The sequence below is a fragment of the Gossypium arboreum genome, chromosome 4 (assembly GCF_025698485.1).
Source record: "Gossypium arboreum isolate Shixiya-1 chromosome 4, ASM2569848v2, whole genome shotgun sequence".
In the NCBI taxonomy this organism is placed as follows: Eukaryota; Viridiplantae; Streptophyta; class Magnoliopsida; order Malvales; family Malvaceae; genus Gossypium; species Gossypium arboreum.
This window is the reverse complement of record NC_069073.1, coordinates 9,310,486-9,454,664: the sequence shown is the minus strand read 5'-3', so window position 1 is coordinate 9,454,664 and position 144,179 is coordinate 9,310,486. Positions and strand designations below refer to the sequence as shown.

The 144,179-nt window shown below is 32.6% G+C and overlaps 8 protein-coding genes, 4 long non-coding RNA genes and 1 pseudogene across 21 annotated transcripts; 5 read left to right on the top strand and 8 right to left on the bottom strand.

Annotated features, from left to right (window-relative positions):
• Positions 1 to 51,369: 51,369 nt before the first annotated feature.
• Positions 51,370 to 53,679, bottom strand: LOC128291686 (uncharacterized). Its single transcript, XR_008281506.1, has 2 exons — positions 53,547 to 53,679; positions 51,370 to 52,215 (listed from the first exon to the last, which is right to left on the bottom strand). It is a non-coding gene; the product is annotated as an uncharacterized LOC128291686 (long non-coding RNA).
• Positions 53,680 to 55,675: 1,996 nt separating this feature from the next.
• Positions 55,676 to 57,884, top strand: LOC108459402 (amino acid transporter AVT1I-like). The gene is made up of 3 exons (XM_017758765.2): positions 55,676 to 56,335; positions 56,477 to 57,087; positions 57,170 to 57,884. Exons 1-3 carry the CDS (start codon positions 56,161 to 56,163, stop codon positions 57,683 to 57,685), a joined length of 1,302 nt encoding a protein of 433 aa, XP_017614254.1. The 5' UTR covers positions 55,676 to 56,160; the 3' UTR covers positions 57,686 to 57,884.
• Positions 57,885 to 62,978: 5,094 nt separating this feature from the next.
• LOC108458315 (pentatricopeptide repeat-containing protein At2g36730) lies at positions 62,979 to 64,657 on the bottom strand. The gene has a single exon (XM_017757666.2). It carries the CDS (start codon positions 64,655 to 64,657, stop codon positions 63,164 to 63,166), a length of 1,494 nt encoding a protein of 497 aa, XP_017613155.1. The 3' UTR covers positions 62,979 to 63,163.
• A 23-nt stretch (positions 64,658 to 64,680) lies between these two features.
• Positions 64,681 to 67,289, bottom strand: LOC108458314 (ATP-dependent zinc metalloprotease FTSH 6, chloroplastic). Its single transcript, XM_017757664.2, has 5 exons — positions 66,531 to 67,289; positions 65,895 to 66,435; positions 65,498 to 65,811; positions 65,173 to 65,413; positions 64,681 to 65,089 (listed from the first exon to the last, which is right to left on the bottom strand). The coding sequence occupies exons 1-5, from the start codon at positions 67,118 to 67,120 to the stop codon at positions 64,748 to 64,750; spliced, it is 2,028 nt and encodes a 675-aa protein (XP_017613153.1). The 5' UTR covers positions 67,121 to 67,289; the 3' UTR covers positions 64,681 to 64,747.
• Positions 67,290 to 70,482: 3,193 nt separating this feature from the next.
• On the bottom strand, positions 70,483 to 73,045 carry LOC108458827 (defective in cullin neddylation protein AAR3-like; annotated as a pseudogene).
• Positions 73,046 to 77,922: 4,877 nt separating this feature from the next.
• On the bottom strand, positions 77,923 to 79,329 carry LOC108458197 (uncharacterized protein At5g19025-like). Its single transcript, XM_017757497.2, has one exon. It carries the CDS (start codon positions 78,844 to 78,846, stop codon positions 78,142 to 78,144), a length of 705 nt encoding a protein of 234 aa, XP_017612986.1. The 5' UTR covers positions 78,847 to 79,329; the 3' UTR covers positions 77,923 to 78,141.
• A 1,503-nt stretch (positions 79,330 to 80,832) lies between these two features.
• Positions 80,833 to 81,831, top strand: LOC108459804 (probable calcium-binding protein CML46). The gene has a single exon (XM_017759204.2). The coding sequence runs from the start codon at positions 81,097 to 81,099 to the stop codon at positions 81,631 to 81,633; it is 537 nt and encodes a 178-aa protein (XP_017614693.1). The 5' UTR covers positions 80,833 to 81,096; the 3' UTR covers positions 81,634 to 81,831.
• Positions 81,832 to 87,868: 6,037 nt separating this feature from the next.
• LOC108458169 (defective in cullin neddylation protein AAR3-like) lies at positions 87,869 to 91,753 on the bottom strand. The gene is made up of 9 exons (XM_017757458.2): positions 91,351 to 91,753; positions 90,667 to 90,805; positions 90,138 to 90,189; positions 89,901 to 89,976; positions 89,675 to 89,757; positions 89,102 to 89,198; positions 88,971 to 89,016; positions 88,537 to 88,625; positions 87,869 to 88,442 (listed from the first exon to the last, which is right to left on the bottom strand). Exons 1-9 carry the CDS (start codon positions 91,406 to 91,408, stop codon positions 88,135 to 88,137), a joined length of 948 nt encoding a protein of 315 aa, XP_017612947.1. The 5' UTR covers positions 91,409 to 91,753; the 3' UTR covers positions 87,869 to 88,134.
• Positions 91,754 to 105,900: 14,147 nt separating this feature from the next.
• Positions 105,901 to 106,506, top strand: LOC128291713 (uncharacterized). The gene is made up of 2 exons (XR_008281532.1): positions 105,901 to 106,093; positions 106,183 to 106,506. It is a non-coding gene; the product is annotated as an uncharacterized LOC128291713 (long non-coding RNA).
• A 7,277-nt stretch (positions 106,507 to 113,783) lies between these two features.
• LOC108459816 (E3 ubiquitin-protein ligase MPSR1-like) lies at positions 113,784 to 114,648 on the top strand. The gene has a single exon (XM_017759216.2). It carries the CDS (start codon positions 114,031 to 114,033, stop codon positions 114,370 to 114,372), a length of 342 nt encoding a protein of 113 aa, XP_017614705.1. The 5' UTR covers positions 113,784 to 114,030; the 3' UTR covers positions 114,373 to 114,648.
• Positions 114,649 to 115,662: 1,014 nt separating this feature from the next.
• LOC108460972 (uncharacterized protein At5g19025-like) lies at positions 115,663 to 118,296 on the bottom strand. Of its 10 annotated transcripts, none has more exons than XM_053027339.1 (4): positions 116,575 to 118,296; positions 116,420 to 116,482; positions 116,201 to 116,257; positions 115,663 to 116,043 (listed from the first exon to the last, which is right to left on the bottom strand). In XM_053027339.1, exon 1 carries the CDS (start codon positions 117,904 to 117,906, stop codon positions 117,202 to 117,204), a length of 705 nt encoding a protein of 234 aa, XP_052883299.1. In that variant the 5' UTR covers positions 117,907 to 118,296; the 3' UTR covers positions 115,663 to 116,043; positions 116,201 to 116,257; positions 116,420 to 116,482; positions 116,575 to 117,201. The 10 variants fall into 10 exon arrangements, with proteins under 10 accessions (XP_052883299.1, XP_017616194.1, XP_052883298.1 ...); XM_017760705.2 differs by having other exon boundaries at positions 116,436 to 116,482; XM_053027338.1 differs by having other exon boundaries at positions 116,420 to 116,523; positions 116,625 to 118,296.
• Positions 118,297 to 123,078: 4,782 nt separating this feature from the next.
• LOC128291508 (uncharacterized) lies at positions 123,079 to 123,997 on the bottom strand. The gene is made up of 2 exons (XR_008281317.1): positions 123,576 to 123,997; positions 123,079 to 123,493 (listed from the first exon to the last, which is right to left on the bottom strand). It is a non-coding gene; the product is annotated as an uncharacterized LOC128291508 (long non-coding RNA).
• A 15,813-nt stretch (positions 123,998 to 139,810) lies between these two features.
• LOC128291897 (uncharacterized) lies at positions 139,811 to 140,560 on the top strand. The gene is made up of 2 exons (XR_008281878.1): positions 139,811 to 139,976; positions 140,267 to 140,560. It is a non-coding gene; the product is annotated as an uncharacterized LOC128291897 (long non-coding RNA).
• The last annotated feature ends 3,619 nt before the right edge of the window (positions 140,561 to 144,179 follow it).

The window sequence follows — 144,179 nt, the reverse complement described above, 5'->3', positions numbered from 1 at the left end:
ACTTAGAGTAGGAAAGGAGTGAATGACTCACCCTTGTATTTCTACTAGGGTTGTCGCCCCCTTTATGTTATATGAAGGGTTTTGTGCCCATCTCACATAGGGTCTAATTACATGTACTTCTTAAGCCTTTTTGACCCAATACTCTGTAATGTGATCAAACCCGATTCAATTTTTCAATTTTTCAAAATAAATTTTAATATTTACATATTAAATAATTTTCTCATCTCAATTTTACTCCGGTAAAATTTTGTTGATTTTACCCCCGATAAAATTTTGAGAAAATTCGTTCAATATGTCACAACTCAACATGTTCACTATGACTGAATGATTTATTTTCATTTTCGGGTTTCAAAATAGTCTAAAAAAACATAAAATCATTCTTCCATCATCTTTTTAAGTAATCTTATATAGGATTGCAAATTTTCATTTTTATTTTTAGAAACCTACATTCATTTCCAAATTATTCCATTTCTTCATTTCGGAGAAAACCATAATCATTCCTGAATGTTTCTCATTCTTCTTTTTCTATTCATTCCGTTCATTTTTATTCAAACACAATTCATTTCTAGTTGATATTGTGCAAACCAAATTCTTAATATTGTATAAACAATGATTTTAGGATCTTCAAAATAATATAATTTTCACAGATCTTAGAATAATCTGATGTGAAATTGGAGTTAGCCATTAGTTTGATGAAGAGGAACATCCACTAAATTGATTTCTCCCTTTTGACCTTTTCTCTTAATTGCATAAAACCCTAAATGATGGATATTATTATAACTTTTATGTATGTTGTGTTTGTGTGTAACCCTAATAGGTAGAGAGAAGACCAATTTATAATGATCAACTTTTAATTTGGTACGTCCATCAAATAATTGAATGAACAAGTAAAGTTTAATTTCTATTAAAGTAAAACTACTATTCTCTTTAAATTAGGCCTCATTATTTTGAACTTTGTCTAGAATATTAGTATAAAAAAATCTTACTTTCTTCCACTTGGCTTAATGCGATAAAACATGATCCATCAATAGAACCAAGACCCATTCTGTGTTCATATTCTTTAAATGTCTTTGCTTGTAAGACTTTAGTTAATAAATATGCAATCATGAGACTAACCCAAATGTGCTTTATAGACACTCTTGTTTCTAAACTTTCTCCTTAACGATAAAATATTTTAATTTTATATGTTTTGTACCTTTAGAATATTTTTCGATATTGGAGAAAAAATTATTGCTACAAAACTGTCACAGTAAATTTTCAGTAGCTTGGCAATGGTGTCGACCATCCTATGTCGAGAGATAAAATCCCACAACCATAATGTATGAATAGTAGCCTCAATACATTCCACAAACTTCGCTTCCATCGTAGATGATGTAATGATAGACTGTTTAGCAGTTTTTCATGATATGACTATTTCAACAAGTAAAAATGAAAAACCAAAAGTGAATTTTCCACTACCAAGACATCCAACAAAATCTAAATCCAAATATTCAATCACATTTAACCAATATAATTATAAGGAATTAATTATATTATTTTTCCCAATTTAAATCATTCTTTGGACGCTGCATGCAACTAAATTTGTCTATTCTTTTGTATAAGAACAATTCTTGCTGAAAAATTATGCATATTATATCTCTTTAGAACCCTTTCGATATAGTTTTTCCAAGACAATCCTAACAATTCTTGTGACCTATCATGGATATTTAAATTTCTATATAAAAAAGGGATACCTCTCCCATATCTTTTATTGCAAAGTTATTCGATAGAAAAACCTTCATCTCGCACAATTTACTAAAATCATTCACAGTAAGCAAAATATAGTCAACATATAGAACTCAGAAAGTAAACTTTCTCCAACTAATTTTTTAATATATACATCGATCAATGATATTTTCTTAAAAACCAAAACTATACCCCCCTCACCTGACCCGATCTCCGGATCCGAGCTATAGGATACCCACATTCGTTGCCGGAGTAACAATAGTCAATTGACAGTAGATCATATTCACATGTATATATAATTCAATACTAAATATGTTCATTTATGGAAAAATAATAAAAAAAATAACTCTTAATGAGCTTACGAAAGCCCTTTTATTGACTCGAGCACAAAATAAAACCAAATTGCAAAGTTATCAAAATAGTTGGATTGATGTCGTGACTTCAACTAGTGCTCATCATGAAATGGCCATTACAATATGTCTCATGACAATGTCATGCCTTAGCTCATTGCGACCTTACTCACTGTAATGGCAAAGTTGCGACGTCCAAAATTTGAGGTCGCGACGTGACCCTTGTTTTTTTGTAAAAATGAAACATTTGGTACCTATCTTATACTTTCCTATCAAACCATATAACATGTACATCAACAATCATTTTCAATTGATTTCAAACATACTTAAATCATACCAAATATATTCAAACACTCAATTTCAAATTCTTAACAAGACATTCACTACATATCCACCATTTAAACCAAAGCATTTTAAGTCATTAAGGCATGCCAAACCAAGTCATTCTCTTACTAACCTTACCTATATCAAACCATCTTGAAATGATGCTTTTATAGTTTCAATACGAGCACTTATGAATACATACACATAGCTATGAATTATATGTCTTATATATAATTATCAACTATCCAGTTTAGGCTACATATCACAAACATAATTCAAGTTATAATGCTCAAATACATTCCATTTTATTCATTTATCAATAAGTTATCGTTTCTACCACATTCAATGTTATTTCATAAGTCACACTCACTTAACCATAGATCATTACATCATTAAACAATAAATGCATATATGTTCATTTCTATATGTGAACCAAAACACAAAATCATCACAAGTTACCAAATTCATCAAGACATCTTGTACATTAAGGTGTACACCAAAAACACTTATATACATGCTGCAATTCCTTGACTCAAAATGATCAAAAAGGCAGCAATTCAGTGATAAAACAGTTTGAACTTCGATGTTGATTCGGCTTGACGTGATCCGCAAGGTAACAATCTACAATAAAAAGGAAAAAAAAATAGCAAAGTAAGCATATACGATGCTTAGTAAGTTCATAGGCATTAAACAAAACTTACCTCATCATTTCATCTAAATACAAGAAAAAACTACCATAACTTGACATAACTTGGCTATACATGGCAATTACAACAACAATCAAGTGAGTAATAACTTATAACCACAGTCATATGATGATTCAATCATGTAACAAGAAATTTCATGTCAATTTGGATAACCAATCTTGATAATTCATCCAATTCAAAAATAGTATGTTCACACACATGATTCAAAACATTTTATTTAATTCATTCCATAATCTTCCTTTTTATACAATTATCACTTAGCCCTGTGAACTCTTGTAAACGGACTCGGATACTTCGATAATTGCACCACACTAGATTTCGCATCTGGGCTGAAACTACACCACACTAAGGCACCAAAGTACAAATCCCTTAGGCATCATATGCATATTCACATGCTAGTACATCCCTCCACCATACCAAGGTCTCTATAAAGACATATAATACTTGATTATCTACAACAAATGTTAGATCTCGGTTTAACCTGTGATAATCTCCATACAAACAAATATCCTGTACAAGCGCGTTCAAAATCCTATTGACATGCCAATCGTATCCTAACATTTACTAAGATCACCCAAGCATATTTAACACATATAACCATTTCCTTACAATTTAGTCCATAGCTCACCATTTGTATCAGTTCACAACCAAACACATCTATTCACAACCAAATACACAAAAATCTATAAAAATAAATACTATATGAACTTACTTAGTTAAAACAACAAGCAATTTGAATATTCTAGTGTTATTCAACAATTTTGGCTTTTCCCCAATTATCCCTGGTTTGATTCAATTCTTGATCTAAACAATTATTTTAGACAATTTATCAGTACCAAACATTTTTATACCATTCTATGATATGCATAAACCTATAAAATTACATTTTTTTGAAACCCCTAAAGTTTTTTATTTTATTAAATTTAATCCCTAAAACCGAAATAGTCATAATTTTCAATTTTGAACTTCTATTTCAAAGTCGATCTTAATCACATCCTTTTAGGACCCTCTACTATCTATTATTGTAGAAATTTCACATCAATTATAAAATTTATAGACTTTATTCTTTTTGTACAACTAACAATTCAACTTTACAATATAGTCATTTTCACATCTAAACTTAAAATCTATCAATTTAACACCAATTACTTCAAGAAATCAACAATAAAAACTTTCAAAAACTTTTAATAGTTTTACAAATTGGTATATAAGCTAGCTAAATCAAGATCTCATAACCTCAAAAACATAACAATTACAAGAAAAGGACTTAAATTACCATATAAATTGAGGACTGGAAGTATTTGAAGCTCAAAACCCTTTTCTTTTCTATGTTTTGGAGGAGAAGAAGATGAGTTGAAAAAAAAAAGACTTTTTCTCTTTTTAACTTTAACTTATTTACCTATAATTAAACTTAATTAATCATAATTAATTAATTAAACTTAAATTAGCTAAATTTTAAGCTTAATTAACTAAATTTAATGGATTTTAACCTTGTCCACCATCGTTTGAAGAAATAAAATGGTTTATTTACCATTTTGATCCTATAGTTATTTAAAAATATATAGTGATTGAACTTTTACAATATAGTTCATGTACCCTAATTACACAATTAATAGACCAAATTAAAGGACCATACTTTAATAAAATATTACATCAACTCCGTAAATATTTTAATTTAATATTTACGAACCTATTTTACGGAAATAAGATTCTAAAATCGCCTTTTTCAACACCTTTTTTGACACCACTAAGAATCGAGGTGTTACAAAAATACTTTATGGTATCTTTAAACTTGATGTAATATTGTTGTGAAGCTTATTTAAGCCTATATGTTGACTTCTTAAGCTCACACACCATATGGCATTTTCCCTTCAACTAAAAAAGCTTCAGGTTGATTCATATAAACTTTTTCCTCAATATTTCCATTTAAAAATGTTTTTTTTTCACCTCTAGTTGGTGTAATTCAAAATCATAATGAGCCACCAATGCCATAATAATTACTAAAGACTCTTTCTTAGAGACTGATGAGAAAGTCTCTTTATAATCAATATCATCCTTCTGAGTCTAACATTTGACAACAAGTCTAGTTTTATATTATGATCTTATCGTTTAAGTCACATTTGATTTTAAAAGCTTATTTACATCCAACTTGTTTTGAACCTTTTGGCAATTCAACAATGTCTTACAATATTTTTTTGTTCCATAGGTTTCATCTCATCTTTAATGGCATTTAGCCATTTATCAAACTCGTCACTAATTATGCCTTGTGAAAATGAAACAGGATCTTTATTTATTACAATATCAAAGTCTGACTCTTGCAAATAAACCACATAATCATCAAGAATGACTGATTTTCTCTCTCTTTCTCTTTAAGATCTTCTTAATGATATTATTTGTAGTTCAACCTTTGTGAATTAGTTTTTTCTTAGGGTTTTTCATCATTTAAATGCTTTGCAACATTATTAGGGTATTCAATAATTGCTGGAACAATGGTTAAAAGAACATTTATATGTGTAGAAAATTCTACTATGATTTATTTTATATTCTCAACTTATTTTGAAGCACTCTCTTTGGCTTCACCATTCTCAAGGAATATAAAATTACCAGCTTCTACAATTCTTGGATATGATTTTGAACATAACATATATATCATTTAGATTCCTTTAGATAACCAATAAAATATTAATTTATCATATAAGAATATAATTTTCTTTTATGTGGATTATATATTCTTATTTTCACTTGACAACCCTAAACATGTAGGTGCCTTAGCCTAGGTCTTCTTCCATTCCACAACTTAAGAGGAGTTTTTTTTTTTTTTGGAATTGCCTTACTAGGAATCCTATTTAATAGGTATGTTGTGGTTTTGAGTCATGCATCCATAATGAAATAGGTAATTAAAACTTAACCATGTCCAATAAAGTTTCCTTATGCCTTTCTACTATAACATTTTGTTGAGAATAGCATATTGTGCACATATGCCACGACTTTTGAAGAATGTTGTAAATGGACCTCGACATTGTATTGATTCAATAAATCTTTCATAACACTCACCACCTTACCAAATCTTACTATTTTCACTTTTTTATCTAATTGTCTTTCAACCTCATTAATGTATATCTTAAAGGCATTTATGGATTAAGATTTTTCATCAAGCAAATCGTATAACAATATCGTGAAAAACCACCTTTATATGTTTGGTTTGCTTTCCCTTAATCCAATCTATACATACACCTAGATCAATAAAATCTAGATTCAATATTGTAACACCCCAAAATTTTTAATTTTTGTTTTTGTGAATGTGTGACACAATTGAGTATTTGCTTCAATGGTTATGTGTTTTTAGTGTGTGTGAAAGGTCCCAAGCTCAAGCCATGCCTTGGCAAAATTTTGAATTTTTCTGAGTAAAACCTTAACTTTGTCCAATAGGCTTTTATTTAAATGTCTGTAAGTATACAACAGAATAGGCCTGCTGGTCTAGTGGTTAAGTGAAGTGTTAGGATGTTGGAGGTTATGGGTTTGAATCCCTGCATGAGCGTGGGTGACGTTTTTGCTCTAAGTTTTGGCTAGGAGTTGTGTCGTGGTGGGAATTTGAATAGTGGAGCTTGTGTGGGTTAGTAGGGAGAGATTTGGGGAGATGATAGAGGGATTATCAAAAAAATCTTTTTATTTTTCCTCTCCCCAACAAAAAAACAAGTTTCAGTTTTCTCTCCTTCTTCAAATCCTCTGCCGTCCCCCTATTCTCTTTTTCTTCTTTTTCTGGATTCGTTTCTTCCTTTCTTGTTTTGCAACGTAGTTGGTGCTCACACGGGTTTGGCAAGTCTCAGTATGTGTAGTAAGTACAGTTATTTTGATTTTGAATTAGTGATTCATAGGATTAGTTTGTTATGGAGAAGCTTAAATGCCTGGAGTGATTCGGTCGGCGTTGACGTGGTGTGGGAACGTTGTTACTCGATTTAAAGTAAGGTTTTTGAAGGTATTGGGTTTAACGTCTCGATTTAGTTTTGTTTAAGTTTCATTTTAACACTGGTTTTGAGCATTGAAATATCAATTTTTAGGTTCTAGAGTGCTCAGTGATCATTTTAGCATCAATCGAAACCAAGTCTGTACTCAATTGCACAGAAAATTAGGTTTCAGCGAAAACTGAATACCTCACTATCGACGCCACATGGGCATGTGGTCGCCCATGTGGTAGGCTGTTTCATGGACAGGGGCGTGTGTTCGACGAGACAAGGCCGTGTGCGACACACGGGCTAGACTGAATTGGGCCGTGTGGGCCACAAGGGCGTGTGGGTCCACACGGACATGTGAGATTTTATCACACGGCCAAGGAAAATTTGGGTCATGTGGGCCACACAGACGTGTGGACCCACAAGGGCAGGCCACATGGGCGTATAAGCCCATTTTCACTGAATTGATTGCTAAGGTTGCACAGATCACCCAAACTAACTGTGAACCTACTGTAAGGTCAGTAAGCATCATTTAGACCCCTAATTTTGTGAACCGACTGTTTGATTTATGTATATTGAGTATGATGATAATATGCCTGTATACTGAACTGGTTATATGTACTGATGTCATGAGTTAGCATGCCATGATTTGTTTGTTGCATTGCATGGGGTTGGGTTGATTATATTCGGAAAAAGTGTACTAAAAGGCACTTAAGCCTAATATACTGGCAGCTCAGCTACAAATTACTGATTTCTGCCGCATTCGGTACTACTTGGAGTGTAGGGATGGGTGGGTTGATTTAATCCCCACATGGAGTATAAGGTTGGAAGGAGATGGTGTGCAGAATCTGGTTGGGTAGGACTTGCTACTAAATACTACATGACTGCTACTGATACTGTGATGGGCTAAGGCCCTAATGCATACTGGTACTGAGATGGGTTAAGGCCCAAACTGTTAATTGATACTGAAAAGGGCTTAGTCCCAAGATTGTTTTAACTGTGCACTTTGTTTTGCTATTATTTGTTTTCTGTGGGATTACACAATAAATTTATGTAAACTCACCTTTTTGTTTAAATGTACATAGGTAATCCCCAGATCTAGACGGATTGGTGAGGCAGAGAACTCGACGCTGACCATGATTTTGGATTGTTATGTATTTAAATATGAGTCTTGGTTTTATTTCTATTTTATTTTTATTGGTTAAACTTTTGGGTTGTAAATTGGAATTTTGGATTTTTGCTTGGTTTTGGGATTTCTATTTTTCTTTACTTTATGGGTTTTAAACTGCTAGTCATAGGAAACCTCGGTTGTCAAAAGAAACAAATGTTTTATCAAGAAATACATGATTATTTAAACTGTTTTAAAAGCTTCCGTAACGAATAATGTTTTGAAACCACCGACTAAATAAGTAACACGATTTAGAAGCTAACAAGAGATAAAGAAAAGTATTCAAACGGATAATGGTTTTATCGAGATGGCACGGTTTTTAAGCACCCTATCATGCGACATCGTTAAATTCAGCCATAACGTCTAGGCCGAGTTTGGGATGTTACAGATAGAATCTTATTCTTTTCTAATCTTTCTAGTAATTATTGGATACAGACCTAAATGTTTATGACATGGGTAAGCTGAATTTTCATTTAGCTTACTACCTTAATTCCAACATTGTTATATTCAACAAGGATTCTTTAAAAACATTATCAACTTTCTATTTATATATACTATTAATAAGGTTTCTAGAATCTAAAACAATATTATTCTTAAATAAACTAAAACAATAATGTCCCTAGAAACTAAAGGTACATCAATTTTGAAAAAGATAATATTAAACAAATAAACATCAATTTTGAAAAAGATATAAGGTCTCTAGAAACTAAAGGTACATAAAGAGTCTCAAATAAGCCAAAGTGATAACTAGTATCCAAGACCAAACGATAACTCCTTGTCGAAACCATTTTTTAAAGGGATGTTTGAAAAATGGGGATCGACTTTTGAAAAACGAAAATAGGAGTCGCCACCAACCTTTTTAAGTGTGATTGGATCACCTTATAAAACGTTTTGGTCTACGAAAATAAGAAAACAGGTTCGGGAGTCGGTTACGTACAAGGAAGGATTAGCACCCTCGCAACACCCAAAATTGGTACCAAATTGAATAGTTTTCTGTCTTAATGTCAAAAATTTCAAAGGATTTAAAAATAGGATCCCTTTTTTAAAACCGGAATTATTTAAGTTGAAAAATCGATATTCCTTAGCTCCGAAAGAATACAAACATCACATCCAGCATGATAGGACACAATATTCTTAAACTCTCGTAACTAAAATCATCTTATGATTTACAAAATCTATTTAGAAGGATACTTTAGGCATTTAGACAAACGGGAAATCACAACCCAGCATGTTAGGGCATTATTTCCCGAATTCCTAAATACAAAAAACATTGCCTCATTTTAGAAAAACTTTTGGATAAAATATGACAATTAAATGAAATATATATTTTTTAAAATAATGATTTGAGTAAAATTTTAAAAAATAATTTACTAAGAGTAATAAAAAATTAATAAAAATGAAAGAGTTTGATATGATACTAAAATTATTTAAAAAATTAAAATATATAAAAAATCAGGAAACATGGATTAAATCAAAATAAAAGGGTTGAAAACGAAGATGAACAAAGAATAAAATAAGAACAAACCGTAGAAAATAAGAACGTAAGTGGGAGAGAAATTTGAGTGAAAGCTCTCAAAAAATTTTTATTGTTTCCCAAAACTCCAGTGTGTTTACAATGAAGGGAGAGGCCTCTATTTATAGTTGAACCTCCTTAAATCCAACGGTACAGATCAATTACATCAACGGTTGAGATTAAAAGGTATTTACAAATTAAATCTCTAAGATTACAAAATCATATCTTCTAAGATTGCATATCATATCTAAGATTGCAATCATATCTAAGATTGTATCATATCTAAGATTGCATGTCATATCTAAGATTGCATATCATTGAAGATTATATTTCCATATGAGTCAAGCTTGTAGATGGACCCTAAATCTTTTCAAGTAATGGGCCATTCCGATCGGGCCAAATTATATTTGTAATTCGACCGAACTTGACTTCGTTTTTTTGGGTTTATTATTTTGTTTTGGACTTATTTCGGGCCGGGCAAAATTGAATGTCTATATTGCCCTCTTTGCTCATTCATTGTAAACAGAATAGAGCAAAGACTATAAAGGACCAATTTTGCCCGGCTCATTGAGTCTTGAGTTCTTGATCCTTGATCTTCTTTAAATGGCCTCTTGACGGCTTCAATCTGCTTCACTGCAACTCAGGAAGGCGATATCTGCTATCTTTGATCTGCTCTCCGTCTAATATAGAGACGCCAAATCTGTTATCTTCGATCTGCTCCCCGTCTAATACAGAGACGCCAAATCTGTTTCTTCAATCTACTCCCCGTCTAATACAGAGATACCAAATCTGTTATCTCCGATTTACTCCCCGTCTAATACAGAGATGCCAAATCTGTCATCTTAGATCTGCCTCGATGTAAACAAATAAAGGTCAGATCTGCTATATCTTTGATCTGCTCCCCGTCTAATACAGAGATGCCAAATCATCTTGGATCTGCTTCAATGAAGGTCCAATCTGTTATGTCTTTGATCTGCTCCCCGTCTAATACAGAGATGCCAAATTATCTTGGATCTGCTTCAATGAAGGTTAGATCTGCTGTGTCTTCGATCTGCTCCCCGTCTAATACAGATATGCCAAATCATCTTGGATCTGCTTCAATAAAGATCAGATCTGCTATGTCTTCGATCTGCTCCCCGTCTAATACAGAGATGCCAAATCATCTTGGATCTGCTTTAATGAAGGTCAGATCTACTGTGTCTTTGATCTGCTCCCTGTCTAATACAGAGATGCCAAATCATCTTGGTCTGCATCAATGAAGGTCAGATCTGCTGTGTCTTCGATCTGCTCCCCGTCTAATACAGAGATGCCAAATCATCTTGGATCTGCTTCAATAAAGGTTAGATCTGCTATGTCTTCGATCTGTTCTCCGTCGAATATGGAGATGCCAAATCTGTTTCTTCGATTTGTTCTCTGACAGTACAGAGATGCCAAATCATCTTAGATCTGTTTCAGCGTAAACATGTGAAAGCCAAATCTGCTATATCTTCAATCTGCTCCTTTTCAATGCAAGGATGCCAAATCATCTTGGATCTACTTCGATGTGAAGACATCCGAAGGTTAGATCTGTTATGTCTTCGATCTGCTCTCCGTCGAATATGGAGATGCCAAATATGTTTCTTCGATTTATTCTCTGACAATACAGAGATGCCAAATCATCTTCGATCTACTCCCTGACAATACAGAGATGCCAAATTTGCTATCTTTGATCTGCTCCTTGTAAACGCAAGGATGCCAAATCATCTTAGATCTACTTCGATGTGAAAATGTCCGAAGGTTAGATCTGTTATGTCTTCGATCTGCTCTCCGTCGAATATGGAGATGCCAAATCTGTTTCTTCGATTTGTTCTCTGATAATACAGAGAAGTTAAATCATCTTGGATCTGCTTCAGCGTAAACACCTGAAGGTTAAATCTGCTATGTTTTAGCCTTTTACCCTACTGCTTAGGGGGTTAAGGCGCATCAATCTTCATTGTCCCTTGAAGGACATAACCTGTATAATGTGTATGAGTTCATGCCTAATGATTAGGACGCTGTGATCGAAGTGAGTCAAATGCTCCTAATTAAACCTGTTATAATGCAAAATGTTTATGAATATGACCCCTATTCCAGACGTCACCACTCATTCTTTCGTCGAAGTTTATCTTTATTTCTCTCGAAGTATCATTCCTACTCAGCCTGTGGGTTTGTACCATTTTTCAAATGCTATGATCCACTAAAAATGTCTGTAAGATGATCCTCTCTTAGGATCGAATTGTTTGATTTGTCCAATCATCATTTTTGACTAAAGAAAGAATTTTCTCGACTTCTTTTAAACCTCACTTACGTGAATTCTTTGAACAATTGTTCTGTTTTAGTTTCTTGTATTATCTAGAAATTTCCATAGTAATGAGCAAAACTTTATTTGTGAAAATTATTTAGTTCATCTATCATTATTTTAATACAACATACTTTAAGAATAATAGAAGATGAATTTAATCTTGAGAATAATTAGATTTGAATAAATTTGTCAAAAATACAAAGGAAATTAATCTAAAAGCCTATCTTTGAGAAGAAAAAGAATCTAAAGATAGCAAACAGGACAAAAGTTAGATGCCCTAGATATCGCCGCTTGAGCGTTTATATGCCAGCTCCATGAAGACTTTCTTGAATTCAACATGTGTTTAAAAGATCCAAAGTACTTTGTTGATGCCCCTTGATGCAACGCTTCACTCTTTGTTGAATCGATATAGCAAGATTATTGTGTGCTCTTCAAAATTTGAGTCGCCCTTTCGGTTTTCAACTCAAAACCCTTTGGTCACAAGGCGCCTTTGCGGGTTTTCACCTTGGCCTCTATTTTTTTCAAAACTCATATGCCCTTTTGGGTTTTCACCCTGAATTCTTCTCTCCTTTAGACAAAGTACTTTTTGACTGAGTCTGAATTCACTGGATTGGACAAAATCTTCCCATCCATTTCCATTAAGATCAATGCACCCCCAGAGAAAGCCTTCTTTACGACATACGGCCCTTCCCAATTTGGCATCCATTTTCCTCTAAAGTCCTTCTGAATAGGGAGGATCTTTTTCAGCACAAGATCCCCATCGTGGAATTCTCTTGGTTGCACTTTCTTGTCGTAAGCTCGCATCATTCGCTTCTGATACATCTGACCATGATGAATGGCCTTTAGCCTCTTTTACTCAATCAAGTTCAACTGATCATATCGCGATTGTATCCATTCAGCTTCATTCAACTTTATCTCTAACAAGACTCGAAGAGACGATATTTCCACTTCAATGGGTAACACTGCTTCCATCCCATAAACCAACGAGAAATGAGTTGCCCCGGTAGAGGTTCTGACAGACTTTCGGTAAGCTAAAAGTACAAATGGTAACTTCTCATGCCAGTCTCTGTAGGTTTCAGTCATTTTCCCCACTATCTTCTTGATGTTTTTGTTAGCAGCTTCCACTGCCCCATTCATCTTTGGGCGATACGGTGAAGAGTTATGATGCTTAATCCTGAACTGACTATAAACTTCTGCTATCGTTTTGTTATTCAAGTTCAGTGCATTATCTGATATGATCCTTTCAGGCATCCCATACCGAAAAATAATCTCTTTCTTCAAGAAACGACTTACAGCCGACTTAGTAACATTCGCATAAGAAGCAGCCTCTACCCACTTCGTGAAGTAATCAATGACCACAAAAATAAAGCGATGCCTATTTGAAGCTTTTGGTGATATTGGCCCAATGACATCCATGCCCCACATAGAAAAAGGCCATGGAGAAGTCATGACGTGTAGAGGTAAAGGTGGTACATGAATCGTGTCTCCATAAATCTGACATTTATGGTATTTTTTGGCGTAGTTGATACAATCCCCTTCCAAAGTAGACCAATAATATCCAAACCTCATGATTTGTCTAGCCATCGTGAAACCATTAGCGTGCGTTCAACAAACACCCTCATGAACTTCTTCCAAGATTAACTTAGCTTCCACAGAGTCAACACATCTCAATAGTACTTGGTCCTTTCTTCTTTTGTACAAGATGTCCCCATCCAAAATGTAGTCGCAGGCTAATCTCCTTAAAGTTCGCTTATCATTTTCAGTTGTCTGTTCTGGGTATTTACGATCTCTTACATATCGCAATATATCCTGATACCAAGGGTTATCATCCTTTTCTTCTTCCTCAATGTTACAACAGTGAGCTGGAGTCTCGAAGATACTCATCTGAATGAGTCTCATCTCCTCCTCTTTATTCACTTTAATCATTGAAGCCAAGGTTGCTAGAGCATCTGCCATCTGGTTTTCGTCTCGTGGGATATACTTGAAAGTGATGTCATCAAACTCCTCAAGTAACCCCAAAACTACATTTCGATAATTGATCAATTTAGGATCCCTTGTCTCCCATTCACCTTTAAGCTGGTAAATTACCAACGCAGAGTCTCCATAAACTTCCAAGGTTCTTATTCTTCGCTCTATAGCCACTCGGAGTCCCATGATGCACGCTTCATACTCGGCCATATTGTTTGTGCAATCAAAATCCAACTTGCACGTGAATGGATAATAATCACCATTTGGGGATACCAAGACTGCCCCAATTCCATTTCCCACTGCATTGGATGCCCCATCAAAGCTCAACTTCTAAGGATAATCCTCTGTAGCTACTACACACATCAACTCCTCATTTGGAAAATCAAAATTCAATAGCTCATAGTCTTCTAGAGCTCTACTAGCCAGAAATTCCGCTATCGCAATTCTCTTTTATAGCCTTCTGGCTCACATAAACTATGTCAAACTCTGAAAGCAGAATTTGCCACCTCGTCATTCTTCCATTCAAAGCTGTTGACTCCATCATATACTTCAGAGGATCAAGTTTTGAAATAAGCCAAGTAGTATGATACAACATATATTGCCTCAACCTTCGAGTCGTCCAGATTAAAGCACAGTACAATTTCTCAATTGGCAAATATCTCATCTCACACTCTGTGAATTTCTTGCTGGGGTGGTATATCGCTTTCTCCTTTCTTCCCGACTCGTCATGTTGGCCAAGCACATATCCCATAGAATTGCTAAACACTGATAAGTACAGAATTAATGGTCTACCTGGATTAGGTGGAGATAACACATGAGCATTTAACAAGTATTGCTTAACCTTATCGAAAGTCTGGCATTCCTCATCCCAAGTACCTTGGTTGTGTTTTCGAAGGAGGCAAAATATAGGCTCACATTTCTTAGTTAATTGTGAAATAAACCGAGCAATATAATTCAACCTTCCAAGAAAACCCCGAACTTCTTTCTGAGTACGTGGTGAAGGTAAATCTTGTATGGCCCTAACTTTGTCTGAATCAACTTCTTTTCCTTTTTCACTGACCACAAAACCTAGTAACTTCCCCGACCTGAATCCGAAAGTGCATTTTGCCGGATTAAGTTTTAACTGAAACTTCCGTAATCTCAGGAACAGCTTCCTCAAAACTTCAATATGTTCCTCCTCCATTCGAGATTTGGAAATCATATCATCAACATACACCTTAATTTCTTTGGGCATCATATCATGAAATAAGTTCACCATGGCCGGTTGGTATGTTGCCCCAGCATTCTTCACTCCAAACAGCATTACTTTGTAACAAAAGGTGCCCCACAATGTTATGAAAGTGGTTTTACCCATGTCTTCCGGATGCATCTTGATCTGGTTGTACCCCGAGAAACCATCTATGAAGGAGAACAATGAATATCCCGCTGTGTTGTCTACCAAAGTGTCTATGTGAGGCAGAGGGAAATTATCTTTTGGGCTAACTTTGTTCATATTCCTATAATCAACACACATTCGTACCTTCCCATCCTTCTTAGGAACTAGTACAATGTTAGCTACCCATTCAGCATACTTCACCTCTTGTAAGAATCCTGCATCGAACTGTTTCTTGACTTCATCCTTTATTTTTAATACGATATATGGTCTCATTCTTCGTAACTTCTGTTGGACTGGCTTACAATCCTGTCTTATTGGAAGACGATGCACCACAATATCAGTAATTAACCCTGGCATATCTTGATAGGACCATGCGAAGATATCCTTGAACTTACGTAACAACTTAATCAGTCTTTGCCTTATATCATCAGCAATATGCATGCCAATTTTCACCTCTTTCCCTTCCTCTAGGGCTACATTCTCTACTGCCTCTTTCTCATGTGGCATGATTTCTTTCTCCTCCTGTTTCACCATCCTTAAAAGATCTAGAGACACATCACAATCCTGGACATCTTCAAAATCCTGTGATTCCTCTAAACACATGTCTTGCTCACGAGAGAAATCAGGATTTGTAATATCAATGCTCATGTCATTGATATCTAGGGATCTATGAAGTATAAAGAATATACAAAGAATGAATGAATTTAAGAATGATTATTTATGTGCTATGAATGAAAGAATAAGAATTGCCAAAATTTAACGGAATATTGTTTGATAAAAATGAAACAATACTCGTTCAAATTGATAAAAGTTATGCTTTATTAAAAAATAATAGATGATTGTAAGCCCATTTCACAAATGAAATCCTATTACTCCTAGACTCTAGAGTAGCAAGAATGTTTCAAGAATTACTCTGAAAATTTCCTAAAGACTACAGGAAGTTCCTTCACAGTCCAATTGTTCAGAGAGCTTCCCGGTTCGTAAGGGCGAATGCCCTCAAGGTTTCCTTGTTCCAACCCTTTGTCGTGTATTGCTCTCATTCTCCCTATTAATTTTAACTAATTAGGGTCTTTCTATAAACTTGAATGCATATGATATAATGAGATGCTATGAAATGCAAATGCATGAATGCAAAAAGATGTTGATCCTGATTCAATTTCATTTTAGAAAACGTTATTTAAGGAAGAAAAATCTTTTCATAAAATGGATTACAAATACACTTTCGCCTGTAGACCTAGAGTCTTAACCCTATCTAATAACAATGTTAACTCTCGTCCTCGGCCTGACGATGACTCATACATTATACTCAGCGTTCTATCTTGTACTGCCAAATCCTACAAGTGTTCAGCAACCTCTCGAATCTGAACTAAGGCTTCTCCTATGAGATAATCCCTATTTCCAACTTGATCCTGAATATGGTGAAGTTCTCCCTTCCACTGTTCTTCTCTTGCCTCGAGCTGCTCAATCCGTAGCTCACAGTCCTGTAGTGCTATTTCCAACCTTCCGATATCGTGTTTCATTTCCTTGATCTTATTCAAGCTTGCCTTTAACTCGATTGCAAGGTTACGACTTCAGTGATGATAAAGAGACCGTCCAAGTTCAGCCACCTTAGTTTTTAATCCTTGATTTTCCTTCTCTAGGGCCTGATTTCGCGACTGCATCTCTTGGAACTTCTTCTCCCAATACTCGGCTTTGGCTCTTTCTTCCTGAATCTCTTGCTGCCACTGCTCTGGAGATCTCCCTAATCTGACCCTTTTCAACGTTACCTAGGCATTTTTGTAGTGCGTCTTTAAATCATCTCAATCTTTCTTGATCTTTTTCCTTTTTCACCTTCTCAACTTCCATCTTTTGAATATCAAAGTCGAGACTTAAGCACATTTTTTCCTCTTCGAGCTTCTCAATCCTCTTTTCAATCTTCGAATTCTTTCTCTCGAACTCTTGCTTCATAACCTCCAACTCTGATGGAATCACTCGTAAACTCTCCTCTAATAATCGAGCCACTCCCAAAATTGGCCTAGGGACATTTTCGTTGACTCTCCTACTAAACCACCCTTTATACTCAAGGATTGACGTCGAGCCTTCGGTCAAGATCTTCATACAGAAAGGCTTCTTCCAAGCCTCAAAAATCTCTCGCATCTTCTTCTTATAGTGATCTCCTTTATAAGAGAAATCACTTTGACCTAGACCCTGTGTAATCGGTATGAACTACCTCGCTCTATATTGCCTTAGAACAAGCAATGGTGCATATCCAACAACTCCCCAAATTCCTGGCAAAGGGACCCAATCAAAACTACCACAGCGGTAAAGGATTTCACTAGGAACCAACCAAGGAGCCTTCCACATAACATCTTCCTCTTGAAGATTCTGAAGAATATCTATCCACCTCTCCTCTGAAATGTCATCTCTCCTCGGCATGTCTACTGTTTCTTTTAAGGGATAATAACCCTCAAAGAATACTCGGCAAGGAACCTTATCAAGCTTCCAAAAATGACTGTGGAACCAAACCAACAGCAACTGTGCATATCCAATGAATCTACCTTACTGGCTCTCCGACATGCACTCAAAGATCTAAATGTCTCAGCTAGGATTGCTGGTACCGATGTATTCTGCTTACCAACGCGATCAAACAAATCCGCAACTGCCTCATCTATGTGCCCCAACGCCTTTGGGAAAATCACCATGCCGTAAATACTCAAAGCTAGGACGTCGACCCTTTTCTTTACGTCTGGATGTGTCGATATCAAATCCCTCAAAATGGCCCATGGAACGCACTTACTATCACCCTTTTGTCAGATATCGAGCTACTGACCCTTTGCTCACTCATCCCAGTAATCATCACCAACCTCTTTGCAAAAGTTGGAAAACTACCAGGCCTAACATAAGCCTTGTGACCCTAAATCCTCAGGCAACGCAGTAAAGTCGTATACTCCTCCAAAGTAGGTGCAAGATCAACATCACCAAATGTAAAGCAACTATAAGCGAGGATTCGAAGCGTACCATAGCTCAAACAAGTGCCTATCTACTTTGACGTCTAGCAAATAGGGAAGGTCTCCATAATTCTGATAGAAAAGCTACTTAGCCTCGTCATCCCATTGGGCCGAAATGTATCTCAGCTCCTGAAACTCATTCTGCATCGAATTAATACGAGTGAAGTCCCATAACTCTGACGTATATCCCTCGGTGACACTATCTCCTTTCTCTAACTGGGTTTTCTCTGACCAGGTACAAACAGAAGCATTGTCGTCCACTCTATCAAGGTATTCATTCCTCATTACAAAACTTTCTAATCTAGAAATCGAGCCGTGAATCGACATCTTTAAATGCCAAATGACATGCAATGACAGCAAAATAAAAATAGGTCAGTATCATAAAAAAATGATAAACAAGTACTTAAATTGGTAGCTTACTAAAGGCTATCATTATCTTTCCTAAACTCTTTAAAGTTCACTATATGAGTTTTAACTCTAAAGCCAGGGTACCTGAACCAGTAGATTCCTTGGTCTTCACCCATTATAGGCTCATATAGACCAAGTTCAGTTCAGGGGGGCACATTTCCCTATGGCCATACGGAGATGAAAATCTCAGGAAGACATAGGTACAGTATCCCTGAAGCAATCCACTAGCTCATATGAAGGTGAAAACCTTACGAAAGCGTAGCTTCTCACTCCCATTTAAGGTTGTGACCTCAACGGTCATGCAAATGCAATGTACAGCAATAAGGTAACAAACATATGCAGCAAACACATGTAAAAAGGATCCAATTTTAAATTTTCCAAACTTCTGACATTAAGACAGAAAATACTCAATTTCTTGGCTTCACTCTCTTAAGTCCCCAGTGGAATCACCAAGCTGTCGAAACCATTTTTTAAAGGGATGTTTGAAAAATGGGGATTGACTTTTGAAAAACGAAAACAGGAGTCGCCACCAACCTTTTTAGGTGTGATTGGATCACTTTATAAAACGTTTTGGTCTACTAAAATTAAAAAAACAGGTTCGGGAGTCGGTTACGTACGAGGAAGGATTAGCAACCTTGCAATGCCCAAAATTGGTTCCAAATTGAATAGTTTTCTGTCTTAATGTCAAAAATTTTAAAGGATTTAAAAATAGGATCCCTTTTTTAAAACCGGAATTATTTAAGTTGAAAAATCGAGATTCCTTAGCTCCGAAAGAATACAAACATCATATCCACATGATAGGACACGATATTCTTAAACTCTCAGAATCGAAATCATCTCGTGATTTACAAAATCTATTTAGAAGGATACTTTAGGCATTTAGACAAATGGGAAATCGCAACCCAAAGATGTTAGGGCACTATTTCCTAATTCCTAAATACGAAAAACATTGCCTCATTTTAGAAAAACTTTTGGATAAAATATGACAATTAAATGAAATATGTTTTTTAAAATAATGATTTGAGTAAAATTTTAAAAATAATTTACTAAGAGTAATAAAAATTATTAAAAAATGAAAGAGTTTGATATGATACTAAAATTATTTAAAAAAATTAAAAATATAAAAAAATCGGGAAACATGGATTAAATCAAAATAAAAAGGTTGAAAAACGAAGATGAAAAAAAATAAAATAAGAACAAACCGTAGAAAATAAGAACGTAAGTGGGAGAGAAATTTGAGTGAAAGCTCTCAAAAATTTTTTATTGTTTCCCAAAACTCCAGTGTGTTTACAATGAAGGGAGAGACCTCTATTTATAGTTGAACCTCCTCAAATCCAACGGTACAGACCAATTACATCAACGGTTGAGATTAAAAGGTATCTACAAATTAAATCTCTAAGATTACAAAATCATATCTTCTAAGATTGCATATCATATCTAAGATTATATCATATCTAAGATTGCATATCATATCTAAGATTGCATATCATTGAAGATTATATTTCCATATGAGTCAAGCTTGTAGATGGACCTTAAATCTTTTCAAGTAATGGGCCATTCCGATCGGGCCAAATTATATTTGTAATTCTGGACTAAACTTGGACTTCGTTTTTTTTTTGGGTTTATTATTTTTGTTTTTGGACTTATTTCTGGGCCCGGGCAAAATTGAGTGTCTACACTCCTTATTCCTTCAATCGAGGCCTTTTTACAATTCTCCACATATAGAAAATATTTAGTTCAGTTTGTGATTTAGATCAAAAGAAAACATTCCATCAGATTGGATACATTAATAGTAGCACCAGAATAAAACCACCAAGTATTACTAGGAACTTTAGTTAAGTTTGATTTGAATCATACAGAAGCATAAAATCTACCTTTCTTTTCTCGCTAAGCTTGGCATTTTTTACAGTGTTTGTGATAACATCATAATTTCTTACAGAAGTGAAACTTATTTGCCATTCGTTGATTAGCATGTTTCAACTCTTTAACCCACAAGGTTGATGGAATTACTTCCTTGACTTTTTAATCTTGCTTTCTTCTAGACGAGCTTAATAGTTAATTCATTGACATCTTACTTATATTTAATAATATTCTAGTTAATTTGAAATGACTCACAATTCATAGGTAGAGGGTTCAATATAAATTACACTAAAGAGGAGTCATCCACTGTCATCCCCAAGGTCTTTAGCCTTGCTACAATATTAGGCATCTCAATATGTTTTTCTATTCCTCTCAACCCATCATACATCATGGTCGCGAGTTGTGTCATTAAAGTACAAGTGACTTATCCATATAATGGAAAAGTTCTTCCTGAAACAAAAGATATTCTTTCACACTTTCATTTTCTGGAATTGTGGTTTTAATGTTGTTAGCTATAGTCATTTGCCAAAAAAAAAAACACCTAAGGCTTAATCTGTTTGATTGTTCCTATTGCTTATGGTACAACATCTCTTCTTCAAATCATAAGTCAATAATAGCAGTAGGTTTATCTTTTAATAGTGTCAAGTTAAAAAAAAAACACCTAAATGGAGCTTGACTTATTTATCCCATTCAAAGAAGTTTAACCCATTAAGCAAAGTAAGAGATAAAAGTTGTAAATGAAAAGAAAGAGCTGCAAAATAATACATAAATGCTCAAAATGCAATTACTTTAATAGACAAATAAATAATTTTCATTAATATACACGTTGTCTTTGGACATTCAAATATATATCAATAAGAACATTAATTTATCACCATAGTTTTCACTATTCACAAAATAAATAATTCACCTTTGGGCATATTTTGAAGTTCTTATAAGTAGTGAAAGTCTATTCATTCATTTTGTTCATTATAAGCATTTCATTATTTACATGGACATTGACAAATATATATAATTTAATTGACATCTACGAAAATGATTGTGCCTTAGTATGTGTGCACTAAGGCAGAAGAATTTGTAAACAGATATAAAATTGCGGTACACTACAAGTGTAACAGACCTAGTTGTAATATTTATAAAGATATACAATATAATATCTTTCAGAGTACTCCAATGATCGAACCTAAAAGAGGTATGTGATAAATTTGAATTTAAAAGAGAAAGGCATGCAAAATGCAAAGTCTAAATAACTAATCAATAATTATTTTACTAAAATTAATAAAATAAAAATTGAGTATTAACTAACTCTAAGGACCTAATTGTAAAGATATCAAAAGTTTTAATCACATTAATTGAGAAAAGGAAATTGGAATTGGTTAATTTCTGTGTTCGCAATTTACTTTTGGATTAATGAATTCAACAAATAATCACCTAATTGGGTCAATCAATATCTTTCAGCCTATAATTTTACAAATTCATAATTTAATCTCACTTATCTTTTGACCTAACATAACTAAAAAGGACAATTGAGTTTCCTACTCGATTACACCTCCTCTCGGACTCCTTTATCCAAATTTTTACCTAGAGTTGTCAATTCTAGATTTTATTTTCTAGTCAATTTAGTCAAATTATTCAATATAATTCCTAAACCTCCAATTCATTGCTCACACTTCAATTAACCAATTTGTTGATAACTTTAGTGCCTATCCCTGCTAGTCCAACAAGATCCACTCAATTTCCAATTCATTTAAACAAGAAAATAAATAAAATTTAAGGGTTTAAGAATTCTCAATTTTCGATAATTGAATTCCTCACTTTGTTGATCATGGTGAAGAATACACAAGTTCCTTAATTGATAATTAGTGTAGACTTTTGACGAAACGAAAGGGAAATTAATAATAATCTAAATTTTTATTGAAAAATGAAGACAATAAATAAAGAAAATAAGATAATAAAATTGTAGAAAAAGATGTTTAATCCAAAACCTAAGAAACTAAACAAATAGAAAAGTCCCCTAAACATTGTTTTAAAGTAGTATTTATAGTACTTTTAAAGTTAACCTAAATTAGACCAATATGCCATTGATTCACATAATCATCAGAGCCTGTTTTGACCAAAAAACTCTTTCAAAGTTTATCTCGTCAAGCTTTAATGTTACGACACCAAAGATCTTGTGTTGCGAATTTCCACACAACTCTCTCCCAATTCTATATGGAAGTTAGAGTGTAACGACTTCAACTATCGGTGTCGCAACTTTTCTCCAAAATGGTTGAGATTTTTCAATCTTGGTGATTGTCTTCAATGTTGCAACTTTATCAGCATGTTGCCATGACTTCCAACCCTCGATGTCTAAACTTTGGCCACAATACACTTGCAATGTTACTGTTGCTCAAAGTTCATTCCCAGGTGGGTGATCAGCTTCAATGTCTCGACTTCACAGATTTGGTGTCGCGACATCCATGGCAGCCTCAAGGTTCCTTTCTATTTTCACCGAAGTCACCTTCTACACAAGCTACAAATAATCATTGCTAAAAATACAAGATTTTGCCTAATTTGTCACTAGCCACACTTCAAATATATAATTTAATTTATTAACTGAAAATTTAACAAATCTTTAAAAAATTAAAAAGTTAACTACAAGCTTTTTAAGTGTAAAAAGAACTCAATTTACCATATCAAATTATGAAAATCATAAAACTTTATAATTTGGCCACTTTGGTGACTAATAAATTACATACATCACATAGAAGTCAAATAAAAATATATAGTAAACGTTAAGGGATAAAAACTTTTAATACTCATTCATATAAAACACATAGAATACTCATAATATGATATATCTCCAAATTTATATATCAAAATATAACTCATTAATTATTATTTTATTTTAATTATCATTTTAAAATATAATAAATAATAAAGTCAATAAAAACAGTAAAGTGATTTCTTTAACTAATGCCACCATGATGATAATATTTCAATGTTACTTAATAAATTTAATCCACTAATTATTTGAAAATATTATAAGAAATCATTACAACATTATTTTTATAAGTACGATAATGCAAAACTAAATGCTATTATTTTTTATGGATTGTCAATCATACAAGACACATAGCACTAATATTCATTTTAATAACATTCATTCAAGAACCACATTGCATTGATATGTTTTATTCCTTGAAATTTAAGCAAAAATAAAAATATGAATTTACTTTAATGTGTGCTACTAAGTTACCCATGAAATTTATTTTATATAAAAATTTCATGAAAAATCTTTATGATATTGATATTGTGCAAACCAAATTATTAATATTGCATAAACAAATATTTTAGTATTTTAGAATAATATGATTTCCACAAGTCTTTAAATTATTTGATGCAAAATTGGAGTTGACAAGTGATTTGACGAAGAAGAACACTGATTTAATTTGCAAAATTAGATGTAATTTTTTATTAGTTTTATATGTGTAAACATAATAGATATAGGAAGGATTAATTTATATATGATGAACTTTTAATTTGATATGTCCATTAAGCACCGGATGAATGGATATGATTTAATTTGCTATTAAAGTAAATAACTTAATTATCTTAAATTGGGTCACTTGATTTTAGACTTAAATATGGGATAAAATGGTACACTATCTCATATGACACATACATTTAGCACACATAAAAATATAATATTCATCATTATTATCATATTATAGCAAATTAAAATGTGTGTTATGATAATTGTATATAGTTTAAGTCTTATGTTTTCTTATGATACATGTTTAAATAACATACATATCACAATATAGTCACAATAATATCTTACACATTATCATAATAAATATGAAATACATTAATTTTACACCAAAACTTAGTAATTGAGCTCGAGTGTTACATTATCATAAAATTTTCATCCACTAATACAACCAAACCCCATTCTATGTACATGTTCATTAATTGTCTTTGGTTGTAAGTTTTTAGTTAACTGATACGTTATCTTAAGATCAGTTCTAATATGCTCTATAAATACTCTTTACTTTTGAACATCTTCCGTAACAATAAAAATATTTTAATTCCATATGTTTTGCACATTCAAAATATTTGTCATTCTTAGAGTAAAATATAGCTATAGAATTATCACAATAAATTTTTAGTAGCTTGATAATAGTGTTAACTACCCTAAGTCCTAAAATAAAGATTTGCAACCACAATACATGAATAATGGCCTTAAAACATGTCACGAACTTTTTTCCATCTTAGATGTTGCAATGATAGACAATTTAGCACTTTTCCATAACATGAATTCTTCAATATATAGAAATAAAAAGCCAAAAGTGAACTTTCTACTCTTAAAACATTTGATAAAATCTTAACTTGAATATCTATTTACTTTCAATAGATTGGACCTCATTTATATGAGCATGTAATTTTTTGTTCAAACTGCCCACAACAAAAGTATAAGGAATTGATTCCATTATTTTTCGTTCCTTATCATTATTTGGATATTGCATAAGACTAAATTTGTCTATTTTTATATAAGAGCAATTCTTGTTGAGTAATTATACATGTTAAATTTCTTTATAACTCTTTCGTATTAGGTTTTCTGAGACAATCTTATTAAACCTTGTAATACATCACTAAATATTTCAATTCCTATAACATAGGTTGTTGTGAAAAAAAATAAAATAAAATAAAATAAAGAAAAAATAAAATAACACACAAATTTTACGTGGAAACCCTTTCGGGAAAAAAACCACGGGCAGAGGAGAAGAAAATTCACTATGTCGAAAATTTGAATCAATGCAAGAAGAATAGACTATGTCTATTTATAGGCTTGTAAAGCCATATTCTAGTAGGATTGAAACACCTTATCCTAATCAATATAAAATAGATGGAGTTTAATAAGGTTTAAAAAACCTTATTCTAAAATAAAATAAAAGAAGTCTAGTTCTATATGGATTTTACTTTTATTTTATTTTTCATCGTATTTTATTTAAATAAGAATTTGGGTCACTTAATTCTAACAATCTCCACCTTGACACAAATTCTCAATGAACAAGTTCTTCATCTCGAACTTTTAATAAACAAGTTCTCCACCTCTTCCATAAAACCCCTTAAGGGTTTAACTTCAACAATGAACACCAACCAAGTCTAAGCAATGCTCAAACTTGGTTATAGGAAGTGACTTAGTCATCATAACTGCAGGATTTTCATGAGTACTAATTTTGCTCACAACAATATCACCACGAGCAATAATATCACGAACAAAATGATACCGAACATCAATGTGTTTTGTTCTCTCATGAAACATTTGATCTTTTGTAAGAAAGATGGCACTGATTGTCACAAAATATCGTGCTGATTTGAAGGTCTTCATTAAGTTCATTAAAGAGTCCTTCAACCAAATGACTTCTTTACAAACCTCAAGAATCGCCATGTACTTAGCTTCATGGTAGACAAAGCGATCGTAGTTTGCAAAGTGGCTTTCAACCGATTGCACAACCTCCGATTGTAAAGACATAACCTGTGAGAGATCTTCTTCTATCAAGGTCTCCAAGAAAATCAGCATCAACATACCCAATGACTCCATCTCTAGTTCTTCCAAAGCGTAAGCAAACATCGGTAGTACCTCGTAAGTATCTTAAAATCCATCGAATCGCTTTCCGGTGTTCTTTACCGAGATTCGCCACGTATCGCTAAGCGACCGATCGCATATGATAAATCTGGATGTGAACAAACCATAGCATACATGAGAGATCCTACTGCACTAGAGTATGGAACATGTGACATGTACTCAATCTCATCATCTGATTGTGGAGACAAAGCTGATGAAAGTCTGAAATGAGCTGCTAAAGGAGTACTAACAGGCTTAGCACTCTGCATATTGAACCTACAAAGAACTTTCTCAATGTACCCCTTCTGACTTAGGTACAATTTACTTGCTTTTCTATCTCTAAGAATCTCCATACCAAGTATTTTCTTTGCTGGTCCTAAATCTTTCATCTCAAATTCTTCACTTAGTTGGGCTTTGACCTTTCTTATCTCTACTTTATCTTTTGTTGCTATCAACATGTCATCAACATAAAGAAGTAGATACACAAAAGAACCATCACTGTTTTTTAAAGTAGACACAATCACAAAACTACTTCTTTTGAAATCATGAGAAGTCATAAAGGAATCAAACCTCTTGTACCACTGTCTTGGTGACTGTTTCAAATCAGAAGGGAATTTTTCAGCAAGCAAACATAGTCCTCTTTTTCCGAGACTCAGAAACCCTCCGTTGTTGCATGTAAATATCCTCCTCAAGTTCTCTATGCAGAAATACAGTTTTTACATCTAACTGCTCAAGCTCCAAATCATGCATGGCCACAATACCAAGCAAAGCTCGAATTGAACTAAGCTTAACAACTGGGGAGAAACACATCTGTGAAGTCCACTCTTGGAATTTGACTGTAACCCTTTGCAACAAGCCTTGGTTTATATCTGGGTTCTTCAACTCCTGGAGTCCCTTCTTTCTTTTTAAACACCCATTTACAACGAACAACCTTTTTACCTTTAGGAAGTTTTACAAGATCCCATGTTCTGTTTTTGTGGAGTGATTCCATCTCCTCTTGCATAGCAAACATCCACTTTTCTCGATTCTTCACAGCCTAATCGCCTCGAATAATTAAATGGCTCTTGATTCGCATCTATATCTTCACCACATTTAAAGCATAAGCAACTAGATCACCTCGGCATACTTCTTTGGAGGTTTAATTTCTCTTATTGTTCTATTTTTGGCGATAGAGTATTGCGGTGAAGAAGCAACTCTATTCTCAATTTTTGTCTTGGCTTGAGGAGTTGATTACGTATTAATCGATGCTCCACCGCTTTTGGTTTTCTTTATTGGAAGAGTCTTTAAGAGATAAGTTAGGTAGCATAGCGGTTTCATCAAAAACAACATCTCTGCTAATCACAACTTTTCTATTTTCAGGACACCATAACTTATAGCCTTTTACACCAGCTTTATAACCAAGAAAAACGCATTTAATGGATCTCGGTTCCAATTTTTCATTATCAACATGAGCATACGCAGGACACCCAAAAATCTTTAAATCAGAATAATTAGCAGGATTACTAGACCATACCTCTTGTGGAGTCTTTTTTCTCAATGGCAACGGATAGAGATCGGTTGATCAAAAAACATGTAGTAGAGGCTGCTTCTGGCCAAAATGACTTCGGTAAGTTGGCATTTGACAACATACATCGAACCTTCTCCATGATTGTTCTGTTCATTCGTTCTGCAACGCCGTTTTGCTGTGGAGTATGACGAACTGTCAAGTGTCTCATGATCCCTTCTGACTTGCACAATCTATTAAACTCATCAGAACAGAACTCTAAGCCATTGTCTGTACGGAGATATTTAATCTGTTTTCCCATCTGTTTTTCAATCATAATTTTCCAAGACTTAAATGCGGAAAACACATCGCTTTTACGCTTGGGAAGAACGCCCAAACTTTTCTCGGAAAAATCATCAATAAAGGTTAGCATATAATTAGCTCCACCTCTCAAGGCACTCTGGATGGCCCCACGGATCGAATGAATATACTCCAACGTTTCCTTTGTGTTATGGATTCCTCTAGTGAATCGAACTCTCTTTGCTTCCCAAAACACAAGGTGCTCACGAAATTCGGTTTGCAAATTCCTTGCCCATCAAGAAGTCCTCTTTGCTCAATTCACCATGCCATTCTCACTCATATGCCCTAGGCGCATATGCCAAAGTTTAGTAATATCATCATCGACAAGGAAGAGGAAGCGGCAATTGCATCACCAAGAATGATGAGAACCCCAAAAACATATAACTTGGCAATTTTTCTCTGCCCTTTCATCACAACAAGGGACCCTTTGAAAATCTTTAAAACCCCACTTTCAGCTGTGTATCTGTACCCTTTTGAATCAAGAGTACTTAACGAAATTAAATTTCTTTTCAATTCTAGAACATGTCGTACATCGCTAAGTGTTCTGACAACTCCATCAAACATCTTAACTTTAATTGTTCCAATACCTGTGATTTTACACGAAGCATTATTTCCCATCAAAACAACACCTTCAGACACTGTTTCGTAAGTTGTAAACCAATCCTGATTGGGACTCATGTGGAAGGTGCAACCTGAATCAAGTATCCACTCCTCACTTACTTTAGAATCATTGACAGAAGTGACTAGAAGTTCACCATCGTTGTAGTCTTCTACAACATCAGCTTCACCGGAATTTTCTGGTTGTTTTCCCTTTTGATTCGCAGCCTCTCTTTTAATCTTATTTTGTAGCTTATAACACTCAGATTTAATGTGCCCTTTCTTCTTGTAGAAGTTACAAGTTTTACTTCTATTTGAAGACTTCGATCTACCCTTAGATTTACCACGAGGATTCTGTTCCTGTATCCTACCACGATCATTATCAGCATTCCGATCTTGTCTCCCACGAATAATGAGACCCTCTCCCTGAGAGTCGGGTTTAACCACAAGATGTTTCATCTTATCATACGAGATTAAAGAATCATAAACCTCATCAACTGTGAGAGACTCGCGGCTATATAAAATCTTGTCTCTAAAGGTTTAATAAGACGGGGGCAACGAACAAAGTAGAATCACCCTAAATCTTCCTTATCATACTGAACCTCCATGGCCTCCAAGTTTAAGAGAATTTCTTTAAACACTGTTAAGTGTTCGTGTACAGACGCACCTTCCTCCAAACGATGAGCATAAAGACGCTGCTTCATATGCAACTTGCTTGTTAGAGTTTTCGACATACATATTTGTTCTAGCCTCTTCCATAATGCAGCGGCGGTCTTCTCTTCATTACATCTTGCAAAATTTCGTTGGATAAATGCAGATGTAATTGTGTTAACGCCTTTCGATCCTTACGCTTCTTCTCTTCATCTGTTAATATCGAAGGCATATCATCTATCCCTAGTAGGGCATCCTCCAGATCCATTAGCTCAAGAACTGCTTGCATCTTAATCTGCCACAATGCAAATCTGGTGTTGCGATCCAACAGCGGAATTTCATACTTCAAAGATGCCATTACTGTGATTGAGATGAACAATCCGGAAGCTCTGATACCAATTTGTGAAAAAAATAAAATAAAATAAAATAAAATAAAAATAAAATAACACACAAATTTTACGTGGAAACCCTTTCAGGGAAAAAACTACGGGCAGAGGAGAAGAAAATTCACTATGTCGAAAATTTGAATCAATACAAGAGGAATAGACTATGTCTATTTATAGGCTTTGTAAAGCCATATTCTAGTAGGATTGAAACACCTTATCCTAATCAATATAAATTAGATGGAGTTTAATAAGGTTTAAAAACCTTATTCTAAAATAAAATAAAAAAGTCTAGTTTTATATGGATTTTACTTTTATTTTATTTTCCATCGTATTTTATTTAAATAAGAATTTAGGTCACTTAATTCTAACAGTTGTCTCTCTCAAATCTTTCATTTCAAAATTATTCGAGAGAAAAACTAGTCTCCTGCAATAAATCTAAATCATTTGTCGTAAGCAAAATATCTTTAACATTTAAAATAAGAAATTAAACTTGCTCCAACTAATCTTTTGGCATATACATCAATCAACATTGTTTTTTCAAAATAAAAGAAAAACTTGATTGTATCACTAAACTTAATGTACCATTGTCTTGAAGCTTGTTTAAGTTCATACATTGACTTTCAATGTAACGCCCCAATTTTCAGGAATTCTGTGAATGTTGGCATAGGTTTAATTATGTTAGTGGGCCTCTAGAAGGCCCAAGCTTAAGATAGAACCCGGCAATTTTAGTTAATTTTTGTTCTATAAGAAAAAGGGGGTGAAATTATGAAATAGAACCTATATGAAAATGTTTGAAAATGCTATAGGCTAAATTGAAGTGGCCAAATAAATAGGAGTGCAAAATAGGAGGATTTTGCATGACAAACCTCTCATTTTACATGAAGTGGCCAGCCATCATGTTGTTGTAGACAATATGAGCACTTGATATCCATAATTCATGGTACAAATTGATAATGGGTTAGGTAAATGTTCCATGATAATGGGTTAGGTAAATGTTCCATGATGGGCATTTCATGTCTTTTGTATTAAAGAATTAAATGGATGAAATATGAAATTTTATTAAAAAAAAAGGGGTGAAAAGAACAAAGTTTTGTCCATCTTTGTTCATCATAGCCTAAAGTTAGAGAAGAGAAAGGAGAGGAGAAAGCTCTTGAATGTTCAGTCACTTGGGGAAGAAAATTGAAGGTAAGTTTTTGGTACCTTACTTCTATTTTGAGGTTCATGAGTTCTTCTTGATTCTACCTTAACTCTTGAAGCATATTTTGGTTTTTAGTTGTGTTGTGAGCATTTAGTCATGAATTAAAATGAAGGAAATGGTTGTTGTTTCATGTTCTTTTGATGAAAAATGGAAGATAGGTGAAGTTGAGCCAAACAAATGAGCATGCATGTGCCTTAGATGCTAAGGGGAAAAATCGGCTAACATGTTGTGCTTTAAAATGATGAAATGGAGATTATACTTAAGTAAAATCATAGATATGTGATGATTGAATGGTGATATACATGTTTAAATAACAAGCATGCAAGTTAGGTGTGAAAGAGTGATTTGGTAATAAATCTGCTTGGGACAGCAGCAGTAACGTGACTTTGGAAAATCACCATAAATTGTGGGAGATGAGTTAGAAGCAGAATAAACTATGTAATTAAAGCTTAATGAGTCTAGTTTCAAATGGAATAAACGAGAACATATTTTGAATTCTGCACAATGAGAAATTTGATTTGTAATGAAGAGTGGTCAGATTAGTCAAATAGTGAAACACGGGAAACTTTGAGAAAAATCTGGTATTTATTGGCTAAACCAAAAATTCTGAAAATTTTATGGATAGAATATATATGAGTCTATTTTCAAGGAAAATTAACGGAACTTGATTTGGAGTTTCGTAGCTCCAGTTATAAATGATTTAGTGACTGTTGCTCAGGAAGACAGCTTGCAGTGAAATTATGATTATGTGGTAAACATTGACAAAAATTTGTTAATGAGTTGCTTATTGTTTTCTTATAAGCTTACTATAATCTGTAGGTGTGGTTGGCCGAATATTGTAAGGGGTTAATACGTAGTTTGTATTTGAATAGTTAGATTAACTTGTTAGTAATCCAATTGTAGGCGGTTCGTGTGTGGATTTCGTGAGCATATCGTCGCAAACAGGTGTGTAACTAACACCCTCTTTCTTAGTCTGGATCGGCAAAAGTCGAAAAGCCGAAATGCCAAAAATCGGTATTTTGTAGATCTGCGAGTGTGCGAATGCTCGTGAGGTAAATAGATTAATGTTTTTAGTAAGCTGCAAAATTTGGACTACAAAGTGCATGATTTCTGTACCCTCGATATTTTTGGGCTTAATGGGCCAAAATTGGAATGATGGGCCAACGGGCCCAATTCAGTAAGAACCCTCGGTACGTGATTATGTTAGTACGTGAAAAGTAGGAATATGCATGAAAAACCCTAAAATAGATAAATTACTGAAATACCTTTAAAAGTAAAAAATTTACAGTTTTACCCCTAGTAGATAAATTTTCGAAATACCCTTAGGGTTAAATTGACCTAAATGCATGTTTGACTGCTGTTATTTACTTCATGCCATGTTGTTATTATCTGATGCATGGGACTGGATATTGACGGAGGAAGTACTGAAAGTGGCTTGTCAACGTACTGGAGGCTTTGCCTCAATTTATCGTTAATCGAGCACAAAGGTCAGCTGTGGAGTGTTAAATTTGGTGGGTTGAGCTATTCCCACATGGAGTGTATGGCTGGTACGGTGGAGTGTAGTGGTTGGTGGGTTGAGTAGTCTCCCCAAATGGGCTTGCATATGTTTACTGATGTTGCATGTATCTTGAAATAGGCCTATGAGCCATACTGTTATCTGAATAAGGGGCTAAGGCCCAATTTATTGTAATCTGAAAAGGGCTCTGGCCCACTACCACTGTTACCTGAATGGGCTTAGGCCCAATGGGCTTGAGCTGAATTGGGCTTTGAATGGGTTTTCCTTACACACTGAGCTTCCACAAACTCACCCCTTTTATTTTCATCCACGCAGGAAATCCCCAACCATGGTGGGCTTGGAGCTGTGAGGGAATTCGGAGTGGCCACCCGTTCTGAAAGTTTGATTTTCTTCTAGTGAATTAGACATCCTTTTATTTACGTTTGAAGTTTTGGGTTTTTAAATGTAATAAGGCCGCTTAATTAGTTTTGATGGTTTTAATATGTATTACTAAGATAGGTATTACTTATTTTAACTGTTGAAATTGGATAGCTTTAGTAGCGTTTTCAATAACAACAATTGATTTCAAAATAACACGACAACAAGCAAAGCTTCCGAATGAAAGTATTTTCCAAAATTAATCACTTTTCCTAAAATGACTTAATCAAATCGGTTTCCTAGAAATATCCACGATGTTAAGGTGTGGCAATGGCGGTATGCATGTCTAGGATTGGATCCGAAGGAGCTTAGTATCAAGCAATCAGATGGACTCACCACCTCTTTTCCGATTTCCTACCGGTGCATGACTTCCATTCACTTTAACCTATAATGAAATTATCTTTTAAAACACTAATTAAGTTTTTCTGGATCAACAATATAAAATGTTTTGAACGCTTCGATGTGGCATGTCAGATCCGGTCATAACGTCTGGGCCAGGTTTGGGGTACTACATTCAATTTATAATCGTACAACATTTTCCTTCAATTGAAAAACTTTTAGGTTAGTACATATAAACTTCTTCCTTAAGATCTTCATTTAAAAAGGTTGTTTCACACTCATTTAGTGTAAGTCCAAATTACAATGAGCCACCATCGTCATAATGATTCTTAATGAGTCCTTTTTAGAGAATAATGAGAAAGTTTGCTTAAAATCAATATCTATGTCTAGTTTTATATCATTCGATACTATCATTTCAGTCATGTTTAAATTTAAAATTGATTTGCATCCAAAATGTTTTGAACATTTTGGCAATTCAACGATATTAGACTTTGATTTGTTTGATAGATTTATCTGATCTTTCACGGAATTGAACAAGTTATCAAACTCATCACTATTTATAGCTTGTGAAAACAAAATTGGATGTTTATTGATTCTAATATTAAAATTTGACTCTTGTAAATAAACCATCTAATCATAAAAATGATTAATTTTCTTAATCACATTATTTATTGTTTACTTTCATCATACATTTGTGAGTTAATTTCTTTTAAGGATGTTTCGTCATTTAAATGATGTGTAGTAATTAATATATTCATTAACTGTTGGAAAAATATTCGTGATAATTGTGGACAAAGTAAAATTTATAGGTGTAGAAAATTCTACTCTAATTTATTATATATCCACAACTTGTTTTGAAGCACATCCACTAACCTTACCATTTTCAAAGAATTTAGCATTACTAGTTTCTATGATTCTCAAACTATGGTTTGGAACATAAAACCTATATCATTTAGATTTCTCTAGATGATCAATAAAGCATCCATTTATTGTATGAGAATACAATTTTATTTCATGTGGATTATATATTATCACTACTGCTTGGAAACCTAAACATGTAAGAGTCTTGGTTAGGTTTCCTTCCAATCCACAACTCAAAAGGAGTTTTAAGAACTATCTTTCTTAAAATCTTATTTAGTAAGTATATAGCGGTTTGGGTGCATACATCCATAATAACATAGATAACGAGCATTTGCTCATCATACTCTTAATCATATCCATTAAAGTCCAATTATGCTTTTTCCGTACCATTTTGTTGAGGTGTGCCTATCATAGTATGTTATGCACATATGCCACAACTTTCAAAGAGGTTTGCAACTAGACTTGGACATATATTGAAAATCCTTATGCGTTTATTTGGAGCCTTCATACAGTGTCCCATATGTAGAAAATCCTCAGTTTGGTTTGTAGTTTAAATCAAAAGAAATTCTCACATCATGTTGGATACATGAGTAGTAACACCAAAATCAGATTACCATATATTAATAGGAACTTCAATTAAGTTTGATTCGAAATATATATAAGCATAAAAGTTATATTTCTTTTTGAATCAAGATTTTCATTTTTGGTAATCTTTCTAATAGTGTCCTACTTTATTATAGAAGTGACACTTTTCTACCATTCGATCATTTTTCTTATCATTAGATACAATGGCAGGCATGTTGTAACACCTCTTGTCCGACCCGACTGCTAGGTCTGAGCTATGGAATGCTACATTAAATGTCAAAGAAACTACAGTCAAATATATTGTAAATAATCTTTCACACATACAATCCAATGTCAAACACATATAATTCATGTTAAACAATCAAGTCTGAGTGTAACATCCCGAAATAGGGCCTAGTCGGAATAGTAGTTTTGGGACCACTAATCCAACATCAAAATATTTATTTTATGATTATTATAAGGTTTATAATATGATAATATGCATGTGTTAAAGTTTCATGAAGAAATTCCTTGAGTAAGGTGTCCAATTGGAAATTTAGGGACTAACTTGAATAAATTACAAAACTTGGATTCTAGAAGTAATTTGTATAAAATTGATTTAGATTATAAATTACAAGGTCTTGGAGATAAATTTTCCCAATTTCTAAGTTTTTAGACAAAAATGGGCTTGCATGGATGAAATTTTAAAGAAAGGGCTTAAGGGCATTTTGGTCATTTGGCATTTTAATGAAATAAAATGGGAAAATGAAGGAAAAAATCAGCCATTTCTTCTCCATGGCTGCCGAAAATTGAAGAGCCTCCATAGCTAGGGTTTTCAACATTTTCAAGCTCAATAGTAAGTGCTCCCAAGCCCTGTTTTTAATGCTCTTCGTATTTTTGAAATCTTGGTAGCTTGCTCTCTCAATTTCTACCCATATTTCATGTTAGGGTTCATGTTTAAAAATTTACCCATGCATGAGTTGCTTGTATTTTGATGGCTTATGGAGGAAAATGAAAGTTGGAAGTGTGTTAAACATCTTTTCCTAGGTGATTTTCGTGAAAAACCCTTAAAGGGAACCTTGTTGCAAAAGTTGTAAATTATGTGGTAGAAATGAAGAAATAATGGTAAATGTGGGCTACCATAAGACAGAAAAGTGGTCGGCTAGGCTTGGGTAAGGTAGAAATAACATGCATTTCACTATATGAGCTTAGGGACTAAATCATAAAAAATGTAAAAGGTTAGGGGCAAAACGGTCATTTGTACAGGGGGATGGAATTTAGACTTGAAATGTATAATGTGAGTTTTTAATAACCTATTTTATTGTTATAGACCTCGAGGAACAAATTCCGGAGGTCGACCGAGGAAAATGAAAGGTTTCGGAATAACCGAAACACGACATCGAAATGAATACTAGGTAAGTTTGGATAACTCAAAGTAAACTCGTAATGTGCCTATTATATAGTTTATGAATGCATGATGAATGCATTTATTGATGACATGAAATTACATGAAATGCATGCTTGATAATGATTTATTGAAAAGTGTCTCGGTTGAGGTTAAAAAGGGAACTCGATGGATAAACCATATTTTGTTTGTATAATGAGATCCTGCATGTGTTGCAGAAAGGATTTACCCCGGACGGGTAATCCATTTATCTCAATTATGAAAAGGATCTAGCCTGGACGGGTGTTCTTTTGGATGATTAAGCCTCCCGAAGAATACATGTGCATTATGGATTTAGCCCAGACAAGTAATCCGATAAGGGCCTGAATTTAGCCTGGACTGGCAATCCCGACATCACCTTATGAGTTTATAAAATGGGGGATTTAGCCTGGACTAGTAATCCCGGCATAAGATGTAAGGCTTGCGAGAGTGCATACTTGAAATGATCATCCTTATGAATTGACAGTTAATGGATATTCCATCGAAATTTCCTAGAAACTCATCAAGATTAAATATGAAACATATGTACTAAATGAGATGTTAAATGATAAGTTCATCTAAGATAAATTATATGATGCTTTATTATGTGACTAACTCATTGATTGAGTGAATGTGATAGGGAACCATTTCATACTTGTTGGTTTCATTATTTATTATGGATGTATGCAAATTTCTTGGTAAGTTTACTTTCTGGTTATTCGAGCTTACTAAGCATGTAAATGCTTACCCCTATCTTTTCCCTGCTTTTTAGAGTTCAAGGACTCGTAAGGATTGGAAGATGGTTGGAGAGTCAGCACACTATCAAATAGACCAGCTTTGGTATAAAGACGTTTTTATTTTGTTCAATGGCATGTATATGACTTTTGAGTATTTCGATTATATTTCATTTATTTTGCCAAATGAAGGCATGTAAAGATATACCCATCTTTTTGTATATAGCCATGGAAATTGGCTTATTTTGAAGTAGGCTATGGCCTACAAATCCATGCATGTTTATATTTCATATAATGGTTTGTTTTGAATTGGCAATGAATCACAAGAATGAGCCAATCTTACATATGTTAATGAGACAAGGAATCTCTATAAATACAAGATGGAAAATAACCTAGCATGTATGAAACCAATGATATGAGGTTTCCATGCAATAAGTCTTTGCAAAGATCATTTATAAAAGTATACTCATGTTTTATTTTGCATTTGATAATCAATTAGTATAAATGATAAAAAGGGGTGACCAAAGACTTGGAAAATAGCCTATAAGGGTCCACAAAGTTGGACACACAAACGTGTATCTAGGCTGTGTGCGACACACGAGCCACTCCCATGGATGTGTGGTATGGCCGTGCGTCCCATGTACCTAAAATTTTAGGTCAGTGTTGAACATGGGCTAGACACACAAGCGTGTGTCTTGGCCGTGTGAATCTAACAGGATGCTCAAGTTTTGGACACGGGGTGACCACACGAGCGTGTTTTATGGCTGTGTTTTAAAGTCAGTATTGCACATGGGTAGAGGGCACGGGCGTGCCTCAAGCCACATGGGCGTGGGAGACCACATGGCGTGTGACTTTCCAAAAGAAAAGAAACTTTCTAGTGTGCCCAAAGTTTATCTAATGATTTCGGTTTTGTCCCACACTACCTCTAAGTATAACTTAGGTCTCGAAGACTTGTATATGAGACAAGACGTACATGTTGTAAAGTTTTAAATTAGGGCGGAAGTCGGTGACCCGATTTAGTATGTTTGTAAATGTTAAACCCCGGTAATGCCTCGAACCATATCTTGGTATTGGGTACGGGATAGGGGTGTTACACTGAGTCTTAATCGAGCTTATGGAAGCTCTTTTATCAACCCGAGCATAAAAATGACCAAAATACAAAGTTTTAGAAATTCATCACCGATGTCATGATGTCGCAAAATAGTTTGTCACATCGTGTCCTCAAGCCACTCAATGTCACTAAGTGACTAGCTGTTGGTCAATGTTGCGACAAGGTAAGTTGGTCGTTGAGACGTGAGCTCTCTTTTTGGTAAAAATGAATTATTTCGATACCTGTTTCAATTTCTCCAAACAATCACTCAAAAACATGCATCAAGCATTAACCTTATTTGATTCAAAACATGTCAAAATCATACCAAAAAAGCTCAATACTCATATCCACCTTTACATCAAAACATTCATTACTTTAACATCAACAAATCTTGAGCATTTCAATATCATTAAGGCATATCTACTAAATCGTTCAACTACCAATCTTACTTATGCCAAACCATCTTGGAACATGCCATTTCCTTTCATTATAAACATTTATGAGCACATGTACATATCTATGTCAAATAAACATTAAGTTTAACCATCAACTATCAAAATTAAACTACATTACACAAGCATACTTCATCTTACTTATGTTCGAGTACATCTCCATCTCATTCACCTATCAAACAAGCTACCATTTCTACCTTATTTCATACCATTCCATATGTCGTTCATGTAGTTATAGAACATCACATATTTAGCATAAGAGCACATATATGTCCAATGCCATATGCAATCCAAAACATAAATTCAACATAATATATAATGGTTAAAAACAAAATTTCCACAAGTTGCAAACATACACAAACCAAGATGTCACTTCTACACTTGCCACAATCCTAGATTCAAAATAACCAAAATTCTACTAGTTCGGTGATAGGATAGTGTGAGCTTCGAGATAATCCAGCTTGATGTGTTTCACAAGGTAACGATCTACAAGGAAAAAGGAAAATTACTAAGTAAACATATAAAATGCTAAGGAAGTTCATATGAAATTTACATTACTTACCTTAATCAATTCATCAAGCTAAGTTAATATTCACATTGGCATTTAATATGAACTTCCTTGACATCCATTAATGCAACTACTACATATCATCATATACAACCAAATAGGTTAGTCGATTTCTATATCAAGAACATTAAGAAAAAAGTTCATATAATGCATCTCAAATTAAATGCATATGCTATCTATTTCCAACAAGTTCAAGTTTCCACTTCCATTAGATTAATATTTTGCCCAAGTAAACTATAGTAAAATGGACTCGGATACATAGGAATATTTTATTCACACAATCTGACATTTTAACAGAATTGCTCACACAAGCTAACATCGTATCGAGGTTACCCGTCTAGGCTAAACCAAATATACGTATAACCCGAGAATTTGCAAAAATGCTAGATCTCATATCAACATGTAAATCCCTGATCAATTACATGTATAACCCTAATGGCATGTCATACATATCCTAATCTTTTACTATGTTCACAGAAGAATCATTGTTGTATACATATCATTAACAAACCTTATACCAATTTACATATTTCATTACAAGTCATGTAATTATTCAAGATTCATATTGGTACTTCATACATTTTTGGAATAGCCAATATTTTTATGATTTTCAATTCAATCCATTGTGAGCCAAATATGCCAAATTCACTAAATCACTTCAATATAAACACATAAATAAAATAAAACACTATTCAGCATAATATAAAATAAAATAGTAAGTTCTATATGATCTTACCTATTCAAAACAAAAAAAATTGAATCTTCAAGGACTAAAAGATAATTTTGGCTTTTCCCCAATTATCTCTGGTTTGATCTAATTCTTGATCTATACAATTATTTCATTCAATTCATCAATATCAAACATTTATACACTATGCCATGACATGTATGAACCCATATAGTTTCATTTTTCAATACCTCTAAATTTTTACATTTTATTCAATTTAGTCCCTAAAACTAAAATAACCATAACTTTAAATTTTAAGCCTCGATTTAAAACTGACCTCAATTACATTCAATATAGACCCTATAATATAAATCATTACTATAATTTTACATTTTATTCACTTTAGTCCTTATAAACAAAACTAACAATTAAAGTTTACAATCTAGTCCTTTTTCATATTTAAGCTTTAAATCTATCAATTTAACACCAATTTCTTCAAGAAGCCAACAATTGTACCTTTTAAAAACTTTAATAGTTTTGCAAATTTGTACATGGGTCAACTAAATCAAGTTCCCATGAACTCAAAAATATAAAAATTACAAGAAAAAGACCTAGAATTACTTACCAAAAAGTGACAGAATGCTTGAAGCCCTAACTTGGTTATTCTCTTTTCTTTTCTCTTTAGGTTCAAATGTGGAAGAATGGAGAATATGAACATCTTCTCTTTCATTCCTCTAACCTAAGTATTTATAATAGGATTAAACTTAAATAACTTCGTTTATAAGTTTAATTAATTCATTAATCACCTTTAATGTAATAATCTATCATCATCCACTATCACACACTCCAAATGGTTGAATTGTCATTTTCGACATTTGGCTAAATGCAATTTATGTCCTTAAATCTTTGGCCAATTAAAAACCTATAGCGATTGAACTTTTACAATTTAGTCTCTATACCTAAATTAATAATCAATTTACAAAAATTACCAGACCAAACTTTATAAAAATTTTATACTAGCTCTGAAAATATTTATATTATGGAAATGGGGCTCCAAGATCGCGTTTTCTGGCACCATTCAAAATCGGGTTGTTACATATTTTTTTCTTTATTAAACTTGTTGGTTTTCACCTTAAGTTCTCTGTCAGCTCCTAGACCTACAAGGTCGATAGAATGACTTTCTTAATTCTTTAGTCTTGCTTCCTCTTAAACGAGTTTACTAGTCAATTCATTAACTTTCCACTTATCTTTAATAGTGTTGAAGATAGTTTCAAATGATCCATAATTTGAAGACAGTGAGTTCAAAGTGAACTGCACTAAAAATTAGTCATTCGCCATCATTCTCAAGGTCTTAAGCCGTGCTACAATATTAGTTATCTTGATGATATGTTCTTGCATTTCACTCGAACCATCAAACCTCATAATTAGACTTATTAATTTTTGTTCAAACACCAAAACTTGAATCAGTCAACCCAAAATCAAACTCGACCCAAATAGTTTTGGCTATGAAAAGTCAACAACCCAAAAATAATAAATTAACCAGACCTTGAAACTGATCCAAAATTAAAAAGATAAAAAAAAAAAAAAGGCAGAGTGACTCAAACTTAAATTAAGTATATTTTTTTAAAAAAAATAGTAATAGTACTTATAACCTAAATTATTAATTTATTTTAATTTTTAGCTTGCTAATTATAATTATCGTTATCTATTATCATGAAATCTACAATCTCAAGTAATATATGTCAAAATCACAAAGAACTTAAAACTTTTAAAACTTAATTGATTCTATTTCTGTTTCTTTAATCTTAAAAGATTTTTTATTTTTAGTTTGTATATATTTTAAATCTAAAAATCTAATTGATCTTTATTTATCCAAGAAATTTTAAATTAAATTATCTTATGAACAATAAAATATTAAAATTTTGGATTAAATAATTTTACAATAAAAAATGAAAATTTTAGATTAAAAATAACTATGAATTATTTATAATGAAAATTTAAAAAAAAAAAATAACTATTTTGTCAATTCAAAAAGTTTTTATTTTTATGGTTTTATATTATAGGCTAATTAATTTAAATTTATAATAATTTATCTTATTTTATTTCAAAAATATTTTTATAATTATTAATTTTATAATAAATTTAAATCAATTAAATGACTTATTTAACTTTGATTTTATTTTATTTTAAAATTAAAAATTGAACTTAATTGATTTTAATAGTCAAACCAAACATACAAATAACTTAAACCTGAAATGGTTCGTCTTAACATAATCCATATATTAAATTAAACTCGAATGACTAAACATGAAATGATTGTAATCTGAAATGACCAAAACTTGAAATTACTAACCCAATGAACTTAAACCTCAAACTCGAAATGATCCAAACTTGAAACTAATTGTAACACCTCTTGCCCGACCCGATCGTCAGATTCGAGCTACGAGATGTCACATTTGTTGCTTGAGCAACTTCAACTAAACAAACTACATATTCCATAAACACAACAATTTATTCTAAATATACGATTATTAAATCATTATATCATATCAAATTCAAAACTGGGGTTTATAAGAGCTTACAAAAGCTCTATTGTTAACTCGGGACGGTTAGAGGACTAAAATGTAATCTTTTTTAAAAGTTTTCAAGTTGATGTCCCGACATCAGTTGTTCAATTTCCTGACTACCAAGTTAATAACCAAGCTTCACTATTCGAAGACCAAATTGCACAGCTTTCCAAACTATACCAGATGGACGTCACAACCTTGGGGTTCAATGTCGCGACTTCGAAGGTTGATGTTGCAACCTTGAAGATAGTAAGCAAACTTTTCAACCCAAGGAAAAAATTATAAAGCTTTTAAAACATTATAGAGCCGATGTCATGTCATCAACAGGGGACATCAAGATAAGATAGCCTGGTGCTGCGACATACAGGGTGTGAAGTCACGACATTCTCAACAAAACACTATGTTCCAAATTCCATAGATTTCCAAGCTAACATAAGACATACAAGGTTGGCTATAAGGCCCCAACATGACCATTCCCACACATATGATAATTCAGTATACAAACTCAATTCAACCTAAACCATTTTCATGCTAGACCAAAATCATTTCCATATATTCACATTCAAAACACCATCATTTCATACCAATTTATACCAATTACAGGTTATGACATTTATATCTAAGTAATTTGAGTATCAAAAACTCACATAACCTTGACATAAACCAAGCCTAACATTCAAACATACCATTCCCAAACCATTCATCCACTTGGCTAACTAAACTACGTCACTTTGAAACTTTTAACATGTTAAATCATACAAATTAAGATGATCACACATGCTAGAATTAGACATGACCAACATCATGCATTAAATAAGTTACAAGGAAACCTTATTACACAAGATCAACCATAATTACAATAGCCATGTAATTAACCATTCAAAAATCACCATTTGCACACTAAGGTGCCCCTATATACATGCCACAATATTTAGACTCAAAATAAATATAACTTTACCATCTTGTTAATAGTGTGTGCTTCATGCTGATCCAGCTCGGCAAGTTTCGCAATGTGAAGATCTACAAATAGGGAAAACAACTAGAGTAAGCATATAAATGCTTAGTAAGTTTAAATGAAAAATACAATGCTTACCTTATTCCTACATAAGCATAATTGCTACCTTAATTTAGCATAATGTTGGCTAGGACATGGCACTTTAAGATATCAACAAGGTAAACATATATATCCATGATCATTAGACATTATCAGCAACTTAAAACATACCAATTCATGTTACTCTCACATAACCTATCACTATGTCATATTCAATCAACCATCCATAAGATTGTACCAAATACACATAATTCATTTCAATGACATATTTTATCATTAATCAATAAGGATATACCAATTATATATAATTTCTTTCAAAAACAGTTCAAATTGGTTATCAAATCCATTTTATCATATTTTCAATTCCATTTTCAATTATAATGTTTCGCTCGATGGAACTCTAGTAAAACAGACTCGGATACCAAGTTACTCGTCTGAGCTAGAAATTATACCAAGCTGCTCATCCAAGTTGAAATTATACCAGATTACTTGTCCGAGCTAAACCTATATCATATAATACCCCGAGGATCAACAACAGATGTTGGATCTCATTAAAATATGTAATAATCTTTATACAAGCACACATATAACCCTATTGGTATGTTAATTATATCCTAACCTTTTACTAAGTTCACACGAGCATCAATTTCATATATTTCATTATCACCCCTATAATTATTCACATTTATATATCACACCCTATAAATAGTCACATTTTCATTTCCATATCATGTAATCATTTGTATTTTCAAGTATGTACCATGTATTATTCATAGTCATTCATCACATAATATTTCAATTCAATCAATTACTAGCCATATATGTCAAATTCACTAGTATTTCAACTATACTCAAACATATATATATTGAATTAAACACAAGCATACATTTAACACAAAGTGAGATAGTAAGTTCCATATGAACTTAACTATTCAAAACACCAAAACGAGAGGATTCTACACGGACTAATTCGAAAATTTGACTTTTCCCCTATTAGTTCCACTTTGATCCAAATATTAATCTATACAATTATTTTACATAACAAATCAATATAAAATATTTTCATATTATGTCATGATATGCATGATCCTATATAAATCCATTTTTCAATTCCTCATATTTTATATTTTTATCAATTTAGTCCTTTAATTTGTTATAAGCACAACTTTCAATTCTTAGCTTGGATTAAAATACAATTTCATATAATCTCTTTAGGGGCCTTATAATTTCTATTCCTAATATAATTTCATGATAATTTGTAACTTATTCAATTTGGTCACTAATGTAGCAAAGTTGACAAACAATCTAAATTAACTTTACAATTTTAATCTAAGTTTAAATTCCATCAATTTCAAGCTTAATTAATCACTTAATCAACAATGGAAACTTTGTATAGGAATAAAAAATTTCACAAATTGATACATGGGCTAGCTAAATCAAGCTCTCGTCACCTCAAATCTATAGAAATTACAGGAAAAGGACCAGAATTACTCACCTAATCAAGTGGTTGAATGGTAGAAAACCCTTTGAAGTTTTTCATTAGTTTCTCTTATGGTGGACAAACAAGTGGAGAAAGATGATGCATTTTTCTCCATTAACTTATGGTTTTATACCATGATTAATCACTAATTAACATAGTTTAATTAAGTTAATCATGCAGTAATTAGTTTAATTATCTTTTAATCATCTACATAGTAAAAAATGTCATCACTCTCCACTTATTCCTATTGAAAAATGGTTTAATTACCATCTTAGACCTTTGGTTAATTGCTAGATAGGTCCCCCAAGCCTTTTTTCAATTAAAACTCTATAGCGATTGGACTTTTACAATTTAGTCCCTAAGCCTTAATTAACTATTAATTCAACAAAATTATTCTAAAAATCTTTAATATATTTTTATATTAACTCCATAAATATTATTATTTTATATTTACTAACTCAATTTAAAGAAATAGAGTTATGAAATTGCATTTTTTGATACCACTAAAAATCAGGTTATTACACTAACCAAAACTCAAAGTTACCTGAACTTGAAACAGACTAACCCAAAATAACTTGAAAATTTTAAAATTTTAATTGACTTGGTCCAAATTTTCTGTACCTAAAACCAACCAAACTCGGTCCAAATTTTCTGTACCTAAAACCAACCAAACTCGCCCTATCTACGAGTCTAATTCACTATATGAGTTGTTATTAAAATTTCAAAAAGTGACTTGTTCTCAAATCAAAAAATACTCTTTGAAACTTCAACATTGTGCATAAATAAAAGAAAGAAAAGGAAAAACAACTTATCATAGTAGAACTTGCAAAAGTTATATATTCTTCAACCATGCTTCAATATCGCATAAAAAAGTTCAAGATCCTAAGATTATATAAGTCAAAACCTAATATTGCATAAACAATAATTTTAAAGTCTTTAGAATAATATTATTTTCACAAATATATAAAATTATCTAAAGAAGAATTAAAGTCAACTATTATATATAACAAATAACATCGCAATAAATTTATTTCTCCTTCTTAAAATTTATCTTTTGTCACACAAAACCCATAATGATTGAGGTTATAAAATTTTTATTAGTTTTTATGTGTAACCCTAATAGGTAAAGAAAGATCAGATGATGTATCATCAACTTTTAATTTGATGCATTGATTAAGTAATCGAATGATTAAACAATATTTAATTTTCTATTAGAGTGAGTAGAAGAACTTGATTTCAGACCTAGGGCTAAAATCTTACTATAACTCGTCAAGTCCGAGTTACAGGATGCCACATCCATTGTCCGAGCAACTATCTTCAAATATACAACAATTATAACGTTCAAAAAAACATTTGAGTCATAAACACATTCATATTAAGATACATAATCAATTTCGGTCTCAATCGAGCTTATAAAAGCTTTTTTCTGTTGACCTGAGAGTAAAATAGGACTAAGATGAAAAGTTACCAAATGTGATAGGACGATATAGCAATATCCATGTCTTCTTATCATGATACCAAAGACAATATCCAAACTTCAAAATATATCAGGTGGGTATCGTGATATCTAAAGCTTGGTATTGCGATTTTGAAGGCAGTAGCGAAACTTCCCAACTTGAGGACCAAATTGTAAAATTATCAAAACATACAAAAAATGGGTATCACGATATCTAGGGTGTGGTGTAGCGATATCAAAAATAGTTTACTAATTCCCCTGTTTTTGCCAAAAAAAAACACAACTTTCATACCAAATCACAATAAACTTTTTAAATTTTAAGTTTGGCGCATAATTACTTACCATACCTGCATAAGAACAATTCAAACACATACCAAACATTGCATATAACCATTTCCCAATCAATTAATTCTATAAGCCTCACTTGACACATTTCATACCAATTCAACCTATTGAATCACAATTCATTTTCTTATGAATTTAACCATTCCATATCATCATTTTTCTATACCAATTGGTGCTAAAAAATGCAATTATAAGTACCATTCCCGCAACACAACATATTGTCAAACTTACATATACCAATTGGCATTAACCTTTATAAGATCAAGCATAAACCAAATTTCAAACCGAAATATAACAACACCTATGTATATGTCACATAACCAAGTCTAAAAATGATCAAAAAAATTCTGAGTCTATGGAAGGATAGTGTGTGATGCATTTGCTGACTTGCAAAACATGTCGATTGGATCATCCCAAAACTCACACTATCCTACCATAAACTTGGGAAAGTCAACAAATACATCAAATAGGCTAGTTCTTATACATATCATGAACTTATACCACAATCATATAGATATATAACATTCCATCTTATAACATGCATACATTCATTTCAACCATTTTGTTCCCATTTAATACATTTTCATTTTTGTTTTCACCTAGAGAACTATAGCAAATTGAACTTGGATACATGGGACTGATTTGCTCACACAAGCTGACAGAAGCTTAATTTGATGTCGCTAACACAACCTACTCACCTAAGCTCCAAACTAGGATTGCTCACAGAAGTTTAGTTTGATGTTGCTAACACAAGCTTCAAAGAATCTACAACACATGTTGCATCTCAAGCCATTGAATTAATGTAATGCCCCAATTTTTGGGAATTCTGTGAATGTTGGCATAGGTTTAATTATGTTAGTAGGCCTCTAGAAGGCCCAAGCTTAAGATAGAACCCGGGAATTTTAGTTAATTTTTGTTCCATAAGAAAAAGGGGTTGAAATTATGAAATAGAACCTATGTGAAAATGTTTGAAAATGCTATAGGCTAAATTGAAGTGGCCAAATAAATAGGAGTGCAAAATAGGAGGATTTGCATGACAAACCTCACATTTTACATGAAGTGGCCAGCCATCATGTTGTTGTAGACAATATGAGCACTTGATATCCATAATTCATGGTACAAATTGATAATGGGTTAGGTAAATGTTCCATGATAATGGATTAGGTAAATATTCCATGATAATGGGTTAGGTAAATGTTCCATGATAATGGTTTAGGTAAATGTTCCATGATGGGCATTTCATGTCTTTTGTATTAAAGAATTAAATGGATGAAATATGAAATTTTATTACAAAAAAGGGTGAAAAGAACAAAGTTTTGTCCATCTTTTTTCATCATAGCCTAAAGTTAGAGAAGAGAAAGGAGAGGAGAAAGCTTTTGAATGTTCGGTCACTTGGGGAAGAAAATTGAAGGTAAGTTCATGGTAGTTTGCTTCTATCTTGATGTTCATGAGTTCTTCTTGATTTTACCTTAACTCTTGAAGAATATTTTGGTTTTTTGTTGTGTTGTGAGCATTTGGTCATGAATTAAAATGAAGGAAATTGTTGTTGTTTCATGTTCTTTTGATGAAAAATGGAAGATATGTGAAGTTGAACCAAACAAATGAGTATGCATGTGCTTAGATGCTAAGGGGAAAAATCGGCTAATATGTTGTGCTTTAAAATGATGAAATGGAGATTATACTTAAGTAAAATCATAGATATGTGATGATTGATTGGTGATATACATGTTTAAAAAAAAAAACATGCATGCAAGTTATGTGTGAAAGAGTGATTTGGTAATAAATCTGCTTGGGACAAAAGCAGTAACGTGAATTTGGAAAATCACCATAAATTGTAGGAGATGAGTTAGAAGCTGAATAAATTATATAATTAAATCTTAATGAGTCTATTTTCAAGTGAAATAAACGAGAACATATTTTGAATTCTGTACAATGAGAAATTTGATTCGTAATTAAGAGTGGTCAGATTAGTCAAATAGTGAAACATGGGAAACTTTAAGAAAAATCTGGTATTGATTGGCTAAACCAAAAATTCTGAAAATTTTATGGATAGAAGATATATTAGTCTATTTTCAGTTAAAATTAACGGCACCTGATTTGGAGTTTCGTAGCTCCAGTTATAAATGATTTAGTGACTGTTGTTCAGGAAGACAGCTTGCAGTGAGATTATGATTATGTGGTAAACATTGACAAAAATTTGTTAATGAGTTGCTTATTGATTTCTTATAAGCTTACTATGATATGTAGGTGTGGTTGGCCGAATATTGTAAGGGGTTAATACGTAGTTCGTATTTGAATAGTTAGATTAATGTGTTAGTAATCCAATTGTAGGCAGTTCGTGTGTGGATCTCTTGACATATCGTCATAAATGTATGTAACTAACACCCTCTTTCTTAGTCTGGATCGGCAAAAGTCGAAAAGCCGAAATGCCGAAAACCGGTATTTTGTAGATTTGCGAGTGTGTGAATGCTCGTGAGGTAAATCGATTAATGTTTTTGGTAAGCTGCAAAATTTGGACCAAAATGCATGATTTCGTGCCTCGATATTTTTGGGCTTAATGGGCCAAAATTGGAATGATGGGCCAATAACGCCCAATTCAAGAAGAACCCTCGATGCGTGATTCGTTAGTACGTGAAAAGTAGGAATATGCATGAAAAACCCTAAAATAGATAAATTATGAAATACCTTTAAAAGTGGAAAATTTACGTTTACCCCTATTAGATAAATTATTGAAATACCCCTAGGTTAAATTGACCTAAATGCATGTTTGATCGTTGTTATTTACTTCATGCCATGTTGTTATTATCGATGCATGGGATTGGGATATTGACGGAGGAAGTACTGAAAGTGGCTTGTCCACGTCTTGGAGGCTTTGCCTCAATTTATCGATAACTGAGCGAAGAAGGTGCAATCTGTGGAGTGTTGGGTGGGTGGGTTGAGCTATTCCCCACATGGAGTGTAGGGTGGTATGGGTGGAGTGTAGTGGTTGGTGGGTTGAGTAGTCTCCCAAATGGGCTTGCATATGTTATTGATGTTGCATGTATTTTGAAATGGACCTATGGGCCATCTTTATTATCTGAATAAGGGCTAAGGCCCGGTTTATTATAATCTGAAAAGGGCTCGTCCAAGACCATTGTTACTGAATGGGCTTAGGCCCAATAGGCTTGAGTGACTTGGGCTTTGAATAGGTTTTCCTTACACCGAGTTTCCCCAAACTCACCCTTTTATTTTCATCCACGCAGAAATCCCCAACCATAGTGGGCTTGGGCTGTGAGGGAATTGGATGGCCACCGCTCAAAGTTTGGTTTTCTTCCGTGAACTGGACATCCTATTATTTACGTTGAAGTTTGGGTTTTAAATGTAATAAGGTCGCTTAATTATTTTTGATGGTTTTAATATGTATTACTAAGATAAGTATTACTTATTTTAACTGTTGAAATTGGATAGCTTTAGGGCGCGTTTTCAAAAAAAAAAACAATTGATTTCAAAATAACACGACAACGCAAAGCTTCCGCAATGAAAGTATTTTCCAAAATTAATCACTTTTCCTAAAAATGACTTAATCAAATCAGTTTCCTAGAAATATACATGACGTTAAGGTGTGGCAATAGCGGTGTGCATGTCTAGGATTGGATTCGAAGGGAGCTTGGTACTTAAGTAGTCCGATAGACTCACCTCCTCTTTTCCAGTTTCTTACCTGGTGCACAGCTTCCATTCACTTTAACCTATAACGAAATTATCTTTTAAAACACTAAGTAGGTTTTTCTAGATCAACAATATAAAATGTTTTGAACGCTTCGATGTGGCATGTTGGATCCGGCCATAACGTCTGGGCCGGGTTTGGGGTGATACAATTAATCCCTAATCAAACACCCATTATCGTTTGTATCCTAATGGCATGCCATTTGTACTAATCCATAATTTTACTTTTTCCACGATTATCCTTCCAATTGATTCAATTCTTGATCTATAAGATAATATATCTCAATTTATCAATTCCAAATACATTATTTCATCGTATTATAAGCATAAGTCAATTCAATTTCACTTTTCAAATGCTCCATAAAGTTTTTCATTTTATTCAATTTAGCCCTTAAAACCGAAATTGTCATAACTTTCAAATTTCAGCTTCAATTTTGAAATCGATCTCAATTTTATCCTTCTATAACCCTCTATTATGAAAAAAATACAGAAATATTATACCAATTTTGAAATTCATGCATTTTAGTTTCCATATTCAAAAACTATCAATTAAACTATACAAATTAGTCATTTTTCACTTCTAAGCTTAAAATCTAAAAAGTTAGTACCAATTTCATCAAGAATTCATCAATGGAAACTGTTAAAATCTTTCATAATTTTACAAATTGGTACATGAACTAACTAAATCAAACTCCTAAGACCTCAAAAATATAAAAAAAATGCAAGAAAGTAAATTGACTTACCAAGCATAGACCGAAAGATTGAAGCTTAAAACAATGGCTTCCTTAGATTTTTTATTTTTTTTTTTTTTAGGTGGAAGAAGAAAGAAGAATCAAGAAATGTTTCTTTCTTTTAACTCTTATTTGTTTTATTATTATTTCATACTTAAAATACCTTTTAATTATAATTTAATATAACTTATAAAAAACCCACACCTAACCGTCCACTATAGTTCTAAAATGGTATATTTTTCATTTTAGACATTGATTTAATTGTTATATAAGTCCTTAAGTCTTTGACCAATCTTAAATCTATAATTGAGAACTTTTACAATTTAGCCTTTTACCATAATTAACTAGCAATTCGATAAATTTAAAGGACCAAATTTTAATATATTTTTATACTAACCTCTTAAATATTAAATAATAATATTTATGAACTCAAACATTGAAAATGGAGTTCTGAAACCGTCATTCTCAACACCACTAAAAATAGACTATTACATTTACCTTTTAAATATTTATAGATAATAATTGGTAGACAGCAAATACATATAATAAAAATAAACAAAAATATTGATCCTTGCCTAATTTTTTTAAAGAAAAAGCCTAAAAAGGCCCAACTATATTAAATTAAAAGGTATCATCCAACACCAACCAGTGGATGAAATCCTAATAGCTCAAATTGAACTCAAAAGCAACATTCTCATCCATCAACCAATGTGCCAAACAATGAGAGACACAATTGGCGGATCTGTGAGTAAAAAATTAAAAACTAACAATATAAAAAAAATCACAAACACCTAAAGCCTTTCTAACAATACGACCATAAAGAGATAAATCTAGAGTTCAACTATTAAACTTATTAACAATAAATGCACAATCAAACTCGAAAATAACTCTAGAAAACCCTTTCTAAAGGGCCTTTTACGAAGCACAAGCCAAAGCGAGAGCCTTAGCTGAAGGAGTGTCCAAAGCCTAAATGATTGAGCAAGCAAAATCGACTAGCACCATTTCCCTCATGGTCAAGAACAATGGCACCGCAAGCAACAAATCTTGTCACTATATTCCATTCGTGTCAACATTAACTTTGACCGCATCTTCACAAGGTGGAGTCCATCAAGCCATAATTAGATGTCAAGAGAACAATGGCGCACAAAGGAGATTATGCATCGAAAGTCATGATGGATAGATTGGGCTTTCAAAAACACATCTTGCGAGGAAGAATTCCGCCCCTGAATCATGAACAAATTCCTTGCTTCCCACAATTGCAAGAAAAGCACAACTAAACTAGTAAAAGCTTCTTTGTCTTTTGCATAACTGCCCAAAGCCAACCGATCACATTATAGAAAGACATACAAAGCAAATCATTATGAATACTACAAAAAAGTTAAAATCTCCCTCGAAATTAGGCAATCCTTAAAAGCATACATAACATCCTCCTTAAAGGCCTTACATCTAGGACAATTTGGATTCGGCCCTTGAGAGTACAAAGCACATCGCTCAATTGTAGGTAGGATGTCATGGCCAAACCTTTACCCAGAAAGTCAGAATTTTGGAAGGGTTTACGCCTTCCATTTTAGAAAGAAGGTGGTACAAAAAAGAAATTTTTGATGCAAGAAAGAAAATTAAGAGAAGAAAGAAATAGACTTGAAGCGATATATATAGGCACATTGTGGTTTTTTTTTTAATCAAAGAATATGTCACTTGGTACATAACTTGTGTCACAAGTTACATTTTTCCACAACATTATAACTTTCCAAAAAAAACTATGTTTATTCATTACGAGTCTTTTCTGAAAATTATATTTATTCAAATAAGTCTATTTAGATGCAAATAATATTTTTGAAAATAAAAATAAAAATTATTATATAAAAAATTATTTACACCACCAACTTCAAGCCCAAGTGTCTCATGCCCATTTTTTGACCTTACACATGTGTAGGTATAGCCAATGGCTAAGCCTACTTATCCAATCGACTAGGCACCCAACTCAATTACCCAAGTTATAAAGAATTTTTTATTTATATTCTTTAAATTTTATATATGTTAGCAATGTAATTACTAACATTGCAAACTACTAACATTCCTGAGTTCCTTCCAAAAGACCCTATGAGGATCTATACCCAAATCTTGAAGAAGTAACTAATTATACCCCGATCTCGTGGTATAGACATTGTTGGGTGCATGTCCCCACACCAACTTATCATCTTCATGTGCCTCACCAATAGGCAAATGGATAATCCTAGAGGCTACCTCATTATTGCAAAAGGATTGAATTGAAGTTGCATTCCATCTTCGTGCCTCTAAAAATAACTGAGACATGCATCATGGGGAAAAGAATTACATTGACCTATATCCAGGCCATTAATAAACCTTCCCCCCATCTATCCATCCAAATATGGGCTTACTACCATTTCCTATCCTCCAATAAAATCCTGGACTAAGCATATTCAAAGCTTTCATAAAACCCTTCGAAATGAAAGAGGGTTTATCAACATTAGGATGCAAAAATGTTGCCAGGAGGGAAGTATTTAGTCGAAAGAACCTTAAAACAAAGCATATCCTATAGTGCAAAAGTCACCATAATTATCGTCCAATGCGAGCAATATTAAATAATTGAATATCCCAAAAGTCGAGACTTCTTGTACCTTTGCTTCCAATCTAACATCGCATATCCCTTACCCGCCCCCGCTTTTGCCCACTAATATTTTCTAATTGCCTTAATCATATCATCTATGATGCTTTTTGACAATAAAAAAGTGTTCAGAGTATGTGCTGGTATTGCTTGTAAGACCGGCTTAATAAAGATCTCCTTACCCATATGAAACATAATTAGGTTAAAGTCCCAATCTTAAATCTAACAGCCAAATTAGACTAGGAAGCCCGCACTTAATTTCTAAAATTAGGCATAAAAGTTGAGATTATACTTCATAGCGCACACGATAACTCAACATGGAAAAAAACGATTTGAACAAAAAAAAATTTTGAAATATGATATAAAATAAAATAAAAAGTAATACAAATTAATATAAATATTATAAAATTTGTAGACTTGGTCGAACCCAATAATTTATGACAATTATATCAATCTTCCCCCTCATGGTCGTCTTTTCTATTACGTCAATCTCACATTGCTCTTCCATATTTCTTTAAAATGTCCATTGTCCCAAGTCCTCAAATAATTTCAGCACTAAGGAAAGGTGATGGGTAAAGATAAATAACTCTTGTTCCAACATAAGTAGAAACTAATAGTAGATCTACCAAGTTGTAATATTTTGTATAATTAAATAATATTGTTATGTATTTTGTGTTAGATTTATAATAATTTATATAATTGAGTAATATTTTATAATTACATAAAAGAATTAAGAGTATTGTAATATTTTATATAATTATAATAAACCTATTTATATAATTAAATAATGTTTTGTATGGCTTTGACGATAATGAAAATCTTATTTTAGAAAACTCATACTATAACTCCTAATTTGTTAATGGAAAACAAGTAAGCCAAATCGTATGATATTTGTTGACTAGGTAGACATAGCTTTCTTTTCCCTCAGATTAGGGTTGATCTACCCAAATTAAATATTTAACAATCAATACTATTTTTAAAAATAATTATAATATATATTAAATATATTTATTTTATACTACCACTAATAAAATAAAAATATTTTACAGGCGGATAATTTTTTTAATTTCACTGGAAGTTATAGAATAATTATCTAAAATCAATATAATTTTATTTAGTTGAGAAATAAATTACTAAATTGACTCATAAAATTAGAGGAAAATATTCATAAATTGTAGACAGCTGCTTGACTTGTTCCTATCCGTGAACATATGTAATTGTATTCCATCCAAAATTATTAGGACCACCTACGAGATAAGGATGGCTTATATATTTACATTTTTTAATATTTAAGTTAAATGAAATTTTAATGGTTTAATACGTTATTTGATACTTGAGTTTGATATTTTTGTCATGTGGTATTTATATATATATTTTGTCTAATGTGATACCTATATTTAGCAAAAGCTATATATGTTGGTATCCAACAAAAAAAAAATCACAATCATGAAGTTGTATTTAATAAATTAAACAAATTGTTGAGTGTTTTGTATGTCTTCCCCTCAAAGAGGTTGATTTTTCTATTTATATGATACGGTTCCTAAGTGTGATATCCTAGGTAGGCTCTTATGCATGCCAACACATATCCTATTCTAAAATTAACACATGTTCTCTAGATGTGAGTTCGCTTACATAATGATGCGAACATCCCACAACCTATATGGAGATGCAAACCCTCCATGTGCGGACTACGTAAGCGAACTATATAGCCTATCACTGTAGCAGTAAAGAGGGTCAGGTCGATCTTAGTCAAGCAATCAGATAGCAGATCGATAATAACGAACACTATAACAAAAATCATAATTAAAATTAATTTTGTTATATTAACAAAATCATGAAAATTCAAATATCATAATATTAGTAATTAACTTTCACACTAAAATTAATAATGTTACAGTCGATATCAAAATGTATATTTCTATTCCAATATGATGCCATATATATATATATATAAGGACAAGTGTCACATAAAAAAAGTTGTTAAACTCAAGTAAACTAAAATATTATTATCCTAATTAAATATTATTATTTGATAAATATTTCAATCAAGATTAAGAAGTAAAAGAAAAATTAAAATACAAATTTAGATACCTAACAGGAAACTTTTCTTTTATATTGAAAGTAGTACATTGGAATTCAATGAGAAGGTTTTCCAGCTAAAACAATTTGAGACTGGGAATCCACCCATACCACAATATGTCTGACAAAAGAGTTGCCTGCAGAGCACAATGTTCAAAGTTTTTGTTTTCTGTGATTTTATTTAATTTTATGAATAATTTTTTTATTGTTGTTCTGGAAATTACTCATTTGTCGAGATATTGTGGTATGGGTGCATTCTCATTCTCAATTTGTTTTATCTGGCAAACCTTCTCATTGAATTCCAATGTACTATCAATTTTCAAAACTGTTTGTTGTTTGCTATCTAAATTTGTATTTTTGTTAATTAAATTATCTCAATAAACTAATGCATATATTTAAGTTTGGATGTGTTTTGATTGATCAATACATAAATTGAAATACGTAACTGCGTGTATATATATATATATATTTGGTTCATGACTGCTATCTATTTTACACTTTCTTACCTTTTCAAAAGCTTTTATCTTTGAACCTTTCCCTAATCAATCATGGCGACCATGGATGAAGAGGAATCATCCTTCACTCTTCCTCTCATTGAAGATGATGAAAATAAACAAGCTTTAGTAACCAAACTAGAGGAAATTGAACCAAATTCATCCCATTCATGTTCAACAACTAACTCTTTCTTCAAAACCTGTTTCAATGGGCTTAATGCTCTTTCAGGTTCTATTTTTAAGTTCTTTGTTCTTAAAATTTTCATCTTAAATAGATCCTTTTCCCAGTTTCTATTTTAAGTTGTCAAGAACAGTTTGAGTTCCTTTGACAATTCTCTGATATGATTTTTTTTTTAAACTAATTTTCTAGGAGTCGGGATATTATCAACCCCATATGCACTAGCATCAGGAGGATGGTTAAGCTTGATTCTTCTTTTCGCCATTGCCACTGCTGCATTCTTCTCTGGCTTATTAATCCAAAGATGCATGGATTCGGATTCGAATATCCGAACTTATCCCGACATCGGCGAGCTTGCATTCGGGAAGAAAGGAAGATTGATAGTCTCCATTTTCATGTACATCGAGCTTTACTTAGTTGCTACAGGATTCTTGATTTTAGAAGGAGATAATCTTCAAAATTTGTTCCCAAATATGGAATTTGAAGTTGGTCAAGGACTAACAATTGGTGGGAAACAAGGGTTTATCATAATAGTAAGCCTCATAATATTGCCCACAGTTTGGTTAGATAACTTGAGCCTTCTTTCATATGTGTCAGCCAGTGGGGTATTAGCTTCTGGAATCATACTTGGTTCCATTATATGGACTGGTGCGTTTGAAGGGATTGGGTTTCAACAAAAGGGAACATTGGTCAATTGGGATGGAATGTTAACTGCTATCAGCTTATATGCTTTCTGCTATTGTGCACATCCAGTTTTCCCTACACTCTACACTTCTATGAAGAAAAAACATCAGTTCTCCAATGTAAGTATTTCTTCTAGATAGCAATTTCAATTGGATGCTATTTTCGATCGAAAAACATGTAATCGGATAATTTTTTTTTCAGGTACTGATTGTATGCTTTATCTTGTGTACCATCACGTATGCATCAATGGCAATCTTCGGGTATTTAATGTTCGGACCACAAATTCAATCACAGGTAACATTGAATCTTCCAGCAAGCAAGATCAGTTCAAAAGTGGCCATCTACACGACCCTAGTGAACCCCATAGCCAAATACGCATTGATGGTTACTCCAATCGTTAATGCCATTAAAACCCGGTTTTCATGCCGTTACAACCCGCGATTCCTCAGCATCCTCATCGGCACCAACTTGTTGATCAGCACCGTTCTTGTGGCACTGGCGATTCCGTTCTTTGGTTCACTGATGTCCCTGGTGGGAGCACTTTTAAGTATCACTGCTTCTGTAATACTTCCATGCTTATGCTACTTGAAGATTTCAGGTATTTATCGAAGATTGAATGGCCAATTGGTTGGTATATGCCTTATAATTATAGTGGGAGTTTGTCTGGTAATTTTTGGCACTTACATATCTGTTTTAGATATCATAGGCAATTTCTAAATGCCAATGACTTAAACCCGAAGTTTAGTTTGATTAGTTTATGCATTTACTTTTATGAATTTGCAGTTAGAAGGTTTAAATTTTAAATATTGACATATGCAACTCATTCTCCTTTTCTCAAATTGCAGCCTCCTAACCAAAAAAATAATGATAATAATAAATAAATGTCAATTCATTGCATATGCTTATGTTGTTATAATACTTTGTTTGAGGTAATTTTGGAGGGTTCTTCATAGTTTCGTTACGTGTATATTTCTTTCATTTTTTTTTGGGGGGGGGGCGGGCCATATCTTTTATGGGGTTAGACTTTCAATATCACAATCTGAGACTTTCAATATCACAATCTGTGCAGTTTTAGGTAATTTCTTCAACTCAAATATGTATAAGTCAACCTAACTATCACAAAGTGAGGATTTTCGTAGAATTCCTCAAAGACACCAATTTATATAGTGGAAGCAACTCAAGTCAAAGGAATGCTCAAAAGAAAAAAATAACCACAGAAAAACAAAGCACGAGAGGTGTTTGAGTAAATGCTCTCAATATATTATTTCTTTCAAAGAATACACAAAACAATGGATACAATGGGTGATTTAAAATTGAAGGGGGCTCTCTATTTATAGTTGAGCTCCCCTAAAATCGACGGTATAGATTGAGTTACATCAACGAACAAGATCGAAGCATATCTACAATAAAGGGATTTACATAATCTCAGGTTACAAAATCAAATCTTATCAGAGTACATATCTTCCAAGATTACTCTCCCTATTTACCAAGATAGCCTAATTTCTCATATTTGCCTCACAAGCCACCAAGGCTTTAATTAGATAGGCTTCGTCGCTTGTTCTTCAAATCGGGTCAGCTCTCGTGGGTTAAATGAGCTCTCTATCTAATATGTATACCTCCATGGGACATCTTTCGTGCAATGATCACGGGCTTTGAACTGTGGTCCATGACATTCTCCCCTACCCATTCTCGCAACGCCCTCGTTGCTCCCTTCGAATTGCACTGACTTGATTCACCTCAAAACTTTTGCCTCAATTTCCATCGTCTCTTAACTCAAACTGTTGTACTCATTTTCAATACATCTCGTTCGCAAGAGTCCACCACTCTTACTTGCCCACATTTCGACTTGCCTCGATTCGAAACCTCTTAATCCATACAAACAGGCTTTGGCACCACCACATTGAACACCGAGTTAACCTTGAGTATTCCCGCTAACTCAGGTTTGTAAGCCCCTTGACTTACTTTCTTCTAAACTCTAAAAGGGATCTTGTGTCTTTGCAAAGCCAACAAGTTAGAATAAAAACACTACCAAAATGTTTAGGATGTACCTCGCTCATAGCATTTATTTGTCGCAACTCTCCAAGTTACATCGTTACTTTTCCCTCAAAGTCTGATGCATAACCTACATCTCTCATTGGTGGTAGCTCTACTGATGACTCTCATTGGCGGTAGCTCTACTGATGACTCTACAAGCCTCATATTGGTTTCATGCCCCACTAGCATTTCTATAAGGGCTTCCTTAGCAGTCTAATCTACCGAGTTAATGTTCCTCCTATACGAAACATCCTCGGCTAGCTAGATTGCCGACAACACCTTGGTCCCAACTTTCATATCTCGATTCATCGGCACAACAATTCGTGATAATGGACTATCAACGATATGAGTTTGATCGGCCAAGGAAAAAGAACTGCCTCAATCTTGTCAAGGAAGTTTAAGCCAAGCATAAAATTGTAATCATCTAACTAAATTACATCAAAATCTTCCTTGCCCTTTCATTCGTTGATTTGTAGCTCCACTCATCATGCTACTCCCACAGTTGGGGCCTCTTCATAATTTACTGACTTGATCTTTTTATTCGATTTTCTAACCAAGAGACTAAGTTTTCTAGCAACTTTTTTTTATATGAATAAGTTCGATGCCCCCGTGTCAACAAGAGTAGTCCTTCTCTGGCCTGCGATGTTGATGTCCACAAACATCAACCCTACCTCCCTACTATTCCTCTTCGTAGGAGTGAGTATTATTGAATTAAGCTTCAATGTCTTCCTCTCATCAAGCTCCACTTCCTCCCTTTTACTAGTCGTAGATAGATTAGCTCGCTCTTGACAGTCCCACAACCTATGCGACCCACAACATAAGAAGCAATTCACTAGCTTCTTCTCACTCTTCTTGACCCTGTTGGCTTCGACTCTACTCACGATCGAAACAAGCTTCATGGTGGCTTCTTCCAGCTCATCATTCCCTTTGGCAGCCGAAAACATAGATCATTTCAGACAATTCCTTACCATATATGGTCCTTGACAAATGAAGCATTTTATCTTGCTCCCCTTCTCCTTCAAGTTGTTAGGTCTCCACTTCCCATTTTGTGGTTTTCTATTACCTTTGTTATCATTGTCATCATTGTTATGTCCCTCTTCATTTTCCTTATGGTCTCCTCCATCATTGCCCTTCCAATTGGGATTGGAAGACTCAAACTTGTCTTTTCTCGAAATAAGCTCAGTCAAAGACTCCTCTACAATTATGGATTTTGACAATTCTTGGGCCCCTAGACGTTTCAATTACTACTTAACCCACAATTCCAACCCATCCATAAAATAGAAGAAGGCCTCATCCTCACTTAGATTGGTGATTTGAAGCATTAACTCGCTAAAATCTTTCACATACTCTCGGATTGTGTGTCATTGTGAGAACTGACCCAACTTAGACTAAACCTCCTTCTCGACATATTGAAGGTAAAATTGTTCGTTGAAAACATTTTGGAACTCCTCTCAAGTTCCAATCGCAACCTGGCCACGCTTTTCACCTGTAGACCTACACCTCCACTATAAAAGAACAAAATCAGTAAAATATCGAGCAACAATATTTACCTTAGCATCAACATCCTTGATGCCCACGGCACGAAAGTATTGTTCCATATCTCACAAGAAGTTGTCCACTACATTTTCGGACCTTGTCCCCTTGAACTTCTTCGATTTGGGGACATCCATCTCATGGTTGAGTGTTGCACCTATCATTCCTTTGCCCACAGAAGCTCGGTACAAAGCAAGCTCTCCCACGAGCTCCTCAATTTTTGTACCTAAATCCCTCATCATGACTATTGTTTCCTACTTCAAAGTCATTGTCATGGCCTCGAGAACATCGTCTCTCTCTGTCAACTTACCCACAGTGGAATTGAGCATCTCTCTCATCTCCACTATATTGGAACCAAGGGACTCCAACACCACTTTCTTGAGTTGCTCTTCCTTTGAGTCCAACTCCGTAATGCATCTCTCAACTTCCTCGAGTGTCTCCTTCTTATCCCCTATGGACTCCTCAAGAGTGACCACTAGTTCCTCCAAATCCAATAGCATGCCCCTCGAACGATTTACTTTTTTGGCCCTCTTATAGGTCTCCATTGGCTCATTGTAATCAACAACTTCTTTCAGCATCTCAAACGATGCCTTCGCAACATTAGCTCGAATACCAACTATCATAAGGCTAGACTTTCAATCTCACAATCTGTGCGGCTTTAGTCAATTCCTTCGACTCAAATATGCCTAAGTCAGCCTAACTCCCACAAAGCGAGTATTCTCGCAAAATTCCTCCAATACACCAATTTATATAGCAAAAGCAACTCAAGCCAAAAGAGTGCTCAAAAGAATAGAATAATCACAGAAAAACAAAACACGAGAGGTGTTTGACTAAATGCTCTCAATATATTATGTCTCTCAAAAAATACACAAAACAATAGATACAATGGGTTATTTACAATTAAGGGGAGGCTATTCATCTATAGTTAAGCTCCCCTAAAACCTACGGTATAGATCGAGTTACATCGACGGACAAGATCGAAGCATATCTATAATAAAGGGATTTACATAATCTCCTAGATTACAAAATCAAATCTTATTAGATTACATATCTTCTAAGATTACTTTCCCTATTTACCAAGGTAGTCCAATTTTTCATATTTGCCTCACTAGGCCATCAAGGCTTTAAGTAGATAGGCTTCGTCGCTTGTTCTTTAAATTGGACCAACTTTCGTGAGTCAAATGAGCGCCATTTAATATGTAGGCCTCCATGGGACATTTTTTATGTGACGGTGACGGGCTTTAAATTGCTGCCCGTGACATTGTTGTTTTTTTTTTTCATGGTATTATATATTTATAGAAATTAAAACATTAACAAGTACTAAACGACGTCACTGAATGAAAATAATTTTACAAATTATTTTAACGAATGATTTTAGTGGAATGGTTAGAGGTTTCTTTATTTGAGTTTGTTGGTTTGTGTTTAATTCCCAAATAATGTTTTTCATTTATTTTATTTGAAATATTATATAAAAACATTAAAAGACAAAATATCTTTATAATAATATCAATTACCTTTTAAAGTAAGAGTATTTTGATATGATTTTAAAATTAAATTAGTGTAGAGTTAACTCGTGTTTTGGGTGTTTGCCAAAGCGTTTATGGTGCTTGTCAATATTTCTTTTCTTTTGCTGCGTTGTGTTTTTTCTTTTGTTTGCTTCCTACTTTCTGTTTGTTTTCATTTTCTATTTGGTTTGGTTTGTTCTATTTGGGCTTGGAATGCTTGGTTGAGTGTTGGGTTGGGTCCATTCTGATGTTGCTTTTGTTTTTTAGACTTCTTAATGAAAGCCCGACTTTTTCTCAATATATATAGCATAGACAACTAATATATAATTATAATCAATACTTATTTGGAATAGTGAATAAAAATTTTGTTGGATTTAAACCTTGCATCCCTCTTTTCCTCCCTGGTATTCTAACAAATAAATAAATAAATATTATAAGTTTTGATATATATATATATATATATATATATATATAAAAGATTATTTATTCAATGCTAATAGAATAAAAAAATTCACAAAAGTTCCAATCTCACAATATATTAAAAGAATAAAAATTATTCTTAAATATTAAGATGAAAAAAAAATTAAATTTTAGTCGAGTCAATAACCTCGAGTAAGGCTCAAATTTCTTACAACTTGAGTTACACTTAATTCAACTACATGTATATGTTCGACACAAGTAAAATCCTCCTTTTTTTTTTTTTTTAGAGAAAATGTAACTTAAAGCAAAAAACTCAAAAAATTAAATTCTCAAAGCAAGAATATAATCAGCATTAACTAAATTTCTAACTTATTGCAGGCTTCTTCAAACCAATCAATTTTTTAATAGGTGTTTTCATATATTTGAAATATTATATTATTAAATTCATGTTCGAATATAATTTTTAATAGGTGCTTTCACATATTTGGAATATTGTATGTTTGAATATATATCGGGAGTGATATAATCACATTTTAAGGATTTTAAGAAGAAAAAAAAAGGAATTACTGAACCTACCTACTTCCAGACGCATATAAAAGCAAGAAAAAATTGGGGCAATGAAATACAGTACAAAATTGCAATTTGTACAATGAATATTTTCTATCTTCTTGAGCGAAAAAAGCTAACATACCAAGTAATTCAACTACGAAAGGCTAATCATTTGCATGTGTAAGATCAAAGTATGTAGCAATGGATATATATCATTGCAATGAAATTGAGAATCATACCCTGAAAAAAACCGATAAATTGAACCATTCAACTCGAGACAGCTCTCACCAGCCATCTTTTTCAACCCTCCATCTCTCATAAACCTTCGGACATTTGCTGCTCGATCCCACATTCCGGATTCTGCATACATGTTAGCCACCATTACCAGATTCCCACTCCTCCTTGGCTCCAACTCCAGCAACCTTTTTCTCACCTCATCACCAACTTCATCACTGCCATTAACATTATGAACGCTGCATGCACTTAGCAATGTCCTCCATAAAACCGGGTCTGGCTCGATAGGCATGTTGTTTATGAAAGTGTAAGCATCTTTCAAATGACCAGCACGACCCAATATGTCAACCATGGCACCGTAATGAACCATCATAGGTTTGATCCCGTGAACATACTTCATTTCGTGAAAATACCGGAACCCGTCATCGACCAACCCGGCATGGCTACAAGCACAAAGGACTCCAAGGAAAGTGACATAATTCGGTCTTATACAAGAACTTTTCTTCATCTCCTTAAAAAGTTGAAGGGCTTCCTTAGCGTAACCATGTTGAGCAAATCCCAATATCATTGCACTCCAAGTCCACACATTTTTCTCCTTCATTCTCTCGAAAACTCGGCTAGCATATAGAACATCTCCACTCTTTGCATACATATCAACAAGTGCAGTCCCCAACTGAAAATTCAAAACCAAACCTCTTTGAATAACTTGCATATGAAACAACCTCCCAAAGCTTAAGAACCCTAGCTCTGCACATGTTGAAAGCATGATCACCATCGTGGTTTCATCGGTATCAAAGCCACAATCCCTCATCTTAACAAAATACCCAAGCGCATCCTCAATGCAGAAATTCTCAACACAAGTGGTTATCACCACATTCCACGAAACCACGGTTCTTTCACACATTTCATCGAACACTTTCTTTGCATCCATTATTTTCTTACAGCATCCATAGAAGTGCACCAAATTGTTATCAACATAAACATCATCATCTAAACCATGCTTTACAATCTCCCCATGAACCTGTCTCCCTTCCTCTAGCGCTTCAGCCTCCGTGCACGCTTTTAAAACAAACGGGTACGTAAGCTTATTGCGTTTAAGTCCTCGTTTGCGCATTTCTTTAAGTACCCAGATTGCGTTTTGGGGAGATTTGCTGGAAGAGTAGCCTCTGATGAGCATATTCCATGTAGACGGAGTTGAATTGAGTGAGTTCATGAGAAGAGAATGCGCGTAGCTGAGGTTTTTGAATGGAGATAATGAAGAGAATCTAACGAGTTCAGTGAGAAGGAAAGAATCTTGGTGGAGATTAGAGATGACAATATGCGCGTGGATTTGAGAAACATGTTTGATCGAAGAACAGAGCGTTAAGAAAACCAGACACTGATGCTTCTTCGAAATGAAATTCCTATTAGACATTATGGACGGCAATGCTATTACTGTTCTGAGAATGAAATAATATATATTTTATAGAATAACGTGTAAATTTATTTACATGTATATAGCGACTCAAGCGTTGATCATCTCACGAACAGGAGTTCTATCTACTTTTATTACAGGTTCATCAACAAATTCTGACAGGATTGCTCTGAACTCATATCCTGTAAGAGTTTCTTTCTCTAACAAAACTTCTACTAGCTTGTCAATGGCTTCACGGTTATTCCTTATATGGTTCTTTGCAATCTCGTATGCAGTTTCCGTTATTTTCTTAACCGATGAATCAATGTCTTCAGCGAGTTTCTCAGACATGGAATTCCTCGCAAGCATCCTTAACACAACGTCGCTGCTTTGTACTGCAGGATCAGTTAACGCCCATGGTCCAATTTCCGACATCCCAAACTTTGTCACCATCTGGTGGAAAGTGAAACAAAAAACTTGTTAGCCACATTTGCGGTTCGACCCGAATCGACTCTAGAATAAGCAAGGATCCAAACCTGTCTGGCTATTTGAGTTACTTGTTGCAGGTCCCCTGCTGCACCAGTAGTAATCTCTGGCTCACCAAAGATTACCTCTTCGGCCGCTCGACCGCCGAGCCCTCCAACAACTCTAGCAAAGAGTTGTTGTTTTGAAATGAGATCTGAATCTTCAATTGGTATGAACCATGTTAGACCCCGAGCTTGCCCTCTAGGGATCAAAGTCACTTTTTGAACTGGATCATGGCCTGGTGTCAATGTCCTGTAAGTACAAAATGCTTATCAGAACTGCTATCAATCTCGAATTCCAGAGAGTATTGGAATATGTTTGCAACATTTTACTTACGCGCATACAGCATGGCCAACTTCATGGTACGCCACGAGAATCTTGTTCTTTCCATCTGTCATCTTTGTTCCTTCCATTCCGGCAACGATTCGATCGATCGAATCGTCAATCTCTTTCATCGTGATCTTGTCTTTGCCTCTTCTACCAGCAAGAATAGCAGCTTCATTCATGAGATTTGCCAAATCAGCACCACTGAATCCCGGTGTTCTCATGGCGATTACACTGAGTGAAACATCCTTATCTAGTCTCTTGTTGTCACTGTGTACCTTCAATATTTCTTCCCTTCCTCTTATATCTGGTAATCCAACAGTTACCTGCACAAATTTTGGTAGAAATTGTATAACTCTCCATCGAGAATAAATAGGGATTAGACTCTGCACAATCCGAAAATGCTTACCTGTCTATCAAATCTTCCAGGCCTAAGCAAAGCAGAATCCAGAATTTCAGGCCTATTAGTGGCAGCAATGACAATGACTCCAGTATTACCAGTAAAACCATCCATTTCAGTCAACAGCTGATTCAAAGTTTGCTCCCTTTCATCATTCCCTCCACCAATCCCAGTTCCTCTCTGTCTTCCAACAGCATCAATCTCATCGATGAACACCAAACATGGGGAATTAGCCTTTGCCTTGTTAAACAGGTCCCTAACTCTGGAAGCTCCAACGCCAACAAACATCTCGATGAACTCTGAACCAGAAAGGGAAAAGAAAGGAACCCCTGCTTCCCCTGCAATGGCCTTGGCCAGCAATGTCTTACCAGTCCCTGGAGGTCCAATTAGAAGCACTCCTTTGGGAATTGTGGCACCAATTGCTGCAAATTTTTCTGGGGTTTTTAAGAACTCCACTACCTCTTGAAAATCTTGCTTGGCTTCATCAATACCAGCTACATCGTTAAATGTGACTCCTGTATTGGGTTCCATCTGAAATTTGGCTTTGCTCCTGCGTTGTACAAAGCAACAAGTACATACTCATGTTATCAGGTTGAAGTAACTAAAACAATGTTATTATAGTAAATATTTAAGGATGTAAGTTACCTTCCAAGTCCGAAAGGCAAGTTGGGACCTTCTCCAGGATTATTAACAGATGAGCTCCTTAGCAACAAAGTGCCAAGCAATACCAAGGGAAAAGCCAAATTCCCCAACAAATCGAATAAAGCAGCCGACCAGTTCATCTCCATAGGATGAGCGGCGAAGTCCACGTTTTTCTCCTTCATTTTCCTCAACAGTTCTTGGGGCAATCCCGGCAACTGAACTTTTACCCTCTGAATTTTCTCCAATGCAGGATTATATATCTCAGCAATGGCCACAGTCCCATTCTCAAACAAGTCCACCTTTTTCACCCCACCTTCATCCAAGTACTGCAGAAACCTTGAATACGATAGTCTACTTGATGAGGTTTCCATTGGGGTCTCTGGTTCAGCTTTTACCGGCTCACCAACTAAGACACCTCTTCCAATAAGACCCGAAGCCATTGAACTCAACAACAGGTTTCTTTTGCTTAATTTGATGTCAGAGGAGGCTTTAGAAGATGGGTTGTCTTTGTTAGTTGGTTTGGGGAGACGAGAGAAATCATGAACTTTGCAGCCGGGAAGGTGGGAGACAGAAAGAGAGACTGTCACTGCCATGGTCCTTTAGCTTTAGCTGTTAAATATTTAGACAAACTAAGATATGTTTGAAGCTGTTTTTGGAACAATTTGTGCAGTGACTGACTTAATGGGTTATGTTTTGAAGGTTGCAGTGAGTTGGATCGTAGTTTATGATTTGAAGGGAATGGGTTGGGGTTTCCAAATATAAATAGTGGGACGAAAGGAGGATGGTTCTAGCGAATTAATTTGGCTTTGTTTGCATTGATTTGGATGGGATATTTGTTTCTAAAATTTTCCATTTCTTGAACTCTCTGGAAATTCTAAGTTTGAATGGTTTTACAATGAAAAGGAAATAAGTTAATTTTAAATTATCTTTGGTATTCATAATATATGAATTTTCGTTTACATATTTATTTTATGTTTTCATCAATTATCTTCAATGCTACTTTTACTCTACATTAATCATTATATTTATAATTGTGAAACTCTCGACAAAAATTCTATTTAAACTTTATTTCTCAAATTTTAAATCTAAATCATATTATAACTTCTTACCATCCAACTTTTTCTAAAATTAAATGTAAATAATTGATGAGTAAAATATTTTGAGTTAAATTAATCATGGATTTAATGTTTATAATAATTCATTTAGATGATAATTAGTTTTTTTTTTTATATATGTAATTGAAGAATGGGATAAGATTGCTTGAAAACAAGCCTTGACGCTAGTACCAACGTTTTTGTCATTGAACCAAAAATTGTTGACATTCAATCACAATTGTTGATAAAATTATATAGGGTAACCAAAATAAATATTTAAACACATATATTATCTCCTACCAAACACAAGATAATATCTTTTATTTTTTAAAAATATAATTAAATTCCTAATTTTTTTTACAATCAATTAGATATTTAAATTGTCAAAATGTATCAAAAACTCATATTTAAAAAGAAAATTAAACATTTACTTTTTTTTATTCTCAATTAGGTACTTAAACTTCAAAATATATAAAAATCCTCAAATTATTTTAAAAAATAAAATTAACTCCTATTTTTTTAACTATATTGAAGTGTTTTTACACCTCAAAATCTTTGACTAACTCTTTTGGTCTCAACCATACATTAATTATCATTTCCTGTTTCTAACCATACATTTGGCAATTAAAACAATACATATTCATGTATTTAGTGAGTCGAATCATACAATCTAAAAAGATGCCACGTTATATTTTCTCTGTGGTACAAAAATTTTCTCAAGCATACATATTAATATTACCGCTAAATTTTAAAAAAATAAAATTATAAAGCTAAACTTTAAATTTAACACCCTAAAAAGTTATAGCTTTCTTTTCTTTTTCTAAGAAAAGTTGCTCTAGATTATTGAAAATGGATTTTTATACTCAATCAAATATGAAAATTTAATTGAAGAATAATACAATTTATAAATAAAACATTTATATTTAAAATTATATTTTTATCTATATGTGAACGTTAATCAATACAAATATAGCCAGCAATCAAATGCAAATATTTTTTATAAACAATTAAATACAGATATTAATTGAGAAATGTTCATATTGTTATATAATTAATATTTTAATAATTCAATTATTAACTTTATCAATATAATTGTACTTATTATGCACGTAATTTTTAAATAAATCTTGTATTTTTATCATTTCGATTTAAAATATTGTATATATTAATATTTATTGAATAGTTGAAACTTTTTCTTTTTAACATAAAACAATTAGTTAGAATTTTTTAAATTTATGACATATATGACCTACGTGAATGGAATATAAAACATGACAGTTGGATCGTTAAAATATTAATTATGCAAAAATATACAAAAGAATGTACAGCTAGCTTAGTTTTTTACGCTAGTGTAAATGGATTCATCCTCAATTATAAATATTATATTTATATTTATCTATTCTATTATTTAAGCATATAATTACATTAGTGTCCCCAGTGAACCAAGACTAATTTAATTATGAAATTATTAAAAAATTTACAAAGCAAATTATATTATTTTAAGAGTATTTTATTTTTTTATATTTTGTATAAAATCAATACAAAATTAACATATGACAATATTTGAACTTAAGACATAGTAGTTTATAAACATTTTAACTTTACCATTTTGACCAAAAATTCATTGAACTATCGTATAAAATTTTTATAAATATATTTTTACATAATATTTACACTCATATTGTAGGTATGATATAATATAGTCTAGTTATGTTTAAATCTTTATGTTAGTTGATGTCACAAGTCAAACAAATATCAACTCAATTTATTATTTATTCTTATAGCTATACTTACTATATTTAAGCTTGCGATTAAATTAATGTTACAAGTCATTCAAATATCAACTCAATTGCGAAATGATTAAAATATTATTCTTTATATAAAGTAAGTTATATTATTATAAGGTGATTTTTTTATTTTTTATATTTTTATATAATAAAAAATTCCAAACATGGTGAGATTGAAATTTGGAATACAATTTTTTTTTACCATTTTAACCAAAGTTTTATTTGACTTTTATATAAACTTCTAATAAATATATTTATTTCATTTTTTTTTCCACTCACATTATGTGTGTGTCATAATTTAATTGTTACTTAAGCTTGAATGGGTGTCGAATCCATCAAAAAAATAATTCTACGCCAAAACCGTAAATGCATAGCGGTATAGGGAGTAGAGTTGATCCCACAGAGACTAGATATCTAAATTTATTGTTTGATTTAACTATGTTGCTTGCTTAGGCAATTGACGTGCCCCGGTATGATGAAGTTATAGCTTTAAGCTCGATTTTTACTCTGGTTTCAAACTTATCCTTGACAATAAGTATTTTCCTTCAACCGGTAAGCCAACAATCACAACATGTGTGTACTATAATTTAGTAAAAATTTAAAGATGCATTTGATTGGTCAAATCTTACATTACGACCCGTAATATTACATTCTAAAATAAATAATGTTCAACATTCCGACTATCTCATAATCTTACATTCCCAAATAGTATCAATATGCCATAATATATGGTATAATTTCATTACGGCCATTTCCTTGAATTATTTTAGATTATATGCCTAATCTTAAATTTTGATAAATTTACTTTCGATTTTATTATTTTAATTAGTTTTACCTTTTTTCTCAAATAAAATTTAACTAAAATAAAAATATTTTTTTTCAACAATGAAATAGTAAATGTTATACTTTAAAATTATAATAATTAGATTTACTCTAGTAATTTATGTATTAGTATATTAATTATGATTATAATTATAATTATAGTTGGTGCAATTATTTTTATAAATTATTATAATTTATAAATTTATTTAAACATTGTATATTTACTTATTAATATATAAATTGTAAAAAATATAAAAATTTTAATAGTTTGTCATCCCCAAAGCTAACATATGAATTTATCTAATTCATAGACTTGTAGTAAAGCATGTATCCATTTTCTTTTCCCCTATGAATTTTACCTCCATAGGAAGCTTCTACCTATAGCAAAACTCTTCTTTCCCAATCAAACTGCAAAATACGAGCAACACGATAACAGCCCCGCAAAGCCCTTTGACATGCAACCTTCAACTTCACAAGGAGACTTGGAAGAACCCACCAGACTACATTATTTAACAATTTCCATGCTTTCACCACATGAATCCTGGGGAAGATTATCTGCCCTGTCATCGGATCTGCACAAAATCAACCTTCTCTTGGACTTTGATGTGCAATTCGAGTTCGAAGAGCTTGAGAATAATGGTTCCGAGGACTCCATTTTATTATTGTTACATTCACGCAACTTCCTCTTCAATTCGGGAACTAGTTGTATATCATTATCATAATATTAATTATCTATTCTAGTCCATAAAACTAGCAACTTATCTAAAGCAACAGCTAATATTTTGACGTACCGGGCAAAGAGTCATCATAGGCATATGACTGGAACCTTGAATCACCATAGCTACAGAAAAGATTTGTATCTTTATTCGACCCCGAAATTCTGCAAGACATCATGTGCATAAAAAAGAACATTATTCTACTTAAAGCATTCAGGAATTTCGGGATCATACAGGTCTTATTCAGTAAAATACAAACTGAAAACAAAATAAGTAGAACAATGGCTGGCAAAAGATTAAAAAGATTACAATAAGAATCTTAAATGGTCACCTAAAATAGACGGAGGGAGAACGAAACAGCTATTAGAACTTTTATGACCATATAGAGCGCTGGGGATTTAAAAGCAAACCTGTACATATGCTCATCTGCAAAATAACCAAACAACTAAGATCCACGAGGCATAAATACATGACAGGAAGCCCATAAGACATATTTCAAGAAACTTAATACCTTCAGGATCATACCCTTCTAGGGTTTCATGCACAAACCGAGTAAAAGCTAAAACTTGTTGCCATGTATCCTCGGAAATATTGTGCCGCTGATTTTTCTGAAAGGAAATGAAAAAAAGTACTTTGCCTTAATCGAAAGATTACAGTAATTCATTACCAAGTATACTTCCAACTTGAACTAATAGTGCAGTAACAGAACACATGTCTTGCCCAAGGGATGACTATCATCCATATTTCTGTACTTGACATGCAGAGGGTTGAAACCATGTACAGGGATTTTCAAAGGCTTGATTAAGGCAATGAAAGTCAAAATTTAAGAACGCTTCTTAAATAATAACAATTGAAACTAAAGCAGCAGACAAGTTACTCCCTAGACAATACAATGAAGTGCTACCGAAAAAAAGACATACATGGTTTATGTCATTTGATTTGAGTACACGATAACAACCAAGATCGCAATTCTAATGAAATTTAATGCAAAAGGTAAAGTCAGCTTAGACATCGAAACAATAACCAAGAGTTTCACTAAATGCTTCCAACCAGCTTAGTATCAGCCATACTCATACCTCAACGAAGTCACACCATTGGTTAAGCAGACGGAACCTGCCGGCTAAGACTAATCTCCAAGCAGCAACTGCCCTGCTTACAGCTACCAATCAGGCATAAAAAAGAGAGAGAGAAAGAGATTCAAATCCAAGACCAAAGAAATTCATTGTAGTTTAGCTTCTATATCCTTAATATTTATTCCGAATATAAATCAATAAAATTATTTGCATTTAACTAAGTAGTACATGATAACTTACTAATATTCTTTTGACCATTTTCTCGACATACGAATAAAACAAAATCATAGAAGCGCGAGAATTCAGAAAAGTCTACCTACAAGCAACATCAGAAAGTCAAATTTCAGTATGGATAAAACGAAATCAGAGCATATAATCAATGTAACAACAAAAAAATAAAAATGCACATCAGATTCATAATAGAGGCTTAAAGTCAACTTAAATAAGTCCTTTAAAGAACTTCAATAAATAGGAATATCACCATGAAGTGGAGCTGTAACTTGAGCTTGAGAAGTTCATCAAAGGTTGCATTCCTGTCAAAGGAAACAAAATAAAATGTTGAAATAAATGAAAGAATAATTAGTGTGCAATTGAATTAAACAAGACTAGATACTGAAAATACACTTATGCCTTGGGTCAATAATATCTTTTTCACTAAAAAATTAGATTAAAGTTTTCACTAGTTTAGACATTAACGTATATAGGAGGCTGACTGCAACCCAAGATCAAGTTGCAGTCTTCAAAATTCAACCTTAAGTCAAGATGGGATTGAAAGATTCCAATGGTTGAAGCTAAATTAAATACATTTTCAACAAGAACAACATTAAGTTCACAAGAAACCCCTAAAATATCAAATCGTTTCTTTCATGCATACACATGCCTTGCGCGCATCCTTGACTCCATCTTTAAGAGATGGTTCAATGCTTCCCTAGTGAACTTAGCTCTTTGTGATTCCTCGTCCTCACGGTAGCCTTCTCCACCACAAACATGTCCATATCCTGTTCTCAGTTCTGTAAGACAGTTCAAAAGTTAATAAATTACAGCAGCAGCCCTTTCGAACAGAGTAACATTCCAATCTCAGCTCAATTTTCTGAACTGTTGAAAAATTCTGAAATGAATGCAAACCATAAAAGAAAATATCAAAACTTCAAACATTTTAACCAAACCAAATTGCATTGCCTATATTTTGGGGCCTACTTTTCTATTGACTTTTTAGGATACCAAATTGCACCCAAAAAAATCCATTATTAAATCAAAAAACATAAAACATTTTCAACTCTCCTCCTCCACAATTATTACCCAACAACACTAGACTGGAAACCCCTTGATATAAAAAGAAAAATAATGCCTTTACTTTCACTTACATCTTAATTTTTTTTTTATCTTCGTTTTAGAGTGTGATTTGAAACAGCTTATTATATTTTATAAGTTAGCTGATAAGTTATAAAGTTTTAAAATATTTTTTTCTAAATCTTTTTAAATTTTTGAATTAAGACTAAATTGATAGATTTTATAAATATTGAGAGTCAAATTTACTAAATTTTTTTAAAATTAGAACTAAAATTTGTAAATATTAACGGCTAAATTTGTTGAACTTTTATATTTATGATCAAATTAACAGAATGTATAAGCATTAAACAGCTAATTTTGTTATTAGACTAATAAAAAACTCACAAAGTAACTAAAATATATTATTTGAAAAGTTTAGTAATTAAATAAATAATAATAATGATTGGACAATCAAAATAGAATAAAAAGCATAATTAGATGACTTTTTTATAGTTTACTTATAAAAATAATTTTAACATAAATTTAACATTATCGTCATTATTTAACGGATAAAATATAAAAATAGGATTAATTTTCCCATCTAAAACTTTATCCAGGTTTAAACAAATATATTCAAATTTTCATATTGTATTAAATGTTAGTGGAAACCTTTAAAAGTTATATTATTCATTATCTTTATTTTTTTATCAATCATCCATTTTCCTAATCAACATAAAAGACAAAATATCCATTTAACCACGTGCCATAATTCACATTTAATTTTTAATTTTTTTGGAAAAAATTACCATATTCATATATATTTAAAATTACTTGATCAATTTCTTCAAAATTTAATTGAGATTGACTCCTAATTTTTTTCAAAACCATTATTTTCAATTAATTTTCTTTAAATTGTTTTAAAGATGCTTATTTGTTTTTATTTTTCAACATAAAGATGAATTTTGTTCAAAAATATGATATATTTATAAAGTATTTATACTAATGACAACGCAAAATTAATAAAGGTAATGGATGAAAATGTTATAAGAAATCAAAGGTAATTTAATGCGTTCATGGATCAAAATGCAGCATTGATAAAAAAAAATTATAAATCATTATTGAATTTCACCCTCTATTTTATATTATATTTTTTTTATTGATGATATTTGAGTGTCTTAATCTAGTCGAAGCTAATAATGTTAAAAATGTACATTTGAGTGTTTTTGTTTAGGCAAGGTTTTTGGCAAAAGCAAGATCAAACCTTCCTCACCTACGCTTGCTTTAAAAGGTACCTAGAGCATGACTTAGACACTCTCCTCAACACCAATAGCCTTACTAGCTTTGTCAGCTTTGTGAAGCTTTTTAGAAGGAAAGTGGTGCTCGAGTTCTATGCCAATTTGTTGAGGAGCGTCACTGATGACCAGAGTGGATTCTACTAAAAAGTGTTTGTTCGAGGGAGATGGTACAATTTCAATCCTACTCTGATCAGGAAAGTGCTCAACTGCTACTGCCAGAACATGGTGGAGTTGGAGGAACCATTGGACATAACGGCCTCCATCATTACCAACATTGTCCATCTCACTTGGCTTGAGAAGATTCGAGCCTCATCCCTGACCATTGTCTATGCTGCATTGTTTGTCATTACTACAAGGAATTAGTTGCCCAATAGCCAAAGAGATGCAGTAAGTAAGAAAGTTGCAGTGTTGATTAGAAAGGTTGTTAAGATGGTGGAGTTTGACCTAAGCCAGTTGGTCTTTGATGAAGTGGTCAGGCACGCAAAGAAAGTACATGCAAGTTATATTCTCCCCTTTCCTTCTCTTATATTTCAATTTTTTATTTCTCAAAATCCCAGATTTGTAAGAGCCACTAAACAACATGAGCGGTTTTTCCTTACTTCAAATTCTCTCCATAGTGGCTTGAGGGAAAACACATCTCAACTGATCCAACAAACCAGCATGATGAGGCATCTAAAGTGGCAGTTGAAATGCCTACTTTCGCAGGCACTTTGAGGAATCCTGTTGGATTTAACAGGATAATGATTGATCACCTGTCCTCTTCCATTGAATCTCATAATCGAGTCATTATCAAGTTACGCACGGAAATTCTAGTTATCTAACATATTAGAGTGAGATAGCTTTGCGCAGTGATCTATTAACTCACCCTAAGGAGTAGAGTTTGGCACATAGTTTAAACAAAAAAGGGAGTAGAGTTAGAGAGGATTGGAAGTTGATACTGCTGCTAATATTGTCATTGATTTTTATCTATTTTTTTATTATCCCCATTTCAAATTTCTTTTTCTCCTGGTTGTAAAACAAACTTATGAATATTATCAGCGGATTGATATGACTTACATTGCTACACTTTACATTGCTATGCTTTCGGAGTTTTTTTCTGAACCAAACAAATAAGAATTCTTGCTTCTTTATTTTAGGGGACTTAAGTGTAGAGAGTAGAGTAGATAATTTTAATTTGTTTATGATGATGATGTTGTTGAAACATACCCTTCTACAGGACTAGTATTGAGTAGCACAATGATCTTCCATATTAGTCAATATTGAATTCTGATTTTAGGGGCGTTTTGATTCCCTAAAAAAATAAAATCAAACATGATTACGAAGAATGACATCTATGTTGATCATTACTAGTCCTCAAAGGAAAAAAGAAAGTCCCCACCCTTGCATAAGGGAGTAGAGTTGCTTGAATTGTAACTTGATGACCAAGGGTCACTATCCTTCTCTCTTTATTTTCAAAAAAGATATTAACTCAAAGGAGATACAGTCCCACCACAAATCTACTTTACCAAGAGAGTTAAGAATTTATTTGAGCTGAGCTTTTTGTTTAAAGGGATAATATATAATTTGACCCTAAACTTGTTCATTTATACCCCTAATTGATCCTTAAATTTATTTGACACATGAGAGGCTGCCATGTGGTAACATAGGATTGATTAGCAATGTTACATCAACAAACAATATTAATGCGGGGGAACAAACCTGCTGACGGAATTCAAGTTTAAGGATCAACTACGTACAAATGAACAAATTTAAGGGCCAAATTATAAATTATCCCGATTAAAAAATTTTATTTATATTTGCCATGTAGTGTTTTGAGTGGCTGTCACATAGCACCATTGAATTGGCTAATAATGTCACATCAATACAAACTAACTGTGTTTGTGTGAAGGTATCTACTTGATTGACGAAATACAAGTTCAGGAACCTACTAGGTCCAAAAATAAATTTAAATACCAAGTACAAACAGACAAATTCAAGGGCCAAATTATATATTATCCCTTGTTTAAACAAAAATTGTGGTGAAATGTCATGGATAAAGACATACAATTAAGGTTTACAATCTTTTTCTCTAAAAAGGAATCCTATGATTTGTATATTACAACAAAAATGGCCAATTCATGCAAGTGGTAGTGCTTATCCCTTCCTAATCACATCTTCAAAAATATGCTCTATCTTTCAATCCACTCCTTTCTTTCTTTTGCTACTTACACATATTTAACTTCGCATTCAAAGAATACTAGTAAATTACTCCAACACACCGGTATGTTCAAATTATCTTTAAAGATTTTAATGTAGATCATATCCCCATGCCATGTCCGTGTATTTGTCGGACATAAATGCTTTGTGAAAGATATTAGAGTTGGAGCAACATAACATAGACACAAATAAGAGATTGAACCAATGTTAAACTGACATGCAAAGCAAAATCGGTTTATCCTTAAGTGCTAACAGCTTAAATTCATGAGAACTAGGTAGTGTAATAATTGTGATGAATTATAAAAGGGGAAGAAACTAGATTACCTTTGCGCTATATCTGCATGCTGTTCATCTTACCTTTTCTTCCTTTAACTGAATATGCTTGAAACAAGGAAAAAGGCATTTTTAGTACTAACTGGTAACGCTTCAGTGACAGAAAAAAAAACAGAAAACATAAGTAAATATAACAATCGACTTTGTTAATATTGAATATGATAAGATAAACTACTATCAAATGTACACAACAATAGAACATAGAAGATTCAGCAGAGAATACTAGAAACGCTATCATGCGAGACATATAACCTTCTCGAAATCATCTGGTTCAGGAACTGTATGAGCAATAATTCTCACCACACCAAGTTGATGTAATCTGCAGTACACTACTATGAAGCTGAAAATGTAGGAAATATTACTTGTAAAACAGATTAAAGATTCAAAAGACCTTGTAGTTAAGACCTAAAGTATGCCCGAGTGAGAGAGCTAATCCCGGACCTTGCTCTTGTTCCACAAACCTTTGTGAGATGACCCATGGATCAAACTCAGAGTAAGGACTTAGATAATGCTCATTGCCTGCCTAAGGGTCAAAACATCAAATCAGAGTAAGAGGTGGAAGTAACACCTATATGGCTTGCAGGAGCAGAAGTCCCATCCATCGAGGATAAGATCTGAGGAAGCTTGACTTAGAACTCCTTATCGGACTCCTTGTACAAGCCGCATCACGATCATATAGTTCTCATAACACACCATGAATCAAACAGCTCAACAAAAGCATGAATATCTAATGCTTAAAAGGTCTCAAATTTCTATGATTTATAGCTACACAAAAATAAATTGCAAAACTAAGAACACAAACACATAAGCTTTAAAACATAAATTTCCATAAACTATCGATGAAATAAATGAAAGGGTTATTATATTCTCCGCTAATAGCCCGACTGTATATAATCCTTACAACTTATTGCTATGAGAAGCTTATTTAAAGACAACATAACTTGAGAAGGCCTACAAACTCCTCTCAGCATTATGAGCTAGTTTCTGTATTTGCTTTAAAATTCATCTATCTAATTGTATCCTTAAACCCTATTTCTTGATCTTTCTTTGCTTCTTCAGTCCCGGAACCTCCAATCTGCCAATGGAACATCCACATTTAGCTCGAAACACAAGCACTGCTCTTCCATTAACCGGTGCCAGCCTCTTTAACTCGGCTTCCAATTCCTTGTGACGATTGTGCAGCAATTGGAGAAGTCCTTTGGAAACGCCATCTTTAACCGTAGGGCTCAAGTTCTTAACACACTCCTCGGTTTCCAACTGAATATCGAATTCGGTGGCCTTATTGAGCCCTTTACAGTGAGGGTTCCCACATTTCCTAGTTGTACAAAGAAGCAAAATCCAAGCAGCTATTGCAGAACAAGAAAAACCAAGTCCTATGGATCCATATATCATTGGAGATATCATCATTTCATCTCTAACCAAATCATAGGCGGCTTCGATGAATTCAATCACTTTCAAAGATATGCATTTTATAGTTGGAAACAATAAGATTCCAAAAGCGGCGATCACAGCAATTAAGATTACAACATCAACGGCAGCAGATCTTGATCTTTCACAAGAGGGGATTTTTAAACAACTTGGTGGATTGAATACCTTTTGTTTCTTACAAAAATTGCCCTTTGATGACGCTGATTTGGGGTTCATCATGAGATCACTTGAATTCCCAGAATTTGCCATTGGAGAAGCCTGGTCAGCCGAGTTGCAGACGGAGATTGATCTATGGAAATATACCATTTCAAATCAAACCCTGAAATTTAACTTCAAAGAGAACCCAATAAATCAATTTTTTCCTTCAGCCCTAAACTCCAAATCCAGAACAAACCCTCCTAATAAAAACTAAAAAAACAAAGGGAAATAACTGAATTATTTCCACCTCAACAAGATCAGGTGCTTCAATTCGTATCCAAATAATTAAATCCTTTTAAAAAAGAACACCAAAAAGTTGGGAAATTTTCAATCCTAAATTTAGATTTGAGATTGAATTATTAAAGAGCAAGAGAAGAAGTGGAACTGAATTAAATTAAGAGAGGCCGGCTACGGGAAGAGAGAGAAAGGGGACAAAGGAAGTCTCTTTATCACAAAAATTTCCTCAGCGAATATACAATGCTATAGTTGTTTTACACGTTTAAAGAAAAAAAATTAAAAATGGAAACTTTTTCTGGGCTTGTGATTATTAGCCTGGGCTTCAACTTTGCTTCTTCTCCTTCTTCTTATTCTTCTTTTTAATTTGAAAAAGTTGTTTTCAATCATGTGTTGATTATGGCCGAAAAAAGAAAATAATGTGTTGATGATTTTGTGGGTCATTATTTGGGCTTTGTTCCATCTCTTTTTCTTTATTTATTTTATTAAATATTGTTTTTATAACTATATTTTAATAGAAATATATTTTTATTAAAATTTAAAATGAAAACTTTTTCTTGGCTTTTTATTATTTTTATTAAAATACAATTTTAGTATTTCATAAATATTTTATTTTATAATATATTATTTAAAATAAATATGATTTTGAGTTATTTTTATAGTGATCTAATTTTATCTTGTTAAAAGAAAATATTGTTATTTGGTTTTGGCACTTATTATTGTGTTGTTTAGTCTTTCTTTCATATTTTGTCGTGGTTTTTTTTTTTATAAATTCTATGTATGATATCTTTACAAAGAAATATCGTTATCAATGTAAAAAAGTTTTGGTGGATGTGATCGGTTCAAGTTATAGCTTTTAAGTATAATTTCTAACGTCTATGATTATGTATGATAAAGTTGAGATCATGTTTGAATTCATGCTTCATATGATTTTATTATTTTTTATCTTTTATTGTAGTGTATGTGTGTTTTTCTTTTTCATTTGCCTTATTTTGATTATACCTTTTAAGACTTGGATGGGATTTTTAAATATCTGAACGAAAGGTTGAAAAAAAAAACTTAAACTCAGTTAAGATGTATGTAAATATACCACCATGAGATTTTCTTAATTAATATTTTTAATCGAGTCCTTGAAATAAAAAGTTGAATCAATCACAAGCTATGCACAACAGAAATTGTCAAATATAGTATCTTACTCAACACCTTCTTCTACATTTAAAAATAAATCCACAACGTCTCTGAAAAGATCTTACATAATTTTTTTTTCTTCTTTTTTGATAGGGTATTATTCAAGATTTTTTTTAAAAAATTTACTTTTACAATCACCACGACATTGACCCTTAATTGTCTCTAGAAAAACATAGCCCAGAAAACAGAATTAACCATGGAAAACGTAAGGATAAAAAATAAAGTATCATTTGCACTCTGAATTTGACAATTTTTTTATTTCAGTTTTTGAAGTAAATAGTTGAGCCAATCACAAATTATATGCACGACATAGAATCCAAATTTAAAGGATCGAATTAAGAAATTTGTCATTTTTAAAAAATCATGTAGAGAAAATAAGGATCAAATTCAAGGAATAAATAAAACAGCCGCCTATGAACATCCAAGAAACTTCATTGTCCTAAGTAAAAAAAGTCAAATTCAGAAATTGCAGTTAAACAAGACAAAAGGCAGCAGGTTCTAAGAAACAAAGCAGCGAAATGGAAAGCACATAAAGACAAAACAAAGGTAGGCCAACCAAGCGAAGGTCCAAGTTGACCAACTATTTCTAGCTTCTCCCATTATGCAGGATATTGGAAATTTCCTCTCTTTTACCACCCCCATTGGTTTACACTTTCATGCTTGAATATCTGAAAAGAAAAAAGACCCATTCTTTTCTTAATTTATTTCATGGTGGACAATGGTCATGGGTCTGAACCGTACACGCAATTCCCCTTTTCAAATCAAAACCGCCTCTGAAAACTTAGCAGGGTTTTCCATGCCTTTAAAATACCCCACCCAAGACCTCACAATTCAATCAATTTCTTTTCTTTTCTTTTCTCTTCAATATCATTCTTTCAACATAGAAAAATAAACCCATATTCTTTTACCAATTACACAGCCAATCTACTTGTTTCAATGGAAACATCATCTGCAAACTCAAACTCCAATATGATACTGTTGTTCCATGGTTTTTCATGTTATAACACCGTTAAAAGTTATGTCTCAAGATATTGGTCGTTTTCCCCACAATCCCAGACTTCAGATTGGGACCTGAAGAACCAGAAATCTGGGTTTCCAAGCAAGGAAGTTTTATCTGGTGGTGAGAGGTTATGCAGAAAAGAAGTGGAGATTTTGATGGGGAACCTGGGGATTTTTTGCAGCCAAGAAAGTGAAGAACAGTTGAATGAATCATACGGTTGTGAGGAGATTTCAAGGTTGTTTGAACAAGAGCCAAGCTTGGAAGAAGTGAAGCAAGCTTTTGATGTTTTTGATGTGAATAAAGATGGGTTTATTGATGCAGAGGAATTGCAGAGAGTTCTATGTGTTTTGGGGTTGAAACAAGGTTTAAAGCTGGAAAACTGCAACAACATGATCAAAACCTTTGATGAAGATGGTGATGGCAGAATAGATTTTCAGGAATTTGTAAAATTCATGGAGAACAGCTTTTGCTGAATCAGTTTCTTTGTTCTTTTTTTTTTTTTTTTTAATCATTAAATATTACATATTATTTTATATATAGTTGATTTTGCTTTCCTTTTTTGGGTGTAAATGTGATTAGAAACTGAGAAACTAATAAACCTGAAAACTGGGAAGAAGTTTAGCTGATACTTTCTAATAAAAAAAATAGCTTGCAGTTACAGACATCAACAATTTTTCAATCAAATCAATGGAAATTATTTATTCAATTAATGCTTCTAGAATCCTAACTTGTGAAAAGTATGATGAAACGATATATGAACATTAGAGGAAGCTGTAGACAAGCTAAAAATCTCTTCTTGAACCAAACCAACTGTTTAGGAGGGCAATAGTATATCTACGACCAAAGGATTCAGGGTTGAGTTCAAGCCTGTGGTAGGTTAATGATAAAGTCTCAAGAACATCTGCCTTTTGCAACAGATGCTTGTTAAATTCAGTCTCAATTTTATAGCCAAAGAAGTGATGTACCATAATTTTCTTCACATTATCCAGAATTCCAACTGTTGGTTGCCCATCTCCATTATTTTCAACAAAGAGATGCTCCAAAGCAAAAGGTGGTCTATGCTCACCAGTTTCTCCCCGGAAGGAAGATTTGAACTGCAAATCCATCAACATGTATGAGAATTAGTGTTGTAGATCAGGGATTTCAATTGTGATGTAAGAGATTTACTGAGGTGATGGAGACAGGGGAAACTGTAAAATAATATTTGTAATGATCGGGTTGTAGGACATCTGCCCCATGTCATCCTATACCTGACTTACACTTGCATCAACAATATTCTCTTTTAATACCGTTTAAATTTGGGAAACACAGAACTCACGTCTATTTCAATGCTTCACACTTCAATCAAATTAAAACATAAATAGAGAGCAACATTGTAACGAGGAGCCATGTGACATCACGACCATGCGACGAACCAAAAAGCCAGTAACTGCAATGAGATTACACTATTTTTGCCAACGGACCAAACCAAGCAAATACCTTCAAATTTTTCAATATTTTCCACCCATTATTGTTCACCTCGTGTTCTCTAGCAAGAAACTTTCACATACCAAGAACAAAAGAAGGGCATGAGACTTCAATTAAACAATCAAAATTAATTTAAAGCGAAGTATCAATTATTTAGTGAGAAATAAAAACATTTCAGAAAATCAAGAATTCACACCAAGTTTGTTTACATGGGCAAAATTTCTTAACCATGTTCTAATGACAAAGTCTTGCACACTGTGGCTTCAGCAATGTTAAACAATGAAAAGACAGAGATGTTCATTAAATCTCCATCGACTTTAAAACTGGAGGCATCAATTTCTAGATTGAAACCATGGTTATTCATGCATCTAACTACAAGGTTAATACTCATATGCTTGAATATACAAGTAGGATCTATGAATGTTGGTGACCAATAGATTTGAAACCTTAAATAACAGCTAAAATTATAAGTCCAAACTTCTATATAGAGCACGAAGAGAGTAATTAGAAACTTGTGTATAATCTACTGCTACCATTTCTTTCTGCTGCGTAAGAATTCCTCCTCAACCACCACCAAACAAGGTCATTATGTTTCTTTTAATTAGTAATATTGTTCTCCTTGTTTTGGTCTTGTTAGCATGAGTTTTTTCTTCAATTTTTCTTTTATTTTAAAATAATCTCTCAGTTTTGTATATGTTTCTTCTTCTTGTTTGACTTCATTAATTAATTTGGTTTGCCTTTCAATATTCTGTTGTGTAGCACTTATTTCTATTTTGACATATGATACTCTTAATTTGAAGCACTTATTTTTAATATGGGTAAATTACTATTTTACTCCTTACTTTTCAATTTTTAAGTTATTTCATGCATTTTGTTTAAATTTATTTTCTTTTTATAATTTTTATATGTTAAATATAAAGTTGATTTCAAATAAATTATCCTTGTATTTCAAAATTTTACTTCATGAAATTAACTTTTATGTTATAATATTAAAATTACTAAATATTAAGTTATTAAGCTTAAAATATAGTTCTAAAAATTACACATATTAATAACATTTATCAAATTAAATTTATATTTTTCAAAAATAATAAGAATTAATTACATTTATTGAATAAAGTAAAGCAAAGATAAATATAAAATTATAGCTAAAATCGAATATTAATAATTTTAACTGTTGAGTATGCTTCATATTTCAATCAAATTTGAGAGATAATCTTCCAGTTAAACTCTGTTTATTTGTTTCAGTCGAACTCTGATTAATTTATATTATTTTGTTATTATTTGGCCTATAAATAGGCTCCTTTATAACCTTAAGAAATACATCCATTAAAGATTAGAACTCATAACCCACTTTTGGAGAATTTTGTGTTTACGTGGGTTCTTTATTTTTGGGTTTCGGGGTTTAGTTTTTATCTCCATTTTTATACTCTTTGTTATTTTGCCATTATAGTAAAATTTTCTTTGCCCGTAGTTTTTTATCCTCTTTGGAGGATTTTTTCATGTTAAATTTGTGTGTTCAATTTCTCAAGTTCTTCCACTATTTTTTACTTGTTCATTCCTTAATCGGGTCGATCCCCAACAAGTAGTATCAAGAGCTAGTTCAATTTTCATAGATCAGCCAGTTCAGATAGGGCAGTAACAAGGTTTGACATTGAGAAGTTCGATAGTGTCACAAATTTCAATCTGTGACAAGTTCGGGTGATGGCAATTCTAGCTTAGACCAGCCTGAAAAATGTCGTTATCGAGAAAAAGTCTGAGAATTTAAATCAAAAAAAATAAGAAGAGCTTGATAAAAAGGTCCTATCTGCAATCCAGTTATGCCTCGCGAATTGGGTATTGCAAAAGGTATTAATGGAAAAAACCTTATCCGCCTTATGGAAAAGGTTAGAAACTCTTTATGCCACTAAGTCTCTAACTAACCGTTTAGTATTAAAACAACATTTATTTACGTTTTGCATGAACGAATGTGAGCTTCTTAGATATCACATTAGTCAATTTATTACTCTCTTGATTGATTTAAAAAATGTTGAGGTTAAGATTGACGATAAAGATCAGGCTATACTATTATTGTGCGTTTTACCCTCTTCGTACAAGTTTTTCAGGGAGACCCTGATTTATGGAAAAGACAAACTCTCGTTCAAGGATGTGAAGGGTCATTTGTTGAGTAAGACAAACTCAACAATGAGTTTGGTTCGGATAGTAAGGCAAATAGGCAAGCTTCCATTTTGATAGTATCAAAGAAGCGAGACAAAAGGTGCTGCTATTGTAAGAAGTTAGGTCACATCAAAGCAGATTGTTATAAACTGCAAAATAAAAGGCTTGTTAAGAGTAATGAGGAAGATATAGCTGATACCAATTTGGCCGATGAAAGTGGTGATGATTTCTTGTTAGTGTCAACGAGTGATAGCTTCGAGCTTACGTCTGAGTGGATCCTAGATTCGGGATATTCTTTCCACATGTGTTCCAACAGAGAATGGTTCTCCATATACAGTTTAGTTGAAGGTCGAGTTGTGCGCATGGAAAACAATTCATCCAGTAAGGTAATCGGTATTGGTACTGTTAAAATTAGGATGTATGATGGACAATTAGGACACTCTCAGATGTCAGTATGTACCTGATTTATGAAAGAATCTCATCTCCTTGAGTATTTTAAACTCGAAAGGTTGCAGAATCAACATCGAGTCAAGCGACATTAAGGTGTCTCGTAGGGCTCTCATTTTGTTAAAAGGTAAAAGGACCAGCAGTTTTTATATTCTGGAAGGTTTTATAGTGACCGATGAAACTAGACGTCCCTCATTTGTTATGGAGTCGAAGTCAACTCATTTGAAGCAGAAACAACTTGGTCATAAAAGGGAAAAATGTATGAATGTATGACCATTTCGTTGAAAAGAGGTTCTCTTTTGGATGTAGGTTTTGAAGTTTAGGGCAGTGCTCTCATGAAAATCAGACCCGAGTTAGTTTTGATTTAGCAATGTACAAGTTGAAGGCTAGAAGTCTTCCAACTTCTAAGCACAGATTCAACGAAGTTAATTCCCTACATATTCAAGATAGTCCCATGGCGAGCTTTAGCAAAGATGGCATTATGGAAATACAAGTCAAGGTGGAGATTTATTAAGTATGCCTCATATTTCAGTCAAATTTAAAAGATAATCCTTATTTGTTTCGGTCAAACTCGGATTAGTCTAGATTATTTTATTATTATTTGACCTACGAATTTAGCCTATAAATTATCTTTTTTACAACCTTATAAAATACACCCATTAAAGATTTGAACTCATAACACTTTTGGAGAATTTTGTGTTTACGTTTTGAGGGTTTTTTGTTTTCGAGTTTCAGGGTTCAGTTTTATCTTCATTTTGTACTTTTCATTCTTTTGCCATTATAATAAAATTATCTTCACTCGTGATTTTTTTATCCTCTTTAGAGGGGTTTTCTCACGTTAAATTTGTTTGTTCAATTTCTCAATTTCTTCCTCTATTTTTTACTTGTCCATTGCTTAATCGGATTGATCCCAACATTAATATTAAAATAAATTAATTTAAGAATATATATAAAATAAATAACCTACAAAATTTATTAATATTATTATTTAAATTATAATAAATTCATATTAAAATTCAAACCATCATGAATTTTTATATTGTTTTAAGATTAAAGAAAATTAGTTGAATTTTTTTAAAAAATTGTGATTACATTACTTTTTCAATTTACTAATGGTTTTTAGGAAATTCATTAATAATTTTAAACAAAATTTAATGTTATAAAAATATTTTAAAGTTGATATATTCAAAATCGAATATGAATACAAACTAATAATAGTATTATATAAGGTAAATTACATGGATAGTATTATAAAAATTCTCATTTTAGGTAAGCCAAAATAAAAGTTTACAATTTAAGCCAAAATAAAAGTTTACAATTTAAGCATTCGCGTTATATAGTTCGTTCATCTTAGTCACTCCCTTTAAAAACTCTAACAAAAATTTGATATGGCATTTTTTTTACACGTGGACCAATCATTAGAAGTCACATGGCACAATGTGTTGCATACCACTTTAAAGGACTAAAATATAATTTGCCCAATACTAATTATTAACCAAAATAAAAGAAAAAACAATAATTAAATAATTCAAAAAACCCAAAAGTCATCTTCATCTTTGATTTTTATTCAAACCAATAAGGACCCCCTTATTATATAGTCCCATTTCCTGTTTGACCCGGCTCAGCTCATGAGCACCTCTACTTAGATCAAGATATTTTTTTAACCTTAGAAATCAGAGTTTTAGTGGAATTGAAAGGACAAGATGTGGAAATGGGATGTCGAGCTCTTTTAGTTATAAAAATAAACTCAACTGAGCTAATTCTTCATTAAAAGTCTCATCTTTTTTTGTACCTATAGACCAACCAAGAACCCTAGATCAGTACAATGAATCAAACCCACCCTAACATCAACTTAGACAATCCCAGAAATGATCTAGACCATGACCTAGATCCAATTTTAGCTCTGATTCCAATAATTGTTAGTCTAACATCAACGACTATAAACTGAACTCCTTTTATCAGATATAGAGAATGTTTGAAGAACCACACTACTAGCATGGGCAACCATGTCGTCGATGGTTGTGGAGAATTCATGCTAAGCGACGAAGACGACACCCAAGAAGCCTTTTGATTCTGCTTCTAGTCCTTGTACTTCTTTAGACTTTTGAATTTCAATTATATAAAAAAAATCATAAAGTGAAAAGAATAGATTTGGCATTAATAACTTAAATTTAATTTAAGTTAATCATAAGTTATTTATAGTTAGGTCCCTAAATTATTACTGATTTAATCCTTGAATTCGAGTTTTGGTATATTTGATTTACTCTATCATGATTGAATTTAATTAATTTTGTTGCTCTTATATGTTGAGTTTGGACTTAATTTATTTTTAGACATATGATATTCAATGTGTTGTATAATTTAACCTTTAGTTAATGAAAATTATTATTATTCCTCGGAAATGGATTGCTGTTAAAAACATCATAAATGACAGACCTGGACAAGTATTTCACTCAAATGATTGAGGATGTCCATTGTTTCTATACTACTTTCTCCTCAACTGGATGAGGATCTTCTATTTGGATGATTCTTTTGTTATGCATGGTGGTTCCATGTTTATGTATATATTTTCAATAATTTTATATTCTCATTATCAAACCATCTAAACAAATGTTTAGGGTTAGTGGGAGATGTTGATTTAACTAAAATTTTCAAAAATTTTAATTATTAATTTCAGGATCAAAACATCCACAAACCAATGATATTAGCACCCCTCAAACATTGAAAAAAAGGAAATCAACCCCACACAGTCATCCGAAAATGTAGGCACTCTGTTTATAACCCTCCCCCCACAAGCTAACATATGAATTTATCTAATTCATAGACTTGTAGTAAAGCATGTATCCATTTTCTTTTCCCCTACATAGGGAGCTTCTACCTATAGCAAAACTCTTCTTTCACAATCAAACTGCAAAATACGAGCAACAAGATAACAGCCCTGCTAAACCCTTTGACATGCAACCTTCAACTGCACACGGAGACTTGGAAGAACCCACCGGACTACTTTGTTTAACAATTTCCATGCTCTCATCGCATGAATTCTGGGGAAGATTATCTTCCCTCTCATCAGATCTGCACAAAATAAACCTTCTCTTGGAATTTGATGTGCAATTCGGGTTCGGAGAGCTCGAGAATAATGGTTCCAAGGACTCCATTTTATCATTGTTACATTCACGCAACTTCCTCTTCAACCCCGGAACTAGTTTTAGTCCTGCCATTTGATATTGTTATCATAACATTAATTGTCTATTCTAGTCCATAAAACTAGCAACTTATCTAAAGCCAGAGATAATATTTTGACGTACCAGGCAAAGAGTCATCGTATGCACACAACTGGGACCCTGAATCACCATAGCTACAGAAACCATTTGTATCTTTATTCGACCCTGAAATTCTGCAATTGGAAGAGGGAAGTCTTAAGACATCTAGACATTGTGTGCATAAAAAGTAACACTATTCAACTTGAAGCATTCAGAAAACACGGGATCATGCTTGAACCAACAAATAACACAAAGGTATGATTACAAGTCAATACAAAAACAAATATGATCAAGTGATCATACTGCTCTTATTCAGTAATATACAAACTGAAAACAAAATAAGTAGAACATTGAATGGCAATAGATGAAAAAGATTACAATAAGAATCTTAAATTGTAACCTAAAATAGACCGAGTGATAATGAAACAGCTATTAGAACTTTTATGATCATATAAAGTGCTGAGGATATAAAAGCAAACCTGTACATATGCTCAACAAAGTCATCAATTAAAACGGGCCAAGCACCTGCAAAATAACCAAACAAGTAAGATCTACGAGGCATAAATACCTGAGAGGGAGCCCATAAGACATATTTCGAGAAAATTTATACCTTCAGGATCATACCCTTCTAGGGTTTCATGCACACACCGACTAAAAGCTAAAACTTGCTGCCATGTATCCTCAGAAATATTGTGCCGCTGATTTTTCTGAAGTGAAATGAAAAACAGTACTTTACCTTAATCGAAAGCTTACAGTAATTCATTAGCACAAATACTTTCAACTTGAACTAATAGTGCAGTAACAGAACACATGTCCGACCCAAAGGATGACTACCATCCATATTGCCATACATAACATGCAAAAGGTTGAAACCATGTACAAGGATTTTCAAAGGCTTGATTAAGTGAAAGTCAAATTTTAAGAACGCTTCTTAAATAATAACAATTGAAACTAAAGCAGCAGAGAAGTTACTCCCTATACAATACAATGAAGTCTACGAAAAAATTACATGGTTTATTTCATTTAATTTGAGTACACAATAACAACCAATATGACAATTCTAGTGAAATTTACTGCAAAAGGTAAACTCAACTCAGACATCGAAACAATAACCAATAGTTTCACAAGATGCTTCCAAGACAAACAAAAAGGGTTAGCAGCTTAGTATCAGCCATACTCATACCTCAACAAAGTCACACCATTGGTTAAGCAAACGGAACCTGCCTGCTAAGACTAATCTCCAAGCAGCAACTGCCCTGCTTACAGCTATCAATCATGCAAAAAAAAATATAGTCAAATCCAAGACCAAAGAAATTGATTGTAATTTAGCTTATATATCCTCACTATTTACTCCAAAGATAAATCAATAAAATTATTTGCATTTAACTAAGTAGTACACAGTAACTTACTAATATTCTTTTGACCATTTTCTCGGCATACGAAGAAAACAAAATCATAGAAGCACGAGAATACAGAAAAGTCTACCTACAAGAAACATCAGAAAGCCAAATTTCAGTATGGATAACACTTGAAATTAGAGCATATAGTCAATGTAACAACTGAATACTACAAATATACATCATAATAGAGGCTTAAAGTATACTTAAATAAGTCCTCTAAAGAACTTCAAGGAATAGGAATATCACCATCAAGTCGAGCTGTAACATGAGTTTGAGAAGTTCATCAAAGATTGCATTCCTGTCAAAGGAAACATAATAAAATGTTGAAAAAAATAACCAATAACCAAGACTGGATATTGAAAATACACTTATGCCTTGCGCTATAAAATCTTTTTCACTAAAAGATTAGATTAAAGTTTTCACTAGTTTAGGCATTAACATGAATGTATATGAGGCTGACTGCAACCCAAGATCAAGTTGCAGTCTTCAAAATTCAACCTTAAGTCAAGATGGGATTGAAAGATTCCAATGCTTGAAGCTAAATTAAATACATCTTCAACAAGAACTGCCAAGAACAACACTAAGTTCACATGAAATCCCTAAAATATCAAATCAATTCTTTCATGCCAAATGTCTCAAGACTCATCAACTGATTCTCGGGTCATCCTAATGGCAAGCCAAACTCAGTAAACTTCTAAATACAGATTATATATATATATATATATATATATAAACATATATACATACACACATACAATCATGCATAGATACATACATATGCCTCTCGCGCATCCTTGACTCCACCATCTTTAAGAGTTGGTTCAATGCGTCCCTAGTGAACTTAGCTCTTTGTGATTCCTCGCCTTGTCGGTAGCCTTCTCCATCACAAACATGCTCATATCCTGTTCTAAGTTCTGCAAGACAGTTCAAAAGTTAAAAATTACTGCATCAGCCCTTTCGAACAGAGCAACATTCCAATCTCAGCACAATTTTCTGAACAGTTGAAAATTCTGAAAATGAATGCAAATCATAAAAGAAAATACCAAAACTTTAAACATTTTAACCAATTCTTTAAACAAACCAAATTGCATTATATATATATATATATAAACATGCATTATATTGATGAAAATTTTGCATTACTTATATTTTGGCCTACTTTTCTATTGACCTTTTTAGGGTACCAAATTACACAATTTTTTTCCATAATTAAATCAAAATTTGAATTTTTCTATTAAAAAGAAAAAGCATTTTTAACTCTCTTCCCGCACAATTATTACCCAACAACACTAAACTGAAACCCCCCTGATCTAATTTCCAATCTTTTTACCCGAAAGTTCACCACTTTTCTTTTGTACACCAACCCAAAATATTTCAAATTTATAATTAAAGAACAGCAAAGAATAAAGAAGTAAAATCTCAAGAACAAAAAAGAAAAGTGAAAAATAAAAAAAAATACCACAGAATCGCCGATAAATCTCGAAGATATCAAACCGATTCGGACCCAAGGAGTCCATCGGATTCTTAACTGTATCCAGAGCTCCGGCAAGTTAGGTTTCCTTTAATATATTTTGGTTGAGCTTGAAAGAAATGAAAAAAAAAAAATCGGAACTTTCTCTTTACCGGTATGGTTTTAAAGATAAAGTACTCTCTCTTCTATGCGTTTTACAGAAATCAAAATATTGTCAAGCCTTTCTTTTCCATTTGGATTTTGATTTTAGAGAAAGAATACTAAGGAAAACAAAAGTTTTGGTTTTACTATGAGATTGAACCGGATCTTACTTCCGGTTCAGGTAAACCAGGGTATTGGAGTACTATGTGACGCAGCGAATATGCTGTATCTTACTCTCTTTGATTTCATCCGTTTAGATTTCTTTCATCATATGTAATGTCCAAAAAAAAAAGAAAAAGAAAAACAATTCTTTTTTAAATAAAATAAATAACTAATAACCTTATTTATTCGGTAGCAACTATAATAATAACTTTTATAACGAAATAATGATAATTTTTTGGACTTGAAATAATGATAATTAAAATATTATTTGCTCTTGGGTTAAAATGATAGGTAAATTAGCAATATAGGTCGATTTTAGAAGATAATGAGAGAAATAGGTCGATTTTTTTCGATATTTAAGAAAACAAGCTGATTTTGAAGGTTGGCTTGTCAGAAAACATATTTTGCAAAATGTGTTTTCTTTAATAACTTAAAATATCATCTCTTTTAAACCCCGTGTGTTGGTTTGATGGTCAAGGTGTTCACCGCCCCATGTGTGGCTTGGGTTTGAGTGACACTAGTCATGTTGTTATTAAGGTTTTGCTCTTCTCTTGTAATTCACAAAAAAAACAATATTAGCTCCTTTAGTTAGGTGGTTAAATATTAGTTGTTTTGTCCTTGATTTTCGCGGTTCAATTCCTCTCTTACTCACATTTGTATTTTTTATTTCATGTTGTTTTAATATTTTGTTTAATTTTAATTAATAAATATACTATTTTCAAGTTTTTAATTCATATTTTTAATTAATAACTCTTTTATTTATATAAATAAATTACTAAATATGTAATTATATAAATTATATATTTTTGTTATAAAATAAAAGACAGAGAATAAATAACAAATAGAATAGGAGAGCAAAGAGAGAATGTATTTTATTGATCAATCGAAATATTTACAATGCTTCACCAAAGTCTCTATTTATAGGTATAATAAATATAAATAAAGTAGATATCTACTTCTAATCACCATTAGAGTTTAATGTACATCAAAACTTATCTTGATCTTGATGTACATCCACTTAAGATATTTATAACACTCCCCTTGGATGTCCATTGGTAGATAATGTGTCTCATTAAAACCTAAGATAAAAATACCGTGTGGAAAAAAATTCCTGATGAAAGGAAAAGAGTATGCATATCTATAATACACATAATATGTTGCCTCGTTAAAAATCTTACCAGGAAAGCCTAATGGATCAAAACCTCACTTAAGGGAAAAAGAGTACAGCGTGTATTTACTCCCCTCATTAAAACATCACATATTTGCTTATATTCTACGTATTCAATCTTGAATACTAGTTTTTCAAATGACTATTTGAATGTATTTGCTAAGCATTTATATCACCATTCTTTTGAAAGTCATGAGTGAGTGAAAATTTGGGAGAAATATATTTTAATCTCTTAAGGAGTTTCACCAATAATCATAGCAAACGTTAATCATGATTCTTCTATAAAAACACAAATAAGTATTTTGGATCATTTTATAATCCTCCTTCAACTTTTATTCACTATGTCAAATCACCACATATATTCTAATTATTTCAATTCATATAAATGAATAATTTCCCGATAATTTCAATATGCTTCTAGCATTCTAAATCCTTTAAGGATTTTAATATTATAACAACCCGTTTTTAGTCAAATCAGAACAGTAGTTTCGGGACCACAATTCCAATGTCAAAATAATTATTTTATTATTATTTTAATGTCTACAGCATGATAGTATGATTGTGTGAAATTTTTGTTAAGAAATTTTATCGTTTGAGTGCTTAATTTGATAAAAAAGACTAAATCGCGTAAAGTGTAAAACATGAGTTCTAATAGCTAAAGGTGTCTAATAGTTATAGAACCTTAAATTGAAGGTCCTTATGTGATAATTAGACCATTAGTATGTTAGTGGACATTTATCAGAATGTTATTGTTGAAAAACAAGGTGTTGGATTAATTGATCAATTTCGTCGTTTTTTCATCCGAGGTAAGTTCGTATGTAATAAGCATTATTATATTTGTGTTTTAAATGCTTTGATATTGTACAAATTGTGAATACAACCTTGCAGACATACTCAATGATGATTCGGCAAATATGAAATCCCAGTTGAACCTTAGGAATAGATTAGGATACAAATGACATGTCATTAGGGATTATGTGATTTGGGTGCTGGTCCGTACGTCCTACCGGTGGTTGTGTTATCCAACATGTGTTGCGAATACTCATCAACTTGTGTGAGCAGCACCATGTAGCTTTGTCATGACCGTCAGCTTGTGTAAGCAGACCCGTTGATAGCTCGAGAGTAAGCATTATATGTGATACAAGATTGAGAAGCTTCGACTATGTATGTGGCACTTAGGGTGCGAGTTTCCCGTGTATCTGATAGTATTCTAGATGGTTCAACAGGTATATCAAAGATACGGATGAGTATAAGGTTGATACGAGCTTGTATAGGTATGTACTTGAACTATATGATCACCTAATCAAAGAAGTTGATGGAAATTGTGCTTAATCTTTGGATTGAATACATATGTTAAGTTATGCTTTCAACTTGAATTACATTATATGATGTTTATGTTATTGTATTGTTGGTTGGTAAGTTTTATTTATTTTGCATACGAGCTTACTAAGCTATATAGCTTACACTGTTTACTTTTCCGTGTTTTATAGTGATAACAAAGCTAGCTCGGATTCAAAAATCATCGGAGACTTCATTACACTATCCAACTATCACTTTGGTACTTTTGAATTTATGTTTTTGGATATATGGCATGTATAGGATTATGGTCATTTTGATATATAGTTTGGTAATGAATTTGGTCATTTGAAATAGCTTGTAAATGTTAAGTATTTGGTTTTGTACATAGCTATGTGAGTTGGCTTATTTTGGTTCATTTAGTTGTGTGTGTGTGTATATATATATGTAAATGGAATTTGTCTTGTGTTGATAATTGCTATGCTAATGCTTATGGTGAATGGTTGATTTTTGAGAAGTTATATGTTTGTGAGTTAGGCATAATGATGCATGTTTGAAAGTGTCCATTTAGTTGAAATCTGAATGTGAATTTGGTATAAATGGAATGGTCTATTTTTGTTATTTATGTGTATTGTGGATGATGGTATAGAACTAGTATGAATTAGGCTTGATTTAGTTGGTTTGATTCCCTATTTATGCCATGTTTTGGTGTCATTTGGTTTGGTGTAGGTGTATACAAATTTGGGTGGTAAGATGGCTTGGTAAAGAGCCTATTTTTGTCCACACAGGCAGAGACACGAGCGTGTGTCTCAGCCGTGTGTGACACATGGTCAAGTTACACGGCTGTGTGTCCCTTAGTGTTGAATTAAAAATCAAGCTAGTATGTTCTACACGGTCTAGCACACGGGCGTGTGACTTGGCCGTGTGGCATAAGTCAGGGTTTGGCACTTCTTAGCACACGGCCTGGCACACGGGCATGTGTGGCCATTTTGAAGGGTACACTGGCCGATCACACGGCCATGTGGTTGGCCGTGTGACCCAAGTCAGAGAATTTCATGGGGTCGAACACGGGCTGGGACACGGCCATGTAATCCCATTTCAAATGTCTACACGTCTTGTGACACGGACGTGTCTTTGGCCATGTGAGACACACGGCTGGGCCACACAGGTGTGTATTCCCTATAGTTTGGAAAAATTTTCTAGGTTTTGTAAAATTTCCTCAGTTATCGGTTTAAGTCCTGAACCACCCCGAATGCATGTTTTAAGCCCTGTAGGCTCATATTAGGGACAATGTGAATAATGATTGAATGATGATTGTTTGAAATTAGAAAATATATGTGAAATGTATGTTATTTGCGTTATAAGTCCGGTAATGCTCTGTAACCCTATTCTGGCATTGAATACGGGCGATGGGTGTTACAAATATAAATTTTACTATATAGTGATTATTGAAAAGGTTGCAACAACAACCATTAGATGTAAGTTAAATTTTTATGAACTGCCAGTTTAATAATATATCTATATGTTATTACATCTACCACAAAAGAATATTATATCTTTTCATAACCAATGCCAGGGCTTAGTGGAAAACTTTATATTTTTATTGCTTTTGCAAAACTACTTTATTTGTACCCTCACTGGCTTTATACTTTTAGGTATTTGGACTACTGGTCCAAAAACTTCACGAATTTAACTGTACTTGAGTTGCATTTTTCTATTTTGAACAATCTATTCAATATCTACATTTCTAAATAGACTTATTCAAGATTCTTCTTTCATTTCATTATTTCAACAATAATATTGCATGCAAAACCACTGTTGACCAATTTTATTATCGGTTTGACATTTTCTTGAATTTACATAACTTATTGAGATATCTTATTTTATTTATTTTAATCTTTAATTTTAGGTACCTGAATCTCTTCTGGAGTTTTACTTATTACTTCTGTCTTGTGTCTCTTCCGGAGTACTCGCCTCCACTATATAACTATTTAGAAGAATTTTCATCTTTGGAACCAATCGATTTACCATTTATTAAAACTGATTGTCCTACTGAGACTTTGATTCAAAATATTAGATGGTACATAACACTTGGTTATTCTCATTAAGTTTGTGAATATATTTGACAGTTAACTTGTAATGAAGTGAGTTATCCTTTTTAAACTTCTAGTTTAAATTACTCTCTATAAGGATCCAAATAATGATAACTCATTACAAGCAATGATTTCATTCAGCTATTATTTCTCTCCCCCTAAAATCGGGAAAACTATCAAATCAAAATAGTAATAAAAAATCATGTCATAATTGAATCTTCAATATATTCAAAACATCTAATAATATAAGAAGAGTTGTAATTAATATATATTCTCAACTTTCTTTGAGGATTCACTCATCTTTGTGCATTGTGGTGGAGCAATTGGAATATATACGCACATACAAAAATTCAAATATGAGAAATATTTAGCTCTTAACTAAAAGTCAATTGTAATGGAAAGTATTGATAACTTATTGGCTTGATGCGTATAACACGTAAATCAACGGAATCTCATGTTGAAATAGGAAGTTTAGTTCTCATAAGTAATGGTTTAAATATTAATCAGAGGCGTTCAATCAATAATTTCTCTAAATCATTATGCGCATAAATATAAACTTATACAAAAGATTTTCAAACTCAATCAGTAAAAGACTGAGATATAAACTCATCAATATTAGCAAGATGAATTGTCTTAATTGCATGATCTAAAATTAATTATTTAAACAAACAATCTTGCAAACGACAAGTTGCTAGTTGATAACACATACGTGATTATTTTGTAGATGCCTCTACCAAAATCATATAATATCAAAATCATCCACATGGTGAATGAATGAGCTTTAGCTAGTGAATTTCTAATAAGCAATTTTCATTGAGAACAAGAAATAAATGAGAATTGTTTAAATTAAAGAATCTTCTGTTTTTCTAATGAATATTCATATGAATTCTCAATTAATTTTCACATCATATATGATCCAGGATGGTTTAACTGGTCATATCAAGTAGTAAATGCATTTGCGTCCTTAAACTTCTGGTTTACTTTAACATGTATTTCAATTGTACTAATAATGTCAATATAAATTGTGGCAAATTAATAATTTTATTGTCATTCCTTTTACTTTGTATTTACATATAAGTACTATTGTGACATTTACTATTAGAAATGTCTAAATCAATGTGAAGTCTATAATGTCACTAAGTCAACAAATAAATATTGTGACACCCCTAATGTGATCCTAGTCGGAAAGTGGTTTCGGGACCACAAAACCGAGTCATAAAAATAATTAACCGTCATACTTGATGCTTATTATATGTATATATGCATGTGTGAAAATTTCATGTTTGAATTTTGTTAATTGAAAGTGAATTTTATTAAATAGGACTTATGTGTGACACTTTTGAAATGTGATAGGTTAATCTATAAGGATCTATTAATGCATGTTAGGAAATGCTTGTACTTGCATGTCAAATTACCCAAAATGTTAAGTAGTGGCCGGCCATGCTATGGGTTAAAATGTATTATAAACATTTTATGTTAGTGTTTTATGTTAGAAATAATAAAATAAAGAACATGGGTAATAAAATAATAGTGGTTAGTAGGGGAGAAACAAAAAAAAATTAGCTAGGTTGCTCCTCCATTGCCGTGACTTGAGGGAGGAAGAAGAAAGTTTGGTTGCTTTAATTTTTGGCTTAGAAGATGGCTAGAAGGAGGAGAAACTATGATTTTAGCTAGTTAGGTAGCTGAAATTTCAAGTAACTCGGTAATCCATCGAAGAAGAAGAAGAGGGCTGCAACAAAAAGAAAAATGGAGACAGTTTGCATGTTGAAGGAAACTAAGGATTCAGCTTGTTTAAGAGTTGTATCCTAAGTTGGTAAGTTTTCTAAGCTCCCCTCTATCTTTAACTTTGTTGTAAAGAAAAATGATGATGGATTGTGGTTGGAAGGCATGAATGCGGGTTGTAGAAAAGAAAAGCTCTTTGATTAGTTGTAAAAATTACTACTGTCCAATTTTGTGCCTTCGTTATGCTGTCCAAAATTTGAACAAATTAATGATTCTATTTTCATGCCGATTAGGGGTTGATAAATTGAGTCTAATAGCTAAAATATTATGTTATTCTTACTAAGTTTCAGTTGTTAGTAGTGACGTAACAATGTGACAATTAAATGTATAAATGACTGCTGGAAACTGTAGCTTGAAAACAAACTGTTCCAGCATGTAAATGCTGATTTGAATGTGCTGTAATATGTGGAGGAATTGGTCTGCTGCATGTTTGAAATAAAAGAAAACAATGGTTGTTAAATATTAGTTTTTGTTGCTAATCGAATGGGTTTAATTCATTGTTCAAGGGGCTATAAATTGGTGTTAATTAAGCTATTCGGATGGTCTAATAAAACAGCCTGAATGTTAAATAATGCTTGCTGTCTAGATTGAAATTATGCTAGAAGGTTGAACAATTGTTGTTCAAATGGAGTTTTGGAGTGTTTAATGGACTCCATGTTGCTAAAATTTACATGAATAGAAATTTCTAAGCTTAAATTGTAAGAATTTGAGTTGTGTGGTTTAAATTGTCAAAGATGCATTTGGCAATTGATTATAATTTGTTAAAGGGTGTAAAGTATTGATAGTTCTAAATGGTACATAGTTAAATGAAGATGGAAGCTTGATAAACTTTTATTTAGAATGGAAGTAGGAGAAATGTGTATTCGGCCATGTTGTGATGAGTTGAATTTGAATGGTTGATGTCTTAGTTTATAAATGGTCATTAGATGAGTTTTAAACTTGTTAAAGTTTGATAATTTGGGGGTGTTAAGTTGGGGAAAACGTGTAATAAAAATGTGTTGATAATGTTTGTTTGTTAATTGATGTTTGCACCTTAAATAGTTGAAATAAAGCTTGCCGATTATGAATAAATGTTTAAATTGTAATGGTCATATATAGGTATATATATATATATGCCTTATGTATGTACCATGTACACATAAGGACATTCGGCAATACGATTAAATTCATGTATAAGGAAGCATGATAAATTAAGTGACTATTTACTTGTGAATGTGAATTAGATATAAATTAAATAAGCATGAAATCGGATCATGGCATGTTTTATTAAATATGATACATATTGAAATCTATTGTTTTAGATGTAGATTAAATGATATGTGATTGCCAAATGTGATTGTTAAGTGAATAATATTAGTTAAGTACTTAAGCAAATCTATTGTTTTACTTAAGCTTAAGAGCAAAGAGGATCAAAGTCGGATAGGGGAAAAGAGAAAGTAAACGAATAGCCGTGGATATCTAGTCGTCGACCACTTCCGAGGTAAGTTTTAAGTGATTAAACGTTAAGCAAATTCAATCATAATAGGACATAATGAGTTGATTTAATAAGATATGATGTGGCCATGATATGTCTTAAACTCAAATGGTAAGTTCATAAGTGTTTGGACTTGGAAATTTAAGAGCAAATTGTAATAATTTGGTTAGGACAGCAGCAGTAACGTGATTTTAGAAAATCACTATAAATTTTTGGTGTGGAATTATAGGCTGAATAAAATATGTAATCAAAGCTTAATTAGTCTAGTTTCTTATAAAAGAGACCGTGTAAGCAAAGAAATTTCCTATAAAGAGATATTTAAAGTTGTGTGAGACAGTGTCAGAATGACTCCGAAATCCCCTATTCTGTTTTTAGAAAATCACTATAATTTGTACAAAAATGGCTACAAGATAAAATTTATATGTTTAGACTCCTTAATGAGTCTAGTTTCAAATGAAATCAAATAGAACATATTTTGAATTCTGTAAAATGAGAAATTTGATTCATAGTGAAGACTGGTCAGATTAGTCAAACAGTGAAACAGGGGAAACTTTAAGAAAAATCTGGTATTGATTGGCCAAACCTAAAATTCTTAAAATTTTATGGATGGAATATATATGAGTCTATATTCAGGGAAAATTAATGGAAATTGATTTTGAGTTTTGTAGCTCCAGTTATAAATAATTTAGTGACTATTGCTCAGGAAAACAGCTTGTAGTGAATATGTGATTTTGTTGTAAACATTGATGAAACTATTTGAGTTGCTTATAAGCTATTGCTGAAATTGATGTACAAGACAAATATATATATGTGTGGTAAAGCCGAATGGCTAGTGTGAAATATGTATGAGATATATATATGTGGTGAAGCCGAATGGCTAATGTGAAATATATATGAGATATGTATCTGTGGTAAAGCCGAATGGCTAGTGTGAAATATGTATGAGATATGTATATGTGGTAAAGCCGAATGGCTAGTGGTACATATTTGGTAAAGCCGAATGGCTAGTGTGAAATATGTATGAGATATGTATATTTGGTAAAGCCGAATGGCTAATGTGAAATATGTAGGAAATATGTATGAGATATGTATATGTGGTAAAGCCGAATGGCTAGTGTGAAATATGTATGAGATATGTATATTTGGTAAAGCCGAATGGCTAATGTGAAATATGTAGGAGATGTGTGTATATTGTGGCCGAATGACCAAATGTGAAAGGTGTGTATTATTAGATATTTGATGAGGCAAATGAATTACAAATATGACAATGATGTGAATGTTGTAACATGTGATTAAATGTACATGAAACTTGAAATATATTCGGGTAAGACCCGATGACTACGTGTGGAGATTATGTCCGAGTAAGACCCGATGACTACGTGTGGAGATTTTGTCCGGGTAAGACCCGATAACTACGTGTGGGGACTATTCAAGCTAAAGGTTTCATTGAAGATTCGAGTAAAGCATAAGATTATACGACTTCACAAAGAACAATTGGTAATAAATACGTTCAATGCGTTAAGTTGGTCAGGTATGTATTTTGAGATTATATTTAAGCTTGATTTGGACTAAATCACAAGGTCGTTATGTGATGTACATGTGAGTAAAGCAATAAGACTGTTCTATGATTATTGTGCATTTGGTCAATGTGGAAAGTTAGGTGAAAATATGTAATGTACCTATGTTTATAAGAGATCACTATCAAGTGAGAATTTATCGCCTATTATATATGATGAGATGTGCATATTCGGTAAAGGGATGGTACGCTCAAGGAAGAGTGAAATAAAAATACGAACAACTATGTTATAATTTGATTGTTATCTGTTGACACTGCTTAAAACTTACTAAGCATTGTAATGCTTACTCCGTTTACTTTGTTTCCTCTGTTTTATAGATCTCATTTGGAAGCTACAGGCTCGGGGATCGTCAGTAACTAGTCACACTATCACTATCCACTGTTTGGTACTGCTATGTTTTGGATTATCTTATGGCATGTATAGAATAGACTAGTAGTGGGAGGATATTTTGGTTAATGTATATAAGCTATGTGAATATGACATCTTATGAATGTTTACTTTTATAAGTTTTTTTTTTAAATTTTATCCCTGGTTGTGTCTAGCAATTATCCAATTGAATGATCTTTACTTCAAGAAAATGAAAAAAAATTTTACTGTTCTGATATGAGTTTCAAGTCCGGTAATGCCCCTTTACCTATTCCGGCGACGGATACGGGATAGGGGTGTTACAAATATAATTTCCAAACAATTATATGCAATATTCGATTCAACGAATATGCCAAAATCTTTAAATCAAATCAATAACTTAATCCTCTCCTTTTTTTCATCTTTTCAAAATAGATATTTATAGCAATAGTGATTCATATGAAATATAATATTTTCCTCATTTATAATCTCAATATGATATCCATTATAATGAATATCTTTTAAAACTAATGCATTAACCATCACAAATTTTGTGCTTTTTAGATATTGATATATTAGCTCTTTTGAAGCTTTTAACTAATTTTATACTACCAAATATTGAAATAATATTAGTTTTTATTTTCTTTTATGTTTGCGTTCATTTCGGGAAATGCAATAGATTTACCATGATAAATTTATAATCATCCCAATAGGTTCTTTATTTTATAATTACCATCGCAAAAATGCGTGAATTTCAAATCAAAATCTATCTATTCATATTGTCATGATTAGTTTCAATTATAATAAACATGGTATAATAAATAAATCATAGTAAAATATACCTGAAGATCTGAGTGATTAAAGGCTCTAATGATTATAGTGCACAAGCCTCATTTGAAGACTGAAATTGCAATAGCTCTAGAAGGCAATCGACAGCAACTTGAGTAGCAAATTTGGAGTGACCGTATTATAAAATAAAAGAGAATTGCGTTCATAATGTGTTATAAAATAAAAGACAAAGAATAAAGAAAAAAGAAAAAAGAAAATGGGAGAGCAAATAGAGCATATTTTATTTATCAATCAAAATATTTACAATACTTTTCAAAAGTCTCTATTTATAGGTATAAGAAGTATAAATGAAGTAAAGATCTACTTCTAATCACTATTAGAATTTAAAGTACATAAAAATTATCTTGATTTTGATGGACATCTACTTAATAAGATATTCATAATATTTTTTATATTTATCATTGTGTTAGATTTATTTTATTTTTAACAAATTTGTTTGATATATTTTTCTTTATATATAATTTTTTATATATTAAATATTTATTTTCTCCACTTATATTGTAGATACGGTAGTTTATAATATTATAAAATCAAATAATTATTTCAAGTATCATTATTATTTTTATATGTAAAATATTTCAAATATCATTGTTTTTTATCTATATTAATTAAAAATTAGAAAAAAGTTTAAAACAACATAAAATAAAAATTATAAATGTATTTAAGAGAGGAATCAAACCCAAGATTTAAGGATAAAACCTCTAACACTTGATCATCTAATCGAAGGAAATAATGTGTAAAGCTATTAAAGAAAAAATATTTTGTATAACGCATTTTTAGACACATCAAAAGAAAACGCTTCTTAAAGGACGTATTTTCTGTTTCTCTCTCTAAAATCGACCTATTCCTTGATATATCGAAAAAATAAATCTAAATCCTTAATTATTTTTTAAAAACAACATTTTCTTCAAATTTACCCTTAAAATGATTGTTTCTAAATTCTTAGATTTATTATTTATTCTAATTCACCTAACACCTTTTTTTTTCAATTTTACCTTTAAATAAAAATATAAAAAAGAATTATACAACTCTATTTTCATATTTAATTTCCTGTAAAAAAATGTTTGGATGTTGTGTTTAGTGTGTATAAAAATCTTTGAATGTTCATCTACTTTCATTTCATATATTGAATATGTCGATTATTTGAAAATTTGTCGAATTTTGTGAATAATGAAATTATCAAAACGTTTGGCATTCGTAAAAACTTATCTATGAAGTTAAAATTATGCTATTATTTTTATGTTTAAATTGAAAATTTAATCTTTATATTTAATTTGAATATTTTTAATCTTGTAATTTATAAATTTTAAAATTTTAATCTTAAACAAATAATAGTCGTAAAATTCATTTAGTTAAAGTTTTTTTTAAAATCATTGTGATAAATATATTACCATATATATATAATGTCATGACAACTTATTGTTTTCATATATTATTCATAAAAAATTAATTATGAATTTAAAGTGCATTAAGAGTAAAATTTCAAGTTTCAAAAATATAAAGGCTAACAAATTATCTAATTGGAAAATATGGATTAAATCTACAACTTTAAATATAGTACAAGATTAATAGCAAAATTCAATAAATTTAATCGCTACCATTTGGTTAAGATTAAAATTTCAAAATATGAAAAGTACAAAACTAAAATTCACCATTTCAAAAATATTTAATCAAATTAAAGTATAGGGACTATCCACAAACTTATACAAAGTACAAGGGCACATAAAAAATTAAACCATTAATCTAACATATATTGAATATGTATATTGAACCTTGTTTTTCATGGTATGGAAAAATGGCTCTTGTTTGATTGTATGCTTGCTCTTTTATCACTGTTTGCCTTCTAATATTTATCATACGGTAAATTCAGAAAATATTTTTAAGGGTCGAAATTAAATTATATCTTTTAAAATAGTAAAAATATAATTTTATTATTTTAATATTTATATTTTATAATTTTAAATAATTAAATCAAATTTTTATTATTTGTAAAAGAATTAAAATATAATTTTATATTTATAAATTTAAATTTTATAAATTTTAAAATTTTTAAATAAAAAATTTTTAATTTAAGGAGGTCGAACTGCCAACCGCTTAATTATGCGGCTAATCTACCATGTACGGTACAAGAAAATGGCCTCCTAGAATCTGATAAGCATCATAAATTTATTAAAAAATAAATTTACAATACAAAAACTGAATGGACTTTGAATATCAGAAAATAGAGTAAATATGATAGTAGAGTTTTGTAATTTCGTTTTAAATATGCTAGAAGTTTTTGTAATTGTGTGAAATTTTAAATTTAGTTATATATTTTAATTTTGAGACATTTAATTTTTATATTTTTATTTAAAAATTTTGATTCCTCCATCAATTTTATTTTTAGAATTGTTGATGTGATTGTTATAAAAAGATGAAAATAACTTTTTAATTTTTATAATTTTTTGTCAATTGAATCCTTATTTTTAAAAGTATATAAACAATTATAAAAATATTTTAAAATTAATTTTTTGTATTTTCAATAAAAATATAAAAATTTTGAAAAATAAAAATCTTAAAAATTTAAAATAAAATTAATTAAATAGTCCATTTTAAATAATTTACAAATGGAAAATATAAAATTTCAAATTTTTTTTAAAAAAGTCTTATTTACTCCAAGTATGGTAATAAACTTTTTTTTAATTTTAAAGAATAATATGACAAAATTAATGCTTAGAAATATTCATTTGGGTCCAATGTTGAGAATAATATAGTTTTCATTATTCTCATTATAAATTTTTTATTATAGTTGATATTGAATAGTTTTATATAAATTTTAAGAACTAAGATGTGCTCCAACAAAATTGATTTTTTTAAATAAAAGAAATAATATTGGGTTTTAATAATATAAAATAATTGATTATGAACTAATAATTATTCTGAATTATATTAATTTCTTATTTATTTTATATAATCTAACTCACCTAAAATTTGAAAGCAACAAGGGTCATCTCTTTAAAACTTGTGATAATTGTAAACCTACCACAACTACTTTACATTCATAAAATGTAAATATAATTGTTTTCTATATTTTTTATCTTAAATCTATATTTGTTTTACATTGTTTAAGAGTCCAGATATTAATGCATATCTAAAACTTCATTTGTATTGGAGAGGTTTGAACAAATATATAATGTTCGAAAATATGTTTCGACAAAAAAATAAGTCTATTTAAAATATAAGTTGAATTTGGACTCTAACATTTACGACCTCAATTCAGTCCAATCTGTTTTCAAGTTTTGTGATATTTTATTTTACATTATGTGATTTATATCTATTAAAAAGTAAATATGTAATAATATTTAATATTATAACATAAGCAAATTCATTTTCTTCAAGAAGAAGATGATTGGTGAGGGGATCAATAGGGCGACCAAGAAGGTGTGGCGAAAAAGGGATGATACGGTTGACACAAGTGATTCGATGAGTGCATCTGATGGGGGTCACGAGTCTCGTTTAAGGATGTGCCCTTAGAAGAAGATAATATTAGGAAAAAGGTTCATGAAGATGATGATATGGAGCTACATGATAGCGATGTAATAATGACAATTAATAATGGTATCCTGTTTATTTGCTTATTAAAAAGAGTGCTTTCCTTGATTGAGAAAACTATGAGCTTTACGGTGATTATCAAATTGATGAGAAGGAGGGTAGGGCTTAATTCTCTATTGAGTAAGGTATACGCACTCTGAAAATAAAAATCAACAATTCAACTTATGGACTTGGAAAATGACTATTATTAAGTTGGAAGATGAATAAAGTTCGTGCTAAACAAAATGGATGGGATGCTAGGAGGCTCTCTATGGTGAGAAGAATCACTCTTGCTAAATCGGTGCTTTTAGCTATTCCCAATTACTTCATGAACTCAGTGTTGATTCCCTTATTTGTTTGCAGTGAAATTGAGAAGTTGACTCAGGCATTCATTTGAGGCTCAACTATTGACTCTCATAAACTGACCCTTGTTAGTTGAGATCATTGTTGTAGACCGCTTGCTAATGATGGTTTGGGTCTTCACAATTTGAGTAAGCTTAAACTTTTTTTTTGTTCAAACTCTGTTTTAAACTTTTATATGATGTTGGAGTATTTTGGGTTCAAGTTATGAGAAGCAAATACAATGTTGTTCATATGTTTGGTGTTTTCTGTCGAGAGTTTGGAATGAGGTGATTCAAAAAGTTCATTAGTTGGTTAGTAATGGTCAATTATTTTACAACGAAATAATTCTGAATCTCTTACAATTTTTTTTACAAAATTATTTTAAACTAATGGAAAGATTATTTTAAGGGTTCCATTTTCTACAATCACCCAATCTTACCAACTACAACAAAGAAAATTCATGTCTGCAATGCATTTTGAAGGATTTGACATGATTAATAATTTTTTTTCTTTCTTTTGGGTACAATGAATCAATTCATACGACCATTATACACTTACCACGATACTCAGTCATGCAATTAACATGAATATGGAAACAAATATTTTAATCTCGAATCATAAAAGTATAAACCGAATCTTCACGTAACTCGTTGACGATTCTCGTTTTTTTTTCTCTCTTGAAGGCCCAGCATCATCTTTAGTTACGAAAAATAGTTGAATAAATAAACAATATCAAATTTCATCCAGTTCACATTCAAATACAAAGCCAACCATATTTTGCATGCTATTCAATTTAGTCCCTATACTCGAGATAAACATATTTTTCGATATATAGATTCAGATTAAAATTTAATTTCACATTCTTTCATTAGGGACTCTGTACTTCCTATTCATGAATAATATCATGAAAGGTTTTCAATTTATTCAATTTGGTCCCTAATGTAACAAAGTTAATTAACAAGATTAATTGGTTTTACAATTTAGTCTTTATCATGATCTAATGTTAATATCTATTAAATTTAAGCCTAATTCGTCAAATTCTCAACAATGATGACTTATTAAAAATTCATCAATTGAACAATTTGATATATGGGCTAGTTAAATCAAGTTCCCATGATTATAAATCTATAAAAATTATAAGAAAAATAGATTACTTATGGAATTTGATGGTCGAATGTTGAAACAAATGGAGGATTTTTCTTTTTTTCTTTCTAGGGTGGAATGGCTAAGCTAAATGAAGAAGATGTTTCATCTCCACTAACTTTAATATATATGCTAATTAATCTTAATTAATCATAATTAATTTTTTAATTAAATTGTTTCTAAGTGCAAATCATCATCACACTACTCGTCTATTTATAATCAGTTTATTAATCATTTTAATCCTTTGAATAATTGTTACTTAAGTCTTCAAGTCTTTTCTTAATTAAAACTCAATAGTGATTGGACTTTTAAAATTTAGTCCTTAAGTTTTAATTAATCATTTTCTCGATTAAATTACTTAACGAAACTTCAATATAATTTTATGTTAACTCCGTATATATTCTTATTCTATATTTACGAACTCGATTTACAAAAATAAAATTCCGAAACCATATTTTTCCAGACCAATAAAAACTAATTCATTACAAATTTAGTCAACCCAAAAACTCCTCGTAATATTAGTTTATGCTACTATTGTACTTAAAACTTACCAAGTCAGCCATTGGATCATCAAACTCTTGTAGGTCAAATCTGGTCTTCATGTCTTCCTTGTAAGTACCCCATTCCAACTTATCAGACCCTCATTCATATTGAGTGTGATATAGGTGCCATTGTAAAGCTTTTCCCTCTAGACCTTCTATTCATCTACCACCGATGCTACGACGAATTATTGTTCTAACATCATGATCCATCCTTTAAAGTCGCCACTATTAAACTTTGGGCATTCCCACTTAAAGGTTCGTTGAAGCCCTAACTCAATATATTGTGGTTGCCTGAAAATTGGTTGCTAAGCCACCGTGGCTCCTTTCCTTTTGCAGAGCTAGCAGAACCAAATAACACTACAAATTTGTCTGGGGTATCTTTCTCTGTTATAAAATCGAAAAAAGAATTAAGATCTAACCAGAGTTCATTGAACCGCTCATCCCTCTTCTTATCTAATGCTTGAAGTTTTGCTTAAGTTTTCAACAGATCTTGCTACTGTTGCGAAACTTGATTCTGTCTGGTGGTAATGTTGTCTGTCAGCATGATGCCAGAGTTAAGGCTTTGATACCACTGATGAGGGGTGAAGTTTCATTAAGAAAAGAAAATAATAGAGAAGAAAGATTCTATAGACAAGGAATACAAAATTTAAAAGAACATTGAGAAGAGAAAAAATAGGGAAAACTGCCTACTCAAAAGCATGACTAATATAATTGTTAGAATTAAGTGACCTGAATCCTTATTTAAATAAAATACAGTGGTAAAATAAAATAAAAGAAGAATCCATATAGAATTACACTTCTTTTATTTTATTTTAGAATAAGGTTTTTTAAACCTTATTAAATTCCATCTATTTGATATTGATTAGAATAAGGTGTTCAGTATTACTAGAATATGGCTTTACAGGCCTATAAATAGACATAGTCTATTCCTCTTGTAATGATTCGAATTCGACATAGTGAATTTTCTTCTCATCTGCTAGTGGTTTTTTCCCGAAAGATTTTTCACATAAAATTTTTCTGTTCTTTATTTTATTTTATTTTCAAAAATTGGTATCCGAGCTTCCGGGTTGTTCATCTTGATCACGGTAATGACGTCTTTAAAATATGAATTTCTGTTGTTGAATCGCAACACCAGATTTGCGTTGTGGCAGATTAAGATGTAAACAGTTCTTGCGCAGATGGATTTGGAGGATGCCGTGCCAGGGATAGATAAGATGCCTTCGACATTAACAGATGAAGTGAAGAAGCGTAAGGATCGAAAGGCGTTAACAGAATTACATCTGCATTTGTCCAACAAAATTTTGTAAATGTGATGAAAGAAAAGACCGCCGCTGCATTATGGAAGAGGATAGAACAAATATGTATGTCGAAAACTCTAACAAGCAAGTTGCATATGAAGCAGCGTCTTTATGCTCATCGTTTGGAGGAAGGTACATCTGTACACGAACACTTAACAATGTTTAAAGAAATTCTCTTAGACTTGGAGGCCATGGAGGTTCAATATGATAAGTGAGATTTAGGGTTGATTCTACTTTGTTCATTGCCCCCGTCTTACTCAACCTTTAGAGACACGATTTTATATAGCCGTGAGTCTCTCATAGTTGATGAAGTTTATGATTCTTTGACCTCGTATGATAAGATTAAGCATCTTGTGGTTAAACCCAACTCTCATAGAGAGGGTCTCATTGTTCGTGAGAGACAAGATTGGAATGCTGATGATAATCGTGGAAGGACACAGGAACGAAATCCTCACTGTAAATCTAAGGGTAGATCAAAGTCTTCAAACAGAGGTAAAACTTGCAACTTCTACAAGAAGAAAGGGCACATTAAATCTGAGTGCTATAAGCTACAAAATAAGATTAAAAGGGAGGCTGCGAATCAAAAGGAAAAATAACCAGAAAATTCTGATGAAGCTGATGTTGTAGAAGACTACAGCGATGGTAAACTTCTAGTCGCTTCTATCAATGATTCTAAAGTAAGCGATGAGTAGATACTTGATTCAGGCTGCACCTTCCACATGAGTCCCAATCGGGATTGGTTTACAACTTAAAAAATAGTGTCTGAAGGTGTTATTTTGATGGAAAATAATGCTTCGTGTAAAATCGCAAGTGTTGGAACACTTAAAGTTAAGATGTTTGATGGAGTTGTCAGAACACTTAGTGACGTATGACATGTTCCAGAATTAAAAATAAATTTAATTTCGTTGAGTACTATTGATTCAAAAGGGTATAGATACACAGCTGAAAATGAGGTTTTAAAGATTTCCAAAGGTTCCCTTGTTGTGATGAAAGGGCAGAGAAATATTGCCAAGTTATATGTTTTGCAGGGTTCTACTGTTACTGGTGATATAGCTGTCGCTTCCTCTTCATTGTCAGGTAATGATATTACTAAACTTTGGCATATACGCCTAGGGCATATGAGTGAGAATGGCATGGCAGAATTGAGCAAAAGAGGACTTTTTGATGGGCAAGGAATTTGCAAACTGAATTTTTGTGAGCACTGTGTTTTTGGGAAGCAAAAGAGAGTTCGACTCACTAGAGGAATCCATAACACGAAGGGAACGTTGGAGTATATTCATTCTGATCTGTGGGGCCCATCTAGAGTGCCTTCGAGAGGTGGAGCTAATTATATGTTAACCTTTATTGATGATTTTTCTAAAAAAGTTTGGGCGTTCTTCCTGAGACAGAAAAGCGAAGTGTTTTTTGCATTTAAGTCTTGGAAAATTATGATTGAAAAATAAATGGGAAAACAAATAAAATACCTCTGCACAGATAATGGCTTAGAGTTCTGTTCTGATGAGTTTAATAGATTGTGCAAATCAGAAGGGATCGTGAGACACTTGACAATTCGCTATACTCCATAGCAAAATGGAGTTGCAGAACGAATGAACAGAATAATCATGGAGAAGGTTTGATGTATGTTGTCAAATGCCAACTTACCGAAGTCGTTTTGGGCAGAAGCAGCCTCTACTACATGTTTTTTGATCAACCGATTTTCATCCATTGCCATTGAAAAAAAGACTCCACAAGAGGTATGGTCTGGTAATCCTGCTAATTATTCTGATTTAAAGATCTCTGGGTGTCCTGCGTATGCTCATGTTGATAATGGAAAATTGGAACCGAGATCCATTAAATATGTTTTTCTTGATTATAAAGTTGGTGTAAAAGGGTATAAGTTATGTTGTCCTGAAAATAGAAAAGTTGTGATTAGCAGAGATGTTTTTGATGAAACTGCTATGCTACCTAACTTATTTCTTAAAGACTCTTCCAATAAATAAAATCAAAAGCAGGTGGAGCATCAAATTAATACAGAGTCGACTCCTCAAGCCAGTACAAAAATTGAGAATAGAATTGCTTCTTTACCGTAATACTCTATCGCCAAAAACAGAACTAGAAGAGAAATTAAACCTCCAAAGAAGTATGCTGAGGCTGATCTAGTTGCTTATGCTTTAAATGTGGCTGAAGATATAAATGCGAATCAAGAGCATCTAATTATTCTGAGGTGGTTAGTTGTGAAGACTCAGAAAAATGGATGTTTGCTATGTAAGAGGAGATTGAATCACTCCACAAAAACAAAACATGGGATCTTATGAAACTTCTTAAAGGTAAGAAGACTGTTCGTTGTAAATGGATGTTTAAAAATAAAGGACTCTAAGAGTTGAAGAACCCAGATATAAGGCAAGGCTTGTTGCAAAGGGTTACAGTCAAATTCCAAGAGTGGACTTTACAGATGTGTTCTCCCTAGTTGTTAAGCATAGTTCGATTCAAGCTTTGCTTGGTATTGTGGCCATGCATGATTTAGAGCTTGAACAGTTAGATGTAAAAACTGTATTTTTGTATGAAGAACTTGAGGAGGATATTTACATGCAACAACCAGGGGGTTTTGCAGTCTCAGAAAAAGAGGACTATGTTTGCTTGCTGAAAAAGCCCCTTTATGGTTTGAAACAGTCACCAAGATAGTGGTACAAAAGGTTTGATTCCTTTATGACTTCTCATGATTTCAAAAGAATTAGTTTTGACAGTTGTGTTTACTTTAAGAAAAACAGCTATGGTTCTTTTGTATATCTATTTCTTTATGTTGATGACATGTTGATAGCAGCAAAAGATAAATGAAAGATAAGAAAGGTCAAAGCCCAACTAAGTGAAGAATTTGAGATGAAAGATTTAGGACCAGCAAAGAAGATACTTGGTATGGAGATTCTCAGAGATAGAAAAACAAGTAAATTGTACCTAAGTCAAAAGGAGTACATTGAGAAAGTTCTTTGTAGGTTCAGTATGCAGAGTGCTAAGCCTGTTAGTACTCCTTTAGCAGCCCATTTCAGACTTTCATCGGCTTTGTCTCCACAATCAGATAATGAGATTGAGTACATGTCACATGTTCCATACTCTAGTGTAGTGGGATCTCTCATGTTTGCTATGGTTTGTTCACGTCCAGATTTATCATATGCAGTCAGCGCAGTTAGCAGATATATGGCGAATCTCGATAAAGAACACTAGAAAGCAGTTCAGTGGATTTTAAGATACTTACAAGGTACTACTAATGTTTGCTTACAGTTTGGAATAACTGAAAATGGAGTCATTGGGTATGTTGATGCTGATTTTGCTGGAGACCTTGATAGAAGAAGATCTCTCACAGGTTATGTTTTTACAATCGAAGGTTGTGCAATCAGTTGGAAAGCTACTTTACAAACTACAGTCGCTTTGTCTACCACTGAAGCTGAGTACATAGCGATTACTGAGGCTTATAAAGAAGCTATTTGGTTGAAGGGACTCTTTAGTGAACTCAATGAAGACCTTGAAATCAACACAGTATTTTGTGACAGTCAGAGTGCCCTATTACTTACAAAATATCAAATGTTTCATGAGAGAACAAACACATTGATGTTCGGTTTCATTTTGTTCGTGATATTATTACTCGTGATGATATTGTTGTGAGCAAAATTAGTACTCATAAAAATCCTGCAGATATGATGACTAAGTCACTTCCTATAACCAAGTTTGAGCATTACTAAAACTTGGTTGGTATTCATTGTTGAAGTTAAACCCTTAAGGGGTTTAATGGAAAAGGTGGAGAACTTGTTTGTTGAGAGTTCGCGATGAAGAACTTGTTCATTGAGAATTCGTGTCAAGGTGGAGATTGTTAGAATTAAGTGACCCGAATCCTTATTTAAATAAAATACAGTGGTAAAATAAAATAAAAGAAGAATCCATATAGTATTACACTTCTTTTATTTTATTTTAGAATAAGGTTTTTTAAACCTTATTAAACTCCATCTATTTGATATTGATTAGAATAAGGTGTTTTAGTCTTACTAGAATATGGCTTTACAAGCCTATAAATAGACATAGTCTATTCCTCTTGTAATGATTCAAATTCGACATACTGAATTTTCTTTTCCTCTGCCCGTGATTTTTTCCCGAAAGGGTTTTCACGTAAAATTTGTGTGTTCTTTATTTTATTTTATTTTCACAATAATATATATATCCAGGTAATTACATCAATCAAAAAAACAAACAAAATAACAGAAGTAATACAATATTCTAATAGAATAACAATGGCGGCTATAACCGACCAAATAACAGCAGAAAGAAAAGATAAATTCTCAGAACAATCTCATTATAGATTCGAATCATATTTAATTTTTTTGACACAAAACTTAAAATTACACATAGCCCCTCCCCAACTTATAAATAGTAAAATAATGAACTTCAATGCCTCGAACTCACATGTCAATCAAGTTAAGGCTTCGTAAAATATTAGAATTAAAGATTTGTAATTAATAAAAATATGACATGTAAAAATAAAAAAATTAAAATCCATTTAATTAAAATTAAGCACTTTAAAATTTTAAAAAAGTAATTAAGTGCTTTAATGGCAAAATTATAAATTAGAAGTTTATTTGAATACAAAGAAGCAAAAGGGCTTGTTTGAACATAATGTAATAGTTTGAGGACTTCCGAATATTAGCCTAAATCTTAATAACATAACTCTAGCCCTAAACTGCTTCAACTTTGGGGGAACGCCTCCACCGTATCCTATATATAATCCTTGGTTTTTTTTTTTTTTTTTGGTTATTCATAATTAAAAATTTCTTCTTTCTGTAATATTGTTTTCTTTAATCTTTGAATTTGAATTTGTTTATTTAATAAACCGGGGCGGGCGTGTCCTCGCTTTGAAGGCTGCCATGGAAGCAATTGCGAGGAAAAAAGTGGAAGAAGGGTACGATTGTTCGATTTGTTTGGAAAAGTTTAAAGAGGAAGAAGAAGGAAGTGAGATGCCATGCAAGCATGTGTTTCATTTCGATTGTGTTGAAAAGTGGCTGCGCATCAATCGGTCCTGCCCGGTTTGTCGGTTTGTGATGCCGGGTGAGGAGGGTGAAAGCAGCGGCAGCGGTGAGGGCAGTAGTAATTTGGGAATATTGGGATCGGGAAATCAGGAGATTGTACAGTCGGTTGTAAGAGTATCTAGCCTGGCTAATTTGATAGCATTAGCAATGACGGCTTCAGGTCTGAGGTCGGAACAATGATGATGGTGAGGAGTGTTTAGCTGAAGCAATACTTTCAGAGATTTTGTGAACCCAAACTAATCAAAATTCTTGCCTTTTTTATTTAGGAGACTTAAGTGTAGAGAGTAGAGTAGATAATTATTATGATGATGCTGAAGCATACCCTTCTACAGGACTAGTATTGAGTACCACAATGATCTTCCATACTGGTAGTAGTCAATATTGATTTCAGATTTTAGGGTGTTTTGATTTATTGAATATAAGATTTTTTTTTTAGGTTGAAAAATAAATTTAAAATTTTGATAGTTTTTATTATTGTTTTATAAAGTATTTTGAAAATTTTAATGAAATTATTATTGTTGTTAAAAAATGTTTTTGAAAAATAAAACATCAATTCTAGATATATGTTTTAAAGTAGAAAATATAATAAAATACCTTTGCTAAAAATCAAAAGTTCAAATTATTTACTTAGATTAGAATTTAAGTTTAAAATCAAGGTTTTGAACACAAAGTATTAATAGGGTTTATAAGGATGTAAAATTATTTAGCATGGTAAATGGTAACTATATAGTTTGATTGGAAGTTATGATTTTAGTGTAATTTTAAAACAAATTTATATACAATGATTATAATAGTTCATATGGCCAATCATAATTTATAAATTATATTTATTATATCTACTCTTTAATGTTTAAGATTTGTTAATCACCCCATTGATTTAATGGTAAACTTATGTGAATTTCAAGCTCATTAGCATGAGGTCCAATTTTGATCCTAATATTTGTAAAATCTTTTTTATTGTAAAGTAATTATTCACTTGTATAAAAATGTTTAAATTTTTTAATTAGATTTCAATTTTATTTAAGAAAAAAAGATAAAATTGATTAAAAATAATAAAAAAACAGAGTAAATTTATCCAAAATTCAAATTTTGCTCAAAATATTAAATTACTTAAAAATTAGTAATATTAGGAAGGGTATAAAGAAGACATTGGTCTTTACAAGCTATTCAAGCAAGTAATTGTCGAACCAAGCTTGAGATATTGATCGAGCTAAATCCAATATCTTGACTCAAACGACTTGCAATTCTATCGAGCTTTTCATAATAATGGTGTTAATGTAAAATTTTATGCATAGATATTGTCTATATTAATATATATATTTATTTAACGGTTGATCATTATTTACATAAAACAAATAGTTAGAAATTTTTATTTTATGTCAAAATTAATATGCATAATTCACTTGAATAAAGCATAAAATATGACACTTAGATTGCTAAAATATTAATTGTATAAGACTATACAAAAAGTTTAAAATTATTTTTATATTATTAAATTACATTATAGTCCTTGATATATATTATTAACCCTAAACTTAATTATTGAGTCAAACTAAAGCTCGAGTTTGAACTTGGCTATAAAAATTGATAAACGAACTTATTCGAGCTCAAACTCAAGTGGTGAAATCTCATGGATAATGACATATAATTAAGGTTTACAATCTTTTTATCTAAAGAAGAATCCTGTGATTTGTATATATCAACAATAATGGCCGATTCATGCAAGTAGTAGTGCTTATCCCTTCCCAACCACATCTTCAAAAATATGCTCTATCCTTTCTTTCTTTTACACTGGTATGTTCAAATCATCTTTAAAGATTGTAATGTAAATCATATCCCCATGCCGTGTCCCTACATAAATGTTTTATGAAAGATATAAGAGTTGGAGCAACATAACATAGACACAGATAAGAGGTTGAACCAATGTTAAACCGACATGCAAAGCAAAATCGGTTTATCCTTTACTGCTAACAGCTTAAAATCATAAGAAGGGAAGGAACTAAATTACCTTTGCGATATATCTGCATGCTGTTCATCTCGCCTTTTCTTCCTTTAACGGAATATGCTTGAACCAAGGGAAAATATACTTTTAGTACAAACTGGTAATGCTTCAGCGACAGAAAACATAAGCAAATATAACAATCGGCTTTGTTAATATCGAATATGATAAGATATACTACTATCAAATGTACACAACAATAGAATGTAGAGATTCAGCAGAGAATACTTGCAAGACATATAACCTTCTCGAAATCATCTGGTTCAGGAACTGTATGAGCAATAATTCTCACTACACCAAGTTGATGTAATCAGCAGTACACTACTATGAAGCTGAAAATGTAGGAAATATTACTTGTAAAACAGACCAAAGATTCAAAAGACCTTGTAGCTAAGCCCTAAAGTATGCCCGAGTGAGAGAGTTAATCCAGGACCTTGCTCTTGTTCCACGAACCTGTCTTTGCGAAATTGACCAATAGATCAAACTCAGAGTAAGGACTTAGATAATGCTCATTGCCTGCCCAAGGGTTAAAAATCAAATCAGAGTAAGAGGTGGGAGTAACACCTATATGGCTTGCAGGAGCAGAAGTCCCCATCCATCGAGGATAAGATCTGAGGAAGCTTAGAACTCCTTATCGGACTCCTTGTACAAGCCGCAACACGATCAAATAGTTCTCGTAACACAACAAGAATCAAACAGCTCAACAAAAGCATGATTATCTAATGCCTATTCAAATTTCAATGATTTATAGCTACACAAAAATAAATTGCAAAGCTAAGAACACAAACATATAAGCTTTAAAACATAAATTTCCCTAAAATAGCTATAAAATAAAGGGTTTTCATTTTCTCCACTAATAACCCGACTGTATATAATCCTTACAACTTATTGCTCTGAGAAGCTTATTTAAAGACAACATAACTTGCGAAGGCCCTCAAACTCCTCTCAGCATTATGAGCTAGTTTCTGTATTTGATTTAAAATTCATCTATCTAATCGTATCCTTAAACCCTATTTCTTGATCTTTCTTTGCTTCTTCAGTCCCGGAACCTCCAATCTGCCAATGGAACATCCACATTTAGCTCGAAACACAAGCACTGCTCTTCCATTAACCGGTGCCAGCTTCTTTAACTCGGCTTCCAATTCCTTATGATGATTGTGCAGCAATTGGAGAAGTCCTTTGGAAACACCATCTTTAACTGTAGGGCTCAAGTTCTTAACACACTCCTCGGTTTCCAACTGAATATCGAATTCGGTGGCCTTATTAAGCCCTTTACAGTGAGGGTTCCCACATTTTCTAGTTGTACAAAGAAGCAAAATCCAAGCAGCTATTGCAGAACAAGAAAAACCAAGTCCTATGGAACCATATATCATTGGAGATATCATCATTTCATCTCTAACCAAATCATATGCAGCTTCAATGAATTCAATCACTTTCAAAGATACGCATTTTATAGTTGGAAACAACAAGATTCCAAAAGCAGCAATCACAGCAATTAAGATTACAACATCAACGGCAGCAGATCTTGATCTTTCACAAGAGGGGATTTTTAAACAACTTGGTGGATTGAATACCTTTTGTTTCTTACAAAAATTGCCCTTTGATGACGCTGATTTGGGGTTCATCATGAGATCACTTGAATTCCCAGAATTTGCCATTGGAGAAATCAGGTCAACCGAATTGCAGACGGAGATTGATCTATGGAAATATACCATTTCAAATCAAACCCTGAAATTTAACTCCAAAGAGAACCCAATAAATCAATTTTTCCTTCAACCCTAAACTCCAAATCCAGACCAAACCCACCTCATAAAAGCTCAAAAAACAAAGGGAAATAACTTTATTATTTCCACCTCAACAAGATCAGGTGCTTCAATTAGCATCCAAATGATTATATCCCTTTAAAAGAAAAAAAAACACCAAAAAGTTGGGAAATTTTCAATCCTATATTTAGATTTGAGATTGAATTATTGAAGAGCAAAAGAAGAAGTGGAACTGAATTAGATTAAGACAGGCCGGCTACGGGAAGAGAGAGAAAGGGAACAAAGGAAGTCTCTCTTTATCATAAAAATTTCTTCAGCTAATATACAAAAACTATAGTTGTTTTACACGTTTAAAGAAAAAAATTAAAAATGGAAACTTTTTTTTTGGGCTTTTGATTATTAGAATGGGCTTCAACTTTGCTTCTTTCTTCTTTTTTTTCTTCTTTTTTTAATTTTAAAAAGTTATGTTTTCAACAATGTCTTCATGATTTTTGTGGGTCATTCTTTAAGCTTTCTTCCATCTCTTTTCCTTTATTTTTATTTTATTTTTAATATTTTATTTTATAAAACATTTCTCACCAATGGAATCTAGCTAAAATACAAAAAAGCCTATTTTTTAAAAATTACAGGATTAAGTTGGTTTTTTAAAATTTATGAAATTAGGCCAAAAATGGAAAAATAAATTAAGGTTATTTTATTATTTTAGGGTTAGAATTTAGATTTTTGTTAAGGGTTTAAGATTACGATTTTATAAGATTAAGGGTTTTAGGGTTTATAAAATAATGGATTCAACTTTTTAAATTTTTATATATTCTTTAGAAACTTTTTATAACTTATTGAGTTATGAAATTAATATTGTTTTCAAAATTTGAAATTATTTAGAGCCCAATTTGGTATAATTTTCATAAATGACAAGTAGCAAAAGGGTATTTACAACAATCGTATTTACACCAATCATATATTTGAATTATTCAAATTGTAAAATTTAATTTGATTTGAAATCAAAACTCAAATTACATTAACTCTTTGTTTGTATTTTTTTCTAAATGGAACTAAGTTTTGATCACCGTAGTTAACGACAAGTTGAGGTCGATCAAAATTTTTCAAAAAATATTATCTCGAGAATCTCGAAATATCTAATGGGTGAGTGGGAAGTTTGTAGGAGTTGAATTTGGTAGTGGAAAAACACTCAACATAAGGTGAGTTTTCAGTGCAATGTCAGAAAAGTGAAAGCGCGTCCAACTAGATGCATTTTTGTGCCATGCCAGCTAAAAATGTGTTTATCTGGTTGCGATTTCAATGCATTTTTCTGACATTGTATTGAAAATGCATCTAGTTGGGCGCGTTTTCAGTGACATTTTTTTACATGTCACAAAAAATGCACCCTACGTGAAGCATTTTTCTTCTACCAAATTCAACATGTGCAAACTTTCTACTCACCTGTGAAATATCTCGGGAATATTTTTTAAATCAATTGTCACTCACCCCCTACTCTATAAAAGGATGACTTTCAGCATTGGGTGTTATAAGACAATTTCGAGCAAACTAAATCGCACGAAGAATCGAAAGAATAGGAAGTTCACAAGGTGTTTCATAAGACAGAATTTGGAGCAAACACCTAATTGCATCAACAAAGGTTTGATTTTTATTGTTCATATATAATTACAATTTTATTTTTCTGCATAATGTTTTTGTTTCCAACATGTGAAAGAGGTTATTTCGTTGAAATGAGCGGACGAATTAATGTTGTTGTTTATTACGATAGTGAAGTCTATGACACCGACAATGGAATCATTTTCACATCAGAGAACACAACACGATTGGCTTTTAACCTGAACATACAATTGCTAAAGTTGCGCACAAGAATTAGGCAAAAAATTGTTGGATCCACCCAATAAGAGTATCGCCATTGAAATATCGATTTTGTGTTTCGGTCAACCCCATCAAATATGATGCATTCGATATCAGAGACGCAAAGGGGATGAGGCGATAGTGCGTACATATATTACTAGTGGAACACCAATACTCAAGTTACATGCGGAGTTTGCAAACACAGATAAAGGTGGTCGGAAGTCGACATATGTTCCAATTCAAGAGGCTGGAATGGAAGAGCAAGTTGAGAGTCTAACGACACAGTTGTGCAGTGGGTTCATTGATTTGTTAGAAAGTTCCCATTATGATATCCCAGAATCATCAATGGAAATACACTCATTGGTTTTAGCCTTAGATTTCAACCGTGATAGATAGAATATCCAACAGTAGGGTTTTGGTGGTAACCCAAAATACTGGACCCCAACAGGACAACCAAGTAGTAGTTTTGATTTGAACTTCGGTTAGGCGATGTTCAACACTAGGAACACTTATAGGGGTATGGAATCAAGTTCCAGTAGTAGGCACTCAGTAGGTGATTTTGTTTGTTTCAACAACTATACAAGAAGGGATGATGTACTTCCTTCAAACTACACTAACAAGGGGATATCCAACTATGGACATGTTGATAAGTTTGAGAATAAAGAGGGCACTAAATTAAATGTCGATACAATCTATGATTCCGGGTCAAATGGTTCAGAATTGCATTATTTTCTAAACTAGAGTCAATTTTAACTAAACCAGAATATGGAAGTTTAAACGGTGAAGGTCCGGGTGAAAATGTTTAAGAAGATCTATGGTTCAAAGCAGATTCACTTCCGTCCCATATGCATAATGTGGACCTCTCGGCAGAAGTTGGGTAGGAGTTTGTAGAACTCCCACATAGATGATCAGGCCATGCGAGTTCTGTGTTGGATTCGGGTGATTTAGAAGTGGGAAAAGAGTTTTCCTCTAAATATGGTTTTATCATAGCGGTAAAGCGATACAACATAAAGAAATAAGTAAACTTCCATGTTGTTAAATCACAATTGGAAAATTTTGAGGTGAAATGTGTAATGCTCGTTTTGCATGCGTGTGTTGTTGCGGGTACTACGTCAAGACTGTATTATATTTAAGGTATTGAATTCCTAATTTTAATGTACACGTGTTGTAGGTATTTCACAAGATCATTAGAAATTGGATTCGGAAATAATCGCGAACATAATACTACCTTTGGTGAAAGCGAGTCCTAGGGTTGTTGTGTCGATTTTAATTGTAAATATTCGTAGCTAGTACGATTAAAAGTCCTCATACTCCAAGGCATGGATCGTAAAGAAGAAGGCATTGAAGAAGATGCATAGTGGATGAAACGTATCGTACAATGATTTGTGGCAGTGGTGTTAGGTACTAGAGCAGTACATTTCGAATTGCGTAACTAATCTAGAAACAATGTCTACGTATTACAACGACCAGTTGGTCCATGGATGCAGAGTGTTTCATCTTTTCTGTTGGACTTTCAAGAAATGTAGACAAACATTCCGGTACTATAAGCCATTAGTATAAATCGACAACACTTTTATGTATGAGAGATATACGCATTGATGTTGTTGGCCGTAGAACTGGTGGTAATAAAAAAATCCTACCAATTGCAAAAACGCCAACGAAAAATGCTGACGATTAGGATTTCTTCCTGTCTAAGTTGATGAGGTATGTTGTCCCCTAACACGATATATGCATCATCTCTGACAAGGGGCCTAAAATACTGGCCGCAATTGAACAATAAGGAAGCTTTTAAGACTGCACACACCATAGGTATTGTTTAAGACATGTTGTAGCGAACTACTAGAGACATCATGAGTCTGAAGCTTAACACTCACAAGTAATTAACATATATATATATATATATGTGTGTATTTTCCATTATTTCAATTGTCTGATATTTAACCGGTCAATAGATGTTAGGATAAATGGATAAACTATTCACTTTTCTCGACAGGGTACGAGCTCGTCAAAAACTGTTTCCATGAAATGTTGGAAAACTTACGGGCCATTAACAGTGTCTATACAAGCTACGTCTCTAGCATACCCTTCGATCAATAGACACAATCATATGAAGGGGGTCTACGATATGGGCACATAACGACAAACCTGGCAGAATGCATCAATTCCTTATTGAAGGGAACGCGTCATATGCCGATAACTTTGGTTGTGAATGAAACATATTTCTGTTTGGCAGAAATATTTCCAAAGAAATTAGGGAGGTTATAACATTAGCGAACTGTGTGCATTCAATGTGTCACTCGTACGAAGACCTATCATTTCGAGTTATGAAGCTCGACAGACCTGATCAAGGTATTGTCGGGGGAGCGTATCGTGTACACTTGAGACCACAGACTTGCGACTATGGGAGATTTGACCGAAATGTGCTTGCCATCTAAACGAATTAGGGATTTTTTCATTACTAATTTCAATAAACACAAAATAAATTGTAATACAAAATTAATTTAAAAAAACCTTAATACAAATTTAATAAAAAGAGAGAATTGCAAGGGGAATAAAAATTGGTGTGAGAATTAGGAGGAAATAGAGAGAAATCTAAAAGAGATTTGAAAGAATATTGATAATGTGAGAGAGAGTTGAATTGAAAAATAATGAAATTAGGGGTTTAAATAGGAAAATAAAAAAGAGACATTGGGGTGGAGGAGTAGTCATTATGAAAACATTTCCAACTAGAAGTGTTTTCCTCCTAATTCACTAAAATACATCCAACTGGACGTGCTTTGTTTTTGCCTAATTTGGTAAATTTAAAAAAAAACAACCAATCCAATAATTTTTCAAAAAAATCGACATATTTCTATATTTTACTTATAGACAATATGCTAAATATTCTTCATTAATTCCTTTCGTTTAGATCGGGTTTTGAACTTATACTAGCATTAATCTCCCTACTTTGTTAGGGTTTTTATTTATAATTTATATATTTTCATTAATTAAATAATAAATTATATAAATTATATTATACTAAATAAAATAAAAAATAAATGATTACTTTTATTTTTTGCATTAAGAATCTATATTATTTATATGAATATTTAAAATATACTTAAATCTTATTATTTAAAATAAATAAAATATTTCTCACCTAAGTAGCAGCATTCGTTTTTCATTTTAGCTTTTTTCTGATATGATTGGACATGGATTATGAGTAAATTTATGATTTAATATGTATACTAAACCTTAAATATAATATTTTGAAAATAAAATAAAATAGTCAAATTTTAATATTTTCTTCAAGCAACGATGGTAGGATACTAAACTATATATCCAATAGTCAGATACATAATTTAAGAATAATAATAATTCTACAGGTTTTCATACACATTGAGTACGAATCTTAAACTAATATACAAGTCACTATGTGGACTCAACTTCACTCGATTCTGAATCTTAAACCTGTAGGGTAATAATGTATGCTATATGGTTTTTGTGGGCATCAAGGAATAGATTGATCCATGATAGAGACGCACAAACGCCATAGGAGATAATTGCTAAAGTAGGAGCTTACATTGGTGAACTCAATGCTCTAAGGGCCAGGTCGTCTGCAAATATAATTGAATCAGAGGTCAGATGGAGTCCTCCGGGTGGCGATTTCATTAAGATTAATTATGATGCAGCATTTCAAAAGCACTCTCTGAGATCATGCACAAGGATTATTATTAGAAATCAAGTGGGAGATACTTTGGTATCCTCAATAGTACGGAACAAATACATACCTACTGAGTTTGCTGTGGAGGCTCTAGCATGCCTTCAAGCAGTTCGGTTGGGGCTAGATCTGGAGAGGGTGAAGCTAGAACAAATTTTTAGGAGCGGATAAAATTTTAATTTTTTATAGTTTATATCTTTATAATTTATAAAAAATTAAATTGATTTTTTATAATTTTAGGGCCAAAATATAATTTTACTTTTACTAATTTAAAATTTTTAAAAAATTTTAAGGGCCTAAATAACAATTTTATATTTTAGGGGGAGCCGGGTCTCTACCAGCCCCTAGCTTCGCCTCTGAATCTAGAGCTCCAAGAGGTTATTATCCAACGAGATGCTCTTACGATGGTTAAAAGACTTCTGGATAAAAATAAAGATGGATCAATTATTAGTACATACATTGAAAAGTCAAAATTTCAAGAACTGCATGTTTAAGCATACTTCAAGAAAGGGGAATGAAACAGCACATTGCTTGGCGACAGAATGTTTTAAAAGGGGAGGGACTCTTATCTTGTTGGAGGAGTGTCGGATTTTGCAAAAACACAAGTGAATAATTTTAGATTTTGTATAAATTTAAAATTTAAAATTTAAAAATTTTAATAAAATTTATTTTAAAAAGTTGTCTACGTATTCAACATTCACTCCATTTATAAAAATTATTTTATGAACTCTTTCTACCACATTATTTATAGTCCCGTCTAATTAAAAGAGGGCATATCATTTTTTTTTCACATCATATATTCATTAGGAGTAAATTTCTAAATAAAAAATGACGTGTCTTTTTTAATTGAACGGAATTATAAATAATATAATTAAAAGGGTCTATAAAATAATTTCTTCTAGGATTCATTACAATACAAGGCTTGAACTAAGAATAAACCCGTGGCTTTTTTTTCTTCTCATGGCGAAGGAATATGAAAACTTAGCTATTGTATCCAATGACCCGTCATTAGCTAATAACTCAAATGTCAATCAGCTTAAGCTTATATGAATGCCTTCGCATAAACAAAACCATGAAATCTTTTGTATGCTTTCTTTCTCCTGTTATATTTGTATAACATCTTTAGGGTTTTTCTTTTATGTTTTCCTCTCATTTTTAATTAAGGGTGGATATTAAATTGAATTAAATTGAATGAACAAATTTTGAATTAATTGAGTTGATGATTCTTATTTTATCATTTTAATTCGATTCGATTTTTTTTTAAATTGAGTCAAGTGAAATGAAATTCAAGTTGAGCCAAATCAAATAAAATTGTTCGAGTTAAATTAAAAATTAAATATGTCAAATTAAAATCTTGTTATAGTATAACTAATTTTACGTTAGAGCAAATAAATTTGAAACCATATATATTTGAAAAAATTCAAAGCAAAATAAGAAAAAAAACTAAGATACTTTAGTATGATAAACTTTAATCATTAATTAATTTATTTAGGTTCTCAAAATTATTATTTTAGTAGGTTTTAAAATTTTAACTTTCTTTATATATTCTTTAGAATTCTTTAAAAATTATATATTTTTAAAAATTTAATTTTAAAATTATTTTAAATTTTTTGTAATTTTTTAGAGATCAAATTGTTCGTTTTCAAAATTGATAGGGACCAAATAGGTATTTATACCAATCCCTATGCCTATCCTCCCCCGTATTGGTCTAGGCATAAGGATTGCAAGAAAGAAGAGTTTGAAGCAAGTATGCTATGCCAAACACAGACCTCTCCTCTTGGGTCATTCAAATAGGCACTACCTTTTAGCTTTAAACCCTTAATTCAAGAGACATATGCTATCCTCAGCAATATTGCTATCACTGATCAGAATTTCAATATTTCTGTTGTGCAGGCTCCACTATATGGCAAGCACAGAGCATACTTTATTGTAATTCATTGTTAACTCATCTAAAATTTTTTGAGAAGAAGAAGACTTAGAGAAACAGAGAAATTTAGGAAGCCATGGATACTAAAAACACACTGATATTTTATTGATAGGAAACTCGATGCCCCTTACAAACTGATATCATCTCCTTTTATAGCTGAAGGAGAGATAATAAAACAAAATTGTAAACAGTTCTAAAGCACACAGTACTATAGACATTATTACATAAAGCAAACAGTACTATAAAGTAGCTGATCATGAGTGACTTCTTTTAGCTATTAGCATTTGATTGGGGATATTGAGCACTGTCCATGAAATCTTCACTATTTGCTGGCATATCCAAATCTTCATCCATATCCTTATTATCGTCTTGTTCTTGGTGCATCTTTAAGAGACTGATTTGACTACAATACCACGGGTATTCTTGAGACCACTCTGAAGAATTTGGGATGCTCTCATAATAATCCTAAATGGCTTTTATCCTTTGTGATAAGGTTTGGATCTTATTGGCCATGTGTCCCAAGGAGCATCAATGTCTAGAGGAGGCCATATCTCAAATGGGATAACCCTATTGAGCTGGCAAAGGAACTTCTGTATGATCCTGTAGTGTAGGTCAGATTTTCTAATATCTTCATCAAGAACTTTGTGAATCCATGCAGTAGGAAAAGATCCTAACTGAGTTGATTTTCCCTGTTGAACCAGAGATTGTGGTTTGTGGAAGATAATGATCATATAATTCCCCTTATTTTCTTGATAATACTGAACAATCATGTTCATCAACTATGTTAGAGGATGGAACCTACATAAAAAAGTAAAAAAGTTTTTATGTTGTGGTTCAATATTTCCTCTAATAACTTTCATCAGAAAATAACGGAGATCAGGGATGAGGAATTGAATGGCTATATGATGGAGATGAGTGAGGTACCACAAGAACCATTTTACTTCATTAGGTTGTTCCACAAATTCAAATTTGATAGGATGAATGAAGGGATAATCAGGATGCACACCCCATGGTCTTAGGATAAGTCCGCTAAAATTTTTAAAGACTTGAATTTGATATTCAAACATCATGTCTTTGGTTTTGGGATGAAAGTTTCCTTGTTCAATCAAAGTCATGACTTCAGGTGGAAATTTTGGATTAAGGTTTGGGGCAATAGGGTAAGAAGTAAGAAATGGAGAAGATGAAGAGGATGGTCTATACATCATGATGGGTCTGGGCTAGAAAATTCTTCTGTAGGCGAGGACTTTTGGTTTGGGCCTAGAAAGAAAATTAGCAAGGACATTTTACTTTCCTTTTATATGTCTGGTATTAAACTTAAATTGGGAAAACCATTCAACCCATCGGAGAAGTTGAGGGTGTGGGACTATTTTCTGCTTGAACTTGAGCATTTTTGGAAAAGATGACATTTCCATTTCAATAAGAAAATGATATCCCACAAGTTGAAATTTAAATTTTTCAATACCTTTTTTTACTGTAATGATTTCTTTGAAAGTGGAATGGTAATAGCTTTCTGCATTTGAAAATCTTCCACTTTTGTATCCGTAAAGATGTCTTTTACCATTTCTTTCTTCAAGTAGGATTGCTCCCTAATATTTGTTACTGGCATCTGTTTACAAAATCCTTTGTCCATCAGAAGGAATTTAGAGTGGAGGAAAATTCTGGTCAACTCTTTCAGTCTTTGAACTGCTCTTGTTTGAGAGGAAGACCATAAGGGAGATTCTTTCTTGAGTATTTTTGTTAGGGGGTTAATATATTTAGAAACTTTAAGAATAAAATCTCTAAGATAATTAACAATTCCTAAAAATTGTTGTACCTGTTTAAAGGACAAGTTTTTAAATGGAAACTTGAGAAGTTCTTGAGCAATATGAGGACCTGGAGAAAATCTTCCATCTTTTAGTTCTATTCCCAGAAATTCAATTTCTGGTTTGTTTATCTGCATCTTCTTTTTTTGAAAGCATTATCCCATATTTGAAAATAAGGGATTTGAAATCTTCAAGGAGCTGAGCATGAAATTCTTCATCTTGACTATAAAGCAAGATATCATCAATATAGATCAAAGCATTTTCCATCAAAGGATGAAAAATCTTTATCATTGCTTTCTAAAAAAGTGAAGGAGTTGTTTTTAATCCAAACGGCATTACTTTCCACTGGAAATGTCTGTTAGGAATACAGAATCCTATTTTTTGTCTGTCATCAGGATGTATTCCTAATTGCCAAAATCCCGCTTTGAGATTAAACTTGGAGAAAACTCTTTCTTTAACTAAACTTGAAAAAAGTGAGTTCTTGTTTGGCAGAGGAAACTTGTCATCTTGGAGGAAATGATTAAGAGGTTGATAATTTATTACTAATCTTAACTTTCTTCTTATTTGCTCAGATATTTTATTGACATAAAAAGCTTCACACGCCCATTGGGAATCTGATGGTTCAATTAGATCTTGTTGTTGTAATTCTTTGCATTCTTGTTCTGCCAGCAATAAGTGATCTGGATTCATTCCCTGATGATTGGCCTTTGTTGGATTAATATCTTCATTTTTCTGGAAGGGAAGGTGAATGAAGAATTTTGGGTTTTTCTATAAAGGATTTGGGCTTTTTTCAGGAATTTTGAATGAGAATCTGCACATGATTGAGTTTTTAATTCTTGAATAATCTGAAGGATTTTTTCTGATTGAATGGAAAAGAGTTTTGGTGTTTTCACAAAAGGTTGGAAAAGATTTTTGAATCTTACTCCATCTGGGAGTATTCCTAAATGTTGGGATTTTATGTAGAGGACAAAACCTACTACAATATCTTTTCCTGGAAGTTTTGAACTAAGTACTGTAGTTTTAACACAACAACCTAGGAAGAACTGAATAGTAATAGGCTTACTAATCAGATGGGTAGCAAAGGGATGATCAGCAGCAGAATTAAAGTACCTTACATGAGGTTTCCACCATTCTGAAGGTAAAACATCTGGATTCATGATGGCTTCAGCTGCTCCAGTATCTATAAAGGCAATTATAGTAATGGGTTTATTATATTTGTCCAAATAGATCTTGATAGGTACTTGAAGAACTGAATTATATCAACAGATATGTTTTAGACTTTGGCTTGTATCATCTGTATATCTGAATAATCTGACTCTGGCTCTGAAGATTCACTAAGACAAGCAAGAATAGCACAAATTGTCTTATCTGATAGTTCATCTTCAATGGAGCAAACAGATTCTATGTCATCTTCTTCTCGTAATTTAATTCCTGATTGTCTAACTGTCTGTACGAGGCCTGTTTGATTTTTGTACAATTTTTTGAGAAATGCCCTTTTTGATTACAGATGAAACAACGATCAGATTTTGTTGTTATTCTTTTCTTTTTGAGATATCTCCATTGAGGCTTCTTTCTTCTTCTCCATCTTGAAGTATTTTTTGAAAATGAATATTTTTTGAAATGTTTCTTTTTCTTTGTGCGACAGTCACATAGCTGATCTTTTGCACATTTATATTTCAGATGAGAATCATCACAAGCTTTATCAATCTTTTTGTCACCATGGAGATAATCCTTGAATATTCTTCTTCTGTTGCAAATATCTTCTTAGGCAATAAAGACCTTTTGTTGAAGTTCTCCAACTGTTATCTGGAGAATGTCTTTATTTTGTCTTTGAAGACCTTGGTTGACTGCAACTTGAAGTGGATCTGGGAAGGATGAAAGGATGTCTGGCTTAATATTTGGATTTAAGCCTAAAGCACAAAATAATTTAGTTCTTATTTTAAAGTGCTTTGCTAAATCCCTTTTGCTCTATGAACAACATTTTCTTTTGTAGAATTCCCTTCTCTTCAATGTTAACTAATCTTCAAGGTTTCCTACAAAATGGTGGTATATAATCTTGATTGGTTGGGCCAGATATTGGAGAACTAGAAACTGCATTTGATCATGTTAAGTAATAGCATTCCACCAATCTCTTAACATCTAGTAAATCTGGAAACAAATTCCATGAGGATGTTGTAATTGTTATCTTCAGTTAATTTGCGAGTTTCTAACCAGGAATGGAACTCCTGGATTCGTTCAGGCCATTTTTCTGCTGTTAAATCATCAAGAGTGAAAGTGGTTCTTCCAATGGAAGTTTTTGGCGTCTGTCTCTATGGTGCAGAAGATGATTCTGGCATTTCTTACATTTCTTCATCACTTGGCTCTTCCACTTTAGTTGTTTGGAAGGCTTTCAGAAGATTTTCATCCTTTGTTTCTGTTTGTTCTTCTGATGAATATTTGCATTCTTCTTGCGTACTTAAATTTTCCCATGAATCAGTTTCATTATCTGATTTTTGTGATTGATTGTAGATTCTGTGTAATCTTTTAAAAAAGTTGTTAAAGGATTTTGGTGTTCTTCTTGAATCATTAGAGACTTTGAAGCTTGTTTTGAAGGCGGTGATTTTGGTAGAGATTCTTCTAAAATTGGCCTCTTTCCAAGCTTATTTTATGTCTGATAAGCTTCACTTTCACTGGGTATTTTAGCCTTTTTAGTGACTTTTTTCTTTTTCTTTTCAGCTTCTTGCTTTTTAATTTCCAGAAAAATTTCATACGTACTTAGCATAATACGTTTTGGAAATTCTGGGAAGGTAATTTTCACTCCTTCTGTTGGAAGAGAACTTTTCTGTCTGATAGAAGGAAACAGCTCAATTGTTTCTGCTCTTTAAGTTGGCTCAAGAATCTTTCCTGTTTCTTGAAGAGTTTCAATTTGATCTTTTAATTTTTGAATTTCACTTTCTCTGTGTGCAAGATGAGAGAAGAAATCTTGTCCTGGTGTTGCTGGTTCTCTTACTACTGCATCTAGCCTTTTTTGCAAAAGATTAATAAGATCTCTGATCATTTTGGTATTGTCATCTACCTTTGCTTCAATAGCTGAAATATTTTTATCAATTCTTTTTAAGGCATGATTCTAGGCAATAGCATTTTTTGTTTACCAATTGAGAGTGGCTTCTGCAGCACTAATCATAAGTGTAATTTTTCTCTGAATACTCTTCAAGAGGGGGAAATTCTTTATCATATGACAAAGTGCGCTGCATCATGCATGCAGCAGAAACTAGTTCTTGAGAAGCAAGAAAGTCTGGGTTTTTCTTAACCCATTTGTTTATTTTCTTGTAACAGGATTGGGGAAAAAGTTTTTGTTTTGAAGGTTTTGGATTTTGTGGAGGAGGTGAAAGAGATGGTTTTGAAGGAGGTGAAGAAGGTTTATAAGGTTTTGGAAGAACCTGTTTATCTGGTAAAGATCTATGAGATGAATAATCAACAAGGTAAACAAATTTACCATTATCCTCTCCAAGCGGACCAATGTCTGGATCTTCTTTCATCCATCTTCTATAAAGCTCAGATTGAGTGGATTTTTTGTTTTTCTTTTTCTTTCCTAGCTTGGATGCAGTATTATCCAAGTGATCAATCTAAGCACTCATTCTATCATCAGCATAGAAATCACTTGAACAATGAAGATCCCAAGGGCAATGTCCTGTTTTTTCATCTTTGAACATGTACAAAGGTCTTCCTTCAGTAGAAAAGCTTTGTATCAGACTTCTTTCTGGACCTGGTTCACATAGTTTTAGAAGAATCTCTACCAAAATCACTGCCACCAAAACAAGTTTCAAAGTCTCTGATGATTCAAGAAGAATACCAAACTCCTTTAACAACTTTTTTAAAGGATTACAGAGAATCTACAATCCTAAGAATTTCAGCATTGCAGAATCAATCACAAAAATCAGATACTGAAACTAATTCATGGGAAAATTCAAGTACGCCAGAAGAATCTGAATCTTCATTAGAAGAACAAATAGAAATAGAGGATGAAAATCTTCTGAAAGCCTTCCAAACAACTAAAGTAGAATAGCCAAGTGATGAAGAAATGCAAGAAATGCTAGAATCATCTTCTGCACCACAGAGACAGACGCCAAAAACTTCTATTAGAAGAACCACTTTCACTCTTGATGATTTACCAGCGGAAAAATGGGCAGAAAGAATCCAGAAGTTCCATTCCTAGTTAGAAACTCGCAAATTAACGGAAGATAGCAATTACAACATCCTCATGGAATTTGTTTCCAGATTTACTGGGATGTTAAGAGATTGGTGGAAAGCTATTACTCAACATGATCAAATGTAGTTTCTAGTTCTCCAAGATCTAGCCCAACCAATCAAGATTATACACCACCATTTTGTAGGAAACCCTGAAGATTTGTTAACATTAAAGAGAAGGGAATTCTACAAAAGAAAATGTTGTTCATACAGCAAAAAGGATTTAGCAAAGCACTTTAAAATAATGACTAAATTATTTTGTGCTTTAGGCTTAAATCTAAATCTTAAGCCAGTCATCCTTTCATCCCTCCCAGATCCACTCCAAGTTGCAGTCAACCAAGGTCTTCAAAGACAAAATAAAGACATTCTTCAGATAACAGTTGGAGAACTTCAACAAGAGGTCTTTATTACCTTAGAAGATATCGGCAACAAAAGAAGGATACTCAATGATTATCTCCATGGTGACAAAAAGATTAATAAAGCTTGTGATGATTCTCATCTGAAATATAAATGTGCAAAAGATCAGCTATGTGACTGTCGCACCAAGAAAAATAAACATTTCAAAAAACATTCTTTTTCAAAAAATACTTCAAGATGGAGAAGAAGAAAGAAGCCTCAATGGAGATATCTCAAGAAGAAAAGAAGAACAAAAAAATCTGATAGTTGTTACATCTGTAATAAAAAATGACATTTCTCAAAAAATTGTCCAAAAAACAAACAGGCCTCGCACAGACAGTTAGACAATCAGAAATTAAATTATGAGAAGAAGATGACATAGAATCTGTCTGCTCCATTGAATATGAACTATTAGATAAGACAATTTGTGCTATTCTTGCTTGTCTTAGTGAATCTTCAGAGCCAAAGTCAAATTATTCAGATATATAGATGATGCAAGCCAAAGTCCAGAACATTGCTGTTAATATAATTCCAGTTCCTCAGGTACCTGTCAAGATTCATTTGGACGAATATAGTAAACCCATTACTATAATTGCCTTTATAGATACTGGAGCAGCTGAAACCATCATGAATCCAGATGTTTTACCTTCAGAATGGTGGAAACCTCATGTAAGGTACTTTAATTCTACTGCAGATCATGCCTTTGCTACCCATCTGATTAGTAAGCCTTTTACTATTCAGTTCTTCCCAGGCTGTTGTGTTAAAACTACAGTACTTGGTTCAAAACCCCCAGGAAAAGATATTGTAATAGGTTTTGACCTCTACATAAAAGCCCAACATTTAAGAACATTTCCAGATAGAGTAAGATTCAAAAATCTTTTCCAACCCTTTGTGAAAACACCAAAACTCTTTTCCATTCAATCAAAAAAAATCCTTCAGATTGACAAGAATTAAAAACTCAATCATGTGCAGATTCCCATTCAGAATTCCTGAAAAAATGCCTAAATCCTTTATAGAAAAACCCAGAATTCTTCATTCACCTTCCCTTCAAGAAAAATGAAGATATTAATCCAACAAAGGCCAGTCATCAGGGAATGAATCCAGATCACTTATTGTTGGCAGAATAAGAATGCAAAGAATTACGACAACAAGATCTAATTGAACCATCAGATTCCCAATGCGCATGTGAAGTTTTTTATGTCAATAAAAGATCTAAGCAAATCAAAGGAAAATTAAGATTGGTAATAAATTATCAACCTCTTAATCATTTCCTCCAAGATGACAAGTTTCCTCTGCCAAACAAGAACTCATTTTTTTCAAGTTTGGCTAAAGCAAGAGTTTTCTCCAAGTTTAATCTCAAAGCGGGATTTTGGCAATTAGGAATACATCCTGATGACAGACAAAAAATAGGATTCTGTATTCCTAACAGACATTTCCAGTGGAAAGTAATGCCGTTTGGATTAAAAACAGCTCATTCGCTTTTTCAGAAAGCAATGATAAAGATTTTTCATCCTTTGATGGAAAATACTTTGATCTATATTGATGATATCTTACTTTATAGTCAAGGTGAAAAATCTCATGCTCATCTCCTTAAAGATTTCAAATCCCTTATTTTCAAATATGGGATAATGCTTTCAGAAAAGAAAATGCAGATAAACAAACCAGAAATTGAATTTCTGAGAATGAAGCTAAAAGATGGAATATTTTCTCCAAGTCCTCATATTGCTCAAGAACTTCTCAAGTTTCCATCTGAAAACCTATCTTTTAAACAGGTACAATAATTTTTAGGGATTGTTAATTATCTTAGAGATTTTATTCCTAAAGTTTCTAAGTATATTAACCCCCTAACAAAAATGCTCAAGAAAGAACCTCCCTTATGGTCTTCCTCTCAAACAAGAGTAGTTCAAAGACTGAAAGAGTTGACCCAGAATTTGCCTCCACTCCAAATTCTTTCTGATGAAAAAGGATTTTGCAAACAGATGCCAATGACAAATATTGAGGAGTAATCTTACGTGAAGAAAGAAATGGTAAAAGACATCTTTGTGGATACAAAAGCGGAAGATTTTCAGATGCAGAAATCTATTACCATTCCACTTTCAAAGAAATCCTTGCAGTAAAAAAAGGTATTGAAAAACTTAAATTTCATCTTGCGGGATATCATTTTCTTATTGAAATGGACATATCATCTTTTCCACAAATGCTCAAGTTCAAGCAAAAAATAGTCCCTCACCTTCAACTTCTCCGACGGGCTGAATGGTTTTCCTAATTTAAGTTTAATACCAGGCATATAAAAGGAAAGCAAAATGTCCTTGCTGATTTTCTTTCTAGGCCCAAACCAGAAGTCCTCACCTACAGAAGAATTTTCAGCACAGACCCTTCATGATGTTAGACCATCCTCTTCATCTTATCCATTTCCTACTTCTTACCCTGTTGCCCCAAACCTCAATCCAGAATTTCTACCTGAAGTCATGACTTTTATTGAACAAGGAAACTTTCATCCCAAAACCAAAGACATGATGTTTGAATATCAAATTCAAGTTTTTAAAAATTTGAGAAGACTTATCCTAAGACCATGGGGTGTGTATCCTGATTATCCCTTCATTCATCCTATCAAATTTGAATTTGTGGAACAACCTAATGAAGTAAAATGATTCTTGAGGTACCTCACTCATATCCATCACATAGCCATTCAATTCCCCATCCCTGATCTTCGTTATTTTCTGATGAATGCCATTAGAGGAAATATTGAACCACAACATAAAAAGTTTTTTTACTTTTTTATGTTGGTTCCATCCTCTAACACAGTGGATGACCATGATTTATCAGTATTATCTAGAAAATAAGGGGAATTATATGATCATTATCTTCCACAAATCACAATCTTTGGTTCAACAGGGAAAATCAACTTAGTTAGGATCTTTTCCTACTGCATGGATTCACAAAGTTCTTGATGAAGATATTAGAAAATTTGACCTACACTACAGGATCATATAGAAGTTCCTTTGCCAGCTCAATAGGGTTATCCCATTTGAGATATGGCCTCCTCTAGACATTGATGCTCCTTGGGACACATGGCCAATAAGATACAAACCTTATCATAAAGGAATCTTAAAAGCCATTCAGGATTATTATGAAAGCATCCCAAATCCTTCAGAGTGGTCTTAAGAATACTCGTGGTATTGTAGTCAAATCAGTCTCTTAAAGATGCACCAAGAACAAGACGATAATGAGGATATGGATGAAGATTTGGATATGACAGTAAATAGTGAATATTCCATAGACAGTGCTCAATATCCCCACTCAAATGCTAACAGCTGAAAGAAGCCACTCATGATCAGCTACTTTATAATACTGTTTGCTTTATGTAATAATGTCTGTAGTACTGTGTGCTTTAGAACTGTTTACTATTTTGTTTTATTATCTCTCCTTCAGCTATAAAAGGAGATGATATCAGTTTGTAAGGGGCATTAAGTTTCCTATCAATAAAATATAAGTGTGTTTTTAGTATCAATGGCTTTCTAAATTTCTCTGTTTCTCTAAGTCTTCTTCTTCTTAGAAAACTTTAGATGAGTTAACAATGAATTACAATAAAGTATGCTCTGTGCTTACCATATAATGGACCTGCACAACAGAAATATTGAAATTCTGATCAATGATAGCAATATTGCTGAGGATAGCATATGTCTCTTGAATTATGGGTTTGAAGCTAAAAGGCAGTGCCTATTTGAATGACCCAAGAGGAGAGGTCTGTGTTTGGCATAGCATACTTGCTTCAAATTCTTCTTTCTTGCAACCCCTGTGCCTATCCTCCCCAGTATTGGTCAATAAAAATTAAGCAGGGGCTATTGGTAAATGCTCTCCCCTTGATTTTTTTACTGTTTTGTTTGCATTTTTTTTTTTGCATTAATTGTTGTCTGTATACAGTTTTTTGCTATTTAAATGATTTTTTTATATTAAAAACATGTACAACTTGCAATTTTTAATTGTATGGTAACTTTTAAATTATTCATGATTTTTTTAACGTTTAAATGGTTTAATTGCAATAATTAAATGGTTTAAAACACTTTTTTGAACGTTTAAAAGATTTTCATTAATTAAAAGTTTCCATGCAATAAACCATTTAAACGTTAAAAATACAATGTTTAATGGTGTAAAAAATCTTTAAATTTTGTCAAAAAAATAATTAAATCTTTATTTTTTTGCACTCAATTGGGTACTTGAATTTTCAAAATGCATAAAAAAGACTCTCAAACTTTTTCAAAAAAAGCAATTAAGCCCCTACTTTGTTTTTGCACTCAATTGGGTACTTAACTTTCAAAATGCATAAAAAAAAACCCTTAAACTTTTTCAAAAAAAACAATTAAGCCCTTTTTTTTTTGCACTCAATTGGGTATTTGAACTGTGAAATACATCAAAAAGGCCATTTGACCATTAACTTTAATAGTTGGCAATTAAATTTAACTACCTTTAAATTTTTTAGTTAAAACCACCTCATGTTACAACCACAGCGTGACATGTGAAAAAAATTATAAAAAATAAATATCAATAAAATTTATAAAAAATATTAACTTTTAATAAAAATATAAAATATTATAAAATTATAAAATTATAAAAATCATAAAAATTGTAAACCTTTGTAAAAATTATAAAAAATTTATTAAATGCATCAAAATCTCATTTAACCATTAACTTTAATCGTTGATAGTTAAAATAAGCGACCCCAATTTTTTAGTTAAATTCATTATGTGTTGCAAAATAGCGTGACATGTGGTGAAAAATGATCAAAATAAAAATCAATAAAAGTTATAGAAAATTTATAAAATATTTCTTTTAGTACGATAATTTTTATAATTTTTACAAATTTTATATTTCTTTACATTTTTATAATTTTCTTATGACTTTATAAAATTTTATAATTTTTCTATATTTCTATATATTTATAATTCTTTACGATTTTTATAACATTTTATAATTTTAAATATTTTTAAATATTTTTATTAAAATTTAATAATATTTATAACTTTTATTTATTTTTATTTTTATCATTTTTTGTCACATCGCACATTGTGGTTGTGACACATGGTGATTTTAATTGAAAAAATTAAGGGCGATTTCAATACCCAATTGAGTGAAAAAAAAGTAGGGGTTTCATGGGCATCAAAATCACTAAATATAAATTCCTACGACAAAATAACAGTAATAGCAGTATAGAATAGTAGGTCGAATCCACAGAGATTGACTATCTAATTTTGCCTTTTTCCGTGACCAGAATCGCTGTCACGGTCATAGTCGTGCCCACAACCTATGCGTAACAATGCTAAAAAATAAAAATAGGGGGTTTAAATTGATAAAGATAATAAAATAAGGAGATATGAAGTGTAATAAAATGAAATAAAATCATATTTGAAATTGTAAATAAAATAAATTTAAGCAAATAAAATAAATTGGTAAATAAAATATATTTTAGCTTAGCCCTAACCTCCGTGTACTCCAATTTTGAATCGACCATTGAAATAGATTTTTCCTTCCAAGCGATAAATACTTTGTCGAAGCGATAACCAGGCTAAAACTAAAAAGGGTTTTATTAATCATGGAAATAATTGGCAGAATGAAGTGTTTAATTGGTTGTAGCCACTAGGTATTTATACACACTTCTGGTGCTCAAATTTAGCTAGATTTTTTATAAATATTATCACTAAATAAATCAAAATTTTAAAAATCAAATTTAAACTAGAGACTAAATTCAAACTAATTACAGAATTTTAACAATAAAAAAAAACATCTTTCAATTTTTATCCAACCACTTTTTTTTTTTAAATCTTCAACCCTTCAATCTTTCAATCAAGTCTTCCTCTTTACTTTTTGTTTCAAGCTAGCCCTTGTCGAAACCATTTTTAAATTTTGAAAAACGGGGATCGACTTTAAAAATATGAATGGAGTCGCCACCAATCCTTTTTGAGGTGTGATTGGACGACCCTAGAATTGATCGTTTTAATAAAACATTTGGGCTTATTAAAACAATGATTTTTGGTCTGCTAAATTTGAGAAAACGGGCTCGGGAGTCGGTTACATACGAGGAAGGGTTAGCACCCTCGCAACGCCCAAAAATTGGTACCTTATTTGATTAGTTAATGTCTTGATGTCGAAACTTAAAAAGATTTTAGAGTACGATCTTCTTACTTAAAAAAAAACATAAATTGAATAAAATGTAAAGACCCACTCATTTCGAAGAAGAAATATGCCATACCCAGTAAGTTAGGGTCTAACACTTCAGACCTTCGGAACTAAGTTAGTATTTGATTTTTTTTAAAATTCATATATGAAGGTTCAAGAGAAGGGTATTTGGTCATTCGGGACTCATGAAAAATTAGTACTCAATAAGTTAGAGCTCAATCTTTCAAAACTCCCAAGTGCCAGGTATTGCCTTGATTTTAGAAATCCCTATCCTCAAAACCGCAATGCCACACCCAGTAAGTTAGGGTGCAACATCCTAAATTCCAAGAATAGTTTTTTATTCGAACTTCATACAAGTAGATTTAAGAAGGGTACTCGGTTATTTAGGTTTAACGAGGAAAATTGGAACCCAGTAAGTTAGGGCACAATCTTCCCCAGGATCCTAAATATCGAACATTGCCTTTATTTTGAAAATAGTCGAGGATAAATCTTTAAATAAAATGAATTTGGGCAGTTGAAACTTAACAAAAAAAAAGATAACATGCAATATGAAAATAGCAATATAATAACCCTAATAACATATATTAATACCTAAAATATAGCAAGCATAACGAAAATTAAGAACAGTAGTAATAACAGAAGTGATGAATACAATAACATGATAAATACAGCAATGATTAAAAAATGCACAATGGAAAGGAAGATAATAAACCAATGATGATGTTAGATATAGTGATGCAAGTAAAAAATAATAATAATAATTATAGTAAATTAGTGGTAGTGTAAAATAATAAATAATAATAGTTTAGTATAAAAATAGTGACCGATAAGAACAATGGTATATATAAAATAAATAAATAAAAATATCATAATAGGTCTATTGATAATTATATTTGAAAAAAACTTTAGTGAAAAACAAATATAAAAAGTTATAAATAATAATAATAATAAAGTAGTAGTAGTAAATAGTAAAATAAATAAAGTATAACAAGCAAAATATAGTAAGTATAACAATCTATATTTAAAATTATTAACCTTTAATAATATATATATATATATAAATATTTAAGATAAAGAGTACAAAAATGATTTTTTTAAAAATTAATATAATAGATAATATAATAAATATAATAAAATTTATACATAAAATAATTAGTTTTACTTTTAAAATATACATATATAATAAGCATATAACAAATATGTAAATAAGTAAATAATATAATAATGTGAAACGACTCAAATTGATTAAGTTAAATAAAAATGATATAAAACAAAATTTTTAAAAAATAATAATAATAATATAATAAGTATAATAGGTAATAGTATAAAAACAGTATAATAAATAGTGGGATAGAAAAACTAAAACACCAGTAGGATATAATAGAATAAAAATAATAAATATTACAAACAAAAAAAATTAATTTTATGTTAAAAGTATTTAAATAATCAAAATGGGGCTTAACTGAAATTAAAATGGGAGTTTTTGGGCCAAAATCGGAATTAAAAAAGGTTAGGGGGACCACGTTGGACGCGCATGTGAACTAGGGGGACCAAAAACGGAAAATTCTCTTTTGCCCAATGTACAGCATTTAATACAGGACTAAAACGAAGAGGCACGCAAATATTTGGGGCCAATTTTTAAAAAACAAAAAAGTAGCGTAAAAGGACCCAATCTAGTGGCCACACGCAAACGAGGGACTCGGTGCGCCATAAGCCCAAAAAAATTAAATGGTCCACTCTCTTTGTAATTAAAACCAAAAAAGTTGGCTATCTGCCATTAACACTAAAATTAAAGAAACCCCTCCATTTCTTTAATCCCATTCTGCCGAATTCAAAAAAGAAAACCAAGGGGTTCGGCCCCCTTTCTCCTTCTGAAAGGGCGCAGCGCCCATCATCGCAGCGCTTTCCCTCCCCTGTGCGCTCATTGGCGACCGTCGGAAACTAGGTAAGGCCCTCCTAAAATCTTTTTATTTTTTTAAACTCTGTTTTTCAAAAATACAAGATAGATCCACAAAAAGCTCTAAAGATTAAAAAACTAAAAGAAAAGATTGTAACCACCTTATTCTATTTGAATGTATGAAAGCTTTTACTCAAAACTTGTTGTTTTCGTATATTTCTCTCTGATTTTTGTAGTAAAAAAAACCAATCGCTTTACATTGTTTAGAATGGCTTTTATAGCCTAGAAAAACAAATAAAATCTTCTATTGGTTGCTATCTGTTTGTTTCCTGTTACAGGTGTTGTTGCAGATATCTCGGAAGCACGAGGAGTGACAAAGAGGGACTGCTAGTAGCGCATGTCTCGGAAGTGCGGTGGATGGTGGAGTAGGACGTTGGTGAGAGGCGTGCGGCGCGAGGGCTCAAGCAACAGCTTTAGGTTTTTGTTTGTTTGGGCCTTGTTTGGGTTTATTTTTGGGCCTGTATTTTAGATGTAAATGGGTCTTGGGTTTTGGAGCTTTGGGCCCGGGCATAAATTTGGTCCTACAGCTGCCCCTCTTTGCTCATTGTGGTGTAACGAGAATAGAGAAAAGATTTTAGAAGGGCCAAATTTGACTGGGTTGGCTGAGTCTTGTCTTCTTTGCCGTAACCCACCGTACCTTATTGCTTCAAAACGCTTCCTTGCTTCTTCACGGAGATGTGATCTCGTAATTTGATCTCGCTTTACTCCCGCCAAGAAAGATAAGATCTCGGTATGTTTAGCCCGCTCCACTCCGCTTAGTGAAGATAAAATTTGGTGGTCAAATCGCTCCATTGCCGATACATGGAGATAAGATTCACCAAAATTTGATCTGCTCCGCTCCTGCTCTGCGAAGATAAGATCTAGTATATAGCCTGCTCCACTTCTGCTCAGTGAAGATAAGGCTGGTAGCTGAAATCTGCTCCATTGCCGATACATAGAGATAAGACTTGCCAAAATTTGATCCGCTTCACTACATTCGGTGAAGATAAGATCAGTATTTAGCTTCTTCACTCTCGCCAGTGAAGATAAGGTCAGGTGGTCAAATCGCTCCATTGCCGATACATGGAGATAAGACTTGCCAAAATTTGATCTGCTTCACTTCTGCTCAGTGAAGATAAGATCTGGTATTTAGCCTGCTCCACTCCTACTCAGTGAAGATAAGGCTGATGATATCTGTAATCCTGCTACATTGTCCATTGGGGAATCCATCTGTAGAAGAGTGATATGCTTATGCTAGATAATTAGGATGCCATGATTAATATGAATCAAATGCTCCTAACTACATGTATTATGGATGTTAAATGCACAAAATGAAAAATGTCATGAGAATGATCCATTTTAATTTTTGGGCTATCATTGCTCGTTGTTTACTAAGGTAACATCCCTGACATATGCCTTCTTGTTCAGCTTGGTAGAAGAGGACTTGGAGATGCGGTTAATTCCTTTTTTTCTCACACATTTTAAGCTCGGTGACTTCTAAATAATTGTCCTGTTTCAGGTTCTCGTACTATTTAGAAACCTTTCAGAGTAATATGCAAAACCTTCTTCTGAGAGCATTATTAGTTTATTAATCATTATTCAATAAAAATACTCGAAAAAGATTATAATGATAGGTAGAACTGAAATTTATTCGAGTCAAAATTTACGAAAGATGTATCAAAAAAGAAAGCAAACATTGTTTGAGATACAAAAACGGATGAAAAGGAATAGAATTGATGCCCCAGATTTCGCAGTTTGAGCTTCCCTGTACGAACTCCTCGGGGACCCTTTTAAACTTGGCACGCGCTCAAGGGATCTATAGCATTTTGTTGATGCCCCAAGATGTAGCTTTTCTCTTCTTTGTCGATTCAAGTGTAGTGAGACTGCCGCTTGCCCCAATTTGGATCGAAATTTTGAATTACCCTTTGCGGGTTTTCAATTTAAAACCCCTTTGGTCTCAAGGTGCCCTTTTACGGGTTTTCACCTTGGCCTCTCCTTTTTTTTTTGGCGCCCTTTACGGGTTTTCACCTCAACTACTTCAAGCAAAATATCTTTTGACAGAATCTGAATTTATCGGGTTAGGCAAGCTCTTGCCATCCATCTCTGCTAGTATCAATGCCCCTCCAGAGAAAGGCTTTTTTACCACATAGGGTCCTTCCCAATTTGGCATCCATTTCCCCCTGAAATCTTTTTGCACAAGGAGAATCTTTTTCAATACTAAGTCCCTCTCATGGAACACCCTGGGGCGAACTTTTTTGTTGTAGGCTCGCATCATTCTCCTCTGGTACATTTAACCATGACGAATAGCCTTCAGCCTCTTCTTTTCAATCAAGTTTAGTTGATTGTAACGAGATTGGATCCATTTTGCTTCATTTAACTTCAGCTCTGATAAAACTCGGAGGGAAGGGATTTCGACCTCAATAGGTAAAACTGCCTCCATCCCATAAACCAATGAGAAAGGTGTTGCCCCTGTAGAAGTTCTGACAGATGTCCGATAAGCATAAAGGGCAAATGGGAGCTTTTCATGCCAATCTTTGTAGGTCTCCGCCATCTTCCCCACAATCTTTTTGATATTCTTATTAGCTGCCTCAACCGCCCCATTCATTTTCGGGCGGTATGATGACGAGTTTTGATGTTTAATATTGAACCGATTGCAGACTTCTGCTATTACGCTATTGTTCAGATTCAACGCGTTGTTAGATACGATTCTTTCTGGCATACCATAACGACATATGATCTCCTTCTTCAAGAACTTGCTGACCGTCGACTTTGTGACATTGGAGTACGAAGCAGCCTCTACCCATTTGGTAAAGTAGTCAATGACCACAAAAATGAATCGTTGTCCGTTGGAAGCCTTTGGTGAAATCGGCCCAATGACGTCCATGCCTCACATTGAGAATGGTCATGGGGAAGTCATAACGTGGAGGGGTGAAGGAGGCACATGAATCTTGTCTCCATAAATTTGACACTTTCGGCACTTCTTAGCGTAATTGATGCAATCTCCTTCCATTGTGGACCAGTAATATTCGAATCTCATGATTTGTCGAGCCATTGTGAAACCATTGGCATGTGTCCCACAGACACTATCATGGATTTCCTCTAGAATTTTCTTTGCCTCAACAACGTCAACACATCTTAGCAACACCTGATCCTTTCTCCTCTTATATAGGACCTCACCGTCTAGGACATAGTCACTGGCTAACCTCCTTAATGTTCTTTTATCATCTTCGGTTGCTTGATCTGAGTACGCACGGCTCTTCACATATTGTAAGATATCATGATACCAAAGATGATCATCTTTCTCTTCCTCTTCATCGACATTACAGCAGTGAGCTGGAGCCTTACAAATACTCATTTGAATTGGATTCATATCCTCCTGTTCACTTACTTTGATCATGGAAACTAGTGTAGCCAAGGCGTCAGCCATCTGATTCTCGTCTTGCGGGAGGTAATGAAAGGTAATATCATCAAACTCTTCAATTAACTCCAGGATTAGCTTTCGATAACTGATCAATTTAGGATCTCTCGTTTCCCACTCGCCTTTAAGCTGATAAATTACCAATGCAGAATCTCCATACACTTCTAATACTTTGATTTCGCGGTCTATAGCTGTCCAAATTCCCATGATACATGCCTCGTATTCTGCCATGTTGTTTGTGCAGTCAAAATCCAGCTTGCAAGTGAATAGATAATGATCTCCATTTGGGGATATCAGTACTGCCCCAACTCCATTTCCAACGGCATTTAATACTCCGTCAAAATTTAATTTCCAAGAATGATAGCGATTGCTACATACATTAGATCTTCATTGGGGAAACTGAAATTCAAAGATTCATAGTCCTCCAAAGCTCTACTGGCTAGGAAGTTTGCTATTGCACTCCCTTTCACAGCTTTTTGGTTTACATAGACTATGTCAAATTCGGAGAGCAGAATCTGCCATCGGGCCATCCTTCCATTTAAAGCGGTTGACTCCATCATGTATTTGAGAGGGTCTAGCTTTGAGATTAGCCAAGTTGTATGGTACAACATGTATTGCCTCAACCTTCGTGTTGTCCAAACCAAAGCACAGCATAGCTTCTCAATTGGCAGATACCGAATTTCACACTCAGTGAATTTTTTACTGAGGTAATATATCGCTCTTTCTTTTCTCCCAGTCTCATCGTGTTGGCCGAGCATACACCCCATCAAATTATCAAATACTGTTAAGTACAG

Bases quoted from the DNA above. Each gene is read 5' to 3' on its own strand.
- LOC108459804 (XM_017759204.2), top strand. From the start codon at position 81,097: ATGGAAACATCATCTGCAAACTCAAACTCCAATATGATACTGTTGTTC.
- LOC108459402 (XM_017758765.2), top strand. From the start codon at position 56,161: ATGGCGACCATGGATGAAGAGGAATCATCCTTCACTCTTCCTCTCATT. The intron at 56,336-56,476 runs GTTCTATTTTTA...CTAATTTTCTAG, and splicing joins TGGGCTTAATGCTCTTTCAG to GAGTCGGGATATTATCAACC. The intron at 57,088-57,169 runs GTAAGTATTTCT...TTTTTTTTTCAG, and splicing joins AAAAACATCAGTTCTCCAAT to GTACTGATTGTATGCTTTAT.
- LOC108460972 (XM_017760700.2), bottom strand. From the start codon at position 117,906: ATGGTATATTTCCATAGATCAATCTCCGTCTGCAATTCGGTTGACCTG.
- LOC108459816 (XM_017759216.2), top strand. From the start codon at position 114,031: ATGGAAGCAATTGCGAGGAAAAAAGTGGAAGAAGGGTACGATTGTTCG.
- LOC108458315 (XM_017757666.2), bottom strand. From the start codon at position 64,657: ATGTCTAATAGGAATTTCATTTCGAAGAAGCATCAGTGTCTGGTTTTC.
- LOC108458197 (XM_017757497.2), bottom strand. From the start codon at position 78,846: ATGGTATATTTCCATAGATCAATCTCCGTCTGCAACTCGGCTGACCAG.
- LOC108458169 (XM_017757458.2), bottom strand. From the start codon at position 91,408: ATGGACTCCTTGGGTCCGAATCGGTTTGATATCTTCGAGATTTATCGG. The intron at 89,758-89,900 runs GTAAGTTACTGT...CATGATTGATAG, and splicing joins AAATGGTCAAAAGAATATTA to CTGTAAGCAGGGCAGTTGCT. The intron at 88,443-88,536 runs GTACGTCAAAAT...ATCAAATGGCAG, and splicing joins ATACGATGACTCTTTGCCTG to GACTAAAACTAGTTCCGGGG.
- LOC108458314 (XM_017757664.2), bottom strand. From the start codon at position 67,120: ATGGCAGTGACAGTCTCTCTTTCTGTCTCCCACCTTCCCGGCTGCAAA. The intron at 66,436-66,530 runs GTAACTTACATC...TGTACAACGCAG, and splicing joins TTGCCTTTCGGACTTGGAAG to GAGCAAAGCCAAATTTCAGA. The intron at 65,812-65,894 runs GTAAGCATTTTC...AAATTTGTGCAG, and splicing joins CTGGAAGATTTGATAGACAG to GTAACTGTTGGATTACCAGA.